The sequence below is a fragment of the Vespa velutina genome, chromosome 11 (genome assembly GCF_912470025.1).
Source record: "Vespa velutina chromosome 11, iVesVel2.1, whole genome shotgun sequence".
Classification (NCBI taxonomy): Eukaryota; Metazoa; Arthropoda; class Insecta; order Hymenoptera; family Vespidae; genus Vespa; species Vespa velutina.
Window position 1 is genome coordinate 5,787,404 of NC_062198.1, and position 139,603 is coordinate 5,927,006.

At 29.5% G+C, this 139,603-nt stretch overlaps 22 protein-coding genes and 3 long non-coding RNA genes across 72 annotated transcripts in view; 15 read left to right on the plus strand and 10 right to left on the minus strand.

Moving 5' to 3' along the window:
* Positions 1–23,827: 23,827 nt before the first annotated feature.
* LOC124952904 (transcription initiation factor TFIID subunit 4) lies at positions 23,828–29,968 on the minus strand. 5 transcript variants are annotated; one of them, XM_047503506.1, is made up of 10 exons: positions 29,079–29,968; positions 28,574–28,789; positions 27,180–27,296; positions 26,465–26,797; positions 26,223–26,369; positions 25,892–26,154; positions 25,607–25,773; positions 25,363–25,493; positions 25,083–25,265; positions 23,828–24,927 (listed from the first exon to the last, which is right to left on the minus strand). In XM_047503506.1, exons 1-10 carry the CDS (start codon positions 29,934–29,936, stop codon positions 24,649–24,651), a joined length of 2,694 nt encoding a protein of 897 aa, XP_047359462.1. In that variant the 5' UTR covers positions 29,937–29,968; the 3' UTR covers positions 23,828–24,648. The 5 variants fall into 5 exon arrangements, 4 of the variants coding, with proteins under 4 accessions (XP_047359462.1, XP_047359461.1, XP_047359460.1 ...); XM_047503505.1 differs by having other exon boundaries at positions 27,180–27,299; XM_047503504.1 differs by having other exon boundaries at positions 26,223–26,366; positions 28,511–28,789.
* Positions 29,969–32,350: 2,382 nt separating this feature from the next.
* On the plus strand, positions 32,351–38,662 carry LOC124952988 (peptidoglycan-recognition protein LE-like). 3 transcript variants are annotated; one of them, XM_047503746.1, is made up of 4 exons: positions 32,374–33,281; positions 34,094–34,823; positions 36,864–37,031; positions 37,424–38,662. In XM_047503746.1, exons 2-4 carry the CDS (start codon positions 34,103–34,105, stop codon positions 37,942–37,944), a joined length of 1,410 nt encoding a protein of 469 aa, XP_047359702.1. In that variant the 5' UTR covers positions 32,374–33,281; positions 34,094–34,102; the 3' UTR covers positions 37,945–38,662. The 3 variants fall into 3 exon arrangements, with proteins under 3 accessions (XP_047359704.1, XP_047359702.1, XP_047359703.1); XM_047503747.1 differs by lacking the exon at positions 32,374–33,281 and adding an exon at positions 33,288–33,429; XM_047503748.1 differs by lacking the exon at positions 36,864–37,031 and having other exon boundaries at positions 32,351–33,281.
* LOC124952995 lies at positions 34,830–36,258 on the plus strand. The gene is made up of 2 exons (XR_007102078.1): positions 34,830–35,732; positions 36,083–36,258. It is a non-coding gene; the product is annotated as an uncharacterized LOC124952995 (long non-coding RNA).
* Positions 38,659–48,116, minus strand: LOC124952990 (mitochondrial glutamate carrier 1-like). Of its 2 annotated transcripts, XM_047503750.1 has the most exons (8): positions 47,983–48,116; positions 46,298–46,367; positions 45,556–45,690; positions 45,197–45,346; positions 43,809–43,945; positions 43,438–43,623; positions 39,557–39,707; positions 38,659–39,471 (listed from the first exon to the last, which is right to left on the minus strand). In XM_047503750.1, exons 2-8 carry the CDS (start codon positions 46,339–46,341, stop codon positions 39,333–39,335), a joined length of 942 nt encoding a protein of 313 aa, XP_047359706.1. In that variant the 5' UTR covers positions 46,342–46,367; positions 47,983–48,116; the 3' UTR covers positions 38,659–39,332. The 2 variants fall into 2 exon arrangements, with proteins under 2 accessions (XP_047359706.1, XP_047359708.1); XM_047503752.1 differs by lacking the exon at positions 46,298–46,367 and having other exon boundaries at positions 47,983–48,112.
* LOC124952983 (nuclear cap-binding protein subunit 1) lies at positions 40,132–44,818 on the plus strand. Of its 2 annotated transcripts, XM_047503721.1 has the most exons (2): positions 40,252–40,394; positions 40,504–44,818. In XM_047503721.1, the coding sequence occupies exon 2, from the start codon at positions 40,518–40,520 to the stop codon at positions 42,660–42,662; it is 2,145 nt and encodes a 714-aa protein (XP_047359677.1). In that variant the 5' UTR covers positions 40,252–40,394; positions 40,504–40,517; the 3' UTR covers positions 42,663–44,818. The 2 variants fall into 2 exon arrangements, with proteins under 2 accessions (XP_047359676.1, XP_047359677.1); XM_047503720.1 differs by having other exon boundaries at positions 40,132–43,211.
* Positions 47,980–54,537, minus strand: LOC124952984 (transcription elongation factor B polypeptide 3-like). Of its 6 annotated transcripts, none has more exons than XM_047503725.1 (11): positions 54,404–54,537; positions 54,173–54,314; positions 53,216–53,505; positions 52,194–53,098; positions 51,915–52,099; positions 51,583–51,752; positions 51,411–51,502; positions 51,083–51,282; positions 50,679–50,961; positions 50,483–50,574; positions 47,980–50,274 (listed from the first exon to the last, which is right to left on the minus strand). In XM_047503725.1, exons 2-10 carry the CDS (start codon positions 54,239–54,241, stop codon positions 50,498–50,500), a joined length of 2,271 nt encoding a protein of 756 aa, XP_047359681.1. In that variant the 5' UTR covers positions 54,242–54,314; positions 54,404–54,537; the 3' UTR covers positions 47,980–50,274; positions 50,483–50,497. The 6 variants fall into 6 exon arrangements, with proteins under 6 accessions (XP_047359681.1, XP_047359683.1, XP_047359679.1 ...); XM_047503727.1 differs by having other exon boundaries at positions 50,479–50,574; XM_047503723.1 differs by having other exon boundaries at positions 47,980–50,574.
* On the plus strand, positions 54,303–57,085 carry LOC124952986 (actin-related protein 8). Of its 3 annotated transcripts, XM_047503741.1 has the most exons (8): positions 54,309–54,704; positions 54,786–54,953; positions 55,027–55,518; positions 55,606–55,950; positions 56,039–56,185; positions 56,258–56,477; positions 56,567–56,695; positions 56,789–57,085. In XM_047503741.1, exons 1-8 carry the CDS (start codon positions 54,675–54,677, stop codon positions 56,959–56,961), a joined length of 1,704 nt encoding a protein of 567 aa, XP_047359697.1. In that variant the 5' UTR covers positions 54,309–54,674; the 3' UTR covers positions 56,962–57,085. The 3 variants fall into 3 exon arrangements, with proteins under 3 accessions (XP_047359700.1, XP_047359697.1, XP_047359699.1); XM_047503744.1 differs by lacking the exon at positions 56,039–56,185 and having other exon boundaries at positions 54,303–54,704; positions 55,606–55,722; XM_047503743.1 differs by lacking the exon at positions 54,309–54,704 and having other exon boundaries at positions 54,818–54,953; positions 55,024–55,518.
* LOC124952991 lies at positions 56,719–58,286 on the minus strand. Its single transcript, XM_047503753.1, has 4 exons — positions 57,754–58,286; positions 57,509–57,644; positions 57,362–57,418; positions 56,719–57,294 (listed from the first exon to the last, which is right to left on the minus strand). Exons 1-4 carry the CDS (start codon positions 58,089–58,091, stop codon positions 57,142–57,144), a joined length of 684 nt encoding a protein of 227 aa, XP_047359709.1. The 5' UTR covers positions 58,092–58,286; the 3' UTR covers positions 56,719–57,141.
* Positions 58,287–58,315: 29 nt separating this feature from the next.
* Positions 58,316–60,901, plus strand: LOC124952987 (E3 ubiquitin-protein ligase TRIM23-like). The gene is made up of 6 exons (XM_047503745.1): positions 58,316–58,718; positions 58,785–59,345; positions 59,411–59,519; positions 59,599–59,972; positions 60,078–60,446; positions 60,541–60,901. The coding sequence occupies exons 1-6, from the start codon at positions 58,650–58,652 to the stop codon at positions 60,733–60,735; spliced, it is 1,677 nt and encodes a 558-aa protein (XP_047359701.1). The 5' UTR covers positions 58,316–58,649; the 3' UTR covers positions 60,736–60,901.
* An 87-nt stretch (positions 60,902–60,988) lies between these two features.
* Positions 60,989–65,055, minus strand: LOC124952989 (calreticulin). The gene is made up of 7 exons (XM_047503749.1): positions 64,888–65,055; positions 63,785–63,889; positions 63,469–63,672; positions 63,073–63,224; positions 62,293–62,796; positions 61,958–62,101; positions 60,989–61,674 (listed from the first exon to the last, which is right to left on the minus strand). Exons 1-7 carry the CDS (start codon positions 64,970–64,972, stop codon positions 61,657–61,659), a joined length of 1,212 nt encoding a protein of 403 aa, XP_047359705.1. The 5' UTR covers positions 64,973–65,055; the 3' UTR covers positions 60,989–61,656.
* A 758-nt stretch (positions 65,056–65,813) lies between these two features.
* Positions 65,814–77,260, plus strand: LOC124952985 (myosin-2 heavy chain-like). Of its 11 annotated transcripts, none has more exons than XM_047503734.1 (7): positions 65,814–66,734; positions 66,825–67,320; positions 67,435–67,672; positions 67,766–67,935; positions 68,003–68,832; positions 72,973–73,245; positions 75,332–76,048. In XM_047503734.1, the coding sequence occupies exons 1-5, from the start codon at positions 65,923–65,925 to the stop codon at positions 68,042–68,044; spliced, it is 1,758 nt and encodes a 585-aa protein (XP_047359690.1). In that variant the 5' UTR covers positions 65,814–65,922; the 3' UTR covers positions 68,045–68,832; positions 72,973–73,245; positions 75,332–76,048. The 11 variants fall into 11 exon arrangements, with proteins under 11 accessions (XP_047359690.1, XP_047359689.1, XP_047359692.1 ...); XM_047503733.1 differs by lacking the exon at positions 75,332–76,048 and adding an exon at positions 74,746–75,324; XM_047503736.1 differs by lacking the exon at positions 75,332–76,048 and having other exon boundaries at positions 68,003–68,545; positions 68,749–68,832; positions 72,973–73,811.
* On the minus strand, positions 74,626–79,007 carry LOC124952996. The gene is made up of 3 exons (XR_007102079.1): positions 78,783–79,007; positions 77,014–77,810; positions 74,626–75,417 (listed from the first exon to the last, which is right to left on the minus strand). It is a non-coding gene; the product is annotated as an uncharacterized LOC124952996 (long non-coding RNA).
* On the plus strand, positions 78,559–83,349 carry LOC124952992. 2 transcript variants are annotated; one of them, XM_047503754.1, is made up of 3 exons: positions 78,559–79,303; positions 81,496–81,986; positions 82,157–83,349. In XM_047503754.1, exons 2-3 carry the CDS (start codon positions 81,521–81,523, stop codon positions 82,345–82,347), a joined length of 657 nt encoding a protein of 218 aa, XP_047359710.1. In that variant the 5' UTR covers positions 78,559–79,303; positions 81,496–81,520; the 3' UTR covers positions 82,348–83,349. The 2 variants fall into 2 exon arrangements, with proteins under 2 accessions (XP_047359710.1, XP_047359711.1); XM_047503755.1 differs by lacking the exon at positions 78,559–79,303 and adding an exon at positions 79,754–81,060.
* Positions 80,266–84,408, minus strand: LOC124952994. Its single transcript, XR_007102077.1, has 4 exons — positions 83,698–84,408; positions 81,195–82,014; positions 80,766–81,068; positions 80,266–80,695 (listed from the first exon to the last, which is right to left on the minus strand). It is a non-coding gene; the product is annotated as an uncharacterized LOC124952994 (long non-coding RNA).
* Positions 84,108–86,112, plus strand: LOC124952993. The gene is made up of 2 exons (XM_047503756.1): positions 84,108–84,389; positions 84,561–86,112. The coding sequence occupies exons 1-2, from the start codon at positions 84,254–84,256 to the stop codon at positions 85,061–85,063; spliced, it is 639 nt and encodes a 212-aa protein (XP_047359712.1). The 5' UTR covers positions 84,108–84,253; the 3' UTR covers positions 85,064–86,112.
* A 439-nt stretch (positions 86,113–86,551) lies between these two features.
* LOC124953002 lies at positions 86,552–90,002 on the plus strand. 2 transcript variants are annotated; one of them, XM_047503761.1, is made up of 3 exons: positions 86,552–87,254; positions 87,388–87,688; positions 87,852–90,001. In XM_047503761.1, exons 2-3 carry the CDS (start codon positions 87,409–87,411, stop codon positions 88,238–88,240), a joined length of 669 nt encoding a protein of 222 aa, XP_047359717.1. In that variant the 5' UTR covers positions 86,552–87,254; positions 87,388–87,408; the 3' UTR covers positions 88,241–90,001. The 2 variants fall into 2 exon arrangements, with proteins under 2 accessions (XP_047359717.1, XP_047359718.1); XM_047503762.1 differs by having other exon boundaries at positions 86,552–87,688; positions 87,852–90,002.
* On the minus strand, positions 88,675–90,701 carry LOC124952999 (probable enoyl-CoA hydratase, mitochondrial). Its single transcript, XM_047503758.1, has 7 exons — positions 90,456–90,701; positions 89,809–90,015; positions 89,596–89,720; positions 89,326–89,530; positions 89,147–89,266; positions 88,990–89,057; positions 88,675–88,909 (listed from the first exon to the last, which is right to left on the minus strand). Exons 1-7 carry the CDS (start codon positions 90,550–90,552, stop codon positions 88,844–88,846), a joined length of 888 nt encoding a protein of 295 aa, XP_047359714.1. The 5' UTR covers positions 90,553–90,701; the 3' UTR covers positions 88,675–88,843.
* A 358-nt stretch (positions 90,702–91,059) lies between these two features.
* LOC124953001 (proteasome subunit alpha type-7-1) lies at positions 91,060–92,740 on the plus strand. The gene is made up of 6 exons (XM_047503760.1): positions 91,060–91,259; positions 91,436–91,562; positions 91,655–91,768; positions 91,858–91,991; positions 92,079–92,261; positions 92,359–92,740. The coding sequence occupies exons 1-6, from the start codon at positions 91,158–91,160 to the stop codon at positions 92,446–92,448; spliced, it is 750 nt and encodes a 249-aa protein (XP_047359716.1). The 5' UTR covers positions 91,060–91,157; the 3' UTR covers positions 92,449–92,740.
* LOC124953003 (ER membrane protein complex subunit 5) lies at positions 92,697–93,823 on the minus strand. The gene is made up of 3 exons (XM_047503763.1): positions 93,590–93,823; positions 93,329–93,381; positions 92,697–93,209 (listed from the first exon to the last, which is right to left on the minus strand). Exons 1-3 carry the CDS (start codon positions 93,669–93,671, stop codon positions 93,024–93,026), a joined length of 321 nt encoding a protein of 106 aa, XP_047359719.1. The 5' UTR covers positions 93,672–93,823; the 3' UTR covers positions 92,697–93,023.
* Positions 93,824–93,888: 65 nt separating this feature from the next.
* Positions 93,889–99,053, plus strand: LOC124952997 (mediator of RNA polymerase II transcription subunit 15). The gene is made up of 12 exons (XM_047503757.1): positions 93,889–94,176; positions 94,376–94,463; positions 94,568–94,619; positions 94,708–94,902; positions 96,606–96,859; positions 96,960–97,118; positions 97,202–97,320; positions 97,467–97,549; positions 97,628–97,789; positions 97,889–98,174; positions 98,267–98,366; positions 98,460–99,053. Exons 1-12 carry the CDS (start codon positions 94,115–94,117, stop codon positions 98,787–98,789), a joined length of 1,890 nt encoding a protein of 629 aa, XP_047359713.1. The 5' UTR covers positions 93,889–94,114; the 3' UTR covers positions 98,790–99,053.
* Positions 94,917–96,637, plus strand: LOC124953000. Its single transcript, XM_047503759.1, has one exon. It carries the CDS (start codon positions 95,411–95,413, stop codon positions 96,251–96,253), a length of 843 nt encoding a protein of 280 aa, XP_047359715.1. The 5' UTR covers positions 94,917–95,410; the 3' UTR covers positions 96,254–96,637.
* A 2,939-nt stretch (positions 99,054–101,992) lies between the features above and the next one.
* LOC124952799 (myb-like protein X) lies at positions 101,993–108,355 on the plus strand. Its single transcript, XM_047503206.1, has 3 exons — positions 101,993–103,086; positions 104,150–104,201; positions 104,553–108,355. The coding sequence occupies exons 1-3, from the start codon at positions 102,944–102,946 to the stop codon at positions 105,876–105,878; spliced, it is 1,521 nt and encodes a 506-aa protein (XP_047359162.1). The 5' UTR covers positions 101,993–102,943; the 3' UTR covers positions 105,879–108,355.
* Positions 108,356–108,503: 148 nt separating this feature from the next.
* LOC124952798 lies at positions 108,504–113,791 on the plus strand. Of its 3 annotated transcripts, none has more exons than XM_047503203.1 (5): positions 108,504–111,236; positions 111,420–111,961; positions 112,215–112,540; positions 112,633–112,941; positions 113,082–113,791. In XM_047503203.1, exons 1-5 carry the CDS (start codon positions 111,064–111,066, stop codon positions 113,541–113,543), a joined length of 1,812 nt encoding a protein of 603 aa, XP_047359159.1. In that variant the 5' UTR covers positions 108,504–111,063; the 3' UTR covers positions 113,544–113,791. The 3 variants fall into 3 exon arrangements, with proteins under 3 accessions (XP_047359159.1, XP_047359160.1, XP_047359161.1); XM_047503204.1 differs by having other exon boundaries at positions 112,218–112,540; XM_047503205.1 differs by having other exon boundaries at positions 111,137–111,961.
* Positions 113,792–114,136: 345 nt separating this feature from the next.
* LOC124952797 (leucine-rich repeats and immunoglobulin-like domains protein 3) lies at positions 114,137–121,298 on the plus strand. 2 transcript variants are annotated; one of them, XM_047503201.1, is made up of 14 exons: positions 114,137–114,959; positions 115,761–115,832; positions 116,013–116,156; positions 116,271–116,408; positions 116,515–116,685; positions 116,773–117,060; positions 117,207–117,350; positions 117,459–117,697; positions 117,780–117,926; positions 118,011–118,325; positions 118,416–118,697; positions 118,790–119,065; positions 119,186–119,476; positions 119,573–121,298. In XM_047503201.1, the coding sequence occupies exons 1-14, from the start codon at positions 114,703–114,705 to the stop codon at positions 119,692–119,694; spliced, it is 2,886 nt and encodes a 961-aa protein (XP_047359157.1). In that variant the 5' UTR covers positions 114,137–114,702; the 3' UTR covers positions 119,695–121,298. The 2 variants fall into 2 exon arrangements, with proteins under 2 accessions (XP_047359157.1, XP_047359156.1); XM_047503200.1 differs by having other exon boundaries at positions 114,138–114,959; positions 119,570–121,298.
* Positions 121,299–123,560: 2,262 nt separating this feature from the next.
* Positions 123,561–139,603, minus strand: part of LOC124953189 (trehalase-like) — a 42,377-nt gene continuing 26,334 nt past the window's right edge. For 15 of the 18 annotated variants that reach the window (XM_047504196.1, XM_047504211.1, XM_047504198.1 and 12 more), the window contains 5 exons: positions 131,100–131,882; positions 130,790–130,923; positions 130,034–130,587; positions 129,613–129,863; positions 123,561–126,119 (listed from right to left, as the gene is read on the minus strand). In XM_047504196.1, coding sequence (XP_047360152.1) covers positions 125,960–126,119; positions 129,613–129,863; positions 130,034–130,587; positions 130,790–130,923; positions 131,100–131,882 — 1,882 coding nt within the window. In that variant the 3' untranslated portion in view covers positions 123,561–125,959. Of the gene's footprint in view, positions 126,120–128,955; positions 129,411–129,607; positions 129,864–130,033; positions 130,588–130,789; positions 130,924–131,099; positions 131,883–139,603 lie in introns of those variants that run through there. The other 3 variants (XM_047504197.1, XM_047504206.1, XM_047504205.1) reach the window with 3 other exon arrangements.

Below are 139,603 nucleotides of genomic sequence, written 5' to 3' on the forward strand. Positions count from 1 at the left end.
CGACTCCCTTTTTTAAGTTATATTTTTCTTATTTTTATTTTCTATGATATTAATATACTCTTATAAATTACGATTTATACTCTCGGGTGGGACCCATGGGATGGGCCATGGGGGTATGCCTCTGTGCGGGTTGCTGTCTCAGCATCGTATACAACTGCATTTCTTTTTTTCTCTTTTCTATTTCATATTTTTCTTTTTTAATTATGTTTTCTTAATATTTATTTATGTTGTTTCTTTTTAATTATGTTTTAAATTATATGTTAAATTATGTGTTTAATTATGGGTTTAATTATGGGTTTAATTATGGGTTTATTTGTGTTTATTTATGTGTTTAATTATATGTTTAATTATGTGTATGATCATGTTTTTAATTATTTTATTAATATATTCTTATTAATTATGATTTATAAATTTTAGGTAGGACACATGAGAAGGTGCGGGCTGCTGTCTCAGCATCCTATAGAACTGCATTTCTTTTTTTCTCTTTTCTATCTCATATTTTTTTTTTTAATTATGTTTTCAGTTATGTTATTAATATGTTATTTCTTTTCAGTTATGTTTTCTTAATATTTATTTAGCTTGTTCCTTTTCAATTATGTTTTCTTAATATTCATTTATGTTGTTTCTTTTTAATTATGTTTTCAGTTATGTTATTAATATATTCTTTTTAATTATGTTTTCAGTTATGTTATTAATAAGTTATTTCTTTTCAGTTATGTTTTCTTAATATTTATTTAGGTTGTTTCTTTTTAATTATGTTTTCTTAATATTTATTTATGTTGTTTCTTTTTAATTATGTTTTTAATTATGTTTTCAGTTATGTTATTAATATATTCTTATTAATTATGATTTATAGGTTTTAGGTAGGACCCATGAGATGGTGCGGACAGCTGTTTCAGCATCGTGTAGTGCTCTTTCATTCTCCAGCACTCTTATCTATTTATTGGTATTTATTTTCTATTTTATATATTTTTTCTCTATTTCTAATTCATTTTCTTTTTTTCTTTTTCAGGGATGATCGAGTAATCATGCAGCGATATTCAATATATCTTTTCTTTTCTTTTCTATTTCTTATTTTTTTCTTATCTTCTTTTTTTTCAGGATAGATCATCAAGGGATAAGTTCACCTCTGATCGAATGCATCATCGCCTGGTTCGATTCATCATCGATTTTTACGCGCGAATACGGGAAGGATAGGTAGAACACTGGCGCGCGTGTCGGCGTGCACAAGCGTGGGTGTTCTCGGGCGCGATTAAACTTCGTTTGATAGGTCGTATCGAAAACGCGAATTTAGAGTAGAGTCACCGTTTTTCTAACACTCACGTGAATGAACGCGGGCGCGACTTAAAAGTCCTACCGGGGACTTCGTTTCATTTGCTCGAATATTCGATTAGATTACTTCGCGAACGCGTTTTTTTTTTTAGAGTAGAGTCACCGTTTTCCGAATACTTGCGTGGGTGTCCGGGCGCGATTAAAAGTCCTATCATGGACTTCGTTTTAGTGTTGAAATTCGGGGTGCGCGAACGGCTTGCCTTGTAGTGCTGTACATAACTAGCTGGTATTATGATAATCCTCATATTTGTGTGAAGGGGTAAAAACCCTCGGCAAATATCATCGGAAGTCTAAATACCGGTTAACTAATGTCACTTTGGATTTCAACTTAGAGTCACCGTTATTCTAACACTCACGTGAGTGTTCGCGTGCGCGATTAAAAGTCCTACCGGGGACTTCGTTTTGTTTGCTCGAATATTCGATTAGTTTATTTAGAGTAGAGTCACCGTTTTCCGAACACTTGCGTGGGTGTCCGGGCGCGATTAAAAGTCCTATCATGGACTTCGTTTTAGTGTTGAAATTCGGGGTACGCTTCGGATTTCAACTTAGAGTCACCGTTATTCTAACACACACGTGAGTGTTCGCGTGCGCGATTGAAAGTCCTACCGGGGACTTCGTTTTGTTTCTTCGACATTTCGATTAGATTACTTCGCGAATTTGGATAGAACAGTAGAATCTACGTAATTATAACACACGTGAGTGCCGCGAACGCGATAAATGCGCTTTGATTGTTCGAAATTCGGAAGCACGAATTCAGATGTGCTTAATAATCCGTTATGCCTGAGCCAAGGGTGTTGAACGGTAAAGCTTTCTGTAAGCGGAGTCCCTGTAGCTAAGGCTAGATACTTCCTGTTAGCTTTGAACCATGCCCAAAATATCCGAAGCGGAAGGCATAAGGGATCGGTATCGCGGAACGCGGATTTTAGAGTAAATTAGAGTCACCGTAAGCCCGTGGGTCTCCACATGCAGCAACCTCCACGTGGTGGGACCTGGGTCGTTAATACTTGCAAAGTCTAATTGTAAATCTTATAACGCAAGTATTATCGAGCGAATGGCTGCATATTGTATTACTTTTCCAGTATCTTTTCAAACTAATTCCTACTAAACATTAACATATTTTCATCTTATATAGCTGATAATACTTCGAAAGAAGAAATATAATAGAATTTATTGTACAATGATTTCTTACAGAACGACAAGGAAATTTATCTATCGTACATTTGTCGGCTGTTATTTCTATTTATTCTTATTTACTCTCATTAATTATCCTTTATCTATCTCGGGTGGGACCCATGGGAGGGGCTCATGGGTGAGGGCCTCTGTGCGGGTTGCTTTCTAAGCATCATGTGGTGTTGTTTCTCTTTTCTTCTCTTTCTGGGGCTCTTTTTTCGTTCTCCGGCTATCGTTACATTCTCCGGCACTCTTTTTGTTCTCCGGCTCTCTTTTCTATCTCATATTTTTATTTTTCAATTATGTTTTCAATTATGTTATCAATATGTTATTTCCTTTTAATTGTATTTTCTTAATATTTATTTATGTTGTTTCTTTTTATTTATATTTTTAATTATGTTTTAATTATGTTTTATTTATGTTTTATTTATATTTTATTTATGTTTTTAATTATGTTTTTAATTATGTTTTTAATTATGTTTTTAATTATGTTTTTAATATATTCTTATTAATTATGACTTCTAGGTCTTAGGTAGGACCCATGGAATGGTGCTGTCTGCTGTTTCCGCATCGTCCAGAGCTGCTTTTTTTTTGTTTTTTTTCTAGCTCTCTTATTTATTAATATGTTTATTTTCTATTTATAATTCATGTATATATTATGTTTTATTGTATATATTTTTTTGCTTCCTATTATTTTCTCCTTAGGTTCTTTTTTTCAGGATAGATCATCGAGGGATAGGTTCATCTGTGCCCGAATGGTACATCGTTGGATTCATCATCGATTTCTACGCGCGAATACGGGAAGGATAGGAAGAACACTGGCGCGCGTGTCGGCGGGCACAGGCGTGGGTGTTCTCGGGCGTGATTATATTACGTTTGATTGTTCGAATCGAAAACGCGAATTTAGAGTAGAGTTACGTTTTTCTAACACTCGCGTGGGTGTTCGGGCGCGTTTAAAGGTCCTACCGTGGGCTTCGTTTGATTTCTTCAATCGTCGATGGGGGTACTTCGCGAATTTCGGTTTAACAGTAGAATCTACGTAATTATAACACACACGTGAGTGTCGCGACGCGATTAGTATTTCTAAGGAGTGCGCTTTGTTTGTTCGAAATTCGGAAAGCACGAATTCAGATGTGCTTAATAATCCGTTATGTCTGAAGCGGACGGTACATCGGTGGAGCTATCTGTAAGAGGTGTGTTGTAGCTAAGCTGCGCATACCCTGTTAGTTAAGAAGCCAGTGCATTGAAGCGGAAAGGTATCGCGGATCGGTATCGTGGAACGCGGATTTTAGAGTAGAGTCACCGTAAGCCCGTGGGTCTCCACATGCAGCAACCTCCACGTGGTGGGACCTGGGTCGTTAATACTTGCAAAGTCTAATTGTAAATCTTATAACGCAAGTATTATCGAGCGAATGGCTGCATATTGTATTACTTTTCCAATATCTTTTCAAACTAATTCCAACTAAACATTAACATATTTTCATCTTATATAGCTGATAATACTTCGAAATATAATAGAATTTATTGTACAATGATTTCTTACAGAACGACAAGGAAATTTATCTATCATACTTTTATGTCGACTGTTATTTCTATTTATTCTTATTTACTCTCACTAATTATCCTTTATCTATCTCGGGTGGGACCCATGGGAGGGGCTCATGGGTGAGGGCCTCTGTGCGGGTTGCTGTCTCAGCATCGTGTAAAACTTCGCTTTCTTCACTTTCTGGGGCACTCTTTTCTTTTTTTTTTCTGCACTCTTTTCTATCTTATATTTTTCGTTTTTAATTATCTTTTTAATTTTATCATTAATATACTCTTATTAATTATGATTTATAGTCTCGGGTGGGACTCATGTGATGGGGCCATGAGTGTGGGCTTCTGTGCGGGTTGCTGTCTCAGCATCGTCTAGAGCTGCTTGTATTTTCTTATCTTTCTGTAGCTTTCTTTTCTATCTCATTTTTTTTTCCTTAATTATGTTTTTAATTATGTTATTAATATGTTATTTATTTTTACTATGTTTTTCAGAATTTAATTATGTTATTTCTTTTTAATTATGTATTTATGTTTCTGATTATGTTTTTAATTATTTTATTAACATGTTATTTTTTTTTATTATGTCTTTTCAGATTTTAATTATGTTATTTCTTTTTATTATGTCTTTTCAGATTTTAATTATGTTATTTCTTTTTATCATGTCTTTTCAGAATTTAATTATGTTATTTCTTTTTATCATGTCTTTTCAGAATTTAATTATGTTATTTCTTTTTATTATGTCTTTTCAGATTTTAATTATGTTATTTCTTTCTAATTATGTATTTGTTTTTAATGATGTCATTAATATATTCTTATTATTTATAATTTATATGCCTTAGGTGGGACCCATGGGATGATGCGGAATGCTTCTTCAGCATCGTGCAGAGCTACTTCTTTCTTCGTTTCTTTCTCTAGCTTTCTTTTTTATTTATATATATTTATTTTTTATTATATTCTATTTATAATCTATATATATATATATATTATGTTCTATTTTATATATTTTCTTTCTTAATCTTATTTTCTCCTTAGCTTCTTCTTTTCCAGTATAGACCATCGAAGAATGGATTCATCTACGGTAGGAAACATCGTTGCATGACTCGATTCATCATCGATTTTTACACGCGAATACGAGGAGAATAGGAAGAACGTCGGCGGATGTTCACAGTGCAGATAAAAGTCTTATGGGGGACTTCGTTTTATATGTAAGTAAATTCGATTTATCTCGCGAATGCGATTTTTGGAATACAGTTACCGGTTTTCTAACACTCGCGATTAAAAATCAATGAGTATGGGCTTCTATGCTGGCTGCTATTGCTTTTATTGATTGCTTTTATTGATTGCTTTTATTTCTCTAGATCTCTTTTATATCTCATATTTTGTCTCTTTCTGTTCTTATTTTTCAGGGATCATCGAGGCATCATCGAGCAATATTGTGAGGTGCGCGAGGGTCTCGTCTATCTTTTCTTTTCTTTCTTATATTTTCTCCGTTTCTTCGTTTTCTCCAGTCTGGATCACCGATTCATCATCGATTTTTACGCGCGAATACGGGAAGGATAGGAAGAACACTGACGCGCGTGTCGGCGTGCACAAGCGTGGGTGTTCTCGGGCGCGATTAAACTTCGTTTGATAGCTCGTATCGAAAACGCGAATTTAGAGTAGAGTCACCGTTTTTCTAACGCTCACGTGAATGAACGCGGGCGCGACTTAAAAGTCCTACCGGGGACTTCGTTTCATTTGCTCGAATATTCGATTAGATTACCTCGCGAACGCGTTTTTTTTGGAGTAGAGTCACCGTTTTCCGAGCACTTGCGTGGGTGTCCGGGCGCGATTAAAAGTCCTACCATGGACTTCCGTTTAGTGTTGAAATTCGGGGTGCGCGAACGGCTTGCCTTGTAGTGCTGTACATGTAGTTAGCCGATGTAATGACGGTTCTCTTATTTGTAAGCGGGGGAAAATCCCTCGACCAAATAACATCGAAAGTCAAAATACCGGTTAACTTATGTCACTTTGGATTTCAACTTAGAGTCACCGTTATTCTAACACTCACGTGAGTGTTCGCGTGCGCGATTAAAAGTCCTACCGGGGACTTCGTTTTGTTTGCTCGAATATTCGATTAGTTTATTTAGAATAGAGTCACCGTTTTCCGAACAATTGCGTGGGTGTCCGGGCGCGATTAAAAGTCCTATCATGGACTTCCGTTTAGTGTTGAAATTCGGGGTGCGCGAACGGTGTCACCTAGTAGTGCAGTACATGTAGCTGATCGACATTATGACGATCATGTTATTTGTAAGCGGGGGAAAATCCCTCGATCAAATATCATCGAGAGTCATAATACCGGTTAACTTATGTCACTTTGGATTTCAACTTAGAGTCACCGTTATTCTAACACACACGTAAATGTTCGCGTCCGCGATTAAAAGTCCTACCGGGGACTTTGTTTTATTTCTTCAACAGTTCTATTAGATTACTTCGCGAATTTGGATTTAATAGTAGAATCTACGTAATCATAACACACGTGAGTGTCGTGAACGCGATTAATGCGCTTTGATTGTTCGAAATTCGGAAGCACGAATTCGAATGTGCTTAATAATCCTTTATGCCTGAGGCGAGTGTGTCGAACGGTAAAGCTCTCTGTAAGTGGGGTCCCTATAGCTAAGGCTATATACCTCCTGTTAGCTAAGTCGCCCTAGATATCCGAAGCGTAAGGCATAAGGGATCGGTATCGCGGAACGCGGATTTTAGAGTAAATTAGAATCACCGTTAGCCCGTGGGTCTCCACATGCAGCAACCTCCGCGTGGTGAGACCTGGGTCGTTAATACTTGCAAAGTCTAATTGTAAATCTTATAACGCAAGTATTATCGAGCGAATGGCTGCATATTGTATTACTTTTCCATAATTTGTTTAATCTAATTCCAACTAAACATTAACATATTTTCATCGTATATAGCTAATAATACTTCGATAGAAGAAATATAACAGAATTTATTGTACAATAATTTCTTACAGAAATGATAAAGAAATTTATCTATCATACTTTTATGTCCGCTGTCATTTCTATTTATTCTTATTTACTCTCACTAATTATCCTTCATCCTTATCTCGGGTGGGACCCATGGGTGGGGCCTGTGGGCGAGGGCTTCTGTGCGGGTTGCTGTCTCAGCATCATATAGAACTGTTTCTCTTGTCTTATCTTTTTGGGGCTCTCTTTTCTTCTCTTTCTGGGGCTCTCTTTTCTTTCTCCGGCTCTCGTTTCTATCTCATATTTTTCATTTTTAAGTATGTTTTCAATTATGTTATTAATATGTTATTTCCTTTTAATTATGTATTCTCAATATTTATCTATGTTGTTTCTTTCTAATTATGTATTTAATTATGTGTTTAATTATGTATTTATATTTTTAATTATGTTTTTAATTATGTTTTTAATTATGTTTTAATTATGTTTCTAATTATGTTTTTAATTATGTTTTTAATTATGTTTCTAATCTATTTTTATTAATTATAATTTATTAGCTTTAGGTAGGACCCATGGGATTGTGCATACTGCTTCTCTTTTTGTTTCTTTTTCTAGGTCTCTTATTTATTTATATATATTTATTTTCTATTTGTATTTTATTTATGTATATATATATATATTATTTTGTTTTATATATTTTTTTGTTCTTTTATTTTCTCTTTATCTTTCTGTTTTACAGTATAGATCATCGAGGGATAGGTTCATCTGCAGACGCATGCGTCATCGCCTGGCTGGATTCATCATCGATTTCTACGCGGGAATACGGGAAGGATAGGAAGAACACTGGCGCGCGTGTCGGCGGGCATAGGCATCGGTGTTCTCGGGCGCGATTATATTTCGTTTGATTGTTCGTATCGCAAACGCGAATTTAGAGTAGAGTCACCGTTTTTGTAACACTCGCGTGGGTGTTCGGGCGCGATATAAGGTCCTACCGAGGACTTCGTTTGATTTCTTCGACATTCCGATGGGGGTATTTCGCGAATTTCGGCTTAACAGTAGAATCAACGTAATTATAACACACACGTGAGTGTCGCGACGCGATTAGTATTTCTAAGGAGTGCGCTTTGTTTGTTCGAAATTCGGAAAGCACGAATTCAGATGTGCTTAATAATTCGTTATGTCTGAAGCGGACGGTGCAAATGGTGGAGCTATCTGTAAGAGGTGTGGAGTAGCTAAGCTGCGCATACCCTGTTAGTTAAGAAGCCAGTGCATTGAAGCGGAAAGGTATCGCGGATCGGTATCGCGGAACGCGGATTTTAGAGTAGAGTCACCGTTAGCCCGTGGGTCTCCACATGCAGCAACTTCCACGTAGTGAGACCTGGGTCGTTAATACTTGCAAAGTCTAATTGTAAATCTTATAACGCAAGTATTATCGAGCGAATGGCTGCATATTGTATTACTTTTCCATAATTTGTTTAATCTAATTCCAACTAAACATTAACATATTTTCATCTTATATAGCTAATAATACTTCGATAGAAGAAATATAACAGAATTTATAGTACAATAATTTCTTACAGAAACGATAAAGAAATTTATCTATCATACTTTTATGTCTGCTGTCATTTCTATTTATTCTTATTTACTCTCACTAATTATCCTTTATACATATCGGGTGGGACCCATAGGTGGGGCCTGTGGGCGAGGGCTTCTGTGCGGGTTGCTGTCTCAGCATCATATAGAACTGTTTCTCTTGTCTTATCTTTTTGGGGCTCTCTATTCTTCTCTTTCTGGGGCTCTCTTTTCTTTCTCCGGCTCTCGTTTCTATCTCATATTTTTCATTTTTAAGTATGTTTTCAATTATGTTATTAATATGTTATTTCCTTTTAATTATGTATTCTCAATATTTATCTATGTTGTTTCTTTCTAATTATGTATTTAATTATGTGTTTAATTATGTATGTATATTTTTAATTATGTTTTTAATTATGTTTTTAATTATGTTTTTAATTATGTTTTTAATTATGTTTTTAATTATGTTTCTAATCTATTTTTATTAATTATAATTTATTAGCTTTAGGTAGGACCCATGGGATTGTGCATACTGCTTCTCTTTTTGTTTCTTTTTCTAGGTCTCTTATTTATTTATATATATTTATTTTCTATTTGTATTTTATTTATGTATATATATATATATTATTTTGTTTTATATATGTTTTTGTTCTTTTATTTTCTCTTTATCTTTCTGTTTTACAGTATAGATCATCGAGGGATAGGTTCATCTGCAGACGCATGCGTCGTCGCCTGGCTGGATTCATCATCGATTTCTACGCGCGAATACGGGAAGGATAGGAAGAACACTGGCGCGCGTGTCGGCGGGCATAGGCGTCGGTGTTCTCGGGCGCGATTATATTTCGTTTGATTGTACGAATCGAAAACGCGAATTTAGAGTAGAGTCACCGTTTTTCTAACACTCGCGTGGGTGTTCGGGCGCGATTAAAGGTCCTACCGTGGACTTCGTTTGATTTCTTCGACATTCCGATGGGGGTATTTCGCGAATTTCGGCTTAACAGTAGAATCAACGTAATTATAACACACACGTGAGTGTCGCGACGCGATTAGTATTTCTAAGGAGTGCGCTTTGTTTGTTCGAAATTCGGAAAGCACGAATTCAGATGTGCTTAATAATTCGTTATGTCTGAAGCGGACGGTGCAAATGGTGGAGCTATCTGTAAGAGGTGTGGAGTAGCTAAGCTGCGCATACCCTGTTAGTTAAGAAGCCAGTGCATTGAAGCGGAAAGGTATCGCGGATCGGTATCGCGGAACGCGGATTTTAGAGTAGAGTCACCGTAAGCCCGTGGGTCTCCACATGCAGCAACCTCCACGTGGTGGGACCTGGGTCGTTAATACTTGCAAAGTCTAATTGTAAATCTTATAACGCAAGTATTATCGAGCGAATGGCTGCATACTGTATTATTTTTCCAATATGTTTTCAATCTAATTCCAACTAAACATTAACATATATCCATTTTATTTCGCTAATAATACTTCAAAAGAAGAAGTATAACAGAATTAATTGTACAATTATTTCTAATAGCAACGAAAAGAAAATTTTTCTATTATACTCTTATGTCACCTGTCATTTCTATTTATTCTTATTTACTCTCACTAATTATCCTTCATCCTTATCTCGGGTGGGACCCATGGGTGGGGCCCATGGGTGAGGGCCTCTGTGCGGGTTGCTGTCTCAGCATCGTGTGGAGTTGTTTCTCTTTTCTTCTCTTTCCGGTGCCCTCTTTTCTTTTTTTTTCCGGCTCTCTTTTCTATCTTATATTTTTCGTTTTTAATTATGTTTTTAATTTTGTCATTAATATACTCTTATTAATTATGATTTATAGTATCGGGTGGGACCCATGTGATGGGGCCATGGGTGTGGGCCTCTGTGCGGGTTGTTGTCTCAGCATTGTCTAGAGCTGCTTGTATTTTCTTATCTTTCTGTAGTTCTCTTTTCTATCAAATATTTTTCTTCTTTAATTATGTTTTTAATTATGTTATTAAAATATTATTTCTTTTTATTATGTCTTTTCAGAATTTAATTATGTTATTCCTTTTTAATTATGTATTTATGTTTTTAATTATGTTATTAACATTTTATTTCTTTTTATTATGTCTTTTCAGAATTTAATTATGTTATTTCTTCTTAATAATGTATTTATGTTTTTAATTATTTTATTAACATATTATTTCTTTTTATTATGTCTTTTCAGAATTTAATTATGTTATTTCTTTTTAATTATGTATTTATGTTATTAATTATGTTATTAACATGTTATTTCTTTTTATTATGTCTTTTCAGATTTTTATTATGTTATTTCTTTTTAATTATGTATTTATGTTTTTAATTATGTTATTAACATGTTATTTCTTTTTATTATGTCTTTTCAGATTTTTATTATGTTATTAATATATTCTTATTAATTATGATTTATATGCCTTAGGTAGGTCCCATGGGATGATGTTGGCTGCTTCTTCAGCATCGTGCAGAGCTCCTTCTTTCTTCGCTTCTTTCTCTAGCTTACTTATTTATTTATATATATTTATTTTCTATTATATTCTATTTATAATCTATATATATATATATGTATTATGTTCTATTTTATATTTCTTTTTTCTTTATCTTATTTTCTCTTTAGCTTCTTCTTTTCCAGTATAGATCATCGAGGAATGGATTCATCTGCGGTCGGAAACATCGTTGCATGGCTCGATTCATCATCGATTTTTACACGCGAATATGAGAAGAATAGGAAGAACGTCGGCGGGCACGGGCGTGGATGTTCACGGTGCGGATAAAAGTCTTATGGGGGACTTTTTATATGTAAGTAAATTCGATTTATCGCGCGAATGCGATTTTTGGAGTACAGTTACTGTTTTTCTAACACTCGCGATTAAAAATCAATGGGTATGGGCTTCTATGCTGGCTGCTATTGCTTTTATTGATTGCTTTTCTTTCTCTAGATCTCTTTTATATCTCATATATTTTGTCTCTTTCTGTTCTTATTTTTCAGGGATCATCGAGGGATCATCGAGCAATATTGTGATGTGCGCGAGGGTCTCGTCTATCTTTTCTTTTCTTTCTCATATTTTCTCCGTTTCTTCGTTTTCTTCGGTCTGGATCACCGATTCATCATCGATTTTTACGCGCGAATACGGGAAGGGTAGGAAGGACACTGGCGTGCGTGTCGGCGTGCACAAGCGTGGGTGTTCTCGGGCGCGATTAAACTTCGTTTGATTGTTCGAATCGAAAACGCGAATTTAGAGTAGAGTCACCGTTTTTCTAATACTCACGTGAATGTACGCGAGCGCGACTTAAAAGTCCTACCGGGGACTTCGTTTCATTTGCTCGAATATTCGATTAGATTACCTCGCGAACGCGTTTTTTTAGAGTAGAATCACCGTTTTCCGAGCACTTGCGTGGGTGTCCGGGCGCGATTAAAAGTCCTATCATGGACTTCCGTTTAGTGTTGAAATTCGGGGTGCGCGAACGGCTTGCCTTGTAGTGCTGTACATGTAGCTAGCCGATGTAATGACAATCGTCTTATTTGTAAGCGGGGGAAAATCCCTCGACCAAATAACATCGAAAGTCAAAATATCGGTTAACTTATGTCACTTTGGATTTCAACTTAGAGTCACCGTTATTCTAACACTCACGTGAGTGTTCGCGTGCGCGATTAAAAGTCCTACCGGGGACTTCGTTTTGTTTGCTCGAATATTCGATTAGTTTATTTAGAATAGAGTCACCGTTTTCCGAACAATTGCGTGGGTGTCCGGGCGCGATTAAAAGTCCTATCATGGACTTCCGTTTAGTGTTGAAATTCGGGGTGCGCGAACGGTGTCACCTAGTAGTGTAGTACATGTTGCTGATCGACATTATAACGATCATGTTATTTGTAAGCGGGGGAAAATCCCTCGACCAAATATCATCGAGAGTCATAATACCGGTTAACTCATGTCACTTCGGATTTCAACTTAGAGTCACCGTTATTCTAACACACACGTAAATGTTCGCGTGCGCGATTAAAAGTCCTACCGGGGACTTTGTTTTATTTTTTCAACAGTTCTATTAGATTACTTCGCGAATTTGGATAGAACAGTAGAATCTACGTAATTATAACACACGTGAGTGTCGTGAACGCGATTAATGCGCTTTGATTGTTCGAAATTCGGAAGCACGAATTCGAATGTGCTTAATAATCCTTTATGCCTGAGGCGAGTGTGTCGAACGGTAAAGCTCTCTGTAAGTGGGGTCCCTATAGCTAAGGCTATATACCTCCTGTTAGCTAAGTCGCCCTAGATATCCGAAGCGTAAGGCATAAGGGATCGGTATCGCGGAACGCGGATTTTAGAGTAAATTAGAATCACCGTTAGCCCGTGGGTCTCCACATGCAGCAACCTCCGCGTGGTGAGACCTGGGTCGTTAATACTTGCAAAGTCTAATTGTAAATCTTATAACGCAAGTATTATCGAGCGAATGGCTGCATATTGTATTACTTTTCCATAATTTGTTTAATCTAATTCCAACTAAACATTAACATATTTTCATCGTATATAGCTAATAATACTTCGATAGAAGAAATATAACAGAATTTATTGTACAATAATTTCTTACAGAAACGATAAAGAAATTTATCCATCATACTTTTATGTCCGCTGTCATTTCTATTCATTCTTATTTACTCTCACTAATTATCCTTCATCCTTATCTCGGGTGGGACCCATGGGTGGGGCCTGTGGGCGAGGGCTTCTGTGCGGGTTGCTGTCTCAGCATCATATAGAACTGTTTCTCTTGTCTTATCTTTTTGGGGCTCTCTATTCTTCTCTTTCTGGGGCTCTCTTTTCTTTCTCCGGCTCTCGTTTCTATCTCATATTTTTCATTTTTAATTATGTTTTCAATTATGTTATTAATATGTTATTTCCTTTTAATTATGTATTCTCAATATTTATTTATGTTGTTTCTTTCTAATTATGTATTTAATTATGTGTTTAATCATGTATTTATATTTTTAATTATGTATTTAATCATGTATTTATATTTTTAATTATGTTTTTAATTATGTTTTTAATTATGTCTTTGATTATGTTTTTAATTATGTTTCTAATCTATTTTTATTAATTATAATTTATTAGCTTTAGGTAGGACCCATGGGATTGTGCATACTGCTTCTCTTTTTGTTTCTTTTTCTAGGTCTCTTATTTATTTATATATATTTAATTTCTATTTGTACTTTATTTATGTATATATATATATATATTATTTTGTTTTATATATGTTTTTGTTCATTTATTTTCTCTTTATCTTTCTGTTTTACAGTATAGATCATCGAGGGATAGGTTCATCTGCAGACGGATGCGTCATCGCCTGGCTGGATTCATCATCGATTTCTACGCGCGAATACGGGAAGGATAGGAAGAACACTGGCGCGCGTGTCGGCGGGCATAGGCGTCGGTGTTCTCGGGCGCGATTATATTTCGTTTGATTGTACGAATCGAAAACGCGAATTTAGAGTAGAGTCACCGTTTTTCTAACACTCGCGTGGGTGTTCGGGCGCGATTAAAGGTCCTACCGTGGACTTCGTTTGATTTCTTCGACATTCCGATGGGGGTATTTCGCGAATTTCGGCTTAACAGTAGAATCAACGTAATTATAACACACACGTGAGTGTCGCGACGCGATTAGTATTTCTAAGGAGTGCGCTTTGTTTGTTCGAAATTCGGAAAGCACGAATTCAGATGTGCTTAATAATTCGTTATGTCTGAAGCGGACGGTGCAAATGGTGGAGCTATCCGTAAGAGGTGTGGAGTAGCTAAGCTGCGCATACCCTGTTAGTTAAGAAGCCAGTGCATTGAAGCGGAAAGGTATCGCGGATCGGTATCGCGGAACGCGGATTTTAGAGTAGAGTCACCGTTAGCCCGTGGGTCTCCACATGCAGCAACTTCCACGTAGTGAGACCTGGGTCGTTAATACTTGCAAAGTCTAATTGTAAATCTTATAACGCAAGTATTATCGAGCGAATGGCTGCATATTGTATTACTTTTCCATAATTTGTTTAATCTAATTCCAACTAAACATTAACATATTTTCATCTTATATAGCTAATAATACTTCGATAGAAGAAATATAACAGAATTTATAGTACAATAATTTCTTACAGAAACGATAAAGAAATTTATCTATCATACTTTTATGTCTGCTGTCATTTCTATTTATTCTTATTTACTCTCACTAATTATCCTTTATACATATCGGGTGGGACCCATAGGTGGGGCCTGTGGGCGAGGGCTTCTGTGCGGGTTGCTGTCTCAGCATCATATAGAACTGTTTCTCTTGTCTTATCTTTTTGGGGCTCTCTTTTCTTCTCTTTCTGGGGCTCTCTTTTCTTTCTCCGGCTCTCGTTTCTATCTCATATTTTTCATTTTTAAGTATGTTTTCAATTATGTTATTAATATGTTATTTCCTTTTAATTATGTATTCTCAATATTTATCTATGTTGTTTCTTTCTAATTATGTATTTAATTATGTGTTTAATTATGTATTTATATTTTTAATTATGTTTTTAATTATGTTTTTAATTATGTTTTAATTATGTTTCTAATTATGTTTTTAATTATGTTTTTAATTATGTTTCTAATCTATTTTTATTAATTATAATTTATTAGCTTTAGGTAGGACCCATGGGATTGTGCATACTGCTTCTCTTTTTGTTTCTTTTTCTAGGTCTCTTATCTATTTATATATATTTATTTTATATTTGTATTTTATTTATGTATATATATATATTAGTTTGTTTTATATATTTTTTTGTTCTTTTATTTTCTCTTTATCTTTCTGTTTTACAGTATAGATCATCGAGGGATAGGTTCATCTGCAGACGCATGCGTCGTCGCCTGGCTGGATTCATCATCGATTTCTACGCGCGAATACGGGAAGGATAGGAAGAACACTGGCGCGCGTGTCGGCGGGCATAGGCGTCGGTGTTCTCGGGCGCGATTATATTTCGTTTGATTGTACGAATCGAAAACGCGAATTTAGAGTAGAGTCACCGTTTTTCTAACACTCGCGTGGGTGTTCGGGCGCGATTAAAGGTCCTACCGAGGACTTCGTTTGATTTCTTCGACATTCGGATGGGGGTATTTCGCGAATTTCGGCTTAACAGTAGAATCAACGTAATTATAACACATACGTGAGTGTCGCGACGCGATTAGTATTTCTAAGGAGTGCGCTTTGTTTGTTCGAAATTCGGAAAGCACGAATTCAGATGTGCTTAATAATTCGTTATGTCTGAAGCGGACGGTGCAAATGGTGGAGCTATCTGTAAGAGGTGTGGAGTAGCTAAGCTGCGCATACCCTGTTAGTTAAGAAGCCAGTGCATTGAAGCGGAAAGGTATCGCGGATCGGTATCGCGGAACGCGGATTTTAGAGTAGAGTCACCGTTAGCCCGTGGGTCTCCACATGCAGCAACCTCCGCGTGGTGAGACCTGGGTCGTTAATACTTGCAAAGTTTAATTGTAAATCTTATAACGCAAGTATTTTCGAGCGAATGGCTGCATATTGTATTACTTTTCCATAATTTGTTTAATCTAATTCCAACTAAACATTAACATATTTTCATCTTATATAGCTAATAATACTTCGATAGAAGAAATATAACAGAATTTATTGTAAAATAATGTCTTACAGAAACGATAAAGAAATTTATCTATCATACTTTTATGTCTGCTGTCATTTCTATTTATTCTTATTTACTCTCACTAATTATCCTTCATCCTTATCTCGGGTGGGACCCATGGGTGGGGCCCATGGGTGAGGGCCTCTGTGCGGGTTGCTGTCTCAGCATCGTGTGGAGTTGTTTCTCTTTTCTTCTATTTCTGGTGCCCTCTTTTCTTTTTTTTTCCGGCTCTCTTTTCTATCTTATATTTTTCGTTTTTAATTATGTTTTTAATTTTGTCATTAACATATTATTTCTTTTTATTATGTCTTTTCAGAATTTAATTATATTATTCTTTTTTAATTATGTATTTATGTTTTTAATTATGATATTAACATGTTATTTCTTTTTATTATGTCTTTTCAGAATTTAATTGTTATTTCATTTTAATTATATATTTATGTTTTTAATTATGTTATTAATATGTTATTTCTTTTTATTATGTCTTTTCAGAATTTAATTATGTTATTTCTTTTTAATTATGTATTTATGTTATTAATTATGTTATTAACATGTTATTTCTTTTTATTATGTCTTTTCAGAATTTAATTATGTTATTTCTTTTTAATTATGTATTTATGTTTTTAATTATGTTATTTCTTTTTAATTATGTATTTATGTTATTAATTATGTTATTAACATGTTATTTCTTTTTATTATGTCTTTTCAGATTTTTATTATGTTATTTCTTTTTAATTATGTTTTTATGTTTTTAATTATGTTATTAACATGTTATTTCTTTTTATTATGTCTTTTCAGATTTTTATTATGTTATTAATATATTCTTATTAATTATGATTTATATGCCTTAGGTAGGTCCCATGGGATGATGTTGGCTGCTTCTTCAGCATCGTGCAGAGCTCCTTCTTTCTTCGCTTCTTTCTCTAGCTTACTTATTTATTTATATATATTTATTTTCTATTATATTCTATTTATAATCTATATATATATATATATATGTATTATGTTCTATTTTATATTTCTTTTTTCTTTATCTTATTTTCTCCTTAGCTTCTTCTTTTCCAGTATAGATCATCGAGGAATGGATTCATCTGCGGTCGAAAACATCGTTGCATGGCTCGATTCATCATCGATTTTTACACGCGAATACGAGGAGAATAGGAAGAAAGTCGGCGAGCACGGGCGTGGGTGTTCACGGTGCGGATAAAAGTCTTATGGGGGACTTTTTATATGTAAGTAAATTCGATTTATCGCGCGAATGCGATTTTTGGAGTACAGTTACTGTTTTTCTAACACTCGCGATTAAAAATCAATGGGTATGGGCTTCTATGCTGGCTGCTATTACTTTTATTGATTGCTTTTCTTTCTCTAGATCTCTTTTATATCTCATATATTTTGTCTCTTTCTGTTCTTATTTTTCAGGGATCATCGAGGGATCATCGAGCAATATTGTGATGTGCGCGAGGGTCTCGTCTATCTTTTCTTTTCTTTCTCATATTTTCTCCGTTTCTTCGTTTTCTTCGGTCTGGATCACCGATTCATCATCGATTTTTACGCGCGAATACGGGAAGGATAGGAAGGACACTGGCGTGCGTGTCGGCGTGCACAAGCGTGGGTGTTCTCGGGCGCGATTAAACTTCGTTTGATTGTTCGAATCGAAAACGCGAATTTAGAGTAGAGTCACCGTTTTTCTAATACTCACGTGAATGTACGCGAGCGCGACTTAAAAGTCCTACCGGGGACTTCGTTTCATTTGCTCGAATATTCGATTAGATTACCTCGCGAACGCGTTTTTTTAGAGTAGAATCACCGTTTTCCGAGCACTTGCGTGGGTGTCCGGGCGCGATTAAAAGTCCTATCATGGACTTCCGTTTAGTGTTGAAATTCGGGGTGCGCGAACGGCTTGCCTTGTAGTGCTGTACATGTAGCTAGCCGATGTAATGACAATCGTCTTATTTGTAAGCGGGGGAAAATCCCTCGACCAAATAACATCGAAAGTCAAAATATCGGTTAACTTATGTCACTTTGGATTTCAACTTAGAGTCACCGTTATTCTAACACTCACGTGAGTGTTCGCGTGCGCGATTAAAAGTCCTACCGGGGACTTCGTTTTGTTTGCTCGAATATTCGATTAGTTTATTTAGAATAGAGTCACCGTTTTCCGAACAATTGCGTGGGTGTCCGGGCGCGATTAAAAGTCCTATCATGGACTTCCGTTTAGTGTTGAAATTCGGGGTGCGCGAACGGTGTCACCTAGTAGTGTAGTACATGTTGCTGATCGACATTATAACGATCATGTTATTTGTAAGCGGGGGAAAATCCCTCGACCAAATATCATCGAGAGTCATAATACCGGTTAACTCATGTCACTTCGGATTTCAACTTAGAGTCACCGTTATTCTAACACACACGTAAATGTTCGCGTGCGCGATTAAAAGTCCTACCGGGGACTTTGTTTTATTTTTTCAACATTTCTATTAGATTACTTCGCGAATTTGGATAGAACAGTAGAATCTACGTAATTATAACACACGTGAGTGTCGTGAACGCGATTAATGCGCTTTGATTGTTCGAAATTCGGAAGCACGAATTCGAATGTGCTTAATAATCCTTTATGCCTGAGGCGAGTGTGTCGAACGGTAAAGCTCTCTGTAAGTGGGGTCCCTATAGCTAAGGCTATATACCTCCTGTTAGCTAAGTCGCCCTAGATATCCGAAGCGTAAGGCATAAGGGATCGGTATCGCGGAACGCGGATTTTAGAGTAAATTAGAATCACCGTTAGTCCGTGGGTCTCCACATGCAGCAACCTCCACGTGGTGAGACCTGGGTCGGTAGTACTTGCGATATATTGAAATCTGATTGTAAATCATGCAATTCAAGTACTACCGGGCGAATGGCTACATATTATAATGTATTTTCAAAATTTTTTTCAATCTGATTCTGATTAAACATTAACGTACTAACATTTTACATTACTAATAATACTTCTTCAGGAAATTAGATAACATATAGTTAAATTCAAAGATAATTTCTTTAAATTCGTATATTTGTATTCTAATTATCATAATATGTTTTAATTATATTTATTATTCTTTATGATTTTATCGTGAAACAAATATTTATCACGTATCTGTTGAGAGACGCATAGTACTATCAAAGAAAGATATACATATAAGAGACTGAAAAGTGTGAGTTCATGAACCCAATTGTATGGTCGCATGAGAGGGGAATAATCAACAAGCTTATACAACAATGCGATGGACGCATCGTGGGGACAGCGTTCTCCGTTTGTATTCGTAGTTCATATTTTGTCCACACCTGGCTCTGAAGTCGCACACGCTTCGAACAAAAGATAGCGAACAGCCTTAACGTAACAAGGAGACACGATCTCTAACAGCACACACGAATTCAAAAGAGCGTTGATTGGTTGCTGCGAAGCAAGCGGGTACTTTGGACACATATGAACAATGCATCATCTTTGTATATCACGCGATTGTACATATAAATTAATTTATTAATTTTTAAAGTCTAAAAAGCAAAAAGCCATTAAAAATGTAATTAATCTGTAACATGAAATAAAATAAATATTTTCTTACTTGCTAATTTAAATAGATCTTTCCTATACTTTTTTGTTCCCATACACTTGTTATCATACGTACGTAACTTCTCTTTTTACAACGTAAGTCAAAAATAAAGAATAAAAAAAAATAACTATATAAAAGTAATTTCAAAATGAAATAATAAATAAATAATATTACAATTTTAATATATATAAAAAGTTATTAAATTTATTTAAAAGTTATTAATATTTATCTATTATTTCTGTTAATATATTTCATAAATGGTTGTCACAAAATATTTTTGTTCAACATTTGTAACAATAAAAAATTGTGGATTTTAAAATTTAATTATTATTTACTAATATGGTAAATTATTCTTTCATTGAATTCTCTGGTATTGAATTCATTCGTCTTATAATTATAATTCTCTGAGAAAGAATGCAAGAAACGTGCCCAGACGATAAAACTTGGAATTAAAAGGTAATTTTTTTCTTGTACCTTACAACATAAATAAACGTTTATAATAAGGAAAAATCTTGGCGTCTTTCAAAATTGGTTGAGGAGATAAATATATCTAACATATAAGAATAGAATGAGAAAAAATTAAAACATATTGTTGCAATTAAAAAAAATACAATTATTATAAACTAATCGATGAATATAATTTCGAAATGTATACCAATTTAAGATTAAAACATTAATGCCATGAAATAATTAAATAAATAAAAAATCACAATGGAAAAAGAATTATACAAAAAGATTATATCGTTTAAGCGACAAAAAAAAAGAAAAAATTAATTAAAACTATATTAAAAGAACTTCTTGTCTCTTCTTTCGGATTCAACGTATGCTTCCATATACGTTGTGTCTCTGACACTGTCGACGCACATAAATTGAAAAACTGTGCTGACAATGAGACATCAGGCAATCTATAGGATCGTTAATTTTTTGCAGAATAGACGCAATACGAAGTCAATAGGTATTCCGTAAGAGAAATAAAACGTTGATGGCATAGCAAAAATATAACCATGAGAATTCATGGCGTAAACCCTTGCAAAGGAAGAGAATCCCCTTACGTAGTATACATATGTATATTTCTTTATGCTAAATCAAAGGAGCTATGAGAATCAAGCCAACTTCTTTTCTTTCTTTTTTTTTTTCCTTTTTTTTCTTTTTTTTTTTTTTTGTTCGAGAAGCTCATATAAAGCAACTCGATATCCAATATCCGAATATATCCGTATATTGGTAGATATTATGGTCAAGAGGAAAGGAGGAGAGGACGAAACTTCGACTGTTTGACACGAACGCGAAGTAGCGCCACTGTCATAAATCCAAAAAAGAATGTCTAAAAACAAAGATTTACGTTATAAATTCACATGTTCGCAATTTTTTGTCCGATTTCGACTATCAAAGGCTCATTCGAAAAAGATTTTTTTCCAAATGAAATTGAAATTTTTTTTTTAAATCTGACAAGATAATCTTCTATAAGGAAAAACGTTAGAATACGTTAGAAATACGATAGAAAACGATATTTATCTTTCGAACTGATTCCAAAATCCTTGATCACCAAAATCGGACAAAATTTGCAACTATCAATATTTATGATGCAAATACTTGCAAACGCATAAGAAGAAATATTAAAAAACAACAAACCTGATGGTACTCTTCCACCAAACCATTTTCAAGTCATTAGCTTTTATCGATGTCTTTTTAATCGTTTGTCTCCATAACCTTAAAATCCCAAGCGCGCTTAATTTGATTGAAACTTCTATAACATGTACTTATAAATTATTATGATGCATCTTCGTTTGCTTTCTTCTTTTCACAAAATTAAATGTCAGAATCTTAGAAAAAATTATTGACAGGCCAATATCATTATATTTTGATTATAAAAACTAAATGTAAAAAGAAGAATAAACTTGGATGATTCTTTGGTGAAACTTGTTTTAAATTTTATTTTTTCTCGATTACTGCTTTTCAATACAATTTGTAAAAATAGCATACTATACCAAAATTGCTATACCGTTACTTTTTATACATTTGTCTATTTATATATTTATATCAATATTCCACTTAGTGGCAGTAAGTATTCTTTATAATCTAGTTTTGAAGGATTCATTGCATTTCTCAAATCCATAAGAAAAAGACATAAATAATTGCAAAAAAGAAAGCACAAATCTAAGTGAATGAATTTCTTACAAACGATGTGCACAACAAAAATATGATATGAATGGCAATGTATGTGCGTGTTGTGGAAAAATTATATCATTACTGAAAAATAAAGTATTTACACGATATATACTTTATATTGTTTGTTCTGCATCGACGGGCCTTTTATATATTCAAATCAAAATAGTTATTTAATTATTCTCAACTTATAATGAATGATAACAGCAATGCAGAGAGAGAGAGAGAGAGAGAGACAGAGAGAGAGAGAAAGAGAAAGAGAAAGAGAGAGAGAGAGAGAAAGAAAGACAGAAAGAAAGAGATAGAGACACCAATGAAATAATTAATGTGTATATATGCATGTTAGTGTCAAAGATAATTCAAATTTATGAGATCAAATGTATCTTTTTATATACCATTCTTCATTTTATCTTGTATAAATTGTATATTTTACAGTTTAGTTAGTTTGAAAAATGCCATAACATTTTTTTAACATGTTTTAATATAATTTCTCAATCTCTAAAATGAGAATCAAATGAAATATTCAATTGGAATCAAAGAGATCATTGTAATATAGCTCTATCAAAGTGAAAAATAATATTCCATGATTTTCTCTATATCATAGCATTAATTGTTCACATAAGAATAGAATACTGTATTTATGGCCCGTCGAGACAATAATTTTTCCATTTGAGCCATATGGTATACTACGTAAGGTTGCATTAAAACTTTTTACATTATTTATATAGAATTTTAGAGATGCTTATATGCATCGGTATATCCTATCATTTTTATAAACTTTTTGATCCTGTTTTCTTCAACAAATAGATTTTCAATAAGAAATAAATTGTATATCATATACTTATCAATCGATAAGGACATCACCAAATTATGGCAGTCTTTTTCAATGGGATAACTTATCAATTATATTTTGGGAAAAGAATTCTATTATTTAATGCAGTATCTCCTCGTTCAATGGAAATACGTATGTAACTGTGACTGATGTTATTATATATATATATATACATATATGTATATTATATATATATAAAACATATATATAATATACACATAATATATATACATAACATCTATATGTAACATATATATAATATATATATATATAATATATATATATATAATATATATATATATATATATATATATATATATATTATATATATGTAACATATATATATAATATATATATTATACATGAGTATCATCTGCATATAAGATTGAAGAAAAACTTTGTTATAAACTCATTTTGTAAAAAGAAAAACTATCACCGCAAAAACATATTGCTCTTGACAATTGACTACATATTAGTACGTGTACCCAAAATAATAAACGCACCTAATAAATTCCTTCGCAGAGGATTCATGTATACAACTAATAATTGTACTATAATCGCGCAAAATAAAATTAACTTGGGCATATCTACGAAATGCAAAGCGCCTGTGCAGTGAGCTCTTTCATGAGCACCTTCAGAGAAATGTACACTTTTATTCTTCTTCTTTTTCTTCTTCTTTCTCTTCTTCTTCTTCTTCTTCTTCTTCTTCTTCCTCTTCCTCTTCCTCTTCCTCTTCTTCTTCTTCTGTCAACTGCACTGTGATATTATCTACAATAATATAGGCACCCGTGTACATCCATTGAAATTTGTTTTTTCTCTTTTTGTTTACATACAAATCAGGTACACACTCTGAATTTTTTCAATCGATTATGATGCAAAGCACAATTCTCTCTCTCTCTCTCTCTCTTTTTTTTCTTTTCTTTTCTTTTTTAAATAGAACCTGCACTAATCCCAAACAGGAAACATAAATAATTAAATTAACATCGATCGAAAGAATATTCATCATTATTCTTACTTTTGTAAATGTTTCTTTAATAAAAAACGTAACAGCTAGTTTTTTTTTTTTTTTTTTTTTTTATAAACACTGAAAATGTAGATTACAACATAATATACTGATAACAATTCCATCTTATTGTGGAGCGTAGCTATATTTTGTTGTACCAACATTGAAATTATCTCTATATGATATTTACGTGTAAGATATTGTACAAATTTTCCATACATTTTGGACAATGTGCTTGTGTCATATTATGTTGTATCATTTGCAAAAATACGATTTACTATTTTAACAAAACCTGCACGCATGTATATCTTACATTAGCGCTACAATGTCCAAAAGTATAGGTCAAGTATTACAATGCAGCAGGTATATATATAGCATGACAATGTACACACATTCATTCGTTCTCATGTGACCACTCGATGATAACATACACACACCATATAACAATATTCATATATGGCTAATCACATTTACTCCGTGCCATAAAGGCTATTCAAGACTAACGACGAGAGATGTGCTCATACACATTGCTCTTTCTCATTGATGTGATCTCGTGTTGAAAAATAAAGAACGATCTATTATATTACATTTAAAAAATTTTTTCTCAGTCATTTACAGTAGGGAAGCATGGTAGAAGTAACGTTATTTTGAATGTATGCGATATCACAAGGCTGATCCGCAGCGGATTTCATCGTACGAAAAACTATGAAACGCTGTACGATACAACATACAGTGTAATGTCGCACTGTTCATTCAGGTCCATTGAGACCAGCTCACACAAGACCGTGTAGTTAGGACGCCATATGTCGGGCGGATCATTTGAGTTCCTGCCCTTCATAGAACATCACTTCAAGTAAGACTTGTATAGCGTTGTGCTTCTACACGTTTCTTTCTCTTGTTCAAGAAGAAACAATAAGTCACGAAAGTTTACCCTCTTCAAACGTGGTCTCATTGGCATTTGTCTGTTCAATCCAGTAACCGATGTGTTCAAATTAGAATTACTTCCTGGACTATTAGTAGGTCCTCCTGCATCGAGTTTAGGTTTTTTGCGAGGGCCAATTGCCTGCAGAGCAGTCAAATTGGCTTCCCTTTGCCTTAATTCTTCCATTTCTGCGCGTTGCATCTGAAAAATAATCAACCATCGACCACTGAGACTCGTCAAATTTTTTTCTTATGTTTATGTTGATCTTTTGTTGGTATATAATGTAAAAAAAAAAAAAGAAAAAAAAAAGAAAAAAAAGAGGAAAGGAAAATGAAAGAATGGCATTGCATAGATACCTCTTTGGCTTTTGCCTTAAGTTTAGCTTGTTCCGGATCTTCTGTCTTAGCACGACTTTTAGCAGCACGCAAAAGTAATTCTCTTTCTTGTTCCTCATGTCTCCTGCGTTCGACCCTATCTAAATCTTCCAGAAATTTTAACTGCGCTCTTACGTCTTGCGTCACTTCGTATCTTGGATCCACCTAATCAGTATACATATAACGACACTTTATAAATCAAATATCTATATAATCTTATTAACTACTAATATTAATTATAAATATCAATAACTTGGTTTACCTTTATAAGATCTATCCTGTGTTCAGCAATTACTGCCAATTTTTCAACCAAATTTTTTAACCTTTCTTGTGCAGCATGTGAAATCAATGCAGCAACTTCCTGATTAGGTTCTTCTAAGCCATAATTAGAAACTGAAGGAAAAAAAAATGTATGTTTCCTTTGAAAACATCAGTACAATGGATTATATAAAATAAAAATAATAATATATTAATTATATATATTTTATATAACCATTGAGTTGTACCTATTTGCTTAATTCTTTGTTGTAACGGGGTCATGTGTAAGAATATTTCGTCTTTACATGAACGTATCTGTGTCCCTACAAACTCTGTCGAACCAAGAATTCTTTGAGATTCTTCTGCAAGATTAACGCCACCCATAGCTGCTACATCATTGATGTCATCATCACCACTATGTAAAATAAAAATACATTCTATATTCGTCTTTTTATCATTTCAGAATGTTTATTTCAATGACATATCATTATCGTTATAAATATGTATACATATGATATAGTAGAAATACTTACGTATACCCAGCCGAAGAAAAAGTCTTCTTTTCTTTTTCTTTGGCAGTGGGTTTTGGCACCAAGGAAGGCACTATGGTCCTGTTAATAATAGAGGGTGTATTGACTGTTTTAGCTTGTGTAGCAGTTGTTACTGTTTTTACAACAGTTGTCGCAGTTGGTGCCTTTTGAACAACAGGCGCAGTAGGACGTATATTGGTAACAGCTACTGTTGATTTTACAGCATAAGCAGTTGGACTGCGTACAACAGTCGTCACTGGGCGAATCTAAAAACAATTGACATTTATACAAATTACAAGATAAGAGTTGTAAGATACATCAAATAAATACTTACCAGCCTTTGTTGTACGGGTTGTGCAGGTCGCGGTACTGTTGTTGTGGCCGTAGGTATTGGTGTCATTACTCTTACTTGTGTAGTTTGTGTAGATGCAACAGGAATTGTAGGAGCGATGGCGGCTGTTGGTCTAATTTGATTTTGCTGCTAGACATTATAAAACAAAGAGTTAAAATGTTTACAAAAGAAAAAAAAAAGATATTTGAACATTAAAAGCTCATATCATGCAAAACAATCTTTACCTGTGTTACCGTTGATGTCACAGATGCAATACAAAAAACAACATTGGCTGGAGGAGGTTTTATTCCTTCAATGATTAGTTCATTCATCACAAGAGATTGACGTAGAAGTGGTAGACTTTTCTTGAGAAAGCCAATTAGGCATGGCTGTGGAGACGCATTCAATAATCTTTCAAGTCTATCACAAAATTCTTCAGGTTCAACTTTAGTGTCAATTAATTCTTGTATCAAAGTTCGAACATTTCGTTCCACTGCTTTAGGCTCACGACTAGACAATTCTAATAAATTCGCTAAAAATTTACGGCACTTTTCTTTGGTATTATCTGTAGTTTGACGCTAAAAAAGAAAGAAAAATAATAGATAATTTGAATATAAAAATGGTAAGGAATATAATTTTGATACAGAGAGTGTTCCACAAAATGTATTCAGAAAAAATATTCTAAGTTATTATAAATACAAAGAAATTTTACACGCTGCCTTTTTCTTGATAAAATTTTTACATAGAACAAAATGTAACAGATATTAAAATAAGCAGATTTATAAAAATTTTTTTTTTTTTCTAAAAGATCATTTGTACAATCTGTTTATCACATTTTGTTCTATGTAAGGAAAGATTGTAAAAGAAAGATCTATTATATTTTTCTCTATTTTTACAATAACTTAGATGATATTCTTTTGATAGATTTCATAGGATAATTTAATGTATAAATAAACTCACCTGTGCCGGCGTCTGAACTGTTTGAACCGTAGTAGCAGTTGGAGTAGCTGTTGTAGTAGCTGCGGTAGTGAGAGTAGGAGGGGTTGCATTTGCTGTAGTAATGGCAGCTGCCACTGTCTGCTTTAATACACAATAAAAACTTTTACATAAATATTATATATACAATTGGCAGTTTAATATTATTTTATAATAAAAATATGTTCTTAAAAAGGTAGTATAAACAGATAAATTTTTTAAATATATTTACTTTTAGCATAGTGCATTTTCTTGTAATCAAATAACTACAACTAATAAAATAATACATGTGTGCCTATATACATGCACGCAAAAAATTGTATACTTAATATAAATCTGAATCAAATATTTCTTTGTATTAAGCAATTAAAAACGTTTATTATAATAAGATTTATGTATAATCTTAGACGCACTTGTACCTTGTATAGACTCGGTTCTTGTTAATTTTCTATTTAAATTCATTGTAATGCCTTGGTAAGGATAATGAACAATGTACTATATTTGACAAATGTATTTAAATTTAGCAATTTTATAAATCTTACAGATTGTATATATTTCTAATTTTTAACATTATGTTTAATCAATAAAATTAATAACATGAATTACCATAGTAAAAGATAAATATGACATAGATATAATAATATTGTTATATTGATTAAAATGCTATATAAACTAAAAAAAAAAAGAAAAAAAAAAAAAAATTCTATCAAAATAGTTTCAATGATGAAAAAAAATATTTACAGAATATATTTATATATATTTACTTTCCAAATGGATTGGTAAAAAATTTGAATTTATAATCCTTTACAACTAAATTTCTAACATCCCTATAAAATAAATTCAACAATATCATATACAATACATAAAAATAATATAAAAATAACCAAACTCACTACTAATAGCAAAAAGATATAAACTACTCTATATAAATAATAGCATTCTAGCAAGTAAATGAAAAACAAAATTCTATGGCATTAACAAATAATGTATCTTATCATATTTATAATAAAACAAAGTTACTATAAAAGCTTTAATAATATTGGAAAATAGCATATTTAAAAATACAAGCATTTCCAAATGATAAAAAGATTTATAATTTTATAATGATCAAGGAATATCTATAATAAAAGAAAAGAATATCTATAATACAAAAATAATTTCAAACTTTTACGAAGTGGAATGCAATCAAATCTTGTAGTATTGAAATGAAATACATAGTCTACTATAGAACACCATTCCAACAAACTAAAATCACAAACCAATGAGTTTCTACAACTACTACATCGAGTCTTATAGCAGGTATAAAAGTGCGTCACCTGAACAGATTTTCTTAAGGTGGCGAGTGGTGGACCAGTGAACTGAGTGTTCAGCCTACTTACAGCCGGCACAGAGGCTAGGCGATAGGTAGTGCCAGGAGATGGAGCTGCAACCACTGCATTTCCTGTGATACTATTGGGAGTAACAGCAGTACCTGATGGTGTTCCCGCTGTTGGTGCTGGTCCTACTCTTAATAATTGATACTGACCATTTTCGGTTTTTAATAATAAATGGCCTTGAGTTCCAGGTTGAAGACCATGTAGAGCTTGTAATGTGATCTGTAAATAAACATTACACAATATATATAAATATATATCTATACATAAATACATAAATTAAATTTAATTTCATCAAATTTCTTAGAAATATAATGATAATTACTTATAGATAACATTTATTAAAATTTGTGTATTATATACTAAAAAAACAAAACATATATTTTGAAACTTTATACATTGTTTACATATAAATTATATATTACAACATTTAAGAAAAGAATTAATCATAACAAGATATTATGAAATAATTTTCAACAAAGTAATAGTATTTAAAATATATTCTTCTTACCCCTGGAGCTCCAGGTTTCGTCCCAACCATGTGTTGACCGATAACCACTCTTGGTGCAACTTGCTTTCCTGCTTGCTGAGCTGCCACTGGTGTTCCAGGTCTCATTGCGTTAACATTGAGAATTTGCACATTGCTGGGTACTATAGTCGGTGTTACACCAGCTTTGCCTTGCAATGCCGTACTAACGACACTGCTAGCCACAGAAACAGGAACAGACATAGGGACGGAAACCATGCCACCGGGTGCTACACTAGTCTTTATCACTAAAGCAGTACCTGTTTGCTTATTTACTCCGGCTACTGCCTGATTACCGGTTTGACTGATAGTACCAACGTTTGAGACAGCGTTGGATGTTGTCTGTAGTACTGCTTGTGAGGTTATACCTAATGTACCATTAGCTAGTTGCCCAACAGTTTGTGTAGGAAAAGGAAGCTTGTTATTAGCCGTTGCTACTCCCGTTGTAGCAATAACTTGTCCGATCGTAGGATATATTATCTTAACAGGTTCTTGCCCTGGAGCAACTGCGTTCGAGGTGACCACATTTACTGGGAGTAAAGTACTCGTAGTGATCGATTTTGTAACTTCTTGAGTCAAAAGATTGTTCACAGGGGTGGCACCGCCACCGTTGGAAACCCCATGTTTCTGTGGTTGTACCGCCGCAGTAATGGTGCCCCCGTTGGAAATACCGCTGTTCACCTGGTGATTCTGTTGACTAGCAGTCGCAGAACTCGTTTGATGGCCAGAAACGGTTGGCGTTGATGTTACCAGCTGTGTTTCGAGGGAGCCTACTATCGCGTTCACTGCAGATTCATCAATGTCCGTACTCAGAGCTTCCTCCAGAAACTTAGCAGACGCCATTTTCTTCCAAGCTCCAACTGTAAACTGAACTGCGCATGCGTCTGTCGCAAATTCTTCCCATGGTGCATTGGCCCCCCCACCCTAACGTAGTTGAAAATTTTACACGACGTGTCCCCGTTCGTCGTCGGCTAAAAGCGCACGCTTTGTTCGTACACTAATCGTCATTATGAATAACGGTAATTGTGCTCGTACGGTTTTTAGTGTATTACTCGTGCGCGAATTATTTATTAAATATTTTTCCAATCTTTTTTCTTAATAATATATCTCTAAGTCCGTTTTGTGTTATAATTATCAATGTACGGCGTGAAAATACGTCACCCGCCAAAATGGCCATTTTTTGCTTTCGTACACACACAAACTCCTTTGCTTTGTTTATTCGATAATACTTTCATATACCTTGATATATTTTTTATTAACGTTAATAATAGTAATTTCTATTCTATCATTATGAGTTTCTCTACTTTGCCGTAGTTGAATTTATTCAAAAATATATATGTATAATTCATTCAGCAATCTATACGCAATTTATACACAATTTGATTTTCTATAATGTATATATATAATACAATAAAATGTAATGTGTGTGTATGTATGCATGTGTGTTTGTGTATAATTCCATATTATTAAAATAAAAAAATTGTATATTATAGAAATAAAGAAAAATAACAGAGCGATACAGTTTATATATATAAAAGGTGATCATAATAATAAATGTTATTTTCATAAATGAATTATCATGTAACTGATGCAATGTTATTTAATATTACATGGTACACAAATTATGCTCATTTTGTTGAAATGCATATCATATTCAAATATTTTCCTTTCTTCCTTCATCAATAATTATAATTTTTTAAATCTCATAAGCATAAAGAAAACATGACGGGATAAAATTACATACATAAACAGAATTAAATATATAATAATATAAGAGAAAATTACTTTAATAAATCTTTATGTGTAACTATTATTCATACAATAATTTACATTGTAAATCTTGGTATATTATATACAAATGGAATAAGAAAGAATTCTTTAGGTAAAATAAAAAGATATATTCTTTGTAAAAAATAACAATATGTAAATTTCAATATCTAAATCATAGACTTTTTAGAATGTTTGAAATTATATTATTATGAGATAAGAAAAAAAAATAATTTTTTCATTTCATATAATTTCTACTTGTACATAGATTATATTTCAGCAACAAAATACTCAAATTGATAATAATTATTGTCAGAATATAACCTTTGACATATGGATAATCTGTATTCTAAAATTAATTCCACATATCTTGTATGTAAGTTTATATTACTTGTAATGTATTAATAATCATTATTTTTCTATGTGATTGTTATTTAATTATTATTTTATATAATGTTAATTGACATTAAAACAATTATTATTTAACATTAAAATAGCGTTAACAACTTCAAATATTTATCTATGATTGCGTATCACAGAAATATTTCAACCAATCATAGCAAAGAGTTTTTTGCAAGAAGTAAAGAATGTCCAATCAACGAGCAGTATATTTCTACCAATCACATCTTCGGTTCGTGAAAACAACGTTCTCATTGAGTCATACATTCTGTGATTATTATCCAATCATCTTTATCATACATAATACGTATTTTGTAATCAAATGAATCTGTTTCCTAAAGGGAAAGAACCTTATTTTTAGGCGAATATCATTAGCATCAATTAATTTTAACTTAATTAGGTCATTGTAGCTAAATCTTTTAAGCTTTTATTTCCTGCATATACGTACGACAAATAATCTAATCTATCATCGATATATTTGATTTTTACCAATGATAAGTAAAAAAGTATATAAACGTTAAGAATTTCCGCTATACTAAAAAACAAATTTATTAAATCATTGAAAATATCAAAAAGGAAAAATGAAGCCTACAATTGTTCGTATTCATTTATTATTCATTGTCTTTTTGACAATCTTTGTATATTCAACAGGTAAGTAATTTTCTTTACTATTTTTTTATGGTGCAGTAAAGTACATTTTTCTGAACTATCATATCGATTTAAATTAATGAGCATCGAACTTTATCTCGTGATCACATAAAAACGCGCCCACACACATGTATACATATATACGTATGCAAACTTATAGAATCAAATATTGAAACAGTAAATAACCATATATAAAATGATAAAAAATGGAGAAAGAAAATGATTGTGCGCAATAAATATAATTTTTTATCATTAAATGAAAGCAAGCATCAATTGATTTTAAATATATATATATATATATATATATATATATATATACATACATATATACACACACATACATAGATACAATAGATCATCAAAAAATCGTGATGTCATAAAAATTGCCTATTCGTCACTGACGTAATTCATTCCGCCAGATTGGGAACAGAGTACAATTGAAAGGAGAAAAAAAGTAGAAGAAAGAAAAATAAATGTTCTTATTATCATGATGTTGTATTTTCGAACGACAATTTGTAAACAACGAGATCGAAGCTGCAATGAAAATATAAGAAGACAGAACTTGTTTAGATGAATTTTGTTTCGAAAAATGATCATCGAAGTCCATCGTATAGTGTCGCTAGTAGCACATAATGGCGGCCGGTAGATGAAACCATATGGCTTTGTCATTCGGAAATAATCGTAAAATTTTACGAATCTAGTTGCGTATAAGTGGAATACGTAATGTCATGACATCGTGTGACATAGTGTTAACAATATATAACAAAATTTTGGTGCAATCGGTTCTTTTTTTTTTTTCTGAGAAAATACAATCTCATGCGAACGTTCTTCATCTGAAAACTTAAATTAACCCGCGCAATCAAGATTGAAAAAAGAAGAAACATAAAATAGAAGAGAAAAGAAGAAAAAAGATAAAAATACTAGTGATAAGGAAAGAACAATTTTTCAGAATTCTCTTCATAACAATCTATAACCAATATCTTTTTCTTTCTCTCTCTCTTCTCTTTCTCTTTTTCTTCGTTGTCTCTCGACTCGATTCGACATTCTCAAGTTTGACCTTCGCGAAAAATCGTGGCATCATCAACAAAGACAGACAGTATTGAAAGATCATTCTAATGAAACGAATGTCTCAGTTTTTGTGTGTTAACTCTTTCGAAAGGGAAATCGTTTAGTGAAACTGTTAGTATCGTCAAGATTATAACAAGTGTTAGTTTCATGCGTTTACGTTTTACGACGCCATCATTAAAAATCGTTGGAAGTGGGGAAAAGAAGAAAAAATCAAGAGGGAAAAGTTATTAACAACGATTAACACAACGCCGTTTATTTTATCTATCAGGAGTGGCCACGCTCGATGTGAATGATGATTTGTACAAGGTAATAATTGATTGAATTTAATCATCCTAATCCGATACCATATTTTCGAAAGATGTTCCGTGACAGATTCTGTTTATTTTTCTTTAAAAAAAAAAAGAAAAAAGAAAAAAAAGAGTAATCGAAAATTCGATATTATTCTTGTAATATAGTGAGTATATTGTAATAAAAAAGAGAGTGGGATGTATATATATACATATACATATATATATATATATATATATATATATATATATATATATAGAGAGAGAGAGAGAGAGAGAGAGAGAGAGAAAAAGAGAGAGAAAGAAATATCAAGTTTCATGTTAATTTCAAATTGACGTGAATCACCATACAATTAGTTCCTATTAATGAAGCATATTTAATGAGTAATTAGATTTATTAGTAAAATACGGAAAACTCTCTCTTCTTATTTACTGCAATAACACATCGACGAAATATTACAAATTTCTTTAAAAATTTCTAACGATATAAATCACCTTTGCAAAATTAATATTTACGATAAATATATCGTACTATTATAGAAATTTTCATAATTGAGTATATCCCTTTTTGCAATGGCATTATCCTACATTGAATTTGTGATTAAAAGAGAAGAGAAAGGTGAGATAGAAGGAGAGGGGAAACTATCGAGATCATGCAGTTCTAGATTAAAACTATAGTTACGTACATTATAACACTTGCATACTTTTCTAATACACACATTTACCTCTTTTTCTCTCTCTCTCTCTCTCTCTCTCTCACACTCTCACTCACTCATTCACTTTCTTTTTTACAACGAAGCATCAGCAATCTTAACAAAAATCTTTGTACAGAAAACGGGTATGGTGACACTGATACAGCACCAACAAACAGGAGACAATAATTTATATCAAAAAGAACAAGATCATCGTATAATCAGTGTATCGTCTCAACTCGAATCGTCACGTGAGTCGCCCAATTGTCGCGTTAAATTCGATCAATTAAAATCGACTAAGGACAATAATAATACTGTGATCACAACACCGGTAACCAATTGCAATGGTAATATCGGCGATACCTCTACGCAGTGCAGTGACATAGATTATAAGAATAATGTTGTTATTTGTTGTGAAAATAATGCGGACAATGAAGAAAAAGAAGAGAAGGAGGAGGAGGTGGAGGAGGAAGAGGAGGAGGAAGACGATGATGATACCGATTTAGAAGAAGGTGAAGAAGGATGGGAGACCGATTTACCGGTATCCACTATTGTGCAACATCATCAACAACAGGTGGCAGTACCAAACGGTAACATAATCTTACCGAATGCTGATCCATCGACTTTTGGTGATATATGCGTGAAAAATTCAACGAACGTTCATCTTGGTAACAAGACCTTTTACAAAGGACCAGTTACGATAAAGCAATTCGTTTATACGAATCCAACTTCGGTGCAGGGCCAAGAAACAACGACCGAATATGATGGGGCACGTGCATCAGACGCTAATGCTTCCGATTTATCATCGAGCAAAACGGATCATGGTCTAAACAGGCCGATTTTATCACAAAAGAACGATTACGATAGAGGTGATTGTTTTATGATAATATTTGATAAATATATTAATAATAATGGCGTTTGTTTTCTTATCTATTTTACATTCATTCATATTACGGGCATGCCAAAATTTGATGTATGATATTATAGGATGTGTCTATGTGATTATTCCGCAACAAAATATATGATAATTGAAGACAAAATGGAGAATTTTTCTTATAATACTACTGACGTATTCGACGAGAGAGAAAAGCTGTTCCATTTAATTATTTGTTATCGTCATATTAGCTCTCTTAATCATTTACATATATATGTATATATATATATATATATATATATATATATATATATATTAAGTATCGAGATAATCATGATTATGACGTAGATATCATCATCTTCAATATAAATTAGGCTTCTATTTGTAACGATTCGGTTTTTCGAAGTTTACGAACTTAAACATTACGCACGTGTGTTTATTCGGAATAAATTGAATATCAAAAATGATGAAAGATATGATACCAAGGTGATACGAAGGGTACAGATGTGCATGATTTTTACAGTAAATAGGATACTTGTTATCCTTCTCATCATTCTAATTAAGAATTATTTAATTCATTTATATCGTCAAAATTTTATTTTTTAACGGTATAAAGAGACAGCTTCAATAAGAATATTTATTAAGTGCAATTTAATCTAGGGTTTTTTTTTTCCAAAGAAAACGTTATCTTTTTAACGCCACGATAAAATATTTCAGTGATAAAGGCCGTGAAAAAAACAATCCGATCAGTTATTTCTAAGCTATTTATATCATTTTTTTAAGTATTAAAAAGAGTTAATGGATTAATTGAAATGGATTAAAGTTAAAATCGTGACACAGATTCAAACTCCACAGAAAATATAATAATAATAAACATGTGATAATTCCAATAAGTACGTAAATGGTAATATACAATCAAATTTGTTATCGATTTTATTCATTGAATGGGTCTTAAGTATTATCTCGATCTAATTTCCGGTAGACAAATACTATGTAACACGGTTCTTTATATAAAAATTTATATGACAGAAGATATTTTTTATAACGTAACTTTAGAACGCGTTCGAAAAGTGAAAACGTTTTACTAACGAATAACGTATATAAGTGTATTTTATATTTTTATTCGATTTATTAATAGATTAAATTTTTCTTTTGTCTCCGTCATGTTTGATTTCTTTGACTATTGTTCGTACAAATATTATTGTAAAAAATATAGTGTGTATTGTTGCCCATGTGATTCTTGTATTTCTATAGAGATCGATCAACCAATCAAATCTATCAGGAATCGTATTACCTCGTCAGAAATCGGTAAATTTTTTAATAACTCCTTTATAATAATTGTTTTAACTTTTTTTTTTCCCCATCATCGTAAAATTTAATACGGAGTATTAAGTACGGAGTAAAAGAAAAAAAGAAAAAAAAAAAAAAAATTATAAAATATGAAATTTATTTCTTAAGCAAAAGAGGAAAGAAAAAAAGTGTCTTGCCAATAAAATATTTTGGATTTCGTTGGAAAAGGATTAATTTAGTGAAAAAGTGCATGAATTTTTTGAAGTGTAATGAAACAGATAAAAATGGAACAGAGAGCTGAGTAAAATGTGTTTTCTATGAATAATTAAAAAAGTTGTGTCTGTTCGATATGATTAAAAATTAAAATTCTATCTTCAATAATTTCATTTCTATCGTAATGAATATATAGAAATTCGATTAGAATATTTCAATTTATATTGCTAATATTGTACTAATTAATTATTTTCAAACATGCACTATAATTACGTAGAATTTCATCGATTAATTTCATAAAACGTGTTTATCTCTCTCGTATGTAAATTATTTCAGATTTTACTGAACTTGTAAAGAAAAAATTGGCATGTCCGGATCATAGGCATAATTATTTTTATTGATAATAATCAACGTTTAATACATAAAAATTTTCTATATCTTTTTCACATTGATTGGTGAAAAAATATCAAATAAAATGATTCTGGTCTATTGTAACATTATTTTCTTTTTTTAATTTATCGCTATTTTATAGTAACAAAATGGCTATGGACGTGGCGATGCGCGGCACTTTTGTGTACAATAGCCTTAATTCTTGTGACCATGATCGTCGTGAGTTCTGTACTTCTCACAAATACTTCTCGTAGATACGATGTCCTACCGACTCCAATTTTCCCGGAAATACCAGATTCTTCTCTCGAGGGTAATATATCGACGTTCGTAATTAAAAAATTATTTCTCTTATAAGATATATATTATAAGAGATGTTTATATACGTGTGTTGTATATGATTATCGTTGTCTTTTTGTTTCTACAGTTGTTATATGATCGCTCTTATCAAGACTTTAGTTTTATCGCTATAATGATTACATTAATTACTATTATTATTACTAATATTCTTACCAATATAACTAGCATCAATGAAACTATCTATCTTTATTATTAATATGATACGGTGAAACATTATAGATTAATAAATATATTAGTTCAAAAATTGATTGCTCTGCTGCACCAACGTGATATAAAAAAATATTGACTCACCAAGTAAAAGTATGAAGGAGTATCGTTATCTAAATAAAAACAAATTCATTTTAGGTGTTGTAATAGACAACGTACGATTTGTCGAAAGAAACGAATGGGGAGCACAGCCACCAACACAACCTTTGACGAAGATGAAACCACCCGTCCCTTATGTTATCATCAGCCACACGGCCACTGAATTTTGTACGACACAATCGGAATGTACTTTACATGTGAGATTTGCACAGACCTTTCACATTGAATCAAGAAAGTGGTCGGACATAGCGTATAATTTTCTCGTTGGTGGTGACGGTCTTGCTTACGTTGGACGCAGTTGGGATTATATGGGTGCCCATGCCTTTGGTTACAACAATAGAAGTATAGGAATATCTTTCATCGGTACATTTAACTCTGTAGTACCACCGAAGACTCAATTACACGCCGCTCAGAGGATCATCGAGTTAGGCGTTAAAGCCGGAAAAATTGCTAAGGATTATAAATTACTTGGCCATCGACAAGTATCGAAAACTTTAAGTCCTGGTGACGCACTTTACAGCATCATAAAAACATGGCCTCATTGGGTACCTCGTCCTTAAATACCCTTGTCGCGATTTTAATGACAGAACTCTTTTACTTTTTCAAACATATCGCTCAAATAAGTTTATCTATATAGTCTACTTATTATTTTTTTTATTGTCCATTTCTTTTTTTTTTTTTTCCTTTTCCTTTTCTATCTCTTTTATGTATATATAACGAACGAATATTCGTTGTTGTCAATGGCTCGTAATCGTTGAACTGATCATTCCAACGATTTTCTGGACGATACATTATATGTGATAAAATATACAATAAATATAATAAAGTCGATTGCATCCGTGATGCATATTCATACATAATAATTAATATAGAGTTATTAGCGCGTCAGCATGTTTCATTTTATAGCGCGCTAGAATTCGTCACTCGTAAGTGCCAATATTTACCATCTCAATACCTCGTACTTGAACTTTTCTTTTTTTAAGAAACTTCTTTCACGTGTAGTACATTATAAGTATGCGTGTGTGTATGTGTCTGTTTTAAGTTTGGATGAATGCATGTATATAATTTTCACAATTTGGTTTCTTCTTCTGGAATTTTATATTTTATCTGAGCTTCGGACGAGATATTCTTCATTTTATTTCAATTTAATGCGAATGAAAGGATCCAACGATTTAGTGCAATTGTATGTACTACATTATTTATAATAAACCTCATATCATAAATATTATATAGCGATTATTAAATATAATTAATGTAAAATAAACTTAATTCACTGAAGAAGATAATGTTTATTTAAACTTTCGTTTTTTGAATTATTTTTCTAACAAGTAATAACGTGGATATGGCAAATACTACTAATTTCTTATTTCTTTATAAACTTTGTTTTCATAATCAATTTATTAACACGCATAAATGCACACATATGTATATATGTGTGTACATTTAAAAGATACATGAATATTATTTAAGGCAACAAAAGACAACATAATTATATCCATGAACCCAGCATGGACTTTTATTCTAAATATTTTCTAAGCTTTTCTTTCTTTCTTTCTTTCTTTCTCTCTCACTCTCACTCTCTCTCTCTCTCTCTCTCTGCGTGTGTATAAGTATACATACATATATTTCTCAAAATCAGTACAAAGTTCAATTCGCCTTTGGTGCGTAATAGAAGCTGTGATTCAATTAAATAATATAAGCTACATCGTTAGAAATAACTTCGATCACTTTTAACTACAAAATATGTATTTGTAGTTCTTCATTAAACGAAAAAAATGACAAGCAGCTGTATAGAAGATATGGAAATATGCGACAATCTAATAGCATTAGATGTAATATATTAGTGAGATAGCTTTTAAACAACACATTTAAATATATTTCTATGCCAATTATTGTCGGTTTCCCAGAGTAATTGAATGGTACCGCTTAGAGATATATTAAATTTATTTTATTTTAAACCTAAAATCCACTCTGCAACTCCGAGGTAGTAAACGGTTTGTGCAATTCCAAATAATGGTGCTATGACAATCATTCTGCATGCACCTCCTTTAAAGAATGCAACTGGTCCTTCGTTAACAAGTGTTTTCCTGTAAGCAAATAATTGGATAATTGAAACTAATATCATATATATATATAAAAAAAAATAAAAAAAACAACCACAAATTTACTAACCTAATGCAATCTATTACTCCATCATATGTAGGTTCACCGGGTGCTTTTTTAATTGCTTGTAATCTCGTTTTAATTACATCAAAAGGATTGACTAATAATGCAGCTGTAGATCCAGCTGCACAACCAGCAAGAAACGAACACCAAAATACAGCTGAAAAAGAACAAAATAATTAGTTGTATTTTTAGAATTTAAATAATATATTAAATTGCGCCAATGCGCATAGAACGCCCTCGAGTGTTTATCATAGAATCTAATCCCAAATTTGTGTGGATTTTAATCATTGACAATCCATTATGTAGAAAGAAACTTTGCACATCAAGTAATAAATAGGATATGTTTATTTAACTATGTTTGATATACTTGATTTCTAGCAACTATGGCTGCGGTCTCTAGAAGAGTTGAAAGAATGAATGATTTCTCTTGTGTTTCCGTTATCTTTTATTTTATTTGGTTGGTTTCGTGTGTGGGTTTGGTGGTACCAAGACGTGTTAGTTATGTATCTTGCCGGAAGAGGCGTAATAGTCGCGACGAGGTCGCCACATTTGATCACTATATAGCGACATTTTGTCACGTCATTGTTGAATCGATAAGTGGTGAGAAGTTTCATCAAGCGTGCGTATATTTCAAGTAGACTGTTATAACTACTAAAGTTAGCTGCAAAGAAGGGTATAGAATAAAGATCTTATTTACATTGTTTCTACGATTGACAAAATGAGTCATAGATTGACAAAAAGGGTGCACGAAGAAGACGATGGATATGAACGTGCTTATAAAAAACGAAGACGTGTTTCTGAAAATCAAGAAATTGAAGATCGTTTAGAATCTTTAATTTTAAGGGTAGGTGAAAAATCTACGTCTTCCTTGGAAAGCAATTTGGAAGGTCTCGCTTCGGTTTTGGAAGCTGACCTTGGACTATTTCGTAGTAAAATACTCCGCATTTTAACAGATTGTGCCATTAAAATGCCGGAAAAATGTACTATTTATACAACTCTAGTTGGATTACTGAATGCAAAGAATTTCAATTTTGGTGGTGAATTTGTTGATTATATGGTTAAGAATTTTAAAGATGCTTTGAAGGGATGCAAGTGGGATGTGGCAAGATATTCCCTGAGGTTTCTTGCGGATTTAGTAAATTGCCACGTTTTATCGTGTGGTTCGTTAATGCAGTTATTTGATAATATGCTAGATGCTGCAAATGAAGATAGTGTACCACAAGTAAGACGCGATTGGTACGTCTTCGCTGCTTTATCAACATTACCATGGGTCGGAAGAGAACTTTATGAGAAAAAAGAACAAGAATTGGATCATCTAATGGTAACCATAGAAATATTTTTAAATAAACGTAATAAGAAACATCAGCCAGCGTTAAGAGTTTGGTCTAGTGATACACCTCATCCCCAAGAAGAATACTTGGATTGTTTGTGGGCACAAGTAAGAAAACTTAGACAAGACAATTGGGCAGAGAAACACATTCCTAGGCCATATCTTGCTTTTGATTCTATTTTGTGTGAAGCGTTACAACATAATTTGCCTGCTATAATACCTCCTCCACATCATGAAAATTGTACCTATCCGTTACCTACTGCTGTCTTTCGTATGTTCGATTATACCGATTGTCCTGCCGAAGGACCTGTATTACCTGGAAGCCATGCCATTGAGAGATTTCTTATAGAGGAACATTTACGCCAAATTATTAATAATTATTTTTTTGAAAGGAAAGATTGTGCTGCACAATTATTAAATTTTCCATACAAAGCCAAAATTCCTTTGGACTATTGTATAGTGGAAGTAATATTTGGAGAATTATTTAGATTACCAACACCAAAACATCTAGAGATTTGCTATGGATCAATTTTGATAGAACTTTGTAAACTACAGCCTTCAACAATGCCACAAGTATTGGCCCAAGCAACAGAAATTTTGTTTCGTCGAATAGATAGTATGGCAGCTACTGCTTTCGATCGTTTTGTTTGGTGGTTTGCATATCATTTAAGTAATTTTCAATTCCGATGGTCTTGGGAAGATTGGGATTCTTGTTTACAACGCGATCCGGAGCATCCAAGACCTAAATTTATTAGAGAAGTATTGCTAAAAGCTTTGAGGTTATCGTATTATCAGAGAATTCGTGACATGATGCCAGAATCGTATGCCGAATTAATACCTGCACTACCAGAACCAGTATATAAATATTCATCAGAAGGAGCAAGCTCTCTACCTGGTACTGCTGCAGCACACGAATTAGTTGTATCTATAAGACGTAAATGTACACCTGAAGAAGTTTTGAATGTTTTAAATACTTTGCCAGGACCTAAGGATCACGAAGAAACAAATAATTTCAATCCATTAAAGATTGATGTTTTTGTTCAAACTTTACTTAATCTTGGTTCCAAAAGTTTTAGTCATAGTTTTGCAGCTATAGGAAAGTTTCATTATGTCTTTAAAGTACTTGCAGAAACTGAAGAAACCGAAATATGTATATTAAGAAATATGTATGCATTATGGAAGAACCATTATCAAATGATGGTAGTATTAACAGATAAATTTTTAAAAACTGGTATCATAGAATGTAGTGCTATTGCAAATTGGATATTTTCTAAAGAAATGGCATCAGAATTTACAAAACTTTATATTTGGGAAATTTTGCACCTAACAATAAGGAAAAAAAATAAACATGTTATTAAATTAACCACAGAATTGACAGAAGCAAGAGAAAAATTAAGAAGGGCTGAAAGTAGATCTGGTTCTTCATCTGAGGATGATGACAATAATAAAGACCGTAATAGAGAGAAACCATCGGAAGATGTCGTAGAAAGAATGGAAGAAAAACTAGAAGCAGCACAAGCAAATCAGAAAAACTTGTTTCTCATCATATTTCAACGATTTATAATGATTCTTTCGGAGCATTTAGTAAGATGTGATACTGATGGTATAGATTATAATACTCATTGGTACAAATGGACTATAGGACGATTACAACAAGTGTTCTTGACCCATCACGAACAAGTACAGAAATATTCATCAACTTTAGAAACTTTGTTATTTACTCCAGATTTGGATCCTCATATTTTAGACGTATTTCATCAGTTTGTATCTTTAAGAGCATAATTTAAAAGTATAATTCTAATAAAGTACATAGTTATAATCAAATAATGATGTAAGTGGCTTAAATCCAAATATCACGACTATTTTGTTTTAAACAAATGTCATGTGGTAAAAGATCCTATTTACCAAATTTATGACTATACTGTGATTACACACAGTAATATAAGAAAAGTCTACTTTGTCATTTCTAATGATAATGATAGTATCAATGACATAGAAAAAATAACAAGGCAAATATGTTGCTTAAATATAGTGCATTTATATACAAGTATTTATAAGTATGGGCACTATTGTTAGCATGAATGAAATGTTCTTTGATTAATATATAACTATGGAGATTCATATAATATTCTGTGAATTTTACTAAAGTTATGAGATATCAAACATATACATGTTTTCTAACTAAAACTATAAATTCTATAACTATAACTATTTTATATTTAAGGTATCTTAAATACATGCTTGATTTTGCTGTAATTTTGTAGAAAGATTTATCATTATCATTTATCAAAATAAATCTTAATAAAAAGATATTTTATTGTAACAAGACTGTATTGTTTATGATCTCCAAAGAAATTCATTATGTCTATAAATAGGCAAAAGAAATTAATTATAAAATTAAGGATAAAATTTAAGATCTTCAAAATAATCTATTGATTCTAAAAGAATTTCTTTCAAAATCTTACTAAATGTATTTGTTAGAAATATTTGAAAATACATATTTAAAAATATACATGAAAAATATATTTTATATGGAATAAATAGAACAATAACTTACATGATCCATCTTCTCGCTTTGGTCCAAGATTATTTAGTCTAGCGAACAAAGGAAAGTAAATAACGGAAAACGTAACATCTCTTAACGCCGTTGCTCCGGTTCCTTGATAAAGTCCTAATATTCCTCTTTGTCTAAGAAGATCCTTAGTTAAAGATAATGCTGATACTTTTGGTACAGTTTTTCCAGCTATGACAAAGAAGAGATATAGTGTAGAATCTGATAAATAATTATAGTTCAATATATTCCGAATTATTTGTATAAATGGTGATACGTGTATCTTTAAAAGTAACAATTTAAAAATATATATATATATATAAACATTAAGCGATTATATGTACATATATATAATTCACAGGCTTTAAATTACTTACATTCTCTTGCAGCTGCAGCGACTCTACCTGCATCTTGCATCTGAATTTTAAGTAATTCCATTGGAGTAGTAATAACTATTTGACAAGCTCCTGCTAAGCCTCCAGCCAACATTTCACGTTGTAATGGCAGTTGTTGGCTATGGAATTTAATAAAGAAAAAAAAAAACAAAAAGACTAACATCTTTGAAAGATCTTTTTTAAATGTTCACACTAAATTCAATACAAATGGGGCTAACATAACAATCATATGCTTTGGAAATGGTAAAATTATTTGAGTGTTCAAAATTGCAATCACATCTACTTGTAGGAAGTTGGACAATTTTTTTCCCCCTTTTTTTTTCCTTTCTTTTTACCTTATTTGTGTTAGCATATCTTCTTTTATGTTATAACATTATAATTTTTATAATTATTTCAGTTATAAAATTTAACGATTGCAATAAAAGTAGTACCCTGCTTGTGCAGCGTGCATAATACTTATTTTAATGAAATCAGTATACACACACATTATAAAAAATAACATAAAAATATATTACATGTTAAAAATATTGTTAAAAGTCGGGAACCATTTCTTTTCGTTTTTTTTTTTCTGACATGATTAGATAGTGCAATAGGGTAGATTCAGTGTTTTTGACAATTTACTATAACGACATTTTTTAGCGAGAATTTATAGTTAATAACATTAACAATCATGTATATAAATTCTTTTACGAATAAAAATGAAAGAAAAAAAAAGGAATATTAAAAATTATATAATTTTATTGCAATCTCTCATTGTTAGTACTGGAACTCGCCAAAGAATGCTCTACGGATCTCAACTCAATCATTTGACACTTTTTACACGTACTTTTTTTGTTAGTGTATGTAGCGTTTGCTCTATAGAGATTCCTCATGACTCTGCTTGTACACGCATCCCTCAGCGATAAAATACTTTTTTTTTTTACTGCCGCCATCTGATCTTTTATTTTTGTTGTCAGGCTCATGTATCATCCATACACGATATATGCCTTATTACGGAAGAACATAATCGTATAAATAATAATCTATAAAATTTTGTGTAAAAAAAAACGTTCGTATTTTTTTTTTTTTTTTTTTTTTTTTTTTTTTTTTTTTTTTTTTTTTTTTTTTTTTTTTAAGAAATTGTTATCAATGTAAGTGCAATTAAAAATTTATTTGTATGATATTTTAATTAAATGATAATATATTAAAAAATAAGAAAAAAAAAAGATTAGAAAGAAAATAAAATAGAAAAGAGTAAATGGTAGTAAACCCGAAGAATAATTATAAACGTTGACTCTCTTGTTAAAATTCGTCGATCTGTGGTGCCTGGTTGGACATCGTATCTGATAAAAATTTAGTCGATAGATATTTAAACATCCACATAAACATACCCAGGACCAGTGGAGAGATAATGTCTAAAAGTGTCATTGGCAGTGAGTTTAATGGCTTTTTCCGGCGTAATTAATAAAATATTTACGCCGGATCCTTTGTACATTCCAAAATATCCTTCCGCTTTATAAGTCTTCTTAAAACAATCTAACCTATAAAAATAGTTATTTTATTATTAACTTCTTTTTTTTTTTGTTTTTAATGTGCGATCCTTAAATAAAATATTATCGATTAAAGAAGCAGACAAATTGTAGTTTAACTTTATTATCAGGTTAGCGATATTTTTAAAACGACCTTGAAAATTTAAACATAGATACGAATAAATTAAATAGACTTCTCGTTTGTCAAAGTATTTACTTACATCGAGCTATACATTCGTTCGCCATGTGGTCCAATTACTTGATTTTGTAAACGTGTTTTTACCAAATCCAGAGGAAAAACTACGGATACACCGATAATTCCAGCAATTCCTCCATTTATTATCTTTGGTAATAACCTGAAATTATATGAACATCCTCGAATAACCAAATTAATTTTTTTCCAAACTTTCTGAATAACTCTAGGTTACATAAATCGATAAATGATATTACAGTAGATTTTCACGTAAACGCGATTAATACGTCCCACTTTGTATGAAATCGTGTTACACGAGAAAATTTTCCTTGTATAAAACGGATAATATAAACATGTTTGCGAAAAAAAAAAAAATAAACAAAACAATTACAAAACAGAAAAAAATTGTTACAATATTTTTAGCGCGTTGTAAAAATTCACATTTCAAATATTTCGAATGAAAAATGCGTATAAAACCGCGCGAAAAATGAATGTACGTATGTAAAATGAATGATGTAATAGATTATTTAAATGCTTTAGTATTTATTATAATGATCGTTGTATACAAAATACAATTTATTATTATATAAAAATAATGTTAAAATAATATAATGCATTTTATTTAATAATAAATTACATTATATTTATTAATACAATTGGCCTCGTACAACAATTTAAATAAACGATCTCATTTTTAATAGGACACAATTGGAATCAGCAAGTAGTTATTTCTTAGCTATTATAAGACAATCGTACAATATTCTACTTACTTAAATTGATCGGGAATTGACTCGGTTGAATCTTTTTGCGCCATTGAAAACAAGTATTTATTTTTTATACCTGTAATTAATATTTGAACGAAAACGTTATTTCCACTCGAACGATTTAGTTTGAAAATCACTTTTCACACTCATATGATTCATAAATAGTAATATTTACCAAAAATTAATAAGATTATTATATTTACTTATTGTTATTAATATAAATAAAAAAGAATATAAGAACAATTCGATAAAATGTTTATACTTACGAAGTGTAAAATTAATCATAATTAAAATCATCGAACACAGAAATAATATTTAATAAATATTTAATTAATACTTTGGATAATTTTTCTAAACAAATGTAAATATTTTTGTTTTTCGTTTTGTAATTTATTATTATTTATAAAAATTTCAAATATTATAAATAAACATTAATGATACTACTGTGCATAATCAAATTTAATTTTTTATACATTGATTATATTTTGCTATACCAATTGTTTATAAGATTTTTGTGGAATATAAAAAGGATAATAAAAAGGCATTAATTATTTAATATTAAAAGTGTAATAAGGTATGTAATATTTAATTACTATTTTAATAACTAAATAATTCTTATGCTATTTGTAATATTTACATGAATAAAATCATTTATATTTCTAGAATATGCAAGAGGCAGTTACCTATCGCATATAAGCATGACTTATGTAATGCTCTATTATCTCCAAGTATTAATAAAAAATAAGAAATAGAAGATAAAATATTTAATTTAGATTACAGAGAAAGTTTCATAAGAACTCATTTTAACATTAATAATAATTAATATATTTGTATTTATTGTTAATAAGTACTTATACTTTATTTATAAAATTATATATACTTTTTATAAAAGACAGTGATTTTGACATTAAATTCATGAAATGCTTGTTGTTAAGCATAACTAAAATAGAACATAGACAATATATAATCATGTATAAATATAGCAAGATAATAATAATAATAATAATTTTATGATATAAATTTATATCTTCTTTTCTCTTACAGAAGGTAATTAAATTTAAAATTATTTATTTTTTGGTTGCTTTAAAAATATTTATTATATATTTATATTATTGAAATAAATTATTATTGTTATTACTATAAACATTCAAACATACATTCAATATATTTACCCAAAGATATATAACTCAAAAATTCGTAAATTTTTTATTAAAAATAAGATACGAGAAATTAGTTGATTCTAATTTAAAGATTATAATATATTTCTGTTCTCAACAGTAATAAAACGACAATATAGTTGCATAGAGCAAATTGAGGCTAGATTAAATAGAGAATACAAAATTTGGAAATTGTGTCACGTCGATAATAAGTATGTATATACAATCAGAGCTCGTTTACACGTGTTGTAAAAGAACGGCCTTTTTTTTTATTATTATTATTATTATTATAAAATTTATAACATAAACTTGAATTGTCATAATGACATTGACATTAAATCATTCACATTTATTTTACAGAGCTAGTATATTTAAATTTATACGTTATTATTTATATGTTATGATCATCTTTCACGATCGTGAATATATTCTTAATAAAAATGTAATACTTTCTTTGCATTAAAAAAAAAAAAATAATAATAATAATCAAGCTATTAAGAAAAGAAAGAATATAACTTGATACGTGATACTTACTTCACACTAATATTAGATGATAACGATAAAACTTTTGTTTTATCACTCACAATTTAACTTATTATAAGATACGTTCACTGACATTAAAACCCATTCGATCTATCTTTGACAGGAACCACTAATGTCCTGTCGTCGTCTTAAGGTTGATCTCCAATGAAATATTTTTTGATATACAATAACGAGTAATAAACTTTGACTATACTTTAAGTAACACTCACAATTGCGTAACTTTCTGCAGTAACTGAAGTCGACTAATCAATGAAATCTTTCTATCTAATACTGATACGTGATTGGACAATAGTATAAACACTTTATGACGTAACAGATCCGTAATATAATTGATTTAAGCGCGTTTTTCAAATATATTACGCGAAAATTTAATTATATTAATTTTTTATCTATTAGTACTACTATGATATCATAGATGTATATGCAGGAATAGAGAAAAATAAACAATTATTAACGTTTATTGTTGAAAGAATTTATGTTCGCACGATGAGATATATTCCACGTAAATTGAATGTGGAATTTAAATTTGATTGAATTTCAATATTTTCGATGCATACATCAATTTATAGGAGAGTAATTTTGTTCTAAACATTCTCTAATATAAATACATAATATGAAGTATATAATAATAATAATAATGCTAAAATAACTAATACGATTTATATACAAATATATAGAAATATTAATTTGCCTGAACAACCATTATGCTTTATCACATTCACACAAGAAAGAAATATATTATGTTAATATTAAATATAAAATAATATGAAATATTTCATATTAATAATTAATTTTATAAAAATCTCGACAATTTAATTTTCATGTATATATTTTAAGAATACATATATGTAAAATTTAAGCCTGGAATCAAATTTGCAGAATGTATGCACTCTTACTTATAAGAAAATAAAATATTAATCATATGTTTTATCGAAGTGCTTCATCAATCAAGAGAATTGCAGTAAAAAACATATCATAATTAAATCGATTCAAACTATATTATATTGTATTTTGATTCATGATGTAATTGTATTTATCTTTTTACAAATAATTATGATGTCATGGCGTATATAAAATATGTTTTTTTTTGCTACAAAATTATTAACTTAAATATATTAGAGCATGATGTTACAATCCATTTTTTATGATATGAATGAAATTATTAAGAGATGTATAGTTTAATTTTATAATAATATTATATATACAAGAGGTAATAACTTTAAAATTAATTGTAGGAACACAAACATTTCATTAATTATTAATATAAATTTCCAATGTTCCATAATAGTATGATGTTTGATTAGAGTGGCAACTATTCGTATTTTTTCTCAATCTGAAATATTCTTTTTTACGTGTTTATTAAAATTAAATATAGTCTATAACAGGTGCAATGATTCTATATATGATTGCAAAACAATGATTTTACAAATATTGGAGATACATACGTCAAGAAAATCTCATTGAACATGATCTTTGTTCCCTAATATTAAATTTCAATTCATCGCTTAATATTAAGCTAATTTAAATGAATTATTCTATTCAATTTAAATAAAACTTTGGAATTTTAAGTTGATACAACTCAATTGAATATTGAATGAAAAACTGATACATTGATGTTAATCCACATTTAAATAAGACTAAATAAGACATTAAAGCATTAAAATTAAAATATTGTAACATTAAAATGTGACCACATACTTCTTAAGAATTATTCTTTTACATTAACTTATATCATATCCAAACACATTTGTCATTTCGTTCATAGGATTTTGAATATTAAAGCTAATAGTAAATTAAAATTTGATCACATATTTAAGATAATTTAGTCCAGAGACGTACAAAGTTAGCTCATTAAGTCAATTGGCTTATATTATATATATATTTTTTTTTCTTTTATCATCATTATATTTTCACAGCCACGACGCTACTGTGTTCATCTAGAAATGATTGATTTTCATATATGTTCCTCATCTAAATTATTGGAAGAAGCATGCTTGAATGAAAACAAATAGTAGTAATGGGAGAGTTATTTCTTTTCGAACTAAAAATTTGCACGTCTCCGTTTTAGTGTATATAATGTCACAAAACAAATATTTATATTTAGTACAAAACATACTAAAATGTGGAAGTAAATAAATTTGTAAAAACAACAGTCACACATTATTATATGCACCCAAATCAACATTTTACTAATAAAACCAAATAGGTTAATGATTTTCTAACAAATCTCTTTCTGTTTCTGTTTTTTCTTTTTTCCAGTATTTCTCTTAAATGCTGATGCTTCTAAAAAGATACATATATATATATATATTTATATATGTATAAATTAAGAATTAATATTACCAAGATATAAATGTAAAATAATCTTATAACATATTTTTTTTTCTTTTTTCAAGATATAAGAATATTACTTATATCACGACATAATTTAAAAAAAAAAATATGACATAGTGAAAACATTGTCTATACATTATAGTTAGAATGTACCTACAAATGTTTATACAAACTACCGTTTGTAACGCCCTTTTATTAATTGTAGTGCTTTTGCCATAAGGGGTGCTTTTGTTTTCTTTGTCATAGCCGCTTTAATGAAATATATGAAAATAAAAATAAAAAATTACAAAAACATTATTATCGGATTATCATTAACTATAATATAAAAATATTTTAAAATATAATTTACTTACAAGATGGTTTAACTCGATTCATTGGAGGTGGTGGTACAGATATATTAGTTGCTGCAGTAGGTCCACCGCCGATAATCAATTTTTTTTTCAAATCAGATGTAGACGTAGGAACCGAATTAGCTGTACCATATTTAGCTTGTTTTTTTAAAACATTTCTAGGAGGCTTAACAACATTATCAACATATGCAAGCTTAGTTGATCGTAATGGTACAGTTTTATCTATAGACTGCTTTATATTGGCTGTTAATGTCTTGAGTTTTGCCTCTCTCTCATCCAAACAACGCTAATTAAAAAAAATAAAAAGATTAAATTTTTATTATTATTATTATTATTATCTTATAAATAATATAATGAATTATTTTGTCTCTATTGAAATATATAATAAATTATATAACTGTTCATACCATATACATCTCACGCCATGTTTCCATTTCTTCTCTTTGTTTATTTCTGAATTCCCGATTGCAATGAAATTGCCATAAAGAATCTGTATCATCTATTAGATAAGGATTGTAATGTTCTAACATAAATAATTGATCCGGTGTAGCTCGTTCTAAGACCGGTTTTATTATGTCATATGGAACACCACCAGTAAATTCAAGTGCTATATAAAAAAATTATACATATATAAATAAATATTACATATATATATATATATATATATATATATTAAGTATATATATATATATATATATATATATTAAGTATATATATATATATATATATACTTACCGTCAATATTTTCTATCAATACTCTTATGCAAATTTCATATAGAGAAGGTACACTTGTATAACCAGTTTTATTTCCAGAATATACTTTAGTCCTAAAAAAACATATAAAATAAAACTTTGCTCTCTGTCAAATTTTGTTTACCTCGCATAATCAGATTTATTATTATATTACCTTTGGTTTTTAACATGAATAACATCAGTGAGAACCTTATCTTCTTCTTTACGATGTACAGGATTAATGTATGGCAGTGGTTTATAATTAGGACTTATTTCAGGTAATGTAGATGCCAGGTTCACACTTAATGGTTCTAATTTTACATTTGGCGATAAAAGGGGCAATGGCTGCAAATAAAAATTTTTATAAGTATCAAAAACTTGCACATTAATCATGTTCTCTAAATTAATTTTATTGGAAGTTATTTTTATTAAGTGTAATCACTAAATATATTAATAAAATATTATATAATTACATTATATATTTTATTGAATATCAAAATAACTTACATGTAAACTGTCACTACTTGTAGCCTCGGTTTTCACAGAAGATTGCTTTTTGTTGTTTAATGTAGATGACATATTTGTTTCTAATTTAATAACTTTTGCATTATTTAAATTGGGAGAGTTATTATGACGTTTTCTTGATGATGGTGCAACCGTACACATTCCAAGAGCTTCTGCAAAACTTGCACCTGTCAAAAGAATACATAAAAAAATTTTTTAATATAAACATATATATATATATATATATATATGTATATATTTATACATTATGTAAAAACTAACCAGAGTTACAGTCAATTCCTTCATCCCCATTGATTTCTTGTTTGATTTCTTGTTTGATTTTAACTTTTTCCTTTGATTCCTTAGAACCAGATTTGGTTTCTTTTGTATCAGAGCTATTTTTATTCTGATGCTTATGCTTTCTTTCTTCGTTTTCTTTTCTTTTAGTTTTATCTTTATCTTTAGCATGATCTTTATTATTAGAACTATGATGACTTTTGGATGTAGAACTTTTACTAGAATGATGATTGTCCTTTGTTTTCTGTTTTTCTCTATTTTCGTCTGATTTCTTTTTATTTTTGTCATCATGTATTTTTTCCTCTTTATTAGAACTTTGCTTTCCTTTCTCACGGGATTTACTTTTTTCATTTTTAGATTCAATTTTGTTTAAAACATCCTGCTTCGATAGAACATCTGTTTTCTTATTTAACTCAGTTTCAAATTCACCACTATTTTGTTTTTCTGCGTTATAAGAAATAGTTCTATCTTCATCACTTTCATTTTCAGAATGTCTCCTTCGTTTACTTTTCTTTTTCCCACTGTTGGAACTATCTAATTTTCTTTTTTTGTTACATTCTTCATTGTCATCTATAGTACTGTCTAATTTACTATTATGCGATAATTTATCAGTAGATTTTTTTAAATGCGTAGAACTACTACTTTTTACATCATTGGAATTAAGTCGTTTTTCTTGTTTTGACTCATGCTTAGAACTATGACTTTTATCGTGTTTTTCTTTTTGCGATTCATTTTTTAAACTTTTTGATGATTCCTTAGTTATATTAGATTCATTTTCGGAAGATTTTACTTTTGTTTCTGATTTACTAGAATGTTTCGAATTATGCTCTGATACGTCATTTTTTTCTGATTTTTGTTGATGTCTATGCTTTGAACTATCACTTTTGTGTCTAAAACATTTACATTATATGCTACTTTATATATCTTAAATTTATATTTTCTAATTTTATAATACCTATTCTCAATTTTAGTTTACATAAAAATATGTTAAATTATAAAAAAAATACCTTGATATTTTCACTGTGCTATCAGCTTTTTGTTTTTCCTTTAGTTTTGGGGATTCTGGACTATCATAACTTTCAGGAGCATCAGGAACACAAGCTTCATCTTCGTCTTCACCATCACTAGTGTCCTCATTTGCAACCATAGCTTTCCACTTTGCTACTAAAGCTTTAGCAGCATCTCCTACACCACCTTCATATTTTCTTAAAGCATTAACAGTACGGCCAACTCCTGTATCCTGAAGATGTTGTACTGTTACTGGTAACGTATATAGTCTTTGAATATAATGCAGCATCTATAATAAATGATTATAGAAAAAAAAAAATAGAGAAAATTTATTGCTTTTTAATTATTTTATGTTTTCATACAAAACATGTGATAATGTTAATTTACATAAATTATTTTAACTAATAATGAACATCAATTTTTGTTTTCTTGTTGCTTAATAAACAACAGTGTTAAGCTTTATTAGAAGTTCTACATAAATATATATATATATATATATAATGAATTATTTATGTGTGTCTGTGTCCGTGTCCATGTCTATGTGTGTGTTATAGCAAAAAACTATTGCTGATATAATGCAAATAAAATGTAAATTATTATTACATTAGAACTATTATATATAGGACTCACTTGATTTTTTGTTATACTGATCACTTAATTTAAATGTATACTCCTATAAATATGTGTAAGAATAAATACACAATTATGGATTAGATGTATTTTAACTTTATTAGGATCTCATTTAAAAGCAATTTTATATGAATATATTGTTTTCAAAATGTAATGTTATCTTGATAAGAAACTATGACGTATTAAATTTATTCTCCTTTCAAATTTCATAGGTTATATATTTTACGTTTTTTTTAAATTATTTATTTTTACATTGTAATTTTTTTTTGTCTTATTTATTACTGACAATAATAATAATAACAATAATAATTATTATTAACGCAAACCTTTTCTTCGTTATCGCAACATTTTTTAATATTTCGCTGACAATGCTGTATTTTCTCCACAACAGACATCGTTGTAACTGCCAGCTGCTAGCTGCTACCGATCGTCTATACAGGGTTACCACAAACATGCACTGATTTTTTACTATATTTCAAGATACAAAAATTACTATTTTATTTATCTTGCATTTATTATTTAAGATCATAATTTCATAAAACGCAATAAAAACGAACCAATTTTGTTGTATAACGAATTAGAATCTTCGAGAAACGTTCTTCATAATTCAACTAGAGTTCTACTTTAATCATAAATGTATATTATAGTAGATATAACGATAGCAGCTCCATCTATTATGGCTGCAAATATATTTCAAATCCTTACTTTGATTTTTGCAAAATCAATTTGAATATTAATGCAAATGTCAGTTTATATAATATTTTTATTATATTAATTAATTTAAATATTAAATATATTAATTATTGAAATAAATTTTAAATTACAACAATGCCTGTATTTCAAGAATCTTGCGCTGAAGTAAATAATAATTATTTTCCATTGAGGTTATCATTTGTATTAAACCTTTTAATTGATATCTATATCTTTTTTTATATTCAGCAAATCCAAGCACAAACTATTATTATAATACATCCTGGTTCTATGTATCTTCGTATGGGTCGTGCTTCTGATTTAAATCCTTGTACATTATTAAATGCTGTCGCTAGAAGACGATTATCAGGTGGAGTTGAATATAAGGATGGTTTTTTACCATTTGTTGTCCCTCGAGTAAGCTGCTTTTTTATTTTTTAATTCACGATTAGACAAGTTTATAAAAATTATATTCACTTGTTTCTAGTAGACAAAGGAATTAACACAAGCAATGGAAGAGTCACGTCTTCAGGTTTCTCATACATTGCAATCTTGTTTACAATCAGATGGTAGGAGAAGATATGCTACACCTCCACAACAAATAGCAGCTTTTAATCGTAGGTCTAATCCAGAAATACAGTCCCCATCCAAAGCAGAATGGATAAAAATGGATAAAGACATTATTGTGGGAGATGATATACTTTCTTTAAATCCAGAAGATAATTTCAATATACATTTCCCATATAAAAGAGGTGAACTCAATATTCATTCTGGTCCTGGTGGAAGTTTAAAAGCAGTTATGGCAGATTTAAAAACAATCTGGGAATACGTACTTACTGAAAAAATGGATATACCTCTGAGAGATTTAAAACATTATCGAGCAGTACTTGTAATACCGGACATTTACAACAGACATTATTTAAGAGAATTAACTACATTAATGCTTTGTGAAATTGGTTTTGGAGGCTGCTTTCTTTTACAAGTTCGTTATATAAAATAAGATGTAATATTTAAATTTGTAAAAAATAAAAATAATAATTATTTTTAAAGTAATTATTATCTTTACTAGGATCATGTAGCAGCTACATTTGGAGCAGGTTTAGGCTATGCATGCGTTGTAGATGTTGGTGATCAAAAAACATCTGTCTCTTGTGTTGAAGATGGAATTTCTCATAGAAACACACGTGTACGTATGGATTATGGTGGTGGAGATATAACTCTGACTTTTCTTTGGCTACTTCAAAAGTGTGCATTTCCATACAAGACTTGTGATCCAACAGATAAATTGGATGCATTACTTTTAAATCAATTAAAAAAAGATTTTTGCCATGTTGATTTAAATGTTTGTGGATCTCAAGAAAAAACATTTATTGTTAGGAAACCTAAAAAGCAAACGGAAAAGTATACGTTGCAAGTAATATATTATTTCTACATTATATGTAACTTATTCATGATTAATACCGAATAAATATATCTATATATATATATATATATATTTACAGGTTGGAGACGAATGTTTAGTGGCACCTTTAAGTTTATTTCAGCCAGAATTGTTTAAAGTTACAGGCACGCATAATGTACATATTCAAAAACGATCTATGGGTGATCCAGAAGATCCGCATGATGAAAATTATTTGCGAGAAACTAGTGTAAAAATATATGAAAAAACAAATTGTATATTTAATTATATTGAATATAATTATATTTATATAATTTTTTAGAGAAGGGGTATGAAAGAAAATTTAGAGCAAGCATTAGAAATGCAAGAAGAAGTGGTTGCACCAACTGCAGTAGGTGAAGAAGAAGTTGTTGTAGATGCTGTAGATTCTGCTCCAATTGCTTTATCAAATCGAGATTTAGATGCACCAAGAGATTTTGTGGTAGGCCCGCAACAACTTCTTGGCCTCGACCATGCTATATTGCAAAGCATTGATCGTTGTCGTATGTGAAGTTCTTATAAATTTAATTCGAATTTTAAAATAAATATACAAATTTTTTACGCCATTTATAAATAAATATTTTCTTTCTAGCTACGGAGGATTTAAAAAGAAAAATGTATAGCTGCATTCTTGTTGTTGGATCTGGAATGAAATTTCAAGGAATTGGAATGTGGCTTCACAATCGTATATCACTTCAAATTCCTTATATGTACAGAGCTGGTAATATAAACAAATACTTTTTATAAGAGAGAAATATATTTTTTTATTTCATAAAAATATATTACAAATTATAATTACAATTAATAATCGTAGAACAACTGGATATTATTACACAACCAAAAGAAATGGATCCAGGTATGACTGCATGGAAGGGTGCTGCAATTTTAAGTTGTTTGGAGTCTGCACAAGAATTATGGATTGGTAGACAGGAATGGGAACGTATTGGAGTTAGAATATTACGAGAAAGAGCTCCTTTTATGTGGTAGATTAATGTTTGATCTGTAATTGTATTTAGATTTTCTTTTTTAACATAATATATTTATTCTGTTTTGTATTTATTTAACATTCGATATTTCTCTCGTAATATAAATTGTAAAAAAGAATAGTTCAGATTAAAATGTTATGTCATATTGTATAAAAAGTAATACATAAATCAATTAATTGTTTCATAGTAATTCTACCATTTTAATTTTATTTTTATCATTAGGATGATATGTAGCAATATCTGCTTCCACTAAAAATTTTACAGCATCTAATGTTTCTGGGATTACATCCACATAAATGTCATCACCGCCTTTTGTATATGCAGATACCAATGCCTAAATATAATATAATTTCATATTTTTATACAATAAAAATATTTTGAAAATAATAAATGTTACTTACTGATAGAAAATTTGAAAATTTTTCATTTTCTGGAAACAGAATCTCTACTACGTTATGCTATAAAAAAAATAAATAAATAAATAAATAAATATGATTAATACATACATTTTTTTAAAACAAATTCAACACAACAATAATTGTACTTACCAAATCTTCCTTTGTATCCCGAAATAATCTTTTAGTCATGCTAAGTTCATCATCATATGTTTTACTTTCTAACGTTTGTTCAGAAACTAAATACATTTCACGCATCTTATTAAAACCGTTCTTTTTATTTTCTAAACTATAACAATATATCATAGCATTATTATTATTATTATTATTATTATTATTATTATTATTATTATTATTATTATTATATATCTTGTTTTATATTTAATTAAATTTCTTACTAAACAATATCCTTTTCAATACTCTGGAGTTGTTGTTGCGTTTTTTCTAAAAGACTTTGAGCATTCAAAATTTCTTTTTCTAAATCATTTAATGTATCTATACGAATATCAATTGTTTTAGGAATGGGATAATCTTTTGGTGGTATTTTTGGAATGTGTTTCAATATATTATAAGCCATCTTATGTTGTTTCATTTTCACTTCTTCTGACGTGCATGATTCTTTCAAAACAGTAATTTTATTATTTGTTAACACATTCGCTATGTCTTCAATTTCTTTTCGCATTTGTACTTGCAAATCTGTTAAATCTTCATGGGTATCTTTTAAAGTATATTCCATTTTTTTTACAATTTAATAAAATAAATTATACATTATTGAAAACAGAAAGAATATAATAAATTTCTTGAATATTTTATAAAATATTATAAAGAACACATTCGATTCTCTATAATTTAATTCAAATGTCAATAAATATAAATAATAACAACATGAAAGTACGGCGCCACTGTCGCAATATTGTATTAAACTATTAGATAATTACTATATAGTAGTTACTCTCGTATTGAAGTATAGATGTCTCTCGCTCTCTCTTGTATTATAAAAAAAAGAAGAAAAATTACAATTCTGAATGTGATACATATATCGGATTTATATAACGAAAGCTAATATATAAGAAGAATAAATAATGTTATATTTTATTCTACAATACTTAAATACCGTATAAGAATTTTAATATTCCGTCAACGTAACATCAAAATTTTAATATATTTCTTTCATGTATTAAAAAAAAAAAAAAAAAAAAAAAAAAAGAAAAAAAAATAGTATATATAATAAGTATTAAAGTAAACAACGTGTTCAAAAAATAGTGTAAAATATATGCTATAATAATATTTAACTATGACCGAAGACGTAAATAAATTGGGTGATTATTTCGAACGTTCATTTAAAAACACTACAAAATCGAATGTAAGAAAATATTATATAAACGTCTTTCAATTGATTGTTCACCTATAAAATAATGTTTGTTATTAGGTTTTAGAATGTCGTGTTTGTGAAGAAGTTTTTACTGTGGATGGTATAAAGGTACCACGATTGTTACATTGTGGTCATACAGTATGTCATTCGTGTTTATTACGATTAAGGCCTTGCATGTTAAATCAACAATTTCTTCTCTGTCCATTCGATAGACAACCAACTGAAATAAATAAGACTGGTATTTTTAGTCTAAAGAAAAATTTTGCATTGATTGAACTTCTCGAAAAGTTGGAACAATCTAACAATGACAAAGCTTTTATATTGGAAAGAGAAAGGCTTCAATCCAATCAACCATGCGATGAAGACGAAAGTCATGTGGCTGTACTCTATTGTACAGTATGTACTACTCATTTATGCGAAAATTGTGATACTACTACTCATTCATCAAGGACACTCGGTAAACATAGACGTGTACCTTTGTCAGAAAAGCCACGTGAAAAACCTAAATGTCCAGTACATACAACACATGTAGCCAAATTTACCTGTACTCAACAAGGTTGTTACAATTCTTTGATGTGTTATTTGTGCAAAGATTATGGCAGACATAGCACACATAAGGTAAAATCCTTTTACATTATATAGATTTTTCTTTAACAATTTTCTATTTATACTTTCAATTGTAGCCAGCATTGGTAGAAGTGGAAGCTGAAAATATCAGGAAATCAGTAATAGCAGCTCTACAGAAGATGACACAGTTCATGGAAAGTATGAGAGATACAGCACAAAAAATAGGTATCTCATACACTTTTACTCTCTTTATTTAATTTAAACCAATAGAAAATATCTTGTTCCTTAATGCCCTCTTTATTAGAAACTGTTATACAAGAATTAGAAGGTTGGGCAATTGAAGATGCAAGACAAAGGGTACGTCAACATTTTGAAGAACTAAGAGCACTATTGGCAGAACAAGAGAAGGCAGCATTAACGTGTATAGATACAGAGACTCGTAGTAGATTATGTGCTTTGAGACAACAACAAAAAGATTTGACAATAACAAGATCACAGGTGGCTGGTGTTTGTATTCAGTGCGAAAGTATTTTAGATTCTGAAGATTGGAAATTACTGAGTAGCGCAGAAAAAGTTAAAGAAGTCTTAGATACATTAGAAAAACAACAGCAACATTATGCTCAATTAGGACCTGATTTTCTTAAACCTGAATCTTCTATACCTATTATATTTAGCAGGGTTTGTAAAATATATACTTGTAAATGATTACATGATATCATTTTTCATAGATTTCTATATATTACTTTTAGGATAATATATCATTTATTTTAATTTTCTTAACAGGACAATCGAGTACATATAGGTACGAAAATTGATATGAGGGCAGTAATCTTAGGTTTGGATGGTGCAGGAAAAACTAGTATACTTTCTGCGATGAGAGGCATTACTCTTTCAGGACCTCCAATTTCAACTATTGGATTTAATGTAGAGAGCCTGGAATATGAAAATCTTGTATTTACACTTTGGGATGTAGGCGGACAAAATAAATTCAGACCTTTATGGAAACATTATTATCATAAAACACAAGCTGTTATTTTTGTGGTCGATGCAAGCGATCGATCTCGTTTTGAAGAAGCTCAAAATGAATTATCTAAAATTGTAAACGAAAAAGAACTGAAAGATGCTTTGTTTCTAATATATGCTAACAAACAGGTAGAAAATTTAAACATATTTTTTTATAAATAAAATGTACACCATAATGAATAGTTTTCTTTATTATTTTTATTTGCTAATATTTTATTCTTAGGATTTACCAGAATGTGTAAGCGTAGAAGAATTGACAGATATTTTATGCTTACAAAAACTTTGTTGTGGAAGAGCTTGGCATATTCAAGGATCGTCTGTAATTACAAACATTGGTGGAGCTACACAAGGTCTTGATTGGTTAACACAACAACTTGGAGCACATGAGACATTATATACAATACCTATAACATCATGATCGGTATTTACTGTAATTTAATTGAATGCTATAATTCTGAAATAAGGTATATATATACACACAATTATTATCCGAAAATATTGTTCCATTTAAACTCTAGTTTAAACGATATTATTTGTAATGTCGAATAATAGTCGATAAAAAATAAAATGAAAACGTGATAATATATAAGTATATTTATTGTAATTTATGACATAAAATTTTCATGATACTATATAACAAACAATTTTTAAGAATAAATAGTCAAATCACATCTAGAAAAGTCTTATTTATTTGTTTTTTTATTACATGGTTATTGGTTGTTGCCTTTGATACATAATCATACCAAATATCATTCAGTCATGTTGCACACACCCAACACTCTTACTTTTTAATCGGAGCGAGTTTTATTATGCGTACACTGTACGTAAATGAAATAATATATATATATATATATATATGTATGTATGTATATATATATATAATATAGCATCGTTAAATTACGTCTCAATTACTTTTAATGTATATAAAAACACTTGACAAACAAAAACGGAACAACTTAGCGTCTTTTATGGAGCTGTGTCGTTGAAGGACACAAGACAAATATACGAATTTCTATTTCACTGTTTTTAAGTACAGTGTACCTTAGGCAACACAGCACTGACTATTTGCACAAGATACGTAATACTTCACGATTTTATAGAGACCAAAGACTTTCTGATTTTAACGTCCACAAAAATCATCATCCTTTGATATTCTAAGATGTAATGGGAAGTTTCATCTGATTAAGAATGAAGTATAAATTATCGCAGAGCACCCAATTTGTGTTGTATTATGCAAATTTCTTTTTAAGAATAATTTTGTGCCCGTGAGAGTTAGTGCATGTCGCAGCCACACAGCTCCTGGAATACAGTCTATGCTTGTGTCAACCAACACAAATATTTACAATTCATCGTGTTCCTGAAAAAGCAAGAGAAGTAAATTTAATTATTAATTTAAATAATAGAAACAATGATAATTGATGTAATAAAAGTATTTTTTCAGTAACGAGGAATTCCACTATTTTATCTTTCAGGTAATCAGAAAATAGTTTTTCTCATCATGTAATATATTCATAATTACATTAAAAAAGAAAAAAAAAAAAAAAAAAAAAAAAAAAAAAAGAAAAAAAAATAAATAAAAGAAAAGAAGAGCTCGTATAAAAACGGCAAATATTTTAATAGTATTATTTTATATCACATACCTCTACATCTGGAACGGTATTATCTTCTTCATCAGCATCTTCGTCTTCATCATCATCCTTACTATCCTCAGATTCTTTAGTTTCCTTTTCTCTCTGTTTCCTTTCTTCTTCATCCAGTGCTTCCTTCATTTTCTTTTCACCTTCCTGTAATATACAGATAAACATTTGTTAATTAAAAATATAAGAAATAAAAATTTAGTTAATTAATGATGCATAATATAATCAGTAACGAGGAATTCCAGTTATTTGTCTTTCATTTAAATCAGATCTATTACAGAGTCATCATAATTTTATTTTCTTTTTAAATGAAATAATATAAATAGCATGTTACTTACAATAGTAGGTTTCCAAACTTCTTCACCGAATCTACGAGCTGCTTCTGGATCATTCGTGATTAAAACATTATCGAAGATCGTACCAGATTTAACTTGCCAGAGATCAAATCCAATACTACATATTTCTTTTCTTGAGTATAACTCAGGATCAGGAATATATTCTGGATTATCGATTTCGGGATGAACCCAAGGTCCTTTGTAGTTTGGATTATCAATTTGTTTTGGTTTCCATTCGCCCTTATATTCAGGATTGTCGATCATAGGAGCTTCCCATTCTCCATCCATTTCATCATCCCAATCTTTTGGCTTAGTAGCCTCCGGATCAGGAATATGTTCAGGTTTGTCCCAATCTTCAGGCTTAGTGTCAGAAGGATCAGGAATAGTGGGTTTATCATCCCAATCTTCAGGTTTACTTTGTGATGGATCCTTGATTTTCTTTGGCGGCAAGAAATCCCAATCGGCTTCTAATTCTCCAGATTCTACTTCTTCATTATCGATTAAAACCTAATATAAAATGTAATACATAAAATATGAATTATTTTATAAAATCCAAAAGATCTGTGTAAAATAATATTTTATATAATTAATAATGAATGTTGACCTTTGCTATTTAAATACAATAAGCAATTAAAAACTTATGTATAATAATTAAGCAAGATAATCTTTTCTTTTCGAGATCCTATAGCACCCATCCTTTATTATATCTATCAAGGATTTGTGACTCTAGGCTCGTTATTTCTTTTATATAAAAATTACAAATAACTTTGAAATTATAATTACCTTGTAAGAATTATTGGGTTTAACAATTAAAGTGTACAAGTGTGTGTAAACATCATCTTTGCATCGGATATCTTTGTTAATTAACAAATTTTTGCCTTTGTAACTGAAGATAACATGAACTTTCTTGGTACCCGGTCCACAGATATCAGGTCCTATAAAAATGTGGTTTAGACGATTATAAAGAATAAGAGAATAAATCTATGTATATATAAATATATATATAATACTATAGTAAAAGCAAAACTGTATCTTTTTTTGGTAACTGGGATACCATTGTGATATACCAGTGCATAAGTAAGACTATTACTTTCCGAGTTCCTACAGCACTTGCCACTCACATATGATTTGACCAGTGACTCTTAGGCTCGGCTTTTGTGATTATTAATGAATTCTTACCAAACATAATCTCGTACGGTGTTTCTCCATGCATATTTTTTTGATCCAATTTACAATCAAATACTTTGACGTATCCTCCTCCACAATCAATATTCTGTTCATGTTTAACAGTAAATTGAATAACAAGGTCTTCATCTTTATTACTAAATGGTGTAAATTTCCTGCTCAAAGCATAAAACCTAGCATCTTGCGAAGTTTGGATACCTATAAAAAAAAATAATATTTGTATTTATTTATGTTTACAATTTTAATAAAAAAAAAGTATTAAATATGTGATATTAAAAGAATGCAATGAAATAATATTTGTGAAATATACCTTTATCATTTTCTGGATCATTCCAAAATTTGCCATGACTTAAGACAAATTTTCCAAACTCTTTTCCTGGATGTTCAGAATATACCCAATTCTTTTCCCACGAATCTGTCACATGCGAAATTAATAACATGATATAATAAAACATCATTGAAAAAAATAATTGGAATTCTTCAAAAATAGAAATGTACTTTCTAACATTGACATGATTTCTAAATATACTTTCTATTTTTTTTTTTTTTTTTTTTTTTTTTTTTTTTTTTAATTAACAAAATAATAACACACATATAATTGTAAGAATTTCGATAAGAGTTTACAATTAAAACATTATTAGAAATGCATATTGTTATTTAGATTTGATAATATGTTTACACATTTTTGTTTTATTTTTTCTTTTTTTTTCTTTTTTGAATACATTAGAAATTATTTATGTATAAAACATTAAAAAAAATATCTTTAATCTAACCCGTTCTGAAATATACGAAATCGATTTAATGATTCCAAATAAATGTGAATATATAATATGTGATTGTCTGCCACGAGGCAATTTTCTACAAAAGTGATATTCATCTTAATGATTTATATGGTCAATAGAGACACGTATGCACGGATCATATAGAATATTAAAATACCTTATCAATCGTAGATCAGTTAGATCATTAATTATGTATAAGTATATACGTATGACGAGTTAAATGAACAAATTGTAAAGGGGAAAGTTCGAACGATTCTCTCGCGCCTATTAGGTGAAAGATTTTTTTTTAAATTCTCATCCATATATACATATATATATACATATATACATATATAGAGAGAGAGAGAGAAAGAAAGTGATAGACTGGAGTAGTCGACATAAGGCCGGTTATTTAAAGCATAAAAATCGTAAGTCAAATAGGAAAAGTTAGAAGGGTGTGGTTCTTATTAAGAAACGATGCAAATGGTGGGTGTTAAATTTTTCCCAAGGTCCACTTAAGAAAGAAGATCGTTTGTGTGAAATGGAAATGAGTAACGAGAATATAGAGAGATAGGAGGCGTCGTTCTTCTTTTCTTTTTCTTTTTTCATTCTTTCTTTTTTTTTTCGACAACTGATTGTACGTTAAACTCACCATCGGTGAACTTTTCCTCGAAGTAGATTTCCGCTGTGACGAAGGAAATCGTCAGGACGAAAAGAAAAGAGCAAAAGTGTCGCATTTTTAGACGCCGGAACGACGAGAGTCCGTTCGACGAAGACGTTTACTTCACAATGATCTACCCGATAATGTCTCTACGACGGATGTGGTTGGTAAGTTTAGCATCCGTTGGGATAGACAGATGGAGAGTGCTGATTGGCGGGAATGTCTCAACCAATTGGCTCCGACCACGCTCGAGCGATCGTAATACCCCCACCGTAATCTACCAACAAACGAACTATAGTGCTGCCATTCTTCGTCTTTTATCTTTTGTCGATATAACAGAGTGAATTTCAAATTTCATTTATTTTTAATTATTTTAAATTTATAAATGATCGATTAATCACAAGATCATTTATTTTTTTACGATCGAATAATTAATTAATTAATTGATTTTTTTTTCTATTTTTAATTGTACAGAACGAATATAGTATTTAAATATAAACAGGAAGTACGTAAAGGTTCGTATCATAAAGAAAGTGTTGATTGGTTCTTTCGATGGCAACCATCTTATTTCGAATTTAATTCAAACTTAGATTTTAACATTGAAATTTATATATAGTAAAATACGAATTTTAATTAAACGTTTACTTCTGGTTGGTAGACTGTGATTGCTTAAAAATAAAAAAGTGAGATTAATAAATAAAATAATTAAAATATTATTGCAAGTGTTGATAAATAAATATCGTCATTTTAAATCATACATCAATTATTAATTGAAAAATAAATCACGATAAAATACACATATGCACTTAAATATTGTTAAACATTTCTTCTTTTCTTTTCTTTTTTTTTTTTTTTTTTAAATGTATGCGATTAAAATGTTGTCATGTTAAAGCATAACGTTACCATAGTTACGTACTTGCAAAAGCATTATGGCGTCAGTGTTATTTCAATCGAGTAACCCCTCAAATAAAAAATTTTAATTTCTTAATTTCATTCACGCATTAAATCTCTAAGTGAAGTAGAAAAATGTTGCATTCTAAAGCAACTGCAGCGCTGATGCGTTTGAAGGAAATCGATAAAAAATATAAAATGAGAAAAGAGGAAATGTACATAATGAACTCGAGTACGGAAAGTGCATTAACAAGTCCATCGATGGAACATTCTATAAGAGAAAAAAAGAAATTGAATAATCTTAAAATTCCTTTAAAATCTAAACTCGACGTGAGAATGCCAAAAACACAAATAGAAGTGGAAGAGGTAGAAGAAGAATATATTTCACGTTCTACAACAAATGATAAAGTTTCTTCGATTATTGTGATTGACGTAGAAACAAAATCGGCGAAAAACATAGATGAAGAATTTTCTAATAATACGTCATCATCATTGATCGAAACCAATGAGAATATCTCAACGAGATCTAATGAAAAAGTAGTTTCTAATATTGATAAAAATGAAAGTATTGAAATTGACGAAAATAAAGAAGAAATGTCGGAAAAGGAAATTAAAATGGATAACGAAGATAAAGAGATTATCGTCGAAGTTTTACAAGTTGATAGGGAATATAGTACTTCGAAAATTTTATCAGAAATAGAAGAATTTGAGTCGTTGCCTGTTGAGCAAGCATTAAGCTATGTCAATGATACTTTCGAAGAAGCATCGAGTACGATATTATCAACGATGAAAACAAACGATGATCCGTTATCCACGAATAAGTCGTTTAATTCGGAGGATGAGGAAGAGAAAACTATAGATGAGAACATGAGATTTGGCGTGAAGAAAGTTGATATTATATCTAAAAAGGATTTTATACTTGAACAACAGGAAGCAGATAATTCAGGGTACGTGAATGATATAAACTTTTTTTTTTCAAATGTTTACAAAATAATATTTTAGATATTCTTTTCAATATTTATTTTTATATTTACAAGTGAAAAACAGATTGTTGAGTTGGTACCACCGAAATTAATAGAAAACACTAGTGAATGTGAAATAGGTCTTAACAAAGAATTATCGAATTATGTTAAAACAATTGAAAGTATCGAAGGGGACGTAAGCGACATTACACCTGTTCAATTATTAAGATCGTCGAAACAGACAGAGATATCTTCGCGAAGTTATAAAAAAAAATATAAACGTCGTCCATCAACAACGAAGGATAATAACGAAGATTCTTCTAAGAGTGATAAGACAGAATCTTTAGTAACATCGAAGAGTAATCGTCGATCGCCAAAATTGACGTTGAAGAATGATATTAAAAAAATAAACAATTCTTTAGATGACAAAACAATTCTTTTTGAAAATAACGAGCAACGAAATACCGACGATAAAGGAAAGAAATTATCCGATAAAGATAAAGATTCTAACATTATAATATCTTCTAATAATGATCGTTTTCATCGGACGAATAATAATCTACGATTTGCGGTATGATAAAATTATAAAAATAATTTTCCACCTTGTTACAATATGTCTCCATATTGATTCATTATCGATCATGATTAACATTTAATATGTTATTATTTTTATAAATTATAACAGACTAAACGGAAAAAGAAAAGGACAAAATCACATAGATCCTCAAGAATCGATAAGACAACAGATTTTAACGAAAAGAAATTCTCTAGATTCGATATCAAACAAATGTATCGTCTTCAAAAACAAATATCGAAACTTGTCGGTGAACTTCGGTTGTACGATAATTCTTCTTCTAAGAAATTAGATCCAGTTTTGTTCAAACCTCTCGATTTTCCAAACATTATCAACTATATACGTCCTGGTAAAATGTTTCTTCAAGAACTATAAACCTTATGTTACATGTTCATGTTTCATTTTATTTCATTTTCTTTCTTTTTTTTTTTTTAATTTATAGATAGAAATTTTGAATTAACGAAAGAAGATCCTTACATCGGATTTGATGAAAAACTTGCTACGATAAGACAATGGCTCAAAGATCAATACATTTTCTATCAAGTTCGTAGTAACTTAGTACAGATAATTAACGAGAAATACGTTCCCATGAGTCTCGAAGATGCAAAGACGGTGAGATAATCGATCAATTTTCCAATTAATCTCAATATCGCCATGATAAATAATTTTGATATTCTAGGTAATACGTCAATTACAAAAAACAAAAGTCGAAGCGAGATAATGATTATTTACAAAATAATTATTTAGCTCAAGAAAAAGATCGAATGAATTTATAAATACGATTTACGTTTTCTTACCGAGCGAACTAATTTTTTTTATCTCCTTATGGAGTCTATATATATATATATTTTTTTTTTTATCTATATATTATAATCATTGTGTTTTACTAAACAGATAATAAAGTATTATTGAGTATAAAAAAAAAAAAGAAGAAAATTTTAGTATAAAGTTCGATACCGTAGTATACAGTATATCATCACGTATAACAACTTTATATGACTAGATGTAAAAATTCATGCTCATTTTGATGAACTTCGATCAATGAGAGAGTCTACCTTTGCTAGAATTCATCGGACCAAGCCGATATGCACGTGCGTATAACGGATGCGCAATGGTCCGATGCGTGGGGGTGATCGCCGGCTTACTTCCATTGATGTGCCATAGTCACGCTCAGTTCTCTCCTTCTCCTGTAGTGTTCTACGAACCTTCTCCGTGTCGAAAGGTTTCAGCTAACTTCCTGATACGATACATTGCTATTATTATCTTGATATGCTTCTCTATTAGTTTTTTCTCGTCTGAAATATATGCAAAAATTTGTTAATGCATTGTCAATTAATTATTTAATCTTAAATATTAATTATGATGGTGTTATCACATTTTTATTCGTATTAAATATTATCGTAGTAACTTTAAAAATTTTCTAAGGCAACTTATAGAAGAAAAGAAAAAGTATAAACAAAGAGGAAAAGGCGCCCGGGCTTTCAGGATCCATCTCAACAGTTTTTTTCGGTAAGTTTTCGTATTGATTAACTGTTTATATTGTCAAATTTTTATCGTCAACTAGAGTCACTTGTGTAGCATTTTTAATGCTAAACGAAATTTTATATATATATATATATATATTTGTTTGAATTTCCACGTGAATTCGAATTGTAACGCGACGCAACAAAAAAGATTAAAATCTTGAGAAAGAAAAAGTAATTTTGTTGAAGATAATTTTGATAAAACATTGGCACATTATATAAATGCATAGCTGCTTAATTGTCTTCCTGTTTTGCTTTTATAAAATGCTTATATGCAATATAAATGATATATGTTAGAAATCGCATGTTGCAATGAAATAGGAGCGATTCCGTTGTTGGATACATTTCAAAATCCTGACACAACATTTTATCCTTCGAAGGAAATGAATCGAGGTTGTACGTGAATGACGTTTCACCTATGCAAGACAATTTTTTTTTTTAGTTTCTTCGAGGTCTCATCAAAACGAGGAAATAGCTTCGATCTTTGAAATAAGATTTTATAATATCCGCTTCTTTGAAAAATCTTTATAAGATATATTATCCGCAGGTCATCTTCCTTATTATTGTATAAAATGGAAGAGATTTCTTTCTTCTTTTTTTTTTTCCTTTTTTATATCTATAATTTTGTTTACGAATGAGAGATTATGAGAGAGATATTAGATATTGCGATAGAACTTTTCTACATAATTTTTTTTTCTTTTACTTGTAATAATATTGTTATTTGATGCGTTCACACATACTCCGTTTTTTTTTCTTTCTTCCTTTTTTTTTTTTTATATCCTCATTGAACTCTTTTTGCTAAAAATAATATCATAATACAGCCTTTAGAGAAAGGTCAGGGCAGTAGTTAGAGAGGTCAACCGAGTGCAACGCAAGTGTCTATATTGAATCGATCGATCAGTCACACGCATCGTATGTGCCCCTGTAATATTAATTAATTATATCACCTGTAATTTTTATTTACTATATTAACGGGTCATTTAGAGAACCTTTTTGACTTTGGCTTTAGTCTTCATAGGATATAGATATCACTTTATACCACTATGTAAATATTTTACATTCTAACTTAATTAATACACATGTATCTTGTACTTATATAAACGTAGAAAATCAGCAAAGTGTTATTAAAAAAATCTCGATTGGAACGAGCAATTAGTTGAACTTCGATATTTATGATCCAGGATATTTGTAATAGATCAAATTAAAAAAAATGTTAATAGAATTCCATACGATTGACCTGCCTTCTTCTTCAGATTCATTTATCTTGTGTTTTGCTAATTAAGAAAAAATTACATTTCTTTATCTAATCGATGACAGATATCTTCTATCTTTTTTATGTTGCAATCGATGAGTTGGACGATACGTATTTCATTTTATGTTTGTTCGTAATTCGCTAAGAAAAACATTTCTATAGAAGTATCCTTGAAATCTTTTTCTTTTTTTTTGCTTTTTCTTTTTTTTACATACTCTACTATCTGTAAACAGAAAAAAAAATATATATATATATACATATTTTTATCATTTATTTCTTCATATTCATTCTTTCTTTTTCTTCGAAGTTATGTTAGATCGAAGATTTCTACAGTATAGATCGTAATCCGTTAATGAATCGTTTAAATATTAAACTATAAAAATATTCTTGAATCGTCTGAATTTTTCTCAATTCGCAGATTTAGATTCAATCAATTTAAAATTGTTTATCAAAATCAACTTTCTTAACGGGAATTATAATTTCGAGCGAGTCACAAGAAATAATGATTCGAAAGTAGATCTAGTCACATAAAAGTTTGGGAAGACTTGCGTTAGAGTATGTAGTATAATAATCAAAGAAAGATAAAAGAGAGAGAGAGAGAGAGAGAGAGAGAGAGAGAGAGAGAGAGAGAGAGAGAGAGAGAGAGAGAGAGAGAAAGAGAGAGGAAATAGTGTGGTAGCACTTACATCGATACTTTATAGATCAATAAATACATTATTAATGAAACATAGAACCCATTTGTTTTTACAAGCCGCGCATCTTTTTCTTCATATCTTTTTTTTATGGCTTCTCTGAGATCGCTTATAAGTGAATCGAAAATTACTTTGGAACGATCAGGGAGATGAGTCATCTTCTGTCTGTTCGAGGGGTTGCTTCGGATAGCCGTTGATTATGTTACTACTTCGATTGATGTTCTTTCCACGTTGAAATCTAATCGATATGCTCTGAAATGAAGTGTTAATAAAATTTAAATAAATTCTTTCCAAGAGGATGAGTATTTTCTGAAAGAAGAGAAGGCAAGCTATATCATGATATAATATATTTTTGCATATCAAATGAAAGATAAAAGAGAAAGAGAGAAAGAGAGAGAGAGAGAGAGAGACAGCAACAGGAGGATAGAAATAGTCCATGTTGCTTTCGACCATGCCTCGAGCACTGGTCGTTTCGTTTTTCAAAATAAAGTTACTTTGCACTCTTTCCTCCTTTTGTATGGCGTCGTAGAACAGGCGACTAAAAATACGTTTTACTCGATGAAAGAGAAAAATGGTCTCATGGTTTCAGGATCATGAAGGTTGAAAGTTCATTGCACGTTATGTACACATTTAACATATAAACATATTATTTCTCAAATCTAACAAAGGATATACCTATCTGTAAATAACAAATGAAAGAGAAACATATTGAGAATCATAAAATAAAATAAAGAATTTTCTCGAACGAGACAGGTTTAAAATAATGTTTGCCAAGTCCATTTACCTAGTCCAATCTGTTTCCACTGTTCACTGAACTCAACGAAGACAATATCATTGTATAGAAAGTACAATGGCTTTTCATTCACAGTATTGACGTACGAAAAAGATTTTACTTTTCATTAACTACAATTCCTTCAGCATTCCAATATTTCTCTGACGAATATATATACCCTTACAAATGATAATATTGTTTCTATTAAATTATATTAATTTTATTTTGCAATCAATTAAAAAAAATAACATTGTTAAATATTATTCTTATTTTGTATACAGAATTATTAAGGAAGTACGGGTGATGTTAATAAATTTTTGTTACTACTCTACATTTATATATATATACATACATAAATATATATATATATATATATACATACATTTATATATATATATATATATATATATATATATGTGTATGTATATGAATTGTATGTATATATGCTGACCGCACTGTACGCGAGACGGCGAGACGGCTTCATGCGGTGTTATAACGTGGCGGGAGAAATAGGCGGTTAAAACGGCGCTCCCACGAGCCACCAACCAACAACAACGATGCCGACATCTTCTGACGTTGCCGGCGTCATCGACCACCATGATCCCTCTTTAGCTTGTCTCTCTTTCTCCTTCTCTTTCTCTTTCCCTTTCTCTCTTTCGTTTCCCTTCTTCCTTTGTCATATTTACTGTCTGTTTCTTTGTTGCACTCACGTGTACCCATGAATAACATAGAAAAAGAAAGAGAAAACTACGTGTGCATATGTATGTGTGTGTGTGTGTGTGTGTGTGTGTGTGTGTGTGTGTGTTTGTATGTATATGCGTGAAAAGTGAACAGAGCGTGACAGATCACAGAAAGGCACCACACAAATTCTCTCCCTCACCGAGGGATTCACTGAGATTTCAGTAGTCACGATAATAATCTTTAAATCCAATTACTGTTCGTTGTATTATTACTATACACGATTATGACAAGTTTTTATTACTAGATAAGATTAGAATACGGCCATTGTTTATAAGATCATTGACCGAAGCTTTTGATTTTACTGAGAGCCCGAGAAGATAAAGAGTATTTATTATGTCAAAGAAGAAGAAATGACTTTTTAATCATCAATGACAAGAATCAGGGAACATTGTGTGACATAGATAAAATTTCATTTGAGATACAGTGATCGTCGTGACTTTGTTCGTTTGAAATGTTATTATTAGAACTGGTCATCGTTACTTTGTTCGACCATTCCTTATTTCCATTCACTAACAATAAGAGAGATATTATTGCTTTTGTATATTTGATGATCGTCGATAATGCAGGTTCCTGTCATCCCTTTTAACTTTTATTATTCGTTCATTGTCTTCGAAGGTTTCATAAGTATTTCTTATTCTTCTTGTTCTTGTTCTTCTTCTTCTTCTTCAGACTCTGTTGTCTTCCTTCCGTCAATCTTTCCTTTCTTTCTCTGGGAGTCCCTCAGAAAGGCCTCTCGCTTTCGCACTGGATCACCTTGGTCGACGACGACGACGACTCTTCACCTTACTTATTATTACTACTTCGAACGAGCGAGATCGAATCTCTCTCATAAAATCAATGTAAAGAACTCTTTTCCTTTCTTTTCCTGCGAGTACCTGCAAACGTCATCAAAAAATAACGGGAGTCGAACTCTACTTCCAATAGAAAAGGAAAAAAAAACATGTAAGGATAAGCAAAATGAAAATATAAGTGCATCGACTTCTTTCTCTCTCTCTCTCTCTCTCTTTCTCTCTCAGATACATTGGTATCTTCAATACCTGCACCTGCAAATGTGAAAGAGATTTAGAGAAGAAGAGAGAAAGAAAAAAATACTTACAAAATCATTTGAATTGAATTATTGAGAGAAATAGAATGAGAACATAAAGTACGGCAGCTCTTGTTCGAGAGTCAACACGCGAAAGGAATGATTTTCACCATGTAACATTCGATCCTGAATATAACCCGTTTACGTCGCCCACGCAATATTTCTAATCTCTCAACGACTCGATTTCTTAACACATAGGGTGCATTTTAATTACTATTGCAAACTAGTCGCAATATAATTAGATGTAAAACGATAAAAAATAAATAAATATATACAATTTTTTCTTTATCAAACTTTTTTTTTTCAAGAAAAGAAAAAAAAAAGAAATGATTTTGAATATCGAAGATTTAACTATACGAATCAATACCTTCATATCAAAGGGACACCCTGTATATATGTATATATATATATATATATATATATATATATATATATACACACACACATATAAGTGATACACTTCGCATAATCATGGAACCGTATTCGCTATAATGTATTTGTTTGTATGTGTTTATTACGAAATCCAACCGAGTTACCCAAGATCCCGATGTGACCGGCAGTTTCTCTTTGTTCCACTGACTGCCTTCTAAATAATCAAACAAATCTGTATGTATTCCCTCGTTGGTTTCGATGGGTACGTTTCGATGCGTTTCCGTTTGTAGAGAAGTCGGTAATCCGATAAAAATCTTCAACATTTAGCAATAAAGAAATATTATGTACTTCCGGCCGATCTTAAAGATAATTCACTTTCAACGTGATATTTTCAATAGAAAAATAAAAATTAGAAGATTTATTTTATATCATCTCCTTATAGGGAAGATCTAATACATTGTACTTCTTCATCCTGTTGTCTCAAATGTACTTGCTTATACGTAGGACAATATAAGAGGACAGACCAACTGGAATCCAGTCGAGCAAAGACCACCAGTTTACGTACTGCAGGTTGCATAACGGTTTCGCACAACATCCAGTATGTAGTATCCAATGTCTGTGCAAAAGAAAAAAATGTCTATGCATATATAATATATATATATATATATATATATATATATATATATATACACTCACACACAATATATATATATATGTATATATATATATTCATCGGTCGTATACATTTGATTCGAATCGCACGCGCGCGCACAAGAGAGAAAGAGAACGGAAGAGAAATAAAAAGAAACGAGTTTTAAGTAACTTTACTTTTAAATAATGTCTATCGATCAGATAGATCTATTCTTTTATTTTCTTTCCAACGAGTTCATAGATAATGTTTAATCGTTGTTAAATTCTATTTCGTTATTATAAAAGTGTCATGTTATATGTGTTTTTCAAACATTATCTACATTGAAATATTCTAGAACAAGGTACGCGGCAAACAGTGAATTTAATATCGACGAGTTTCAAATAATAAATCACACTGGGAACGTCAAATCGTTCAACTGGAACAACTGTGACAGTCGGTTAACGAGAAAATCATAGACTCTCAAGTGCGTTCAAGCAGAAAAATATTTCTTCCTAGATCTATTAATAAACCAAATAGAGTATTGTTATATTAAATTTAATATATTTATTTTAACGCTTATGATCAAAATAAGAAAAAGAAGAAGAAAAAATAAATCGTGAGATACGAAATGAATCCTCGAAGTAGTCTTCTACGTTGTATCTCGTCATAAAACGAATTGGAATTAGTCACCTATCTTGTTCCTTCGAACGTCCAGAATAATTAATGAGGAAAGTATGCAAATTTAAAAAATAAATAAATGTTGTATGTGTATAGGTGTTTTCGTCTGTAGTCAGGAATATTACCGTTCGGTTGTCGAGCATTAAATTATATATCACAAAGACAACTTCTACTTCTTCTTCTTCTTTTTCTTCTTCTTCTTCTTCTTCTTCTTTGGTACAACCGCATCTTCGTTTTCCTAAGGTTATACCTTTTGCTTTAAGATTCAAGTCTCTCGACCACAAACGACTCACTCCATTTCATGTGAAAGTACTCGCTCCTAAGATCATCGGATATCTTCGTGTACTTCCTAAAAGAAAAAAAGAAAGAAAAAAGGAGAGTGAATCAAAGTATATTATGCTTATTTGATCGCTATAAAATTGATCGTCGGAATATAAAATAAAAAAGAATAGAGCAAAGAACATCATTGTGCTTCAAGTCTTCTACTACCGTATTTTACTTTCACACGTTCGAAGATAGAAACGAGCAATACGTTTATTTTGAAGGATTTGATTTTATCTTAAGAAAGAAAATTAATAGGTACGAAAGTCGCACACACAATTGGGATTAGAGAGAGAGAGAGAGAAAGAGAGAGTGTCATCATAAACCACTTTTGAGAATGAATCTCAACTTTAATAGATTGAAAAAAGAAACGAGATCAAGAAAGGAGAATCTCTTCCAATGTGAAAGAGCTCTGTATTTGCAATTAATTGGGAATCAAATTTATATCATGTTACTGAGGAAGAAATTTTTTAAAGAAAAGATGAGAGCAGACGAAATACCATTCGCGCGCACACGCGCACGTGCAATTAAAATATGCATTATTTATAAGAGAAAAATGTAAATTTATCGTCGAAGTTGAAAGTATTAAGATATATAAATGCGAGACGATGTTTTTCTTCTTCTTCTATTAATAATAATAATAATAATAATGATAATAATAATAATAATAATAATAATAATAATAATAATAATAACAATAATAATAATAATAATAATAATAACAATAATAATAATAATAATAATAATAGTAATAATAATAATAATATATATACATATATATTCTCACATAAGTCTCGTACTATTAAACATGAAACTTTGTTACAAGAAAAGAAAGAAAACCCTTTCTCAAAAAAGGAAAAAAAGAAAATAATCAATTAAGCAAAAGAAAATGACAATATTTTCTTATAAAGTCTCTCTACCGCAATTCAATTTGTAATAACTTTCTAAATCTTATTCTCTATTTAAGTTTAACGACCTATAATATTATCGTAATATGATTAAACCCTTATAATATTCAACTTCTTAGTAGATATTTCAACGTGTTGCTTTTGTGAAAGTGTTCGACCCGCGTTAAATTCGTCTGGACGCCCACGATACGAGGATCCGCGATAGCGAACACGTTCCCCAGGTAGAAGAAGAGTAAGAAAAAGAAGAGAAGAAGAGAAAAAGAAGGAGGAGGTGAGGGTGGAGGTAGAGTTGATGGAGGAGGAGGAGGAGGAAGGCCGGTTACACTTTTCTCTTATGTAATGCAGCTTGAGGTTTCTGCTCGGTCTAGCGTATACAAGAGCCGCCTTACAAACTGAAAACAAAACGAAGAGGGCATTGTTTCCATACGTACGGCAATGTTGTTTCTTCGTCGTTCATAACGAATAAAGAAAGATTTTAATGGAGAAAGCGATTCGATAAGAAAGAAAAACCAGTGTCGTTTCATCGATTTTCTATTAATTCGTTACACTCTATTTGAATAATGCTATTTCCTTACTTATACTGTCCAATTTCTTTAAAAAAAAAATAATTAATATTAATACAAATTATAATTTTATCGTGTAAAGGGTTAACTGGAATACACACACACACACACACATATATGCGTGTACAGATATATATATATAATTATACGTACTCGCAATTATTCGCACGTAAAATGTACGAGCTCTTAAGGTTACGACCTTACCCGATGAACAACGCCATCAGGAGTGTAGAATGCTGTGAAGGTTTCATCGAAGAAAACCGGTATTAAGAGTCAATGAGAACTGGTTCGTGAAGAGAATATGATGTCACTTTCATCACGTATATACACATATACCTGAAAACAAAAAAAAAAGAGAAAAGGTAAGGTAAATGAGTGTTATACGTTGATCGAATAGTAAGAGATAGATTAAGAGAAGAGTTAGATTTTGGTTTTCTACGTCTCAGGGACACATTGTGAAGTCCTTTATTATTCTATGAGCTTACACGAAAGAGTATCATTTATTAAGGCGCAAGAATAAATTTATTGGTCAAGATTCTTCAAAAAGGTTCATGACTGTTCAATAGTATTTAATACATTTTGATTGTTCTTTCAAAAAAAAAAAAAAAAAGAAAAAAAAAAAAGAAAAGGAAAATAAAAAAGAAGAAGAAGAAAGGAAAACAAAAAAAAAATTGACTCCTGCTTGATACACGAAACAGGAAGGAAAAAGAGACGATCTTTTCTTCATCGGTTCACTTCATGAATTCACGACTACTTTCGACAAGATAGAAGGGAGTCGAGGGTTCACCTTTCACCCTCGAGTAACTGTATAACGATGGAAAGTCAGATTATGCCAGGAGAGGTAGACGCCTGGTTAAAACCTGCTTCGATTACGCGTCGATTACTGGACTATCACGATGAACACGAAGGAGAGAGGCTTCTCTTTCTTCTTTGTTTCACTTCTCCTCGATCTGCATTAGAACATTTATATATATGTATATGTATAGATAGTATATATATATACATGTGTGTATATATGTGTATATGTAGATATATATATATATATATATATATATATGTACAAAGATTTCTTAATATATTAACTTGAATTTAGTATTAGAAAATGATGAAGAAAGAAAAAAAAAGGAAAAAGTTTACGTAAGGATTCACGAACCGCTTCCGTTTCATTTCGTTTAACTTTCAAATGTTTCTTATCTTGATTTAACTCGTGAAAAGAATAAGACGGATGTTTCTTCAAAGCAACAATCTTCTTGATTCAATTCATCCATAATTAATCATATCAAGTTAATAAAAACTACAAGAAAAAACAGAACAAAAAAATAAATAAAAAAAAAAAACATAGAAAAGAGAAAATTTCATTTCTCAACATTTTTTCGGATAAATATGTTGAATAAATTTGATTGGCATCAAGACTTTTTAATTATAAATTGTGTATTTTGAATTGTGTTAGATAGATCGTGGATAAGATAGATGGATTATTGAATCCAGTTGAAAGCTAACTCGTTAATATCCTATTAAGTTGATAAAATTGTGAGGAGGAGAAAAAAAGATTTCATCCTTCATTAAATTCCCGGATAAAACTATTGAATCTACCTGAATAATTTGAACGTTAACTTCTAATTAACGTTTATTAACATTTCTTAATTTTAAAATAAAACTCGGAAGAGCAAGCAAGTAATTCGAGTAACTTCTCAACAGCAGTAAACTCGGTGAAGGATTTACTCGTGCAACGAGAGAACTCGATCGTGATTCAGTCTACGGAGAGCGTGGGCGTCGATAACCAAATTGTGGTAAGGTGAAAGAGAAGTTTGAGAGAGAAGGAGGGAAGGTTTATACGCTTCTCGACGACGACGCCGACGACGCCGACGACGACTACGTCGACGCTGACGATAACAACGACGACGACGTTCTCCTCACAGTACCTTCAAGTGAAAGTCGCGAATGGTTGTTCAGTCGCGCGACGACGTCCAAAGTGTTCGGATCTCGTTCGTTCGTTCGTTCGTTCGTTCGTTCCCCTACATCTACGTCCTTTTTCTTTCCATTACTTCCTTCTTTTCCTTCTTTTTTTCGCTTGGTTTCCGTCAATTCGCTGACCTTGAACGGTAAAAGACGAAGCGTATCTTCTGAACGAGGACGATCACGTACGAAACTCGTGCAAACTATAAATGGAAATGCAAGAATTTATTTACAAGTTTCTCATGTGTTATTAGAACAGAAAAATAAACAAACACACATATATATATATATATAAACAAATGAATAAATAAAAGAAGAACATAAAGAAATGTTTCTTCATTCACGGTGCATTCGGTGATAAATGAAATTCCGTTTCCCGTGGGACTATACGTACATAAAAAAGAAAAAGGGAAAAAAAAAATAAGAAGTCCGAAGTTTTACTCGAAACACGCGTTCTTCTTTTTCACAAGAGAAGCTATAATTCATCGTAAGTATTTACTGATCGTGACTTTTTATTTGTCACGCACATCTTTAAAATTTTAATAATTATACTTATCGATAGTTTGGAAGATGATATCAATATGATAATAGATCAATAAAATTATTGTCCGATATATTGGTACACTAAGCCAGTAAGTATTTTCTCTTGTAATTCTTTACAAGAGAATACAGATTTAATCAGTTTTTTATCAATTTATTTTTTTTTATATCGTTAGACACACATATTTACACACATGTATATATTACTATAACTTATTCTTATTCTTTAATCCAAGCAAATATATATATATATATATATATATATATATATATATAGCTAAATTATTTATTGATAAATGATTTTCATTAAATAAAAATTTGTTTTATTTATTTAGTTAAGAGAAAATTCATTAATATTAAACTTTCATCCATATTGGACTACTTTCTTCAATATAACATTTTTAATAGCCACTTGCGATGTTATCAGAATTACGTATATTCGTATAGGTACAGAGTAATACTCGTTCGATGGAACCAGTCATACCGGATAACTTTTTTTTTTCTTCTTTTTCATAAGGAAAAAAATATGGATAAATTCTGAGAGAACGTGCATGTTACAAGTTACATGATGTATATACATATAATATATATACATATATATATATTCTGGCTTTGTGTAACCAAGTCGAGAGTCACTCTTCAACAATTGTGAAAGGTTTAACCTCGGAGGTAGTAAAGCACCTTCGCAAATGACGATAATATCAACCCATCGAATTTGTTTCCAACCTTTCACGAATAATAGAAATGATAAAAAAACGAAGGCCTACATGCTAGTCCAAAAAAGAAAAAAAAAGAAGAAGAAAAAAAGAAAAAAAAATAGATTCAAATCGTTTCTTTTAGTAAAGTAAATCCATCAAGAATTATTTTTTTAATCGACGATTCTGCAAATATGACGAAGTTCAACAAGTTTTTCTTATATATTAACAAAAAGAGAAGAAGACATTATATAATATACTTGTAGTATGTTCACATAATTAACAAGACAAAATGATCATTGAAAATAAAGCTAGATAGCCTTTTCGTAAATGCATGAAACGTGATAAAAAGCGGTTCATCATCCCATATGTCGCTTGACCGTACCGGTTTCGAAGTTGAAAAACAGAAAACAACAACTTCTTTGACTTTACGCTAGAAATCGTCATTGTTTTCTCATTATCATCATCATCATCATTATCATCATCATCATCATCATCATCATCATCATCATCATCATCATCATCATCATCATCATCATCATCATTATCATCATCATCGTCTTCGTCGTCGTCGTCGTCGTCGTCGTTGTCATCGTCGAATGTCTTGATTATACCATAACGAACTTGGTACTTGGAGGATGAAACTAGAAAAGAAAAAAAGAAGGTAGGGGAAGATAGGATATGTTGAGACACTCTCTTGTCGTTGGTCTCTACCTGGATAAACCTGGAAAGAACTCGAGAGCCCGTTCAGCGCTGCCTGGCAACGAGTTCGCCTCCGTACGGCGAAACGACGGCAAGCGGATAAACGAACGGTGCTTCCAGGAGATCAGCCGAGCAGGAGTCCTTTCACGTAGCCCCTTCTTTTTGCGGTTATCTAACGATACGTGCGCGTTTGTTCGGTCAGCTGGTTTGCGGAATTGTTAGTGTATAGGATATAGGAGGTAGTGGTGAGAACGTAGTAGACAGGCATGGATATTTCTTGGATAGTGGCTTTAGTCGTTATATGTAGGTAAATACCTGAAAAATATTTTCTATATCCCTTTATATGCGTACTTTTCTATAATGATTTTATTATTATTAAAATATAAAGAATACTTCGATTTCAATATACAATCTTTTTTTTAAACATAATAAAAGACTCACTTATGATATAATGGATAATCATTTGTGTTTTCAAATCGTGTCTACTTCAGAATCATGTTTGACAGAGACAAAAAGATATCGATGGTATTAGACAGGTTCGCGGATTCGATTGAATGATCGATGAAATTTGGTCCATGGGTAATAACATGACTGGAAAATATTTGTCTATAATTAATATATATGTTTGTCTTTTAGCAGCTCCTTTTTAGCAGCTTGTTAAAATATTTATTTATATAAATTTAACTTATCATTCAAGATATATAACGGGCTTTTTATAAATATTATTTTTATCTCATTTCAGAACGTATCTAATCTAATAAATAAGAATGGCAAGGCAGCAGACAGCCGATCGAAATATACCTCATTTACGTGACATTTTCGGTTTTGGTAACAAATGGGAAAATGCACGTATGCAAGCCGAAGAAAAAGCTGCTGGACATGACAGCGCGGTTTCCATAGGTTCAACTTCTGGTGAAGAAGAAAGTCCGAAGAATAGTAAGAAGAAGAAGACAAGAAGACGGGACAACAGTAAGACCCTTACCGAGAGCGATGTCAAACATTTGGAAAGACATCTTTCAATGAAGAAGACGATACGTAAGAAGATAATGCGTGACCTTCAACAAGCCTTCGTTGAAGATCCTAATGAGTTCCGCGTTGATGACATACCACCGGAACAACTCAAAGCTGAAATCAATATTCAGAGTCTCAGTTTCGGTACGCCATCTCAAAAACAGGGACGCACGCGTGGCAATGCCGAGAGCACGTTTCTTGATATGCTTAGAGCAGGTGGCGGTAAGACATCATCCCTATTTCCATCCAACTGTAATTATAAATCAAAAGTCATTAAAATAATATTGAATATTTAAAGTTTGATATAGATTTACAAAAATGATTTATTGTATATATATATATATATATATATATATACATATATATATTTAACTAATTATTTTTTCTTCCAGGTTTAGAAAAAAATGGTACAGACGGTGATAGGGATTCTGGACACGGTGGTTCGCCAACAAGAGAAACACCTAGTGCCCAAGATACCGATGATGAATGTAGCTATAGCTATGACACTCCAACAGCGATGCCTCCGAAAAAGAGCGGCAACTTTTGGAGACGTTTTACTATGAAAAATCGTAATAAACGATAAGGATGAATCGTGTGATGATTTCATTCGAGAGTTTCGTTGACCAAACGCGAGGACACAAACTCTATATCGATATTTATTAATTTCCACCCTTTATATTACCATCGTACCAATGTAGTTCAAGCAGAGATTTGCAACTGTGATATGCATTAAAATCCAGTCCTACCCCTTTCGGAGAAAGATTCCTCATCCTCATTCTTCTCTTCTCTTCTCTTCTCTTCTCTTCTCTCTTTCCTCTTCTCTCTCTCTCTCTTCCTCCCTCCCTCTCTCCCTTCTTCCCTCTCTCCCTTTCTTCCCCCCTTCTTTCCTCTCTCCCTTTCTCCCTCCCTTCTTTCCTCTCTCCCTCTCTCTCTCCCTCTCTTTCTCTCTCCCTTTTCTTAGTTTTCATTGTAAGATTTTAAGAAGTTTCCAAAGAAGCTTTATCATAAAAAGCATCGAGTTAGAGACCAAGTCTATTTTAAGAGATTAAAATACCCATGAGTACACGCACAAAATAATATGAATAGTATAATTTGAATAGTATAAGCATATCAAGGAACATTGTAAGACATTCGTTATTCGATATCTCTCAAATTCTCATGTCAATGACAATCACATATTATTATGCATAATTGAAGAATAATATAACAATAAATCATATCTAGTAATAAAATGTAACATACAAAAGTTTCAAACATTTTCTATTTGTATACAATATACATACATCAAATCTATTCTTTAGAAGAAAAAACTTGAAGGACCATTCTACACACTTTGTATTTTATATATTGTATAATATGGAAACTTCTTAATGATCTGTATACATGCATAATCAATTGTATTTGTAATAATAATAAGCACATGCATTTTCCGATGTTTACTTCTATTAACAAATAAGAGGAGAGTGACGAATGTGAAATATAGTTTTAGCTTCTAAGAATAGATAGTTTTCTTAATGTGTCTAAACTAAAGTGAAAATGTGAATTTTGAAAAATATATGTATAAATATATTTGACATAAGCACGACATTGATATACGTGCATATTATTAGTATTAGCTAGTCAACATCGCTCTTGAATAATAAACTTATACAGAATATCGTGATAATCTTTTGATTAAATAGGAAAGCTATGATCATGGGAATGAAAGCTTTTTGCAATTATAAGATGTTTAAAATATCGCTTTAAAGAAAAAAATTTATATTACATTTGTAACCAACTCAATCAATTTCTTAAATACCTTTCTTAATCAGAACACACTTTTTATTATAAAATAAATCTGTTCCCTCAGCTTTACAATTAAACGAAATATATAAAATATTATTGTTAAAATAATTAAAAGATAAGTTTTACTTAAAAGATGTTTAATATTTACCTAAATATCTTCTGGCCCTTTAGTGATTATAATCGCCACTTTTTTTATATCCTTCAATATATTAAGTAATTTATTATCAAGTAAAAAAGAATTTACTTGTCGCTAGAATCATTCATTTTTATTTGGCGATATAAGATATTATATTTTGCCACTGTGATCTTATTTCAAATAATTTAGATCCATTGATTAGTACCAAATTGAAACAAAATAACATTAATAATAAAAGTTAACATTTAAATTATATAAGTATATACAATTTTTACAAATAATTATACGTTGGAACGAGAATTTTAAATTTTTGTTACTTGCTATTCATTGTTACGAATTTATTCCGCAGAGTGGTGCCACCTATGCATTAAAGATATCATTTATAGAGGCATCCATCTTTAAAATGTATAGGCAATATATGCATTTAGTGTGTAGTGCGTTTAAAGTTTATATTAACGAGAAATTCGAAGATAGAACAAACGTGAGTGAAATTAAATACGATCGTGACAATAAATAATCACGATAATTTAAATAACGATTGTTTATACGTAATTGAAAGTTAAATACAATGGGAAAGTCACGAAATGGAAAGACGGCAGTTATCTTGACGTTAATTGCTTTTATATTTGTGGTTATTGCATTCACCACACCCAATTGGCTTGAAACGGATGGTAAATTAGAGAATCCAACATTTAGAAAAATTGGTAAATAATCTTTATCATTTAATTGTTCCAAATGTATTTTTATATTCTCGTTAATTAATATTCTTAATTAAATATTTTTATTTGAATTTAAAAGAATATGTCATCCATAATGAGTCAGAGACTCCAATGATTACGATGGTAAATATTAAATGATTATTTTCTTTCTCTTAGGCTTATGGCAGGTTTGCTTCCAAGGTTTTGAAGATCCACATCATCTCTATGATACTAGATTCTATGGTTGCTGGTGGGTTTTTGAAGAAGAATATTATATCATTCACGATATTCTTTTACCCGACTTCTTCGTCGCAACACAATTTTTCTTTACTCTGTGTATGACATTATTATTAATCGCTGGATTTTTAACTATAACGTATACTTGCTGTTCTCGACATCATGAAAAATTTCAATTGCTTTTATGGGCAACTGGAGGATCTTTAAATTTAGCTGGATTATGCGGCATTATTTCTGTTATAATATTTGGTGCCAGGGGTGATGGACGTGATTGGTTGCCCAATTGGGAACACAATGATGTCAGTTGGTCATTCGCTTTAGCAGTTGTTGGTAGCTTCACAGCAATTGCCTCTGGTATACTCTTTTTAATTGAAGGGCGTAGATATAAAAAGAAAGTAGAACGAATATTGAATGAAGAACAAAAAACGCACACTACTATTTAATGCATTCTTATATGATTTATGCTATTTTATTTATAGCAGAGATTAAATTAAATATTTTTAGCATTAGGGCATGTGTTCAGAAAGCATGCATTGCATAAATACAAATAAAAATCCGTCCAGGCACAAGTGCATTCGCTATATCTAATATAGTAAATTGCAATATGCCTAAATATATATTATATATATATATCATCTAAGAAATATTAGAAAGACTAATAATTGTATACATGTTAATATTACGCTTTTTTATGATTTTATATACAATGTTATATATCCAAATTTATATGTATAATGTGTTTTAAACACTTTCATAGTTATACATTTGAATCTTAAGAGATCATAAGAGACTATATTTATAAATCATGAATTCTAGAGAGTATTTAGATAAAGTTTGTTGCATTTCTTAGACTGTACATCATGTATCATTAATTCCGTCCATAATAATATTAATTTTTATAAAAAAAACAAAAAAAAAAAGGAAAACCAGTAGTATCTGTAAATATCAACTATTGTATATAAAGTTTCTATATAGTCTTAAAAAAAAAGAAAAAAAAAAGATATGCTATATTTTTTACATCATGTAACATGTATTAAAGATTAATTATTTAATAAAATCACTCTTTAAGATACTAATTACCAATTAGTATCTTAAGATTAAACGCACACTTCAAAATTTTATATACATAATATATAAATCACTGTGTTAATTTTCCCTATTGATTACTGAACAGTATATATATGTTCAGCTATTCATACCAATGTATCTTAGTTTCTGAGATATTGTTAAATTATAGAAAAATGTGTAATTGCCTTTATATTTTAAACATTAGAAACACAAATATCTTTTAAGAAACTTTTTATAGAATAACGAGCGCCTAAATATGTAATTTAGGAATCGTGAATCCGAGATCGTTTAATGAATTCTGTTCATTTTTTTTTTTTTTTATTTCTTCAATGTAAATGAACATAATTAATTTATTCTTTTTGCATGTATATATTATATATTATTTTTACAAAAATCAAAACATGAGTATTATTATTATTACTACTACTACTATTACCACTGTAATAATAATATACAATATTACAATATAATAAGAAAAAGAATTATATATGATGATAGTGATTTTATAATACTAAAAAAAAGAAAAAGTATATTTGAATGAATAAGGTACAATATTATAAACGACATTTAGTCGCTAGTTTTACATACTAATCTCTTGTTCTATACTTGGGTTTGCATTTTATTGCGCGAATTTTCAAAAAATTGTGTCTATCGATCATTTGGACACGTGACCATATATCGATAGTTATATTTTACAATGAAAAATTTATTTTTGTTTTTATTCCGTTTATTCTTATATCATTATTTTGGTTCTTATTGATTCTATTATTGATTTTACAAAATTATTGATTTATATGAAGTTCTATTATGAAATCGATATGAAAGAAAAGTGAAAATTCGATCATCACTCAAATAGGCTTGTATAACATTTTTAATTATTTTATAATTAATATTTAAATTGACATTTAAATTAATAAGCATTACATAGGTTATAACACGTTAAATATAAAATAATTTTAGCTTAAATAATATAAAACTTTCAATTGCTTTAAATCCATCTAAATAAACTACGAAAAACATGGAGTATAATAAACTAATATTTAAACAATAATCTATTTATTTAAACATGCTCATTATTTTATATAAATTATTTTATTTTTCTCTTTTCCTTTTCTATTTTAATTTTTCTTTACTGCGTGTAAACAAATTTTTTATACACGTACTGACGATGTACTCTTTATCCATAACCTTATTAACTGGATTAATGTTGAATTGTATGCTTTATTTTTTTTGTTTTGTTTTTCTTATAAATTCTTATTTATTCATATATATGTTCAAGAATACATTGTGTCAGAAATATATACGCATTTTTCCTATTAGAATCGTATGCATATATAACATTGCGACAAGTTGCATAGAATAGAGCACTAAGCTTCTTTGCGTGTATGAAGGATATAGTGTATTACAGAGTATTATTTTACACCATACATCAAACTAGTAATTACACACTTGAGAAAATAATACGAGTATATTTTAAGCCAGTTAGATGCATTAGATGCTTTCATAACTGGTTCGATGGATATGAGGTTATGTTAAATGAAATTGTATTTTATTATATGACAATTGGTAATTAATATTTTTAAATAGAAAAAAAAAAAATTATATTTTGCCGATGAAGATTTTTTTCAATCTCAATATAATTCTAATGGATTTCATTTAATTATTATTATTTTTTTTTTCTTTTTTTTTTCCTGAATAGGAGTATATTGAATTTTGCTTAATGGGGAAGATAAGAAGTTTATCTGGTGATGTAGGTGTTGGCATTCTTTTATTGGCCTTATTTTGTATTAGCATAGCATTTGGTACATCGGCATGGTTAATCAGTGATCCTAGAATGATAGGTGCTCAATTTGCTAAACTGGGTCTTTGGACGCATTGCTTTAGATCTTTACCAAGCCCATATGAATCTGATGCACCTACACAATTTTTTGTAGGTTGTAGATGGGTTTATGATCCTTTTACTAAGGGATACGATAATATACGAGGCTTTTTAATGCCACGTAAGTAAATCTTTAAGTTCTGGGTTAAAAATTTGTTATCTTAGATGATATGAATCGTAATAACATTCTTTTTTTTTTTTACATTAAAAGTTTCAAATATCAATTTGTATCTCCAAACTAATAAACTGTACATAGTCTTCTTATTAACAACATTTTGTTACAGCTTTTATGATAGCTACTCAATTTTTTTTCACAATATGTTTTCTACTTGTTCTAATATCATTTGGATTAATGCTGCTGTTGGTATTATGCTGTGGTCCAGAAGAAAAAAGATATATCCTACTTATTAAAATTATTAGTTATTTATTACTGACAAGTGGTCTGCATGGTTCTATAGCTGTCATCATATTTGCATGTTGTGGAAATAAGGATGGTTGGATGCCAGGTCATGAAAATAATTATTTCGGATGGTCTTTTGCAATGGCTGTAGTTGGCACTACCTTAGCTCTTATAGGAGGTATACTGTTCCTTATCGAAGCAAATATACAGAGCAAAAAGCGTAAATATCTAAAAGAATCTCAAACGCGATTTCAATTAGAATCAAATACATAGAGTTTGCATTTATGCTGGAACATTGCACAATATTCCTTTGAAAGAACTTTATTATTTTAGTGAAAAGAGTCAATATATTTAGTTATATACAAAATAATTAATGCCGTCCTTTCTTAAATAGAAAACAAAACTTTAAAGAAAAATTAGTTTTTTATAGTTATTTTTAAGATATACGAAATATATAATTATATATATATATCAAAACTACGCTTTTTATATCGACTATATATTTGTCTTTGTGATTGTCCTAATATTTCACATGTATCTTTTCATCAGAGTATATGTATATAACTGAAATAAATGTAAGTTACGAAGTTGCTTCAATTCTGTTAATTTAGCTGCACTTGTAAAAGTAGTATATTTATATTATTTTTTAAAATCCAAACGTTTTGTCTTAGATAGAATTAAGGACTGAAATAGGAATAGATGGTTGATTGTATATAAATATGTGTATTATACATATAATAATTAAATCATTCATAAATGATTATTACAAAAAAAATTAAGAACATATTTTTATCAAAATATATATATAGTATCAAAATATATATATAGTTCCAAAATTTCTGGAAGTATATTGTTTGAATATATATTTTTATGTATTTACTGATTAGTAAATTTGGGTTGACGCTTTTCAACGAAAGCAGTCATTCCTTCTTTTCTATCAGTCTGAAAAAAAAAATTAAAATATATTTATAACTTCTTTAATAGCAATACTGAACATTATCTGTAATAAAAATATTTCTTACCGTGGCAAATGTTCCATGAAACATTCTCTTTTCAAAATGTAATCCTTCTTGCAATGTAGTTTCATAAGCTAGTACAATTAGAAATTGATCAATAATATATTTAATGAAATTTAATTACAATTATATATAATAAAATTATAAAAACACTTGTAATTACCCATGTTAACAGATTCTTTTGCCATAGATATAACTAATTGCGAATGCGAAGCTATTTTTTCTCCAAGCTTAATTGCTTCTTGTACTACTTTATCAGATGGGAATACTTTACTGACCAATCCTAAAAAAATAGTAACTTAATCTCCAATCTCTTTGTAAAAAAATTAATCAATTACGTACCACTTTTTTCAGCTTCCTCCGCAGTTATTTGATTTCCAGTAAGTACCATTTCCATTGCTTTACTTTTTCCAATAGCTTTGGTTAATCTTTGAGTACCACCGGCACCAGGTATTGTACCAATAGCTATTTCTGGTTGACCAAATTTTGCTTTATCTCCAGCATAAATAATATCGCACATCATAGCTAATTCACATCCACCCCCTAACTAAAAATAATAAATTCTATCTATTGAAAATATAAACTTTATAATAACATAATAAAAAGACTTACAGCATATCCGTTCACAGCCGCAATGACAGGCTTAATAACTTTGGAAACTGCATTCCAAAATGAAAGAAAATTACCTTTCATAGTCTGAGAATATGTATTATTAATCATTTCCTTGATGTCAGCACCTTGAGAAATCATTTATCATGTATAAGCAGTATATAAACACAATATAATTAAATATATATATATATATTATATAATATTTATATTTACCAGCCGCAAATGCTTTCTCACTTCCTGTAATAACAATTGCTCCAATATTATCATCTTTATCTAATTTTTGTATAGCTTCATTTAGTTCAATCATTAATTGATTGCATAAAGCATTTAATGCTTTTGGCCGATTCAAAGTAATTAAGCCAACATTTTTATTTTCTCCAGTAGTCTCTACTTTTATCAATTCATAATTATTGATTTGAGCTGTAAATAATCATCAAGTTATTTACAAATTCGAATTATATAATAAAATAATAAAAAGTTTTTTTTTTTATAATTGTTTTGTAAAAAACATAAATAATAAACAATTTTATTTTACTTATTTTTTTTAAAAAACATTCTTATTTTTAAATTTTATCTTGTTATCAATATAAATCGATTGTTCGAAAATCGTAAAGTTGTTTATAATTGAAATAGCCGGCATATCGATTTAAAGATAATCAAATTGAAATAAATATATAATACAAGTATTTTTAAATAAATCAATTTTCGTAATAATTAAAATGTATTAATATACAAAAAACAAATATGTTATTTAACAAAAGCGTGAGAAAACAATAGAAAATTTATTTTGTTGATATCTTTATAATAATTGAATATCGAAAAGTGCATAAACAATCGAATGCACATATGAATTTACTTACAAGAATAAAACTTGATGGAAGATGTGAATTGTTGTGGTTTTCTAACGATATAAGAAACGCGAGGAAATAATATTTGACCTAAGCGAATAGTTGCCATGATTTTCGTTTCTTTCTGTTCAAGTATGAAAATGAGAAAACAGAATGACTTATTTTACTGCATTATAGATACGTGGCAACCATTATATTACGACCTTGAACTGTATACTTATTTATCAGCTAAAGGTCAGATTGTACTAGTTGATTTTATAGAGTGTATTCTTCGAAAAAAAATTTTCTATTTCGATAATATTTGTAATATCGACGAGCTTTATTAATCAACTATCGTTAAGTAAGTGATCTATTTTATCACTCGCTTGGTAAACATAAAGATTTATAAAATAAAATAAAAATGATCAATATTTTATTAATTTAATTGTTTACTATAAAATAAGTACTATATTATTTATGAAATTATTAATACATTTGTTAATTGAGGTAAAAACAATATGAGTTTTTTTTTTATAACTTGTTCTCCTCTCTTATTGGCGCGTTTTAAACTTTACCAACTTATAACGAATCACATAAGAGTTTTGTTGAGTCGAATTATGTTGCTCATACTGTAAAAGAAAAGAGATTTAGTCAGAATAAGCGGCAGCTTTAGGAAAACGGCAAAGTCATTTCGTGTTTTCTGTCATTTCTTGTTAATATAAGAACGCTCGAATCATGACAGCTAGGTACGATAGGGCGATAACAGTATTTTCACCTGATGGGCATTTACTTCAAGTAGAATACGCTCAGGAAGCTGTAAAAAAAGGATCAACAGCGGTATGTCTAATATCAATGATTAACCTAACTTCTATTTAATATTACCATTCGAAAATGCTATGCAATCCTTTCTAAGAATATATTTATTTTTAACTTATATATATATGATCTTATTATAATATAAAAATATTTTGTATCATGATTAATCAATTTTTGAAATTATGTTAATTTTTCAGGTTGGAGTACGGGGAAATGATGTTGTTGTTTTGGGCGTAGAAAAGAAATCTGTTGCTAAATTACAAGAAGAACGTACTGTTCGTAAAATATGTCTTTTGGATGATCATGTTGTCATGGCATTTGCAGGTAATTTAAAATCGTTTAATATATGACGAAAAGAATAAAAATTTTATCACCATGACTAATCAATAATATAAATAATATAAAACCTTTTAAAGGATTAACTGCGGATGCCAGAGTATTAATAAATCGTGCACAAATAGAATGCCAAAGTCATAAATTAACTGTTGAAGATCCTGTTACTTTGGAATATATTACTAGGTATATTGCAGGTAGGCATTAGATAAGGTAACTTTGTAAGGTAACTTAGAACTATCATTTAGGAATATTAATTATCCATTTCATTTTCAATTATTCTTAGGTTTAAAGCAAAAGTATACACAAAGTAATGGTAGAAGACCTTTTGGTATATCATGTCTTTTAGCTGGTTTTGATTATGATGGTGTACCGCATTTATATCAAACAGAACCATCTGGTATATATTATGAGTGGAAGGTATTCTTATAATATTTGATTTATCGTTATAATATGTTCAACATTTTCTATTAGTTTTGTACATTTTTTGCATATCTTGTCTTGTAGGCAAATGCAACGGGCAGAAGTGCAAAAACAGTACATGAATTTCTAGAGAAATATTATACACCTGAAGAAGTAGCAACAGAAAAAGGATCTATCAAATTAGCTATTAGAGCTTTATTGGAAGTAGTACAATCTGGCCAAAAGAATTTAGAAATAGCAGTTATGCGACGTGGACAACCTATGCAGGTCCTCTTTTAATTTAATTAATTAAACTTTTAGATATGATATAATATATATTTTATATCTTATAATGTTGCAAATTAATATTATCTTATTAATATAGATGTTAGACAGTGACACTATAGGAGAATATGTGACAGAGATAGAGAAAGAAAAAGAGGCAGAAGCTGAAAAGAAGAAACAAAAAAAGTGATGTACTTGTGTCCAAATCCAGTACTATTATATTATTACGAATGTTTCTCATAAAATAAATATTTTGCAAATAGGCGAAAAACAGACGTAATTTAACTTTCTTTTCGTACTATTTACTGTCATATGCATCATAAAGCATATACACAAATATCTTGCTATTCAATATGTTTGTAAAAACATTTCATAAATTAAATTATGCAATATTATAGAAATTGATACAACTTCATTTCATATGTCACTTGTACAATTAACAATAAAGAACACATTTTGATTAAATTTCATATGTTCACATACATAAGTGTTTGTATAAAAACTGCATTACTTAAAAATTACAATTTCCATTATGTGTGTTTATTATACCATAAAAATAAATATTTTTATTTTTTAAATTCATTATTTTATTTAAATATTTATAACATTTAATGAATCTGCGTAAAAATGAACTATTTTTGTGATTAATATTGTCTTTTTGTTTTTAATTTGGTTTAAGATTTAATAAATATACAAAGAGCCATTATTCTTCAATTAAATTATATCACATTCTAGAAAAAAATAAAACCATATATTCTATAATACTTAAATATAATCGGGAGATAGTGATTTGCCACGGTGATTAAATATTTGAAATGATGGAAGATTTCTTAATGTTTCCCAAGATTTGTTTTCCAAATCAACAACTGCTCGTATTTCTTTAAAATCACCAGCTATGTACATCACACCATACATAACTATGAATAAACTTATTATACCTTGTATTAATATCTGTAATCAACAATTTTATTAATATATCAATATATCGTATATATATATATATATATATATATATATATATATATATATATATGTATATATGAATTACATAGAATAATATAGCTACTTACATCAATTGGTAATGTAGTAAATTCTTGTTCAGTTATTCGCAAATATGATCTATCTGTAAATATATATTCAATTATAGCAAACTCTTTGTAACCTTGCATATATTAATTTGATCATGACATAAAAAAAATACTTTATAAATGCGCATGAACAACAATAGATAATAAAAATCTTTAAAAAAAATCACATAAATAACTTAATCTAAAATACGAATAAATTAATTAATAAATCAAGTGTATTGAAAATTTACAAGTAATACTCACGTTGTGCAGCTGAATAAGCAGCATGCAACATGGAAATCACTCCAAGAAATGTTACGAATTTATGCATTGTTGTGGCCGGCATTTATATTATTTATGATAAAAAAAAAATTATAAATATTATGACCAATTTATAAATAGTAGTATACCTTAACCTCTTTCTTCAATTTTTGACAAAAAAGTAAATAAGTCCTTTCGATTTTTAGTTCATTTTACACGAACATTAGTAGATGGCGCTTAAAGTAATGTTTCATTTCATCAAGATGGAAGTTACCTATCTTCTTTGAAGTTAGGTCTATGAAATATTAAAACCGTTGTGTAGTGTATTTATAATTTGTTTATGGCCTACTTGTAATACTTCTTGCAGTGCGCTATGGTTATGTGATAGGAGAAAGAAGAGTGTTTTACGTGTACACGTTATGGAAAAATATTATAATATATATAAATAAATGCTAGGGCAATAAGAATATATAGATTTTCGTTTAATAAGACTTAATTAGAGAAGATTTTTAAAAAGAAGAAAAAAATATGGCAACCGACGAAAATTCTTGGCGAACTCAAAGCTTTCGACAAAGTGTAGTAGCAAAACTGTATGTTATTTTAAAAATATTTTCAAGCATTATAGATATATTTTAAACATATATTTTAAGTTCTGCAATTCTTAGTTAAATCTTTACTATTTTTCCATGTTCATTATTATAAATATTTAAATATTTATTGTTAATAATATTTTAAATGATATTCGTAGAATTTATTATATTAAAAATTTCTATTCTATTTTATGCATAGTGATGAAGCTGTACAAATGTCAGGCATGCCTACAGCAAAGAATAGCATTGAGATGGAAAGCCATGTTTTTCAAAAGGCGAAAAGCAAGGTATATAATATACATTGATTCGTATCAACATAGTAGTCAATCTTTAAATCAATAAAATATCATTCGTCACATTTTAAACAAAATAATAATTTTTTATTTTATAGGAGGAATATTTAAGTTTTATCGCAAGACTTATCTTCCATGTCAGAGAAATGAGTAATTAATTAAATATTATTAATTATATACGGCAATACATTTCATAATATCAAAAAATATCTTACAATTTTATTTATTTTTATTATAGATTCTAAAAAAGGAGCTGGTAATATAGCACCTGGTAATACTGGAAGTGGAGGTCAAGGTATGCCAGATCCAATTGGTGCATTGCAAACTTTAGCAAGACAGGGAACAGGCAATAATCAAATGATTGGGATGGGTGGACCTGGGCCTAATCCGCAAGGCATTGTACCACAATCTTCTACAAATACAGCCACAAATCGTAAATATTTGTTTAAATTTAATTTGCTATTGTCTATTATTGCTGATATACTTAATGATTAATTAATTTTTATTTGAATGTATTCACACTTATATAGATTTTTATAAGACATTGATTTATCAGTTCTTTTAATTAAATTAAAACAAAATATTGAATTTCAAGATAGTCCTTAAAAAGTATAGTTTTTTACAGGAAACAAATTTATTAACTATCGGTAAATAATTTTAGTACAATAATCTAGATATTTCTTTTCGAAACTTCGTCGATAAAATAGAACAGTCACCATATATCTACATATATAGCTGATCTTCATACAAAAATATTTTATATATTTGAATATGTAGATGTATGTATTATTAGTAACTTAACCTATATAATAATTATAATCCTACATTATATAAATTATAAAATAAAAAAGATCAATTTTGCGTTAAAGATTTATGATGTTATGATTTAATGCAAAATAGAATACAATACTGTATATAGTTAATTTCAAGAAGATATAAAAATGTCAAATTTGAATAATTATTACTATGCTCAATATGCATCAATATCTGAAAGTGAGCCTAATTATGATTCTGATAATCCAGAGGTTTTGGAAGCTCTCAAAAACTCTCCAACTCATACTCAATTTATTAATATCATTGAAAAAAGAAAAAAAAAAGAATTATTGTACAAACATTGGAAAAATACAATTCATCATGATTCAATTATAGAATTAAAAAGTCAAATCGAAAAAGAATGCGGTATGAGAGTTCGATTAAGAGGAAGAGTTGTAACTTATGTTTATAAGCCTGAATTAGATAATGATGGAAAATATTTTCGATTTAAATTTGTTTATCGTTATAGTAAAATATTACATAAATGGTATTTTTCCTTGGGTTATAGTTTTTTACCTGATGTATTAGAAATCAAAAATATATTAAAACGCAATGTATACAATCCGATTGGTCCTAAAATAATTAAGATCATGAAAAAAATCAGAGAAATTATAGATGCCTTTATAGAATCATATTTGTATATTTTTCAAATTATTGATTATGCAGAAAAGAAATATCCAGATATTGCATTTCAAGTAAATCGAAATCACACAAATTTAAAAATGTTGCTAATGGAGAAGACATGGCCAAAGAGCATAAAGAAGATAAATGCAACGGATATAATTATTGTCACTTTTAAATTTGATAAAAATCTTGAGATTAACATTATTGATTTTGAATATCTATTCAATGAGAATAAATTAGTGTCTGAAGATATTAAAAAAATGTATTTAAATTTATTGTGGAATAAGTTGGAAATTTTTATAAAATTACCTTTCTATGAAGCATTTACACATTTCATGGATGAATAAATCCATAATTATGAAGAAAATATTTTCTTATTCTTCTATCAATTTTGTTTTATTACTTGAATACATAAACATATATTTGCAATTAAGATAAATAAGAGTGGATTTATTATCTATTTAGTTTATCCATTTCATTAAGTTTACAATTTAATTTTGTATTATTTTTGGTATTTGATGTTCTGCGATTAATTGTTATATATTACTTAAGATTTTTTTGAAAGATAAACATTCATTATATATAACAAACATATATTTCATTCTAATCGTAATACTTAATTGTTAATGAGTATCCAAGATTATTAAATAAGCTATATTAAATTTTACAACTGACTTCATTTTATTTTTGTTTCATAAGTTTTGCAAAGTTTAAATCAACGTCCTGGACAACCAATGACTATGCCTGGTTTGCCAAATAAAATGTCTGGAATGGGTATGATGCAATCTGTTGGTACTATGAGTCATATGAATGCAATCCAAGGTATGCAAAGTGGTGCAATTTTAACTCAAATTAATCAGATGAATCAAGGAAATATGCCACAGCAAATGAATCAAATGATTCCAACTCAAATGAATCAAATAAATACTGGACAAATGCAGCAGAATATGCAAGTAAATATCTCTTACATAGTATTGGTTATTATTAAGATTATGAATCAATAATTTTCTTCCTTTTTTTTTTTATATTAAATTAATATCAATCTTTTTTCAGAATCAAATGCAAAATCAGTTATCAGGGCAAATGTCCAATCAGATTGGCGGATCTATAAACGGTATGCAAACTAATATTCCCCAACAAATGAATCAAATTTCTTCTGGCCAGATGGGTCCTGCTCAAGTGACACAACAGTTAAATCACATGCAAAGAAAAGTATAAAATATACATTTACAAAGAAATTTATTAATACTTTCCATGATATTTTGATGATATGATATTTGCTATCTCTCTTTTAGCCTGGAGAAATAATAAATACTGTATTTCCTGGTCCACGTAATGTTACTCCAAATCAATTCTTAAGACAAAGTCCATCTCCTTCTGCCCCTAGTCCAGCAGCTTTAGCAGCACCAGCAAGGTAATATAATATTACTGATCTATATATATATATATATATATATATATTATTATTATTATTATTATTATTATTATTATTATTATTATTATTATTATATTTAAGTTCTTCTAAAAAATGAAAAAATTTTCAATGATATCTTTTTATAGTAATCAAATGGTAGCATCTCCTGCTTTGGTACCATCTCCAAGCCCACAACATCCTATCATAGCAGGACCACAAAGATCTGTAGGTTGGTATATCCAAATATAGAATAATCAAGTTTTCTAATAAGATTCTAAAGTAATATCAACAAAAAATAATTTCTTAGGTATGGCACCATCTCCTAGTAGCTCATTAAATACTCCAGTAGCCGTGGGAGCAACACCTAGTCCACAACAAGAAGATCAAGCATATAGAGATAAAGTTCGACAACTTAGTAAATATATAGAACCATTAAAAAGAATGATATCCAGAATGGGAAATGATGGAAGTAAGAAACCATAAGATGTATTTCGTTGGTATGAATTTCATGATTTCATAAAAAAATATGTACATATATATATATATTTTTTCATTTATGATTATCCAGATGTCGATAAGTTAAGTAAAATGAAAAGATTATTGGAGATTTTATCAACACCAAGTAAACGTATGCCAATGGAAACACTCTTAAAATGTGAAGTTGTATTAGAAAAGGTCGACTTCAAAAGAGGCGACGGCAGTGTTGGACCACCAGTAACAACTTTAAAAGAACATCATTTCTTTAGTCCACTTTTAGAAGCAGTAAGCACTCATTTACAAAGTCCAGTAGTAAATCATACTTTACAACGTACTTTTGGTCCATGTTTAGAGGCATTGTTTGGACCAGAGATCAAGTAAGAAAATATATTTTATATCATTGTATTTAGTAAGAAAATAAGAGAGAAGAAAAATATTTATTAAAAAAATCTTATAAATTTGATAACAGAACTTTGCCACCATTGAAGAAACAGAAGATAGAAGAGCCACCGAGTGAAATACCGGATGTATTACAAGGAGAAATTGCACGTCTTGATCAACGATTCAAAGTAATTATGTTATTTATAGAGTATATAGAAAAAAAAAATTGTAAATAATCTAATATACTAATTTTTCATCCTGACACATATAACGTGTTATAGGTAAGCTTGGATCCAGCACAACAAAATGGTTCTAAATGCATACAATTGATATGCTGGTTGGATGATCGTCATTTACCATGTGTACCACCTGTATCGGTCATTGTACCTGCTGATTATCCATTAACACCACCGCGTTGTGTTATGACGCCTCACGAATATACTACAACATTCCTTTGTGCCGTTCAAAAGGCGTTGAACGCTCGTATTGCAAAACTTCCACGTCATTTTTCTGTATCACAATTACTCGATACTTGGGAAATGAGCGTAAGACAAGCGAGTGCACCAACGCAAACTCCTGTTACTGCTAGTACGGTCTTAATGAGTCTATAGCACAATTTTCTAAACTGTTGTAATTGATTTATCTTTGTTCTAATGTAATAATATTATTATTGTATCAAACTCCTTTATTTTAGTATATACAAAATGTTTACCAAAAAATTTGAATGGAGATTGTGTGTTTGTGTGTATGTATGTATATATGTATGTATTTGTACATGCGTGTGAGTTTTTAAGATCTTATAATCTTCCAACATAAATGATATTATATTCCTTGAAATAATAATGAAAAGCCAATACAATTACTCGTTCTTCGCACTTATCTACAAATTCTTAAATCTTTTTATATCCTTATTGGAATTTATTTTTAGAGTCACTTAAATCAATGGTTATATTAGGTATCTTTAAGATTATAAAACACAATCCGTGATCTATGAAACTCGTACGTTCACTGAGAAGTATATAATAGAAATGATATTATTAGGATCAACTATGGACACCAGTGCGCATGTCACCCTCCAACGATAAAATGAAAAATCGAAGGAGAAGTAAGATGAAACAACGAACATTTAAAATAATTATACTTAAACGTTTGCGGTGTAAGATGGCCTACTATTTTATTAATAATAAAAAAGTAAAAAACCGAGGAGGGTAAGTAAAACCCCAATAAGAATATTAATATTTGTCCATAAATATAGACTAGTCAAAATTCAAATGGACACATGCTATGTCATGATTTTAAATATTGGAAAATAATAAAAATAAAAAAAACGAAAAAATAAAATAATATATATATAATGATAATAAAAAATTTTCTTATAATTTTCTAATATTCTTTTCACTGTAAATATATCAGTAATGTTCCATATAATTGGTTATGAATTAATACTTATTTCATTAAAACCCAAATATTTGGACATCGTTTCGCCTTTGAACGAAACTCGACCACACCGGACAATCATTCCCGTTGAATTTTTTTTCATCGATAAAAACGGATATTACTATTTGACATTCTTTATTATTTTTATAACTGGCTTTGTAAGTTGCTACAATAATTTCCTTGTTAATTACTATATATATATATATATATATATATATATTTTTTTTTTTTTTATATATATTCGTATAATAGAAATATATTTTCGAATTCATAACGTACGAATACTTAAGTCCTTCACAATATTAATTAAATAGTAATAGTAGAGGTGTTACTATATTAATAGTTTTGGCAGTACTATATTAGTATTATTACTTACATACGCAGCGGGGGACATATTCGTACAGTATAATATATATTTTTATATTCCTGCTATATGAATATTTAACTTCCCTCTACTCTATATATAAATAGTATTGCATAGTAATATTATTGTAGTAATTATTATTTCGATTTTATTTGATTGAAAAAAAAAAAAGAAAAAAAAATTCGCAAATAAAAGTAATCTAAAATTCTAATTTCTTTTTGAAGATATATAGATGTTATTAATTCGATATTCGGATACTTTTTCTTCATAGCAATATTATTCGAAGTTCTAATCATTATAGCAATATAATCATAAGAGCATACGAGATACAAATTGATAATATTACCGTAGTTTATATTTATATTTTTATAAACAGTTATATATTTATGAAAGCTTTCTGTGGTCACAAATTTATTGAAGAATATTTCTTTTTAATAAAAAAAAAAAAAAAAAAAAAAAAAAAAAAAAAAAAAAAAAAAAAAACTACATATTAAAAATTAAATAATATAATCGTCTTTTATAGATGTACGATACCATGCTATCTACTGTCGGCAAAATTCTAAAAGGAAGGCACATTAATAATGATTAGAAGCATGAAATCATCTTACATAAAATTCGGAAATATGTTCGCCTTGTCTCATGAATTTTTTTAGTTCGATAAGATAAATCATATGAAATGTTATATTTCAAAATGTATATATATCAAAAGTTATTTCCCTTAAAAATCTTCATTCATTCTTTTTTTTATTTTTATTTTAAGCTCGTACGAACAGCTATATCCTACGTAACTATGATCCATTCACTAGAATAATCGATTAATTTCGGATCGATTGACTTACGCATACGTAGAAAAAGGAATAATAATTGCATGTTGATCAATTGCATTTAAAAAAAAAAAAAAATTAATATTAATAAACACTGAACAAATAAAATTACGGAAGGATTTATCACTTGATATTATGCAATTATATTTAAGTGAAAATCTAACGAAATAAATGATTTTATTCGGATTTTTAAAAAATAGCAAATTTAAAAATATTCGATACCATTAATATTTATATAATATTATATAACATTATATATATATATATAAGAATACATATATTACAAATATCAAGAAGATATATACATATAAAATTTCGATCTATTTAATGTTTTATTTCTAAGATATATTGCAATTTATTTTGTCAATAATCATTTTTTTTTTTTCCTTAATTCGTGATCATATGTAAAATGTCTGCCATGTTTGTTTACAATTAATAAAATTATAAAAAAAGATATTACACTTTACTGCAACGTTTAAAAAAGAAATAATATTTTATAATTCATGTTTTGCTTTTTAATCATAATCACATGCTTTTCAGTAATATATAACCATGATTGCATAATAATATATCTAAACTTCTACGATCTAAAGTCTTCTCCCCCCACCAACAAATTTAGAAACTACGCAGTAACTAAATAACTCAATGCTACTTAAACTGTAGTTAAATTGTAGTTGAGTTACAATTTAACGGCAATGAACATTAAACAAATCTCGTAGATCAATGAATTAACTTAGATGATTGTTAGAAAAGATATGCAGAAATCTCTGCGATCATAGGTACATGTACATACACACATACACATACAGAGCCAAAAGTGCATACGTGCATTTCAGAGATCTCTTGCATTACCATTGACTTTTCGAAATAAAGATACGATACTCGAATGCATATAGAAAACGTATATTTCACGCACACGTACTTACACAAACAAATGATGCATGAATGCGAAACTGCATTTCCTTTTGGTGATATTCCATTTATAATGAATTCTTTTTTATAATTTCATTCTTTTGATATCATGGCTAACAAAAGTATGAAAATTTTTGTTTTAAATATAAGAAATTATTGAATGCGATGAAATATAACGAAACGTTTCAATTAGAAATGTTTATGAATTTATTGAAGAATTATATACATAGAAATGCGCCACAAGGGAGAATATATTTCTTGTACTCGTGTGCTTCTCTAATGTTTGACATTGGAATTTACCAACGCGAAGGGAGGTGCAGTACCGGTTGCACGCGTGTGGCGTACATCGAATGCTATGACAGTTTCCTTCGAATATTTCGTCGAGAAAGTTACGTAAAAGTTTATCGTTTCATCATTGAATCAGTGGTACGATGTTATAGAAAGAAAAAGAAGTTAAGAAAATCATTGATATTAATTTATTGCCGATAAACTGATTCGACTTGACTCGACTCGACTCGACTCGACTCTTGTCCAACTTTCGTAAAGGATAAAAAGTATAAAAACGTTCTTGCGCGTCTCTCCGACATCGAAGGAATCAGGCGACATTATATGGCGTCGTTGTACACGAAGAACCCGACATTTCTTTTATTACGTTATAAAGTATCTTTAAATCACTTGAATTAGTTTGTCGCGTCGTTAGGGAGAGTTTCGCGCGTAACCTTCGTTACGAACGCATTTGTAAAGAGAGCGAGAGTGAGTGAGAGAGAGAGAAGAGAGATAAGAAGAGAGAGAGATAGTGAGAGAAAATACATATACATATCCATATGTAGTGTAAGAAAAAGAGGCAAAAAAAGTGGGACCAGCTTGAGTTTATTCGATTAAAAGAGAGAGAGAGAGAGAGAGAGAGAGAGAGAGAGAGAGAAAGAAAGAAAGAAAGAAAAAGAGAAGGAAGATCCAAAGGTACGGACTTCTTATCAATTTGATCGTCAAAAATAAATTAAAAAACGTATCTAACAAAGATTAGACGCGCGGCTAAAAAATTAGAAAAAAAAGAGAGGGAGAGAGAGAGAGAGAGAGAGAAAAAGAAGACGAGAAAGAAAGAAAGAAAGAAAAAATAAAAGGAGGAAAAAAAATAAAATAAAATAAAATAAAAGGCGTGGATTTGTATCTGTAGGACGATTAATTAGGAATACAGACATATACGATATAAAAACGTTTGCCATAAGCCATGGGTAAGACGCCAAAGAAGGCGGCCCCTGGGGGCGATGAGAGGAATTTGTACGTTCGGAGAATCAAGGCAACGACCGCGCCGTCAAAAAGTTTTGAATCTATCTTACCTGAGAGACAGCGCGAGTCGGAGAATTCGAACAGGTTTGTAAAATAAATAAGATGGAACAAAGCGATTACTTCATTGCATTTTATTCCATCCTCTCCGTACAATTCATAATTGTAATCGTCTATATACTTTTGAAGATTCTTTTATATTTCATATAATAATCTTTTCAATGATTTTTACATTCTCAAATAAAGTTTTACATTAATTGTATTACAATTATAAATTATATGTTTATATTGGGAACACGTTAATGCTTGGCTTTATCAATACGAGATTTATTTATATATCAAACGTACATCCGTAAATAATTGTAATAATATTTGTACAGAGTACGAACTTGATGCAAAGATAAATCTAACTTTAAGATATCATAATGGAGTGGTTGGTACAAATTATGGAAATTGAATTAAATGAAATTGCATATTGAAATAAGTTCCAATTATATTTTTCAATTGTTTTAAATGATATCTGTTGCTTGTTGATCGCTCCTCATTGGATAATAATCATGAAAATAACGCAATTTAATTTAATTTCTATATGGATTTGTAAAATTATTACCTCTCATCACCTCCAGCATTTCTTTGAATATTTATGGTATAAAGATATTAACCACTTGTGCAGGCAATTAATTCATAGATCCCAGTGTCAGAACGTTATATTATAATTACCTGAAACGTGTCACTTGAAATTCATGAATATTGCCATATTCTGCTTTTATTTTCAGTATCTCATGTCTACTTTCTTTCTCAGATATGATTTCATTCTATTTTCGTCATCGGATATGATTCCGCATCGTTTTCAACGTGGAAAAACAATTTATTTTAATTAATCGTTTTCTTTTTTTTATATTTATCGAAATAATATCACTATGTTCACTGTCGCTCTTTATTTTATGATATTGGTTGAAATTACTAAAATAAAATAAATGTATTATTTGATTTGACTGTACAACACGTCTTTGGCAATTTTTAAACAAAAACATCTCGACCTGCATAAAAATGATACAAATGAAAGAAAAACATTGTTCCAGCGCAAGTGGTTAAATATATAAGTATATTTGTTGGTATTAATTTTAAGAGTTAATTTATTTTGTTACAGACCAAAGCTGAGTAATATACAGAAAAAAGTACTTCCTGGTTCTGCAAAAAAAGTAAGTTGAAAATTAAGCTTTTGAAAATTCAAATAAATTTTATTTGATATATAAAATTGTTTATTTTTGTTGAACAAGTTATTTTAATAGCTTTTGCAATTCATATTAGTAATTATTAAACAGTTGTATAAGTAAAGTTTTTATCAATAAATAAATTTATCTTAACTATTCTTTAGATGGTAAGGGACCTTAATTGTTATCTCTAACCACATCCCTTGATAACACACTATAAAAAATCTAAAATCTGTGTTTAGAAAAAGAAAACAAATTCTATTTGTATATTTAAATTAATTCTATTATTTGCCATTTAGAAAAATATCAAAACAATAATAATAATATATTTTGTTTCAGAGTAAACTTCATAGTGCAGCATATAATTTGAATCAATCAACAAAGAGTTTAACTAAGGAAATTAGTAAAGAAGGTAAAGTGCAAAGTACCCTTCAACATTTACGAATAGCAAAACAAAAGATGCAGCCTAAACTGGAAGAAGCAGAAACAGCAAGTAGTATATCTACAGAGAAGGATGAAAAGGAGGAGATTACAAGTGACGTAGGTAACAAAAAAGAAGAAGCTCCAACCAAAGACAGTAATATTAATCATATAACGGATGAACAAGATTCTACATTGAGTACGAATACTGAGAAAAAGACTGCAGAGAGTATAGAAGAAGATACAACATCGATACAAAATGAAATAAAATTACAGGATAAAGAGAATGACAAAAAAGAAAATTTGGAAGAGAATAAAAAAGAATCCAGAGAAGAAGAGCAAGATGAAGTACAATTAACTTTGCGAGTGGAGGATAGTCCTGTGAAACCACAAGAGAGTGTATCTACTGTTAGTATAACAAATGATGAAAATGAATCGGAGGAATTACCTCAAATACAAGAAGTAAACGATAATACGAAAGAAAAGAAAAGTTCACAAACAGAATCTGAAGCAGGAACAGAAAGTTGTTCCATAGATATAGTAGAATCTGTAACGTCTGAATTATCTGAGGTATCTGAATCTCCAAGTCAGCAGGATACTCAGAAAGAAAGGGAAAACTTTGACCAAAACATAAAGAATGAGATTTCAGGTGTAAATTATGACGCATCAGTAACATTAAAAGATGTACAAATTAAATTAAATGATTGTCTTAAAGAAAAATATAAGCATGTTGAAGTATGCGATACTGATAATAATATATCCAACTTATCTTCAAGCGATACTTTTGGTAAAACTTTGCGGAATATTTCTGGAAGATCTGCTATTAATAGATTTCGACATACATCGTCGTTCGAATATAGGTTTTCTCCAAATGATACACAGTTAACAAACGTATCAATGTTATCGTCACCACGAAGAGAAATGACAAATGTAAAAATTTTACGTTATAGTACAGGATTATCAGATATAATGTCCAGTAATGGTAATCCTGTCGAAAGAAAACGTAAACTTGAATCTCCTGATTCATTTACCATAAAGAAACAAAAAACAGAGCAAAATAGTTTGTTGAATACATCAATGGATCTTTTGAGGGGGTTACGTAAACCAATACAAATTTCGACACCAAATGTAAGTTACAAGGTACAATCTGATAAATTAAATATTAGAGAAATAAATGATGGTAATGATAAGTTTTTACCAACGCATACTGATGATGGTACAAAAAAATGGTGTGTCATTATGTAAAGTAATGAAAAAACTGAATTATTATCTATAAGTATTTTTCTATACTTCATAATTATAGGAGAAGTAATAATCCTAATCTGTACGTTAGTAATAATGTTAAAAAAAATTGTTATCCTTTTTTTTACTTGCTTAGTATAAAGTTTATACATATAGAAAGCATATGTACATGTTTTCATTTGTATATCTTGATAAAGACTGCACAGTAGAATTTACTTCTCCTATAAATCTTATATGCATATATATATATATATATATATATATATATATATATATATATATATGTATATATATATATATATATATTTAAGAGTCTATATGCCTTCTTGCATAAAAGTATAAAAAAAAAAAATAAAAAAAAAATCACCCAGAAACTTTGAATAGAAGAGTTCGTATTGATGTGTCTGATTCATGATCAAACATTTATATGATAAAAAAGATATTTTAGATTATATTGAATAGTTGAAAAAGAGACGACGTTATTGTAGAGATAGAGAAGAGTTTAGAAACTTTTTTTAGAATAATCCAAGAACTTTATACCAACCATGTGTGTTGCTTGTTATTTGAATCTGTTCGCAAGTAAAATAATTCATATTACCATTCGTTCATTACAAATATTTCTAGACGATCTATATTTAGTTTGAAAAATATATTTATGTTACTGTATCGGGGACTTTACGAACCATATTGCAAATCTAAGCATCATACCTGCACAATTTTTTTGCATAACTGCACAAACTATAATTCTCAAGTGCGATAACTTGTAAACATTGCTATATTCCAAAAATAAACAATAATTGTATGCTTCAAGAAATATCCGAATTACTTCAGAAAATTACTTTCAAAAGTTTTTGATTATATGTTCTGTAATAGTATGGATCAAATTCAATTTATTAAAAATATATTTTGAAATAGTCTGTGTTTTAACTAATTATAATAATGAATCGACTGGACGGGCAGATCTCATAGCTTGAAAATATATTATAAGCTTAAAAAAATACATAGAGATTTATAAGTAATTAATGAATCATTATGATATACTATTTTACATTAAAATCCTGATTAAGTTGATATAATAATTTGTTCGAGAGTAGCCAAAAGCTTTAATATTAGTCTTATGTTTATGATATACATATACACACATAAATATACATATATGTATATGCACACACACACACACACATATATATATATGCATACTTTTATGCATATATATATATGTGTGTGTGTGTGTGTATATATATATTATATTCTCAAATAATTTTTTATAGTCGTAAAAAAATAAAAAAAAAAGAAAATCCATCCTTCAAAATACATGACATAGAACCTGTAATAAATTTCTCATAGAAATTAACATAAAATATATATAAAGAGAGAGAGAGAAAAAGAGAGAAGGCTTAATTAATTATTTGCATTTTTAGATCTATCCTTAGATCATTCAGTAAAATGTAAATTTAATGTATTTTCATAATAGATACTTGTGCAAAGCCTCAGCATTTATAAATAATTGTACAAAAAACTTTGGACATTTTTTAATAACAAGTAGAGAGAACGTATCAATTAAGTTGCCTTATCTCGATTTGGTGACATATGAAACACATTTTTTTAAATAAAAAATAGTGCACATATATGAAGATACGTTGTTCATAATAGAATCGTATCTTTAAATAAATAAAATAGATTTTTATTTTAATGTAGAAATTGACATATAGTTTTATTATCGTGCAAATTATAAAAGGTACAAATAATTGTACATTGTAGTAAGAATCATGAAGTGTAAAAGACAAAAGCGAAAATAGCTCTCTGCGTCAAAAAAAAAAAAAAAAAAAAAAAAAGAAAAAAGAAAAAAAGAAAAAAAAAGAAAAAAAGAAAAGGGAAAAAAAAAGAAAAAAAAGAAAGAAGAAAAACAAAAGACAAAAAGGTCATCAAATTTTAATCCACTTTTTAATCGTTGTTCATTAACCTTTATTATCATTTTTCTTATAACTGCAAAAAGTCTGTAAAAACAAAAAAAAATATTCTTTAACTTTTACATCTATGACTGTTATTGAGCGTAATAATTAAATAATTTTCTTTTTATTTATTTTTTTTTTTTTTTCTTTTTTTACTGCGAATTATTTCGTTCGTCCAAATGTGTGAAAAATGGATTGTTCAATTGTAATGATTTTTTTTTTACCTCAGCGTGTCGACATTGCGTATCATAAATTCTCTTACAATAAATAAATAAATAACGAAACAAAAAAGGAAAAGAAACAATTGCGTCGATATTTGAAAAAAAATTAAATAAAGACAAAATTCAAATATCGATAATAAAACCTAATCGAAATATTGAAACAGAACGATGTAATTTTATATTTGTTAATTGAATATTATCGTCAAAAAGATTAATAATGTATATAGAAAAATGAGTTTTAATAAATTTCTTAAACTGTAAACATCAATTTGTATGAAAGATTATAAATAAAATAGTATAACGATGATAATAATAATAATGTAATAATAATAATAATAATAATAATAATAATAATAATAATAATAATAATAATAATAATAATAATAATAATAATAATAAAATAATACGGAAGATGGAACGGAACGTAACGGGCGTATATATGCGTCCTAGAAAAATTGACGTTCAGGTGTACGAAGAGCGCATATCAAAGGTCGTGAACGTTCCGTAAATTAGCGTCGAGTTGTCACAGATGTGTTCCGTCTATGGAAAACATTATTTTATTTTACAAGAGCGGTGAAGCGAAAGGGTTAATGAACGGTGTATCACGTGACTCATGGAAGGAAGTAGGCAGATCCATATCTCGCATTAATTGTTATTATTATTATTATTACAATGTTTTTTGTTTTTTTTTTTTTTGTAACTCAAGTACCTCTTTAATTATTCTTCGTTTTAATAATGCAAAAGGACAAAAACAAAAACAAAAAAAGAAAAAAAAACAGAAGAAAAAAGAAACAGCGGAAAACTCTACTTTTACAGGTTTAAAACCTGGTTATCCATTTCTCAGAACTCTCTCAAAGAAGGGAGACATCATAGAAACCACTAACTCGAGAAATTGACAGGTTAATACACAGGAAGAGATATTCCTCATAGTTATTAACATATACCAAAAGAAAGTTTCCGGATTTCTTTGGTTATACGTATACATTTATAATATATACATATACATATGCATATATATATATATATATATATATATATATATATATAAATATATGGTACTATACTCTTCATCGACTTGTCTCATATCGGTATGCAGGTTAGTAGGTCACCATCACATCTTTCAGCAATGATTCGAAGTATCCAGAAACAGAGATCACACGATGACATCTAAAATTCACTAAATGTAATCTATATATATATATATATACAGACATACATTTTTAGTTAGATTCATTTTTGATATTCAAATCAGTTTGACAAAAGAGAGATTATCTACCATTTTATTCCCTTTCGAATATCTTGAATTTTGATATTTTCGTTTTCCCGCTAAACCAATCGCTTCGCTTCTCTTCGCCAATCAGATTCATTGTTTTTATTTTTCAATTATACTTCGACGAAATATATTAAAAAAAATTATCCATCGAATTAATATGTGAGATATAAAAAAAAAAAGAACGAATGAAATATAAATTAGTTTATTTTAGATTATATAAAGAAGTATTACGAAATAATTTCTTTTTCAAAATTGATCCTAAGGATAACGAAATTTTTAGGTTAAATACATCGATTTTAAACAGGAGATAATATTTATATATGCATATATATATCTATATATACATACACACTTATATACATATATATATATATATATATATGTATATAATTTTTGGAAAGTGTTACATCATTTTTTTATCGATTTATAAAAAATCCTGACAAGTATCTGTCGTATTGAAAAAATCCAAATGTTTAAATGATGTCCTTTCCATCTCGTCATTTTCCCTCTCTCTCTCTCTCTCTCTCTCTCTCTCTCTCTCTCACAAACACACACACATTCTTTCCTACTCTTTCTTGCTATCTTTCTTTCACTCGCTCTTTCTTGCTATCTTTCTCTTTTCCCCGCTCTTTCTTGCTATCTTTCTCTTTTCCCCGCTCTTTCTTGCTATCTTTCTCTTTCACTTATTTTTTTTCTTGTACTCGTTCGTTCACGATCTTCTTCCCACCACACGATATCATTTCACATCCGCCGGTCCAAACGAGGTTTCGTGCACTTTCGAAGACACAGAGATGAGAATTTTGTTACTCAATTCTTCGTTCGTAAACCGTAAGTCCGTCTGGCCCGATCATTCGAGAATTTGCGATTGGCAAATACGAAACGAACAAATTGAAAAGGTTAAATCATCGATATATGTATATTTATATTTCTACGTTTATTATTGTTCAAGCAAGTTTGCTTTGAATTATTTATTTTAAATGTACGAATAAATATTTAATAAACTGTGGTGAATCGCGTTTAATTGCAATCGATGTGTGTGCGTGTGCGTGCGCGTACGTTTATGGAAATTTTATACGGAAGTGAAAATTTTATAACAAGAAATCAATTATTTAATTATTTATTTATTTATTCATTCATTTATTTATTTACTTATTTATTTATTTATTAAAGAGTTCTATTCGATGTTCGTCGATTCGAGAAATTGATATTTCAAATAGTGCTTTTGTTTCCCGCGAAATTTTACATCGTAATCTGATTCAAATTTGCCACCAAAAAAGCGCCATTTAATTTTTTGTCTCTCTTTTGATAATAGAAAATTATGTACGTCTCTGATATATCATAAATATTGAATTTTTAAATTTATTATAAACGATCGAACTGTCGACAAAAGTAAAAAGAGAGAGAGAGAGGAAACAGCCCGAAGAGAGAATTTTCATTTGAAAAATTCTGGACCTCTGATTGGTCTGTTCTTAAAAAGTGGATCGTTTGCCCTACAGCTATAGGTCATCTTACGTATTATGATGATTGGTTAGTGAAAAAAGAAAATGACGATCGTTTAATTTAAAAAAGGAAAGGAAAGAAAGAAAAATTATTATTATTTAAATGAAAGAATACGATTTTCAAAAATGATTTATATTAATTACATACGTTATATATACTACTTGGTTACTTTCGCTTTATATAAAGATACTTCATGTGTATGAACGATGAGGTAAATGATATAAAATATAAAAGAGCGAAAAATGAATAGACGAACGAGCCTACCAGGTGGATTAAATTCCTGTGAAAGGATAAGACCGGAAAGACCAAGAAATCCGATTCAAAAGTTAATATGGAGTCCAAATTCTCAATTTCAAATAAATTATGTAGGAATATTGGAGAACGAAGGATCGAATCCACGTATGGCCTTGAGAAAGTAATAAACTAATATAATTCAAAATAAGTATTTACGTAAATATTCCATTCATTTGTTAATGGTAATATAGATATCTCTTTTACCGACGTAAAAGTTAAATATTCTTAAACATATGAAAATTTATAAAGAAAATCTTTTTTCTTTTTTTCTTTTTTTTTCAATTTTTTTTTTTTTTCTTATTAGATTACTTCGACTTTACGAAGGTAGACAATTTCGTGAAGCGGCAGCGTTTCTGATGAAGTTACCGCAGTATACTTTGAAAACAGCTTTACCAGACATTCCAGTGGATTTGTTGATCGAAACTTTACCGCACAGTTTAACTTTGCTCGAAGCTCTTTATTGTAGACTCGTAGAATTAAATGTTACCGATACGAAGATCTTAAGAGTAGAACAAGTTCTTTGGAAGGTTGTACAATTGTTGTCGAACAATCAGGATCATGCACGTCCAAGGATTTGGTGTAAATTGTTGACGTATTTGAACAGATTGTCACCTAATACAAAAAATATATTGACCTCGAGGAAAAAAGCTATAGAAAGAGCAGTCGAAGGACTTGGGAAGCATGGTTTAGTACCTTCGAGTTTGGAAGGTTCAACTAACACGACGAATTCGAATTTGGTACCACTTCCTGTTGTTCTTAAAGAACAACTCGAGGCACGTATCGATGCGTACAAACTCGCAGTTCACAAATTAGAAAGTTTTGGAAAAAATACAGGAGTTCATAAAGGTATCGAATAAATAAATCAAATTAAGCATCTTGTCGATATAAATTAAGAAGCGAGAGTTGTATGTCCGGTTTCGAATGTAAACATCAAATACATATATATATATATATATATATATATATATGTATGTATATGTATATGTATATGTATATGTATATGTATATGTATATGTATATGTATATGTATATGTATATGTATATGTATATGTATATGTATATGTATATGTATATGTATGATTAAAGTTTTATCTTTCAGTAGACCAAGGCGTCCAGGCTGCTTCCCATCAGCGTCAACTTTCGCTAAAATACAGCGAAGTTCAACAGAGATTAATAGATAATCAAAGCCTATTGAATACATTGGAGAAAGCTGGCAATCTGTACAATCTGGAAAGTTTGTTGGTAGAATTGAAACGTCGAATTGAACACGACAAGGAAGCTCTCAGACAATGGACAGCATTGAGAAAATCTATTGGTTTAGCTGGGACTAAAAATCCAACATTGGCCGCTAATTTGTTACAATTTTCAAAGGGTTGTTCTTTAACTTTGCAACTTATATGTGATGAGGGTTCATCGATGGAAAAGGTTGGTCGTAAATTCGGAGGAGAAAAAAAAATTATAAAATAAGATTTATTGAAATAATTGGTTTTTTTTCTTTTTTTTTCCTTTTTTTTCAGACATATTCTTCGCCGATACATTTCGAGAATGATTACGAAGAAGAATCATGTAGTACCGGATATCATACCGACGAAAGTCGAACACCGGAACCGGTAATAGTAGTTGCAAACAAAAGACATGAACTTTTCAATAGGGAAGAAAGTTCTCAAGTGTTGATTTCCGGCGATTTACCGGTCGAACGTTTATCCAAACGATATAGCATGTTGTATGCACAGGCACATTTGCATACTCTTGATGCACTTGATACCTTGCGTCCTCTTAACGATGCACCCGAATTAAAAGCTAAAATACTTTATTCCGTAGTTGTGGTAAGTTATTAATTTTAACTCGTATTAATATTAGGATTATTTAAAATTAACATTTTAATTTATGAAACATATCTACAGAGAAAACGACAGACATTCTTTGACGTTACAATTATGATTATTATTAATCATTAATTTTATAGTTATCATGGCGTTTAGCTGGAATGGTCCAAACGTATAGACGTCTAGAAGCATTAAATATTTTAAATGGTACAACCACCGGTGTACCATCGGTTGCAAATATCGAGGAATGTATAATAAGGCAATTAGCTACCAGTGGTGCTCAAAGTGGTGTAGAGGAAGTAGCCGAGCAAGTGATCAATCAGCTGGAAAGAACGTTGTACGATTTACCGTGTTTAAAAGAATGCACGGAAATAAAAAGATACGCTTCCATGTGCGCTGGTTTGGCATGGGTTTGTTTGGCTCGTAATACGCCTCTGGTATTGGACGTGGCACAGGATATAGAATTTCGAAAGGAAGTTCATTTGAGGCATCACAGTTCCTCAAATCCAAATGGAACGAGAATAAAATCTGTATTATGGCCAGGTTTACGAGAAGGTTATCAAGGTTCTTGTCTTCACAAAGCTGTTGTTATAACCGTATAATAATATACGGTGAATTAACAACAAAATGATGGATTTTTTTTTTGAGCGAGGAAACTTTTGTTATTAACGTTATATATATAACGATGTAATACATATACAGAATGCGACGTGGATATTATCAGATATTGAAAAATCATATCAAATCTTTTGTACCTTAATATAATTAATATCCAGAGATCATAATAACTGTTATAATCTTAATCTTGAAAAATTACGAAATAAGAATTAATATCTTTCTTTAAATGATATTGATTATGAAAGATTAAAATTTTTTTTATTATCATTAACCATTATCGATGACGAATATTGCTTTTGGTAACAAGCAAATCGTACATTATATTCATATTTTATATACAAAAAAAAAAAAAAAAAAAAAAAAAAACTTGACGAATAAGTTTCCATCAAAGGGAAACTCAAATATATATTATCCAATTTAACGATACTTGAACAAATTTTTTAACTCTTGTTTTTCGTTCAAAATGAAATGAATTCTCGCGCCAATTAATACCAAGCATCGATTAATCGATACTTACAAACTCATCCCTTATTGGCCGCGCCATTTTGTCCAAGTTTCGTCGCTACCAAGACACCATCTACGCGTCGATAATCCGAACTAATAGTGGTTCGATGCGACAAATCAAATCCCGTCGGGTCTAAAATGTGCGTGGAATAAAAGGAAAAAAAAAAAGGGATAAAAAAAGAAACACATTCTCTCGGCGTCTCCGCCTCCTCCTAACGAACTCGATAATTTTTCATCTAAATTATCTGGCAACGTTGGATCGTACTCGTCTATCTCTCTCTGATCATCATCATCATCGTCGTCTTCGTCGTTGTCTTCGTCGTCGTCGTCGTCGTAGGCGTCATCATGATGTATGAATCCAAGTGTCGACGAAGTTTGTTTTGAATCGATTGAATGTGGATATTTGACTTTTTCGTTATTATGGTAATTCCCTTGAAAAGGAGTGGCGTTGAGTTTATTTATCGTTATGGCGTTAATCGCTTATATCCGTCAATATTCGATTGAGAAATAATAAAAAAAATTAAAAAAAAAAAAAAAAAAAAAAAAGAAGAAAAAAGAAAAAAAAAAAAAGAAAAAACAAAAAAGAGAAAAAAGAAAAAGGAAAAAAGTGTTACGAAAATTGGTTACGATAAAAGTATAATGTCGGAGATCGAAAAGATTTTTCTCATTCAATGTCGGCTACGATCGAAAGGAAACGATTCGATCATCGTGAAATTATTCGTCCTATGGATTCTTTTACCATTGAATTTGATGATGGCCGATCGGCCAATTATATCAAATTCAGAGAAAAGTAATAAGTGTCCTGTCGAATGTGGTTGCATAGGGAACGTTGTGATATGTAATAATTTACAATTGATCGAAGCACCTAGCGGCTTACCACCATGGACCGAAAATTTGTGAGTAAACAATCGAATCGTTCTTATGTCGATTTTATTTTATTTTTGCTGGCTTTCTTTCTTTCTTGTCTTTTTTTTCTTTTCTTTTTCTGTCTTTCTTTCTTTCTCTTTTTTTTTTTTTTTTTTTTTTTTTTTTTTCGTTAATTTCTAATTACAATTATCGTGTGTTCGTTATATATATATATATATATATATATATATATATATATATATATATATATCGAGTTTCTTCTGATATCGATAACATTATCACGGTATTTATCGCTACTACATTAAGATTTGTGATTGTTTCGTTACACAAGTGTATTCGAAGAAAGGAAAAGAGTTCTTTATTTTTTTGTTTTTTTTTTTTTTTTTTTTTTTTTTTTTTTTTTTTTTTTTTTTTTGACAATTTGTTTATATAATAATACGTTTACTCGTATACTTATTATTAATTATTCAAATTCTAACTTCGCTATCGAAATTTGTTATATCGAACTTTATAATTAGAGATTTAAAAAGAGTAATTATGTAACATTATAAACTAAATAGTTAATTGTATATTATTGGGTTAAGGCAAATACATTTGTATCATTTGTATTCTTTGCTAAGTTGCTACTTGGATTTTACTGTTACCATATAAAGTCTTATACTTGAAGGTTAACCAGTTTTAACTTCTAATAGTAAGGATCATTTAAGGATATCATTCTTCTTAGAAAAGAAAGACATGACATAGATAGAAACTTACTAGTACTAGTTCTTCAAGTTATTTTTATTTAATAGCAATGTACTTTAAAACGTATCGGTTTTCTTTCTTTTCAGAAGTCTAAAAGATAATAATATAAGCAACTTGAAGTTTGATTCGTTACTACATTTAACAGAACTTAAAGAACTGTAAGTTTTATTTATAAATTAATAGAATACCGATATTATTATACTACTACTATGTGTGTATGTGTGCGCGCGTGTGTGTGTGTGTGTGCGTGTATGTGTGCGCGTGTGTGTATTTTTTTTTTTATATGTAATGGGTGATTTTATATATGATAACTAATCAATAACATAATAATTTTACAGGGATATGAGCGCTAATAAATTAGGAGATAACTTTACTATTGGTTTATCGGATGCGGCACAACTGAAAGGGCTCAAAGTGAATAAAAATCAATTGACGCAAATACCTGATCTTTCTTTCGTTAAAAATTTAACACATCTCAGTTTGTACGTATTATAATTTTCTATGCAATGTGCCAATTGATTTAATTAACACTTTTTTTTTTTTCTTTTTTTATCTATGCTTTTGTAAAAACTCAATATTTAATAATTTCATTACAGATCGCACAATGAAATTTCTACAATTAATGGAACTGCTTTAGCTGTCTTATCGGAGCTTCAAACTTTGGACTTGAGTTTAAATAAAATAACTGTTCTACGACGTGGCTCATTTCTTGCACCTAATAGAATCGTGCATTTGTACGTCCATTCCCATTTATTATCAAATTTTATATAATATAAAGTTATATCAATATTTTGCAAATAAAGATAAAAATTATTTTTTTTTTTTTCTTTTCTTTTTCAGAAATTTAAATATGAATCGAATATATGTCATTGAAAATGGTAGCTTAGATAATTTGACTTCATTGGAAGAACTTCGTTTAAATAAAAATCATCTTGTACAATTAATGGATATATCGTCCGTGCAAAGTCTCTCTACGGCACTTTTCAGTAATCTTGGAAAATTGAGGATATTGTAAGTTCATACCTATTGCAAATTTCTTTATATCATTATAATATATCTGTCAATGTTGCATAAATAAACATAAAATTTATATGACAGAGAATTGAATAGAAATGAGCTGCAACAAATGCAAGTATTAAGTCTAACTGGTTTAACAAATTTGGAAGAATTACGTTTGAAAAGAAACAAAATAAGTACCTTAAATGATGGAGCATTTTGGCCTCTTAAAAATCTCATTCTTCTTCAACTTGATTTCAATTTATTAACAACTGTGAAGAAAGGTGGTTTGTTTGGATTAGAACATTTGAAAAAATTGACTTTATCCCATAATCATATAAAAACGATTGAATCGCAAGCTTGGGATAATTGTGGAGAAATCACTGAATTGTTAGTAAAGAGATATATATATATATATATATATATATATATATATATATATATATATATACATATATATGTCTATTTTTATTATTTCTATAAATTATAATGGCATTTATTAAAAGGAAATTAATGAATCCTATGCTTTATTTCAGGGATTTATCATATAATATGTTAATTTCTATAGAACGAGATACGTTTGATCATTTAGATAAACTAGAAAGATTAAAAATGGATCACAATCAAATTACGTATATATCGGATGGTGCTTTCAACTCTACCCCAAAACTACAAGTTTTGTATGTTTATCTAATTGTCCTAAAAATGCCTAATAATGTTTTTTTTTTTTTTTTTTATTAAATATTTCTAATTTGTTACTATTTGATCAAAGATAAATTAAATTACAGAGATCTTAATTCCAACAAAATATCCTACATGGTAGAAGATATTAATGGAGCTTTTGGTCCGCTCAGTAATTTATGGAAATTAGGACTGGCACATAATAAAATCAAATCTGTTAATAGAAATGCTTTTATCGGTTTAAGTCGTGTTACCGAACTCGACTTGAGTGGGAACAATATAACTAGTATTCAAGAAAATGCATTTAATACGATGCCAGATTTAAAGAAATTGAAATTAAATTCAAGTGAGAAAAGTCTCGAATTAATTTGAACTATATATTTCTATAGTCAAAACTGAGAACATAATTTTTTTAATCGATCTTACAGGATCATTGGTCTGTGATTGTGGATTACAATGGTTTAGCACATGGATAGGATCACATAGATTCGAAGATACAGAAGCTCATTGTGGTTATCCACATTGGTTACAAGATAAACCATTAGCTCAATTACATCATACAAATTTCACATGTGGTTAGTGATAGTATAATAATGTAGTTAAAAATTACTATCCTTTTTTTATTTTTTTATTTCTCTTACAATAATATTTATCTACAGATGAATATCCAAAGCCAAGAATAATAGAAGAGCCTATAGATCAAAAACGTGTGAAAGGTGACAACGTGACTCTTATATGCCGTGCAACAAGTACGGCTGACGCACCATTAAAGTTTACTTGGAAACGGGATAACGTGGAATTAGATAATCCTAATTTACAAACAGACATTAGCACGTTGGAAGGTGGTGTAACAAATGCATCCTCTGTTTTGCAACTTATTAACGTGACTCATGCTAATGCTGGAAAGTATCAATGTATGGTCACTAATTCCTACGGAACTACGTATTCTGCTAAGGCCAAACTAAGTGTCCTAAGTATGTTAAAGCACATCGATCGTTAATTATCAAATTGACAAAGTCAATAGTAAACAACAATGTTCCCCCAATGATATATCACATTTACAGTATATCCATCATTTTCAAAAATACCTCGTGATATACGAGTAACTGCTGGAAGTACGGCACGTCTTGAATGTTCAGCCGAAGGACAACCGACTCCTCAAATAGCTTGGCAAAAAGATGGAGGAAATGATTTTCCAGCGGCAAGAGAAAGAAGAATGCATATGATGCCTACGGATGATGTACTTTTTATTGTAGATGTAAAAATGGCTGATAGTGGTGTTTATTCTTGCACTGCTCAAAACCTAGCCGGACTTATCGTAGCGAATGCGACTCTTACTATATTGGGTGAGTTAATTGTTCCATCATTAATCCATTGTCAATTGGAATAAAGACCACGAATTTCATTTCTAATTTTTATTTAATGATTTTATTTATAGAGGTACCATCATTTGTAAAACCAATGGAAAATAAAGAAATAATGATAGGTGGTTCGATCGTATTGGAATGCATGGCAAGTGGTTCACCACGTCCAAAATTAATGTGGCGTAAAAATGGTAGTCCATTACAAGTAACCGAACGTCATTTCTTTACGGCAGAAAATCAATTATTAATAATAGTTAATACCATGAGTAACGACGCAGGAAGTTACGAATGTGAAATGAGTAATTCATTGGGTAGTGTTGTTGGTGCGTCTCATCTTACAGTAAATCCTGGTAAGTTTCCGGGAGGAAAAAAGAAAAAGAAAAATAATTAGAATAAGACCAATTTGACTCATTGAACAAGTTCAATGAATAATACTACTAATTCGTTAATTTCTTTTCTTTCTTTATTAGCTCCAACGTCCATCGTAAACGAAGATAATATATTGGGATTAATAATAATCACAGTGGTATGCTGTGCCGTTGGTACGTCGGTAGTTTGGGTGGTAATTATTTATCAAACGAGAAGACGTTTAAATAACACGCGCCATTCTAATACGCAACAATTACCTACAACGGTAATATCAACGGCGCCAGAAAATCAAACTCACATGTATTTGGATACTAGTTCGCAACACAGTAAAGATAGTGGTACCGGTGATAGTACTAATCCCAGTAACGATCAATTACAATTTTGTTTACCCGGTTAGTGAAATTTACATTGATTTTTAATTACAATTAAAACAATAGTTAAACTTTTACGATCAATTAAACAATTATTATTTTACGATATTTCAGAAGAAATGGTAACTTGTTCGGTCAACAACGAAGAAGAAACTGTAGCAGTTAACGTTGTTGATCCACTTATACGTTATACGAATCATGAACGATATGTTCATTCAGAAAAGGGCTGTGCTGTATAAGCAAGAATTAAGTTTCTTTGTTTACGAACAATTTATAGCAAAAGCCTTTAATAATTATAAAAAGCCTTTTACACAGATATCATACATACATACAACATCCATCATCGTTTGATGATATTGAGATTTAGAATATACAAATAATAATCATGAAAAATGATATCGAAGAAAATCTGTGAAAGGCAATTAAAAATGAAACCTGTCAATATGCAACAGAAAAAGTATTTTTAATACTTGCAACTACTGTATAATGCTATTGGTATGTGTCATCTTATATATAGAATATCAGTGTAATAATAATAATATAATAATAATAATATGATAATGTTGATGACGATGATGATAATGATAATGATGATAATCATGATGATGATGATGATGATGATGATGATGATGATGATGATGATGATGATGACTTTATGAAAGGATAGTACTGACTCTTACACGTACGTGTAATACGTTATTATACGTATAATTATCAAAGTAAACTGGTCGTTATCAGTGTGGTCGTTATAAGGATGCAAGTAAATTAGCAGTTATGAAAAGAGACACGCATTGTAAATATTTAAGTTTTAAACAAATTCATATTCTGCTATTACTTGCATGAGATTATGGTTACACACTCACACACACTCACACACACACACACACACACACACACACACACACACACATTGTATGATGACTTCGTTGTAAGAAAGAATCATAAACTCTTTGAAAGTCACCTATACTAGGTCAATCTTTGTGATAGATATTTATTATAGATTTATACGAATTAGGAAGATACAATATTTATGATATTTGAAGGTGTAATTTTATCATGAGGATATAGATGAGAAGTTGAGTATGTATCATCTGTGCACCAATGTACTGATATATATACATATATACATATACATATATATATATATATATATATCTTTGTGGATTGTCTTCCCTCTTCATTTTTACACTGTGGTCGTCGTAATGATTAATAAGTAACATACAAGTTTATTTCTATTCATAATTAATAAACGCGTTGCTTATTGAACGTTATTCGTATATAAGTATGTATGTATGTATGTATGTATGAATGTATGTATGTATGTATGTATGTATGTATGTATAGTATATGTATGTACGTCCAACGTATATTCTTTTAACGTCATACTTATTTAATCGAAGAAGGAAAAGTATTACTATGACTCGATATATATATGCGAAATTATTCGTTTTGAAAGTGACACTGTGTATATATGTATATATACACAGTTGCTTGACTTGTATTATTTTATTGAATTTAACATAAATTTGATAATGATATGTTTTCTCAAAGTATTATTCAAAAAAAGGAAAAGAAAAGAAAAGAAAAGAAAAGAAAAGAAATTTTAACGAAGAGTAAACTGACAATGGATCAACCAAAATTTTGTTGTAATTATTCAATTGCTCTGCATTATTATTGCAATTAAAAAAATTAAGGAACTTAAAAATCATTGTTTTAAAAGCTGATCTATTTGCGATTTGATAATTTTTTTATTCGAATGAAATCGAAAATAGAAAAGATTAGACGTAAAGAATACTTGTGACGATGAGTGTTAATAATACAATACAAATTATTATTCCTATTATTTTATTTTATTTTATTTATTTTCTTTTTTCTTTTGAATCATTAATCACTCACACATTTTTCTTTACTTCTAATCCAATGTATTATTATATTTCCAAGCTAATAACGCACACATGAAAAATAAAATAATCACCGAGATAATCCATATTTAAATGACAAAAAGGAGAGCACAAATATTATTAACGACTGTTTAATCTAAATGCTTCGTATATTACAATGAGAATATTGTAAAATCTGCTAGAAAAACTTGAATTTATATTTTTCTAATGCATTTCATCTTACAAAAAGTAATATCAAATATTATATGCGCCATATGAAAATTTTAAACGATATATAAATTCGTCCCAAATTTTTAATGCGCTTTAAAAAAAATATATGAAATTTATTTCTTGGCTATATAGTGTGTGTATGTATATATATATACATATATATGTACACACATATATATATATCATGTATTTGCAAAAAGCAAAATTTAAAGTTCGATCGAGAATAATCGAATTCAAAACAATATATAAAATAATATCTTTGTTTTCTCTTTTTAACAACGATAAGTATTATACAATTGTATTGTCACAAATGGATGCTCTAATCTCAACGTGAATTCTAATCTACGCGTTCGAATAATCATACACCAAATATGGAGATGCATCTGTTTGATTCAGTATTTCTCTCTTTCCCTCTTTCTCTACCTTTCTCTGTCTCCATCTCCCTCTCTCTCTCTCTCTCTCTCTCTCTCTCTCTCTCTCTCTCTGTTTCTCCTTTCTATTTATCTCTATCATCTATCTCTTTTTTCCCTTGTTGTTACGTAGTACTGTGAATAAATATAAATAATTCTTAAGGAATAATAAGATGCCATTTTTTATTTTCTTTATCCAATAATTTTAGAAATTTACTACTTACCTTCTTTATTTTTCTCTCTTTCTTTCTCTCTCTCTCTCTCCATCTATCTATCTTTCTTTATTATTTTTTCCAATATGTATGAAAATTTTAAGTATATTTTAAAGAAAAAAAAAAAAAAGAAAAAATTTAACAAATTTTCATCCAATCGATTTTGTTTCATTCGAGGAACATAGATTTTCGAAAATATAAGCCAAATCTTTGATCACAATCGATAATAAAATTTATTAATAATAATAATAATAATAATAATAATAATAATAATAATAATAATAATAATAATAATAATAATAAAAAAGAAGAAAAACGAAGCTTCGTCAATTCTTAATTTATTGTTTTTATTTTGAACTTTTTAATAGTTCGACGAACATCCTTGACCTTCTTTTTTTTTTTTACATCTTCCCTTTCTATCTCCTCGATTTCTATTGGCCCTCTCGACAGCCGTCGAATAGAAAAGAAAAAACTCTTCACAGTCAACAAAATTATTATTATCCTTTTTTCTTTTTTCTTTTTTTTCAAAATATCTGGATGTTGGGTGAAAACACGCACGCTTATAAAAATATTCGTAAAAATACAACATTCTCGTGAATAATTTATCTAAGAGCATTTTACGTACACATACATAAACTATTTTTAAAAAGACAAAAAATCCTGCGAAAAATCGGCATCGTAATGGCGATTGTCTAACTCGTACACATTAATCTTCTTTCCTTTTATATATATATATATATATATATATATATATATATATATATATATATATATGTGTTTATATATATTCGCCAGCTACAATATGATTTCATTCATTTCATTACATGAATTATGGTTATTTATTTATATATTCTGTTTTTGCTTTTGAAAATATTTGATTGAATCATTCGTCCTTTTCTAAAAACAATTTTATGCTAATTACATTTATTCATTACTCTGGTCAAAATCTTACAATTTTGTTTCTTTTTGTTTTTTTCTGATCGATTATTATTTATTCCTTTATAAAAAAAAAAAAAAAAAGAAGAAAGAAAAAATCATTCGCATTATTTCATCGCAGGATTTACACAATGATCATAATTCCAAGAATCAATCGATCGATTCTCATGTTGTGATGGAAATAGCGTAAATAATTATGATAGATAATTATTAAATAAATCGATCGGTTATTAATATAATTATATACATACGTGCACATATACGTATATACATACATATACATACATATATACATACAAAATAAATCTAATTTCGAAAGCGTTTGAAGAATCTAATCTCTATTTTATTTTTTTTTTTGCTTTTCATTTAAAGCTAGAAAGAGCGCAGAATAAAATGGCGCGAGAATTTGATTATTCATTTTTATGTTTTTTTTATGTTTTTTTTTTTTTTTATATTTCTTTATTTATTTTTTTATTTTTTTATTTTTTTATTTATTTTATTACAGTACGAATTATCGAAGCTAAAGACTTCTTTTTTAAGTTATTAATTCTATCGATCAAACTGTTTTTTTCCCATTGAAATAAAATAAAATAAAATAAAATAAAATAAAATAAAATAAAATGTAAAATAAAGAAAGAAGGATAAATATTTTCGTGTATTTACATACTAGTAGAAAACTTAATAAAATCGTGGAAATACTATTTCCATCACTTTCTATGAATTATTATCACTGAGATACACGATTTTTATGTAGAAATCAAAACGAAAAACTAACAAAGAATCTCTTAAACACGACATTTTTCTTTCGATTAAGAACATATAATATGTATATTTTTATGTATCCTGCGCTTGTATATATCGCATGTCTTAAAAAAAAACAAAAAAATTAAGAACAAATCCTACTACCGCCATATTTGGACGTATGTGATTGTTATATGTGTTTTGTACGACATTTTGACACGACGATATGTGCTAAATAATGTAATAATAACATAATAGTAATAATTATATAATAATAATAATAATAATAATAATAATAATAATAATAATAATAATAATAATAATAATAATAATAATGCTAGTACGGATAATAATATTAAAACCAGAGTGTTCCTTGGGATAGACGACGAGTTTATGTGAAATGACGTCAATAAAAGTACAAACGCACTCACCTATTTATCTTTTTTTATGTATATACGTAAGTGCGGGCGCGCGCACACACACAAACATACACGCAACACTCACACTCACGCATACTACTAAACATTAAAGATTTTTTCGTTTTTATTCGAATTTTTTTTAACCATCCCCTATTTACGATCGAGTATCGTCATTCATCGTTCGTTAAAATCAAAGAGAAAAAGAAAAGAAAAGAAAGAAAGAAAAAATAAATAAATAAAAAAAATCAAAAAAATAATTCTCAAACAACGATAATTACGAAAGAAAAGGGGAAATAGAATTACTAATAATATTAATTAGAGTAAATGAGAAAACACATGACGACGCGTTCGTGTGAAAACTAAATAGATATAAATTCGTAGAATACCGTTTGTACGCGTGTGTGAGTGCGTGCAAAAATTTTTAATGAAATAAAACAAAACAAAAAATGAAATAAGAAAAAAAACCACAGAGAAAATTGAGAAAAAATATTCGCAGCTTGAAAATCTTTTAATTCCGGCTTAAAAAAAAATCATTTTTCATGTAAACCTCGGCGAACTTGTCGATTTTGATTTAATGTTCTCTCTCTCTCTCTCTCTCTCTCTCTCTCTCTCTCTCTCTCTCTCTCTAATACATACGCACATACATACATAACAGAAAACTATATACGTCATTATATATGTCGTACACACACACACACAATTACGAAAATCGTCTTTTGCCATTGCTGTTTGTGAATTTCTTTCATCTTATAAAAGATGCAAACAACGATATCTCAAACGAAAACATTCTACTTAGGAACAAGATAATCTACGAATTTTATTTCGCACACTTTTCTCTCTTATATAACACGCATATATTATCCACTCAGCCATCCACACATATACACGCGCGCGCACAAACACACGCACACACACGTAGGGATACCTATCCGCATTCCTCTTATTTTTCATTTTTTGTTGTCTATTTCAACTCGTCTCATTCATCCAATATTTTCACTCGACACATACTCCATCTTGATTCTCTATCCTGATTCTCCATCTTGATTCTCCATCCTGATTCTCCATCTTGATTTTCCATTGTAGGCGTCCCGTCAAAATGGCGGATGATGAATAGGATAAGAACCAAAGGATTTTAACGATCGACGATGACGACGACGAATGAAAGACCTCGAAACCTTTTTAGACGTGTCTTCAAAGGCCGCCAGCGGCCATTTTAAAACTGAATTTTCAATTATTATTAGTCAATGTAGGAAGACACGTTGGACGGTATCGAAGATCCATCACATTTGAACTTTTTTTTAGATATATTTTACGTCATCTAATCTGATCCATTTTTTGTTCTGTTGTTAAACCAAGTTTAACTCGCAATCCTCAACCTTTTTTTTCTCTCTTTTTCTCTCTCTCTCTCTCTCTCTCTCTCTTTCTCTCTCTTTGTCTAACACATTCGAAAGTTTTGCTTGAATCACATCCCTGAGGCCACAATTTTTTTCTTCTTTTTCTTCTTCACATTTTCTCTCTTTCTTTCATTATATTCTTTATACTTATATAAGAGCATTTTCTTTTAATTCCCCTTAAACGACGTACTATGTATGACGTATATCTATATCTTTTTTTTCTTCTAATAACTCTTTTCTAACGACAATATAGCCAGCCGAGTTCTAAACAATCAGGTTCGTCAATCATTATTCATATCTTTCAATTCCGTATAAGCGATTTTTTTCCGATAGACGTTATTATCGGGAGGCCCATATTTTTTTTTGCTACCCAACGTTGACGGTCCTGGCACGCTGTACTGTCTGCGCTTGTACATCACCATACTGGAAAAAAAAACAATACTATACAAAAATTTAGATTATAAAGATTAACGTAAATCATTATTGCCTAGCTTTTATAAAAGGGAGAGAAACTTTTCGACGATTATCGAAAATACTTAAGCAGAGATCGTGAAATATTTCTGGGAAAAATTTCTTTTTCACTTTTTTCTTATTTTTCTAGCAGTTAAAATAATAACAAAATAAAACATGATCGTAACGATACGTTTTTCTTATGAAATTATTACAGTACTTGATAACAGAAAATAAAACACAAAGTTATTGTGTTTGTAAAAACTTTCTAGAAAAAAAGTTGTTTGTTTGCTTTTTTTTTTTTTTTTATTGTTAAACAGTAACATTTTGTATATCAGAAGAAGTTGCTTTTTAAACTTTCGCGGGATTTACGAGGCGGCAAAATTATTGAGTCAATGAACAAACTGTTCTGTTATAGATACTAGAGACATGATAACATTCATGATACATTTATTACAGTATTACGAAATACGAATTAACATCCTAGAAACGAAGAGAAATTAAAACATTCAAGGATTTGATATGGTAGTTCCCTCTATTGGAAAATTAATGCAATCAGAATTTTACCACGTTTCCAAGGATATTAATTAGTATGTGGGAACATTTGTACTTTTTTTTTTTTTTTTATATTTAATGCGCCAACGCGTACAGTTGTTACGAATAACCTTGACTAGTATTTTTCCTTGATATATATTATACACAAAAAAAAGGAAAGCACGTACGTACGTGTGGACGAGTATTAAGAGAATATATAGTCAAGAATAATAATTTTGTTTATCTAACCCATTATACGATTTTTTTGATTAAATGAATAATAAAATGGCGGATCTCGTTTGACTCTAGTAGTACCAACATGGAGTTTGTATTTGAACATAGGCATTGATATTATTACTATTATTCATATTATTATTATTATTTTTAAAAAAATAAAACGATCAAAAAAATAACATTTTGTTATTTAAATAAATTAATTTAGTTACAAATAGACTTACCAGTTTCCGAAAGTAATCAATGCCAACAATAATCCAAATTTAACATTACCCAATTTTAACATTACTTACAAATCAATTTAATATTAATTTTCTCTCGCGTCTGAACGATTAATTCATTAAAAATTTATTAACGGATTATTCATGCACTTGTATAGGATAGGAAATATTATAAAAAAGATTTTATAAATGGTTACATATATTTTTTTCTTAGTTTATTTATTTATTTATTTTTATTATTATTAGTAATATTGTTATCATTATTATTTTTGTTTTCGAATTTATTAAGTGTCATAGGACAAGAAATTTGGATATAATGGTTTGTTTATGGTGGGTATAAAAATTTGAAAGAGATGCATGCTTTAATTTTTAATTTAAAATGGTCTAATTTAACAGGAAAAACAAACAAACAAACAAACAAACAAACGTAGGAAAAAAATGTTACATATATATATATATATATATATATATATATATATATATATATATATATGTGAAACAATATTTAATTTTCTCGTAACATGCATTTTTAATTCTTTTCACTTTTATTCTTGTTTCGATATTATATAATAATATAGAATTGATATTGCCAAAACTTATTTATAATTCATGCAATAAAATATATATTTCCCATAAATGTGATTTCATCATCATGTTTATATTAATAATGGGTGGTGAAGGGGAAAAGGTTATGGAAATTTTTAATATTTTAGTAGAATTAAGATCAAAATTATTGCGATGTTACGAGAAAACAAACAAAAAAAAAAATAAAACAAAATATATGTACATGCGTATATATATATAATCAATCTTAATTGAAAATTATCTTTCTCAAGCATTACTTTATCTTCTTTTTTTATCATTCGTAATTCCTTTTACCTCAGATAATATACGACAAATCATTGCCCAATTACTTATAATTTTAGCCATTTGCACGAAAAATAAATTATCTTAAGGCACACTCTTCTGATTAGATAAGCTTATCCTTTGCGTACTTTTTTCTTTCTTTTTTAATATTTTCATAACAATAACATTTATATATATATATATATATATATATATATATATATATATATATATGCCATATAGAGCATATTCGTCCACATACATTTTGTTACCCTACAACTTAAAAATTTTCAAATTTTTTTTTAATTTCTATTTTTTTTTATATTATTATTATTATTATTAACAAAATAATTCACGATGATCTCTGCTTTAACTTTCGATGTGTATGTTTCTCTCTCTCTTCCTACAAAATTATACTTCTTGCAAGACATTTGCAAATGTCTCTATTGTTTTATCATCCTACTTTTTTTTTTTTTTTCATTTCATTTTATTTCATTTTATACAGAAAATATTACTGATAAAGTTACCAAATTGAATATAATACCAAAGTGAATCACAAGAGAAATATTAAATACTGTCTGAGACTGTCAATCGACGTGCAAAAAATTCGATAGAATTCTTGCAAGGAAAAAGAGAAAAAGAAAAGAAAAAATCGTTTCTCCTTTTTTTCGTTATTGTTTAAAGAAGCATAGAAGATGATAATATATTTATAGATCATGCAAGAAAGGAATCATTTTCTTGGAACTTGATTTATCGACCAGCGAAAAGTTCCTCGTAATCACAGAGTACCTAAACTATATATTAGAAATATGCAATGATTAAGTATATTGATGTATAAAAAAAAAAAAAAATACTATTGTGCGTATGCGTGTGCGTGTATATGCGTATTAATTTCATATCATTCTATTAATTATGATTTTAATACGGCGAAACAAAGAGAGATATATTTGTATTATTCATTGATTAATATTTATATACTCTCTTTCTTCGCGAAAAAACAAAAATTAAAAAAAAAAAAAAAAAAAAAAAAAAAGGAAACAAGCGAATTGATTAAATGCAAAGCAATTATTATTTTTTATGGAGAGACAACGACTTATATAAGAAAAAAAAAACGATGAAGGAATAAAAACAAAAATGACGAAGAAGTTCGTCATCCTTGTCCTGATCATCCGTTATTTTGTACATACGTATCGACAAAAAATCCGGTCGCCATTTTCGATCTCCAAATCGAAATTATCCCTATATACACATCGATACACACACACACACAACACACATGTATATATACCTACTGACATTTCCCTATTATAATATAATTTTCATACTAATCATAAATATTTCGTGTCTATTATTTTTTTCTTTTCTTTTTTTTTTTTTTTTTTTTTTTTTTTTTATGCTTTTTTCTGTCCATAAATACTCTCCTAGTTGATTAAAACCACATTGATATCTGAAACATAAATAAGAAAAAAGAAATTTTTTTTTAATAATATCGTTACAAGAGAAAGAGAAAAAAGGAATATTGGTAAAGAGACAGTTTGAAAAAGAATTATTATTGTTATTATTTTTTTTATGTATATATATATTATGTATTTGAATATATATACACATATTCAAAATACATTTCGACTGACGTCGTTCACTCACCTCACCCTATAAATCCTGCCGCGAGCGAGATGATGAGGGCAAGAATACCTGTCATCACTTGACCGGCAGTCGATACAACAACTTGCTGTGGTGCACTACTGTACTCAACTTTATCAGACGTGAATTTGTTTTCCGCGGTTAGGGTACTACCATATTTGTCGAGTAGGATCATGACGAGACCATTGGACCAGCCAAAACCAAGTTGGACCTCGTATTCTCCACCACCACCATAACCACCAAAAACTGTAGCGTCGTACTGTCGAAAGGAAAATTTAAAGATAATGCAATCTTATAGGAAAAGAAGAAAATGGCGGATAGCAAGAGGAATCCAACTTATGCATGCATGTATGTATGTATGTAGGTATGTATGTATGTATACATGTATGTATCTATCTATCTGCAATGAGAATAAAATTTGCCTTTCACCTTTTCAAACATGCTGTGCGTTTCGTTGAAAGCTTTATAATTACTGCGAACCCATCTTTCACTTATCTCATAGGCTAACCTTTGGGCCCATGGATCTTGAGTATTGTTCAAGGACATTATAACGAAATATTGAAGAGGAGGCCAGGCATTAGGATAATCCCATTGTTCACCGGAGTGTTCCAATGTTGTTGGTATTCCACCGACATTCAACATTATCTGATTCTTTTCAAGATACTTTAATGCCTTCGATACATATTCTTCCTTTTTACTGAGGTCATAACAAAATGTCCAAAGTGGCAAGATGTTGGTAGGATAAAAGTAATCCCTCTTTAATTCATTCATTATATCGTAATCCAACCAAGCACCAACTTCGTCGTGCCATAACACAGCGGTCACAGCTTTTTTCCATTCCTCGGCAATGTTCGAATAATATGCCGCTTTGGAAAAATTACCTAATCTTTGACTATACTTAGCTAACAGTACTGCATTCCGATATAATATCGAATTTAAATCAACTGGTATTATGGATCTCGTCTTCAGATTGGTTAAGTTACCTAAAAAACGTCAGGATAACTCACTAATGTGACCACTTAGAAAGGATTTTCATAACGGAAGGATCATTGAATTGTCGAAATCATATGAATTAGGAAGGGTAGTAAAAAAAAAAAAAAAAAAAAGAAAAGAAACAGCAACACGAAGATATGTATGGTTGTGGGGCAGGAATATTCTCTTTCTTTTTCTCTATTGTGTAATTACCTTTATTGGTTCCATCGAGTATGAACCAACGACTAGAGAAATCCCAGCCAGTTTCAGCAGCTGTTTTCAATTCCGTGTAATAATTCTCCTTTTCCTCAGTTGTACGAAAACTTTGACTGGTTTGAATATCCTCCCTATATTGAGATAAATATAAGAAAGGTATTTCTCACGCGGGAGAGATATCATTTTCTACGTAAGTATTTGTTAGAGGTCGTTGAAAAAAAAAAAATAATAAGAAAAAAAAAAATGAATAAAAGAAAAAAAAGGGGTTGAAAACGACCGATGAAAGAGAAGATAAAGAGACAATCACCTGTAGGATTCCGGTCTTGGTCCAGATGATTCCTCATGGTATCTAGCAAGGGTATACTTGACGCCATCTTTTTCAATGTCAACGGTACGATTGGTTAACCAAAAATTAAATTCCTTTTCGAGCAACCAAAAATATTTATCAAGCCATTGATAATCCTTGGTTACATGAAGATATTCATCGACCATTGGTATAAGTAAGGGCGGATGAGATCTCATTGTGTAATATATTCTACCGCCATTAGGAATGAAACCAATCTTATCAACGATCATAACAAAATTGGTCAACATACCCTTTGCCGTTTCATACATATCCGATAATAATAATCCTTTTATAATCCAATATGAATCCCAATAATAAAATTCGCGGAACCTGCCGCCTGGTACGATAACCGGATTAGGTACATATATGATTGAATAACGATCCTCATTCATTTTAACGTCGTCCTTCATTTTTCTACCCAACATCTTCCAGATTTGATTGAGATCATAACCGAATTTCCTTAATTCTGGATCGTTTATCTTTTGTAAATATCTCGGATTAGCCGTCCAATCAGTTGGATTCCAATCTTCAAACTCCGATCCAGCAGGATCGAATGTATCGTTAACGAAATTTTCTATTTCGTGTTTAGTTGGTGTTTCATCGGTACGATTCATAAATTCATGGAACAACGCCAGCGTTTTTTCCGGTGAATGCTTCATCTTCATGTCGACGAATGTCTTCGAATCCGAGTATATAGACGACATTTGTACTCTGTGCAACAGCTCGCCATGGCAGTAAATATTGCTGCAAAGGCACACATATTTTGTTTTTTGTTTTTCTAATCTTTTATTCTTTGGGGATTCTTTTTTTTATATATATATATATTTTTGTCATTATTATTATTTTTTTTTTGTACGTGGGTCTATATTTTATTCATGACGCGTTTTATATCGAAGAGCTATTCAATTGATCATTTATGTATAACTGATTATATATTCAGTTAAAATGAATAATGATAATAAACAAGAAAAAAATAAATAAATAAAGAAAGAAAGAAAGAAAGAAAGAAATAAAGAAATAAAAAGAAATCTAAAATCTCACAATTTGATAAAAATTTCGAAAACGGTTTCAAATTTTTAAGTAAACTTTGTACTTTGATATAGTACACGTTTTTTCATACGATAACCTTGATTTTGTATATAATAGTAGTAATAGATATTATCTTTTTTTTTTAGATTTATATTTATGATTATTTCCTTTTGTTATCTTTCCGAATCAGTATATTAGTTTTAAAATAAAAAAATAAATAATTCGTTTATTTATATACATAAATATATATATATATATATATATATATATATATATATATTTATTTCTAAATTGATATTCATTAAGAATTATTTTCGTTTTAATAATTTAAATCAATGCGAATTTAAAAATAGAATATAATTAATTTACAAACACACACGCGCTCGCTTGCACGCACGCGCGCGCGCAGACACACATACACGAAATATATAACCTTGATTCTATACTAAGGTAACAAATGCGAATAAAAATGATTTTTAAATTGACCTGGCTATTAAGAATATTTTTTTTCCTCTTTTCGTAATCATTTAGATCAGAGCGCAACACGACAAAATTATAAAATTGTTCAACACGACGTATTCGACGGCACGATTAAAATGCAATCGTCGAAGGGAGGAGAAGAACAAGTGTACAAGTAACGAGTAGTCACATTGCTGCATTTCACGGTCCGTTGCGATCGTTAAGTTAAAAGTCGCTTACGCAAGTAAGTACGTTCATGATGTTTGCGCACGAGCTACGTGTTACGAGCTACGAGAGAGAAAAAGTGTGAGTGAGAGAGAAAGAGAGAGAGAGAGAGAGAGAGAGAGAGAGAGAGAGAGAGAGAGAGAGAGAGAGAGAGAGAGAGAGATTGATTCCAATGACTCGTTGACTCTCAGTCAGGAATCTCGCGAACTCATCGATAAAAGCACGTGTTGATTCGTTTTTGCGTTCTTTCGAGAACCCTATATGGATTTCTTGTTAAGAAATTAACCTTTTGAACCTTGTGACGACATCAAGCATATTTTATATATATATATATATATATATATATAATTTATAATATAAATACTATTTAAATCAATATAAAAATTTTTGAGAAAGAGTAATTGATCCCAAAAAAAAAAAAAAAAAAAAAAAAAAAAAAAAAAAAAAAAAACACCTAGGAACTTTTGATTGAATTTATCAACTTTTTTTTTCTAATCCACACTATATATACGTACTTATATAAATCTATATAAACACATATAAAGGTTTTTATATATTATATTGTACATACAAACGCGTCTATTGAAATCTTCTTTTTCTTTTCTTTTTTCTAAAAGCAAACACAAGACAATCGCGAAAATAATGTCGATCGTACGATCGTTGCGTTGAGATCTTTTCAATTTCGCGATGATGACATCATCGAAGATATTTTTTCTTTCCTTCTTTCTTTTATTTCTTTTTTTTATTTTTTTTTATTTTTTTTTGTTTAATTTCAGATTCTCTCTCTTTCTCTCTGTTGAAATAAAACAGAAGAACTAAAGAATGTTCGATTCGATCGTTCGTTCGTTCGTTCGTCCCATTGAAAACGTGCGAGCTTTTTAATATCGAGTACGTTCTATTTTTCATTTTCTTTTTTTCTTCATTTTCATTTTATTTCTATCGCAGGAATTACTTTCATTAATTTCTTTTTCGTTCTTCTTCTTTTTTAAATACGAAGGAAAAAAACGTTTTTAAAAATTATCAAATGTCATCGAAAGAAGATTCTCCTTTCTATAAAGATTCTTTTTCGTCTTGTTTCTCGTTTTTATCTTATTTCACTTTTTTTTTTTTTTTCTTTTTGTCCGAAGTAACGAATTTCATTAATTTTTATATTCCTTTAAATACGAAGCAAGAAAATATTTTTGGGAATTACCGATGATGTTTTATCGATCGAATGTTCTTTCTATCTGTTCTTTTTTTTTTTCTTCCCCTTTTTCATCTCGTCGAATTATTCCATATTCCGAGGAAAATCGTCATAAGTATTATTTCAATTTGAAATAAATAAATTGAAACAGGAACGATTCGCATTGCATCAATATTACGACGCTAATAAAATTACTGTAGCAGAACTCTGATCGTACTCTTGTCGTTTTCTTAACACAACGAATGTTAACGACATACACGAACACTTGTCGTCATAGTTTTTTTAATACGACGAATGTTAACGACACGTAAGAACACCTGTCAATGTTCCTCTACTATCCCACTATCCTACTACCCAACTCCCGCTCTCTCCTCTCCCATTTTCTCGTACAAAGTCGATTTATTCGATATCGTTTATATATTACCGCTCGAGATCATTCAAACAAAATGACTTGTCTGCTAACTCCACAAAAAAAGAAAAAAGAATTAAAACAAAGCAAAAAATAACTAAATAAATAAATAAATAAACAAACAAAAAAAGAAAAGAAAATGCTGAATTTCTATAGAATTCCTATATAATTTTGACGAACAAAACATGCTTCTAATAGTTACTACGTTTTTGTATTATTATTAGACTAATTAATTATACTAATTGAACTCTTTCTCTTTTTCTATATTCGTTTTGTTTCTAATTAGAGCGAAGATAATGATACATGTGAAGATTTGCACGTTTGTCTCTAATATTATTGATGAAATTTATTCGGAGCATATATGCGTGTCGCGTTTCTTCTTACATATAGACAATATATCTTCGAAGAAACTGGAAACTTTCGCGAAGCTGAACGATAGCTTTCAAATCGACGAGATCGACGAGATCGACGAGATCGTCGAAGGTCATGAACTTATTATCGCCGTTAAATGTTAAAATACGTCATCATTTTGTAAAATCATCATTTAACCCCTTTGACTACAAAAGAGCGTACATATACGCTCTCCTAAGTCTATAAATTTATACGAAAGGGGCGTATATATACGCCCTCACAAATCTATCAATATATAAGGCGTATATATACGCCGTCACATATCTATCTAAAGAGTTATGTCGTATAAAAAAAAAAAAAAAAAAAAAAAAAAAAAAAAAAAAAAAATTTCTTTCATTTATTAAATGTAAATATTTGTAACTCGTATGTTTTGTATAAATACGTATCAGGTAAAGAGTTACATTACGCGACATTTCATTAACAATTGATAAAACAAATCTTTCAAAAAAAGAAATCTACATACTTTAAATAAATACAATGGAAAAGGAAAATTTAATTCGTCTTCGAAAAAAAAAAGAAAAAAGAAAAAAAAAAACGCACAAGTATGTAATATATGATAAACATAAAATCCGCCGAGAAAATAGATATGAATGCAAAGAATACGATGTAGATTTATGCGTTGATCTATGTTTTAGAATATATATCATACGCAAATTAATTATTAAATCTTTTTTATTATCATTTTGTTATATTTATTCGTTGTAATTATCATTATTATCCTTCTGTTAAAATTGTCAAAATAAATTTATTTCTCATTATCAATTTTGAATGTTTTCTTTATACTTAATAATTAAGGTCACGTCAACAATTTCGTACAAAACTTTCTATTTCTTTTTTTTTTTCTTTTTTTTTTTTTTTTTTTAATATATATATCTATATATATATTATTCAAAATCCAGTTTCGAATATATATATATATATATATATATAAAAGAAAAAAAAAAATTTCTCTGTCTTTTTTGTTTTTTCATTTCACTAAATATATATATATAAGTATATATAAAAGAAAGTATGTAAAGAGAAAAATTTAATCCTTCGACGTTTTTAAAAAAGAATTTCGATGACTGCGATTAATATAACATCACGTTCAAAATTGGTGAATTGGTGTCACTGAAAGTGGCAAGCGAAATAAAAATAAAAATAAAAAACTAAATATTTCAGAAAATTTCGTAATATTAGCAAAAAAAAACAAGTTATAGTCAGTTTTTTTTTCTTTTTTTTTTTTTTTTTAAGCAACGAATTAAATAGAGAGAAAGAAAAAAATTATAATAATAATAATAGTAATATGTATAATAACATAAATAGTAATAATAATAATAATAATAATAATAATAAATGATAATAAATAAAAACAAAACAAAAAAAAATCAAAAAAAAAGAGAAAAGAAAAAGAAAAAAAAGAACAAGAAAAATGACGTCAAAGTGAATAGAAATATTTTTCGTAACAGATTTTGTGAAGAACCGATTAGATAATTTTATAGTCTTTAACTATGCTATCTCTACTACAGTTTACTTCGAGTATATACAATTGTAGTACAATCAAACAAGTATAACAAACGAAGGAGAGTTTCTATTATAAGTGCATTCCAAAAGAAATTTTTACTTTCTTCCATGGAATTATGAAAAAAAAAAAAAAAAAAAAAAAAAAAAAAAAAAAAAAAAAAAAAAAAAAAAAATTTTTTAACGAGTTAATTAAATTATTATAATTTCCGCAATCAAAATATTACTATTACTATTACTATTACTATTACTATTACTATTACTATTACTATTACTATTACACTATACATAGGACATGATATATAATTATGCAGTTCATTTAGTATAACTACTTTAAAAATTCACACATCTCTGTTTGCTCTGTATATACATACAGTATTCGTAAAACTTACGAAGTATTTTGAAAAAGTCATTAATTATTTCATGTAAATTTTTTTTTTTTTTTTTTTTCTTACGACGTCTTACAACCAGGCTTTCTTTAAGTCTATAAATTAATTTCGAAATACGACATATCTGAAATATGTATCTATAAAATATAATTAATGTCCGGCAATGTCCACGTGAGTTGTAACGTCACATAAAAGAAAGATGCAATTATCTATGTATGTTGTACGAAATACCGATCACGTTTGTTGCGAATGAATGCGCTGTTTCCTAAGGTCACGCTCATTGTTACTTGCGGAACACACTAATTTAAATCTCTTTACTTTGCTAATGTTCGCCAAGTTCATTGTTAAGGACATTAAATGGACATTATCGAAGATGATAAAAAATGTTTGATATATATATGTATATATACATAGGAATCAAAAATTATGAACGATCATAAGAGTCTAATAAATTTATGAATGATGAAGTGATCAATAGATTTATAAATGCTTAATAAATTCACGATATGATTAATAACTTAATAAGAGCAATTAATAAATTAATGAATAATCCAATGATTAACAAATTTATGATACGATTAATAAATTTATAAGTATTTAAAAATAAAATATATGAATGATTAATAAATTTATGATATGATGAAAAATGTAGATAAATAGTATATTCTATAAATTGATAATTATTTAACAAATTCATATTTGATTAATAAATTTACAAGTGATGCATAAATTAATAATTGAAATAATTATTAAAATATATTCTATAAATTGATAATTATTTAACAAATTCATATTTGATTAATAAATTTACAAGTGATGAATAAATTAATAATTGAAATAATTATTAAAATTTCTCTTTTTTCCTTTCTTTTTTTTTTTTTGTTTCTTTTTTGGAGCAATACAGAATATGATTTTTTTGTTATTGCTGTCGTCACTTATATGAAGACAATAAATTTTTCTTGATTAATAATGATGATTAATGTTGTTTGTAATATAAATTCGTTTTTCTTGATTAAGATTAATGTTGTAGAATATTTTCTTCTTCATTACGAAAAAATATTCATAAATATTATAAAAGATTAAGTTAAATATTAAATCAACATAAAACAGAATTATTTAGTTTTCTTAACCCATTAATCATATCTTCGAATATCCAATTAGATATATATTTATGATCTTATCGATTATTAATAAGGGAACTTTTTCGTGATACAGAAATAAATCAAATTAATGAGAATAACTAAGTAATTGACAGATGTGATCTTTATATGGTATCAATTTATTCGCATCACTGTGCCTCTTACAGGATTTTAATTTTTTCAATGAAGAGAAACGAAAGAAAAAACAAAAAAGAGAGAAAAAGAGAGAGAAATTATTTCTCTGTCCAAAATTAGTTGATCGAAAAAGAATTGCAAGATTTTTTTACGATTTCTTCTTCATTTTTCTTTTTAAATCATAAGCACTCCTAGATAGAAATAAAAATAGATAAAAAATAAAAAAAATATTTCCGTATCAGTCTCGTGCAAACGAATTAATTACTATTAAAAATGAAATTATTATTAACAAAAAATAATATATATATATATATATTTTTTTTTCTATATGGCATTCGTAGAACGATATAAAAATAGTGAAAGAAAGAGAGAAAAAAAACAAAAGGAGAAAAGAACTTAATTTCTTGGAACTTGATATTCTCCTAATCGAGCTATTATTTGCACTTCTTATCTTTATTATACTTGATACTACTTCAAAGCTTTGCGCATTAAATATAACGTCTTACATGTAGAAATTGTCGTACTATCTCGATAGAAAATTTCATGAGAGACGAAGAAGAAATTGAAGAAGTTGAAGAAGAAGTTAAAGACAATGATGATGATGATGATGATGACGAAAAAGTTGAAGATCAAGAAAGACGTTAGATCTTAATTCGTTTGAAAGAAATAAAAAATTGAGATTATCAAGAAGATTTCTTATTGAAGAAGAAGAAGAAGAAGAAGATGAAGAAGGAGATATAGTTTATGAAGAAGATTGTGAGATCATCCATTCGTGGAAAATCCGTGCCAGATTGCTTAAAGAGAAGGGATTACACCTGACTTCCAATAATATCTTCTCAAGAGCAACTCTTTTAATTAGGTGTGTCCGCTATAAATTGTACGGAATGCGAGTGACTGGCCGATCGTCAAAACATTTATTTCCGTCCGGTTCATTCTGTGTGTCACGGACACGTAGAAATCAACATTGTCCACCTCGTGACAAAAGGGAGCCCATTATCTCACACACACACACACATACAACATAGATATATTCTCTCTCTCTCTCTCTCTTTCCCCTTTTATTTTCTCTATTTATTTAAAATCCCTTTGAAATCGAATTATTTTGGTTATATAAAAAAATTATGTAATACAGAAAAAAAAAAAAGAATAGTTAAAGTTGATATGAATCAATAAATTATTATTATTATTATAAAATGAAAAGAATTGTGATATATAGTATAACAGTATAATATATTAATAATATAATATATAATATATTAAAAGTATAATATCTATACTGGTGTTATACTATCAAACACTATCTATATAGTTTTTAGAACTGTACCGTAACTATCCTATACCATGTAAAATTTATAGATACAATATTTAAACAAAAATATATATGAAAAATTTTCAAATATAAAATAAAGATATCTTTCTTAGTCACCGAAAAAAAAAAAAAATACAGATATACCTAAGAGATATCAAAGTTCCATGACGTTTTAAATGATAGATAAAATTATACCGAAGAATTCGTATAGTATGAATAACGTTTGTTCTCTCTCTCTCTCTCTCTCTCTCTCTCTCTTTTTTTTTTTTGTATAAAC

What these genes read in the sequence shown, in the direction of transcription:
- LOC124952798 (XM_047503203.1), top strand. Translation starts at nt 111,064, where the DNA reads ATGAATAGACGAACGAGCCTACCAGGTGGATTAAATTCCTGTGAAAGG. An exon ending in CCACGTATGGCCTTGAGAAA is followed by an intron (nt 111,237 to 111,419) that starts GTAATAAACTAA and finishes TTTTCTTATTAG; the next exon opens with ATTACTTCGACTTTACGAAG. An exon ending in AAATACAGGAGTTCATAAAG is followed by an intron (nt 111,962 to 112,214) that starts GTATCGAATAAA and finishes TTTATCTTTCAG; the next exon opens with TAGACCAAGGCGTCCAGGCT.
- LOC124952997 (XM_047503757.1), top strand. Translation starts at nt 94,115, where the DNA reads ATGGCAACCGACGAAAATTCTTGGCGAACTCAAAGCTTTCGACAAAGT. An exon ending in CAAAGTGTAGTAGCAAAACT is followed by an intron (nt 94,177 to 94,375) that starts GTATGTTATTTT and finishes TTTTATGCATAG; the next exon opens with TGATGAAGCTGTACAAATGT. An exon ending in TAAATCACATGCAAAGAAAA is followed by an intron (nt 97,119 to 97,201) that starts GTATAAAATATA and finishes TCTCTCTTTTAG; the next exon opens with CCTGGAGAAATAATAAATAC.
- LOC124952992 (XM_047503754.1), top strand. Translation starts at nt 81,521, where the DNA reads ATGGCAAGGCAGCAGACAGCCGATCGAAATATACCTCATTTACGTGAC. An exon ending in TATGCTTAGAGCAGGTGGCG is followed by an intron (nt 81,987 to 82,156) that starts GTAAGACATCAT and finishes TTTTTCTTCCAG; the next exon opens with GTTTAGAAAAAAATGGTACA.
- LOC124952904 (XM_047503503.1), bottom strand. Translation starts at nt 29,936, where the DNA reads ATGGCGTCTGCTAAGTTTCTGGAGGAAGCTCTGAGTACGGACATTGAT. An exon ending in TGACATCAACGGTAACACAG is followed by an intron (nt 26,370 to 26,464) that starts GTAAAGATTGTT and finishes TATAATGTCTAG; the next exon opens with CAGCAAAATCAAATTAGACC. An exon ending in TTTTCTTCGGCTGGGTATAC is followed by an intron (nt 25,774 to 25,891) that starts GTAAGTATTTCT and finishes TATTTTACATAG; the next exon opens with TGGTGATGATGACATCAATG.
- LOC124952990 (XM_047503750.1), bottom strand. Translation starts at nt 46,341, where the DNA reads ATGGCGCAAAAAGATTCAACCGAGTCAATTCCCGATCAATTTAA. An exon ending in TCAATTCCCGATCAATTTAA is followed by an intron (nt 45,691 to 46,297) that starts GTAAGTAGAATA and finishes ATATAATTTCAG; the next exon opens with GTTATTACCAAAGATAATAA. An exon ending in GGAGTAATAGATTGCATTAG is followed by an intron (nt 39,472 to 39,556) that starts GTTAGTAAATTT and finishes ATTTGCTTACAG; the next exon opens with GAAAACACTTGTTAACGAAG.
- LOC124953002 (XM_047503762.1), top strand. Translation starts at nt 87,409, where the DNA reads ATGGGGAAGATAAGAAGTTTATCTGGTGATGTAGGTGTTGGCATTCTT. An exon ending in ACGAGGCTTTTTAATGCCAC is followed by an intron (nt 87,689 to 87,851) that starts GTAAGTAAATCT and finishes ATTTTGTTACAG; the next exon opens with CTTTTATGATAGCTACTCAA.
- LOC124952999 (XM_047503758.1), bottom strand. Translation starts at nt 90,552, where the DNA reads ATGGCAACTATTCGCTTAGGTCAAATATTATTTCCTCGCGTTTCTTAT. An exon ending in TGAGAAAGCATTTGCGGCTG is followed by an intron (nt 89,721 to 89,808) that starts GTAAATATAAAT and finishes TGATTTCTCAAG; the next exon opens with GTGCTGACATCAAGGAAATG. An exon ending in AAAAGAATCTGTTAACATGG is followed by an intron (nt 89,058 to 89,146) that starts GTAATTACAAGT and finishes TAATTGTACTAG; the next exon opens with CTTATGAAACTACATTGCAA.
- LOC124952797 (XM_047503200.1), top strand. Translation starts at nt 114,703, where the DNA reads ATGTCGGAGATCGAAAAGATTTTTCTCATTCAATGTCGGCTACGATCG. An exon ending in CCACCATGGACCGAAAATTT is followed by an intron (nt 114,960 to 115,760) that starts GTGAGTAAACAA and finishes CTTTCTTTTCAG; the next exon opens with AAGTCTAAAAGATAATAATA. An exon ending in TGTGGAGAAATCACTGAATT is followed by an intron (nt 117,061 to 117,206) that starts GTTAGTAAAGAG and finishes GCTTTATTTCAG; the next exon opens with GGATTTATCATATAATATGT.
- LOC124953001 (XM_047503760.1), top strand. Translation starts at nt 91,158, where the DNA reads ATGACAGCTAGGTACGATAGGGCGATAACAGTATTTTCACCTGATGGG. An exon ending in TGTTGTCATGGCATTTGCAG is followed by an intron (nt 91,563 to 91,654) that starts GTAATTTAAAAT and finishes AACCTTTTAAAG; the next exon opens with GATTAACTGCGGATGCCAGA. An exon ending in TATTACTAGGTATATTGCAG is followed by an intron (nt 91,769 to 91,857) that starts GTAGGCATTAGA and finishes AATTATTCTTAG; the next exon opens with GTTTAAAGCAAAAGTATACA.
- LOC124952988 (XM_047503746.1), top strand. Translation starts at nt 34,103, where the DNA reads ATGGTGACACTGATACAGCACCAACAAACAGGAGACAATAATTTATAT. An exon ending in AAAGAACGATTACGATAGAG is followed by an intron (nt 34,824 to 36,863) that starts GTGATTGTTTTA and finishes GCTATTTTATAG; the next exon opens with TAACAAAATGGCTATGGACG. An exon ending in ACCAGATTCTTCTCTCGAGG is followed by an intron (nt 37,032 to 37,423) that starts GTAATATATCGA and finishes AATTCATTTTAG; the next exon opens with GTGTTGTAATAGACAACGTA.
- LOC124953000 (XM_047503759.1), top strand. Translation starts at nt 95,411, where the DNA reads ATGTCAAATTTGAATAATTATTACTATGCTCAATATGCATCAATATCT.
- LOC124953003 (XM_047503763.1), bottom strand. Translation starts at nt 93,671, where the DNA reads ATGCCGGCCACAACAATGCATAAATTCGTAACATTTCTTGGAGTGATT. An exon ending in TGCTTATTCAGCTGCACAAC is followed by an intron (nt 93,382 to 93,589) that starts GTGAGTATTACT and finishes ATATATTTACAG; the next exon opens with ATAGATCATATTTGCGAATA. An exon ending in TTACTACATTACCAATTGAT is followed by an intron (nt 93,210 to 93,328) that starts GTAAGTAGCTAT and finishes TGTTGATTACAG; the next exon opens with ATATTAATACAAGGTATAAT.
- LOC124952991 (XM_047503753.1), bottom strand. Translation starts at nt 58,091, where the DNA reads ATGGAATATACTTTAAAAGATACCCATGAAGATTTAACAGATTTGCAA. An exon ending in GGGATACAAAGGAAGATTTG is followed by an intron (nt 57,419 to 57,508) that starts GTAAGTACAATT and finishes TTTTTTTTATAG; the next exon opens with CATAACGTAGTAGAGATTCT. An exon ending in AATTTTCAAATTTTCTATCA is followed by an intron (nt 57,295 to 57,361) that starts GTAAGTAACATT and finishes TATTATATTTAG; the next exon opens with GCATTGGTATCTGCATATAC.
- LOC124952993 (XM_047503756.1), top strand. Translation starts at nt 84,254, where the DNA reads ATGGGAAAGTCACGAAATGGAAAGACGGCAGTTATCTTGACGTTAATT. An exon ending in TCCAACATTTAGAAAAATTG is followed by an intron (nt 84,390 to 84,560) that starts GTAAATAATCTT and finishes TCTTTCTCTTAG; the next exon opens with GCTTATGGCAGGTTTGCTTC.
- LOC124952986 (XM_047503741.1), top strand. Translation starts at nt 54,675, where the DNA reads ATGCCTGTATTTCAAGAATCTTGCGCTGAA. An exon ending in TTCAAGAATCTTGCGCTGAA is followed by an intron (nt 54,705 to 54,785) that starts GTAAATAATAAT and finishes TTTTATATTCAG; the next exon opens with CAAATCCAAGCACAAACTAT. An exon ending in ATTATTTGCGAGAAACTAGT is followed by an intron (nt 56,186 to 56,257) that starts GTAAAAATATAT and finishes ATAATTTTTTAG; the next exon opens with AGAAGGGGTATGAAAGAAAA.
- LOC124952989 (XM_047503749.1), bottom strand. Translation starts at nt 64,972, where the DNA reads ATGCGACACTTTTGCTCTTTTCTTTTCGTCCTGACGATTTCCTTCGTC. An exon ending in CGAGGAAAAGTTCACCGATG is followed by an intron (nt 63,890 to 64,887) that starts GTGAGTTTAACG and finishes CGCATGTGACAG; the next exon opens with ATTCGTGGGAAAAGAATTGG. An exon ending in ACCGTACGAGATTATGTTTG is followed by an intron (nt 63,225 to 63,468) that starts GTAAGAATTCAT and finishes ACATTTTTATAG; the next exon opens with GACCTGATATCTGTGGACCG.
- LOC124952985 (XM_047503730.1), top strand. Translation starts at nt 65,923, where the DNA reads ATGTTGCATTCTAAAGCAACTGCAGCGCTGATGCGTTTGAAGGAAATC. An exon ending in ATAATAATCTACGATTTGCG is followed by an intron (nt 67,321 to 67,434) that starts GTATGATAAAAT and finishes AAATTATAACAG; the next exon opens with ACTAAACGGAAAAAGAAAAG. An exon ending in TATCAACTATATACGTCCTG is followed by an intron (nt 67,673 to 67,765) that starts GTAAAATGTTTC and finishes TTTAATTTATAG; the next exon opens with ATAGAAATTTTGAATTAACG.
- LOC124952984 (XM_047503725.1), bottom strand. Translation starts at nt 54,241, where the DNA reads ATGTCTGTTGTGGAGAAAATACAGCATTGTCAGCGAAATATTAAAAAA. An exon ending in CAAGTAGTGACAGTTTACAT is followed by an intron (nt 51,753 to 51,914) that starts GTAAGTTATTTT and finishes TTTTATTTGCAG; the next exon opens with CCATTGCCCCTTTTATCGCC. An exon ending in ATTGATAGAAAATATTGACG is followed by an intron (nt 51,283 to 51,410) that starts GTAAGTATATAT and finishes TTTTTTATATAG; the next exon opens with CACTTGAATTTACTGGTGGT.
- LOC124952987 (XM_047503745.1), top strand. Translation starts at nt 58,650, where the DNA reads ATGACCGAAGACGTAAATAAATTGGGTGATTATTTCGAACGTTCATTT. An exon ending in TACCTATTATATTTAGCAGG is followed by an intron (nt 59,973 to 60,077) that starts GTTTGTAAAATA and finishes TTTTCTTAACAG; the next exon opens with GACAATCGAGTACATATAGG. An exon ending in TAATATATGCTAACAAACAG is followed by an intron (nt 60,447 to 60,540) that starts GTAGAAAATTTA and finishes TTTTATTCTTAG; the next exon opens with GATTTACCAGAATGTGTAAG.
- LOC124952983 (XM_047503720.1), top strand. Translation starts at nt 40,269, where the DNA reads ATGAGTCATAGATTGACAAAAAGGGTGCACGAAGAAGACGATGGATAT.
- LOC124952799 (XM_047503206.1), top strand. Translation starts at nt 102,944, where the DNA reads ATGGGTAAGACGCCAAAGAAGGCGGCCCCTGGGGGCGATGAGAGGAAT. An exon ending in GAGTCGGAGAATTCGAACAG is followed by an intron (nt 103,087 to 104,149) that starts GTTTGTAAAATA and finishes ATTTTGTTACAG; the next exon opens with ACCAAAGCTGAGTAATATAC. An exon ending in TTCCTGGTTCTGCAAAAAAA is followed by an intron (nt 104,202 to 104,552) that starts GTAAGTTGAAAA and finishes ATTTTGTTTCAG; the next exon opens with AGTAAACTTCATAGTGCAGC.